The 144179-nt window shown below is 39.6% G+C and overlaps 2 protein-coding genes across 4 annotated transcripts; both read right to left on the minus strand.

Moving 5' to 3' along the window:
* Positions 1–32148: 32148 nt before the first annotated feature.
* nsg2 (neuronal vesicle trafficking associated 2) lies at positions 32149–58369 on the minus strand. The gene is made up of 5 exons (XM_072662443.1): positions 58149–58369; positions 57554–57697; positions 51767–51886; positions 35018–35128; positions 32149–33252 (listed from the first exon to the last, which is right to left on the minus strand). The coding sequence occupies exons 2-5, from the start codon at positions 57680–57682 to the stop codon at positions 33061–33063; spliced, it is 552 nt and encodes a 183-aa protein (XP_072518544.1). The 5' UTR covers positions 57683–57697; positions 58149–58369; the 3' UTR covers positions 32149–33060.
* A 6493-nt stretch (positions 58370–64862) lies between these two features.
* Positions 64863–83638, minus strand: cpeb4b (cytoplasmic polyadenylation element binding protein 4b). 3 transcript variants are annotated; one of them, XM_072661292.1, is made up of 12 exons: positions 83197–83638; positions 81077–82222; positions 74944–75034; positions 72632–72682; positions 71642–71665; positions 70597–70767; positions 70398–70487; positions 70033–70151; positions 69591–69705; positions 69188–69369; positions 68868–68934; positions 64863–66480 (listed from the first exon to the last, which is right to left on the minus strand). In XM_072661292.1, the coding sequence occupies exons 2-12, from the start codon at positions 82181–82183 to the stop codon at positions 66458–66460; spliced, it is 2040 nt and encodes a 679-aa protein (XP_072517393.1). In that variant the 5' UTR covers positions 82184–82222; positions 83197–83638; the 3' UTR covers positions 64863–66457. The 3 variants fall into 3 exon arrangements, with proteins under 3 accessions (XP_072517393.1, XP_072517391.1, XP_072517392.1); XM_072661290.1 differs by having other exon boundaries at positions 64863–68934; XM_072661291.1 differs by lacking the exon at positions 71642–71665 and having other exon boundaries at positions 64863–68934.
* Positions 83639–144179: the final 60541 nt, after the last annotated feature.

Genomic DNA, 144179 nt, shown 5'->3' on the forward strand with positions numbered 1-144179 from the left:
ATTTAAAAAAATCTGTTTTTGTTTCAAAATTGCTCAGTTTTTTTTCTCAGTAGGGCAAAGCTTATTGTGCTCGTCAATTGAATATACGCTACAGATGTGAGATTTCAGATGTAAGATTAAGATTGAGAAGTTAAAAACCTTGAAGTATTATTTCCAGTTTTTGACCCTGTTTTGACATTTTGGCGTAGTTCTATATACAGGGCAGAATTCTATTTCAAACTATACATGTCCGTGTGAAGAATACAGCCCTCAGGAAGGCAGGAGGCTGCCATCATTAGACAGTGTAATAGAAGAAAAAAAACGAGGTTAGTATCCTCAGGGTAAAGACAGAGATGAGGTGACATTGCTCATTACAGGATTCACTGGTGGTACCTTTGCATTTGATGAATAAAGTGATAGAACAATTTAGGTCTGTTTATGCAAGTGCACAACTGCACTGATTTAATGAATGCAGCATTCACTGACTCTGTTATTTAAGGCTTCTGTTTATAAATCAGAACACAGTGAAATAAGAGCACTTCTAAACTCTTGTCCTTGTCTCTCTAAAAAAATAAAAAAATAAATAAATAAAGGTAATTTTCCTCTATGAATTGTCTAAATGTTCCAGTCCAGGTTTTGATCTGAGTCACTGTTGCTGGATGGCCCTACAGACTAACCCTAAAACAACTCACCATAAACACAAACCCGTATCTAAACCTCTTAGCCTGGCTCTTCATTCAACATCTAATTGGAAAATGTAAATTAGGACCCATCAGATAATTGTTCGCACCTTAAAGCACCAGTTGTTACTACTGGCACTACATCTACCGTGTGCCATTACTGTCAAAATTGTCTTGTTTGTCCTTGAAGGACCAGTCATAGCTCCCTATTCCAGAGCATGGCTGAGCACCCACTGGGCACCACCTAGTTGGACATAAGCTTCACAGCAGGAGCCATCAGATCTCTGTCTCTCCTTGCACATCTGCTGATCTGTGACCAGCATTCAGGTGGACAGCAGCTCAAGAGGTCAATGAAGGGACAAACCTGGCCTGTGTTCATGTTCTCAGTTTTCTTAGCCAAGGCACAGCAAATGTCACACACAAAATTTGCCAGAGTCAAATCAACTGTGAGTGTTCAATTGTAACACTGTGAGTGTTAAATTAACTGTGTGTGTGTGTGTGTGTTTTAAAATTTAACACCATAAGTGTTGATTTGCTGTGCATGTGCTACAGTCAAGGATGGATAGCGGCTTTCAACCGTATGTATGGAAGCTGCCATCAGGGAACAGACAAAATGGAAAGAGGCTTTTCAAGTGGAGCGTGGCAATACAAGAAGCAGAGAGCTTATTTAAGTGTGTGTCAAAAAACGAAATTGAAATGGTGTTGAGGGAATTCTCTATGTACACCAGCAACTATTTCCTGTATGCATCAGGAGGTGCCAGTTCGGAATCTATATCAAATATGAGTATAAACCTAAAACACTATAATTTTGTTAGTATGGCACTAACAAAGTATACAAATTTCCCCCATAAAATTAGTCTCAAACGTTTCACAGCTTTAGAACGGCAGAACAGTTTACAGGAATGTCTAGGGAAATTAATTACTAATTAAAATTAGTTTCAGACTAATTCAAATTGTTTACACTCAACGGAGTCACAGTTTTGTTGTTAAAGTGGTTAAGCTATGCCTAAAAGCACGCTTTAGTAAAAACTATTATTAAAGCTACAATCTAAAATCTACAGTGACTCAAATTTACTACATTTTCCCCTTACTCCAAAAAGGTAGTCCATTGACAAAAAAAACAACAGTTTGGTGCCTGAAGTTTGCTCATTAGTTTTGGACTGGAGCTACAAGACTAATGTAAGGTGACAGCATGTCTCATGAATTAGCACCATAGAAACTGCATGTGTAGATCACTTGCAGAGTAGGTCAGTCAAGTCATAGCGCTTTTTACAACTGTTGTCACAAAGCAGCTCAAGGGGGACCCATCCTCCTCTGATCAGAATTATTTATAAATTATTGATAAAAGTTACCAAACCATCTATACTGTGGAACTGCTCTGATCATAATCATAATATAATAATCATGGTGTAGTATACCTTAATATAGTCCTGGCAGTGATGGTCAGAGTAATGAGAGTTAATAGTGGTAATATTAATAGTTGCAGATTTAGAGTTTAGAGTCTAGGTTTTATCATGGTCATTAAACAGGTAGCAGTGGTAGGAGGGTGTGCCGCTGGTTTGACGCAGGTAGAGGGGACCTCAGCGGGCAATCTTTCAGTGGGTCTGGCTGGGTGACCATTTACTCTGAGAATGTAGAGAGACAGAGTTAGTTCTGAGAGGATTTTATGGAGAGCAGAGAATGTTGAGCTGTATCAGAATGTGTCTGAAAAACTCTGTCTGGGAGTTTTTCCTTGCCACTGTCGCCGTTGGCTTGCTCTTTGATCCTTCATGTTATTTCTTCTTTCTTCTCTGTCTCTGTCCTTTATTAAGTACTAATTATGTAGAGCTGCTTTGTGACGACAACAGTTGTAAAAAGCGCTATACACATAAATCTGACTTGACTTGACTATAACAGCCTAATTAAAAGGAGAAAGCCAGAAGGTAACACAGACACGGGAGCACCCTAAAACGCTAGCGTCCATCTGCTCCACCGTCCACAAACCTGAGTGATCGCGTGCAAGCAGTGAGACGACAGCTCCAGCATCTCAGTGTACTACAATTCCCTGTGTCCGTGAACCCCTGGACCTTCAACCTTTATCTAAGGGGAAACATTACTTACCAAAAGCTAAACTAAACAGATGAGTTTTCAGCTTAGATTTAAAGATTGAGACTGTGTCTGAGTCCTGAACATTATCTAGAAGGTTATTCCAGAGTTGGGGGGCTTTATAAGAAAAGGCTCTTCCCCCTGCTGAGGTTTTCTGAATTTTGGGAACTTCTAAGAAGCCAGCACCCTGAGATCTAAGTGTTCTTGATGGTTCGTAATATGTAATAAGATCCCGCAGGTACTCAGGAGCGAGGCCATGTAGGGCTTTATATGTTAATAGAAGAATTTTGTATTCAATACACTGGGATGTAACTGGGAGCCAATGAAGTGCTGATAGAACTGGACTGATATGGTCACATTTTCTAGTTTTAGTAAGGACCCTGGCTGCAGCATTTTGAACCAGCTGAAGTTTATTGAGGTTCCTGCTGGAACAACCTGACAAAAGTGCATCACAGTAATCTGGCCTTGAGGTAATAAAAGCGTGTACTAGCTTTTCTGCGTCCTGTAAAGATGAGGAGTTTCTTAGTTTGGCAATGTTCCTAAGCTGCATAAAGGCTGTCCTACTAATATTAGCTATATGTTGCTCAAATGATCGATCTGAATTGAATATGACGCCAAGCTTTTTAGCCGCTAGACCAGGAATAATGTATGTATTTATATGTATATACATGTATGTATATGTGTGTGTGTGTTGTCATTGTATTTTCTGCATAAATCCGACGCAGCATTCAAAGCCATTGAAAGATACTGAATTTAGCCAGAAAAAAGACAAACTGAGGAGAGACACAGTTGTGCTGCACTTTCATGATTTGAAAGAAAAATTAAAGTAATCAACTCCGAGCAAACATGCAGCTTGGCAAGCTGGGACTCCTGTGGATTTGGCCATTGTAGAAGCTCTTTTGAGGCAATCTTTGGTGGAATTTTATGGGTCATTGTCATGTTGCGTGGTCTACCTCCACTTCCACATTTTCCTCAACCACTCTGTTATAATAAAGCATTTATATGATGGAGAGTTCCATTACATCATTATAGTGAAACATTTTAAACACTGTTTTCTTGGAGAATTCAAAAGTGTTCAAATATGTAAAGTATGTATGTCTTTCTGCATTTTCTGTTTTAATTGTTTATTCCTTGTTTTTAGTATTGGGGCTAACAATCATTTGAGGCATTACTGTCATCAGACGTCATCGTGTTCTGGAACAGATAGATGAACAAATTTGATAGATCAACTGTGAACTGGTATGATTAGGCCAAGGCTTTTCCAAACCATATTGGCTACACATGGATGACATTTTGCGAACATGTAACTGCTGACCTTTTCAAGCTCTCATCACTTTCTGCCCTTTAATAGAGCACCCTTGCAAAGCTTTCAAGGAGACAATGCATATGATATAACCGGCCATATTCCCTGCCATCAGTGGCTGTTACTGCTATGGAAAGGCAAGGCCGTCTACATAGGGATTAAAGATGCATATAATGATTAGAATGAATATAATTTTAAAGGTGTGATTATTTTCAAGTGGTATTACATTTGTATGAACTTTATTTTGCAACTTTTATAAACATGGTGTTAGATATAAGGTTTTGGGTAATCAACCACTGCATGACCAAGATAAGATAAGAAATGAACATAAGTCATTATTAAAAACTATATATATTAACTTTCTATCCTTCCAGAACCAGTTCCTTAACTTCTTACTTCAGATTTGAGTCCTAATCATCTAAATGGTCAGAAGCTGACTGTTCTTTGGTGAGCAGAATGTTAGCATGCCAGCTAAGCCAATGCTGACCATCCTGATTTGCAGCATTTTAACATTTGTAATTGCATTTACAAATTTACTTAATTTGTAAATGATTTAGGTGTATGCAGTGTGTTGAACCAGTGTAAACAACCTGAACATCTGCTCGACATAGACATGTCTGTCTATTTTCTCATTTGTCACAAACATTTTGTTTATGAACGCTTTTATTTGATTGGTTTAAATTTTTCATAAACACAGAATGAGGCCCTTGCAATACCTTATACCAATGTATCGGCCTGCATTTAGGAAGCGCTGAAACAGAATTTCTGACATTGTGTTAAGGTTTGTGGACACCCCTTCTAATGAATGCACCCACTGCAGACACAATAACAAACGTTGTTGCTGAATGCAATCAAATCCTTACAGCAATGCTCAGAAATCTAGTAAAAAGCCTTCCCTGGACTGCAGAGACAGTTACTCTAAACGCAGGATAAATACCCTTTATTTTTTGGGGAAAAAACAATGAATGAGCAGTATGTCAATCCACGTCTCAGGCACCAGCTGGATTTTTGTTGTTGGAAAAAAGATTGTGGTCACCATTCATGTATTATCATTTAAAATCAGTTTAGTTCTGTTCCTCACCATTTCTCTTCAGTCCGAGGCCAAAGTACTCTTTGAACTAGTGTGTTAATATTGTGGAACATTCAAAGACATGGTATTAAATAAAAGGCCCCAATTGGTAAAACTTTGGACAAGCTAGGGGTCAGCTTTACATCAGGGCGCCACCCACAGGCTAAAGGGCAAGCAGAATGGCTCGCCCAGGAAGCAGGAAGTCTTTGCTGTTATGACCAATGAGAGAAATGGTTACCCATTAGCTGAATATGCACAAAATTCCTTTCAAAGTTTGCCTACTGACTTCACACCTTTCTAATGTTTCTTAAGTTATCAGCTACTATTATTTTCCTGGTATGCCACCAGATTTGATGTGCTTGCAGTATGATTGGTTCAAGCTCAGTTAACCTGTATGAAAGCTGACTCATACCCGACTAAACTGTGCGTTGTCAGAAAGCCCAGGCAGATTCTCTATGCAGGAGGATTCCTTCTTACCAGCCAGGTGATGGACTGTGGCTGTCAACCAGAGAACTTGAACTACATCTTACTTAGTCATAAGCACAGTTTGTAGGTCCCTTAAGTTATTTCCTGCTTCATGCTGTTTACAGTTGCCTCATCAGTATTATATCTCACTCAGTTTCCATGTCTCTTTCCTCAGGCCTGTGATTCCTGGTCCACTAGATAATGCTTCCCAGCTTTCATTTCCCAATAAGAGAGTCCGCACCATCTGACTTGCTCAAGAGATGGGGTCACATCAAGTATGTTGTGAACTTTGAGACCTTTTGCAGACATTCTGGACCCTTCCATCCTTCCATCCCTTCAGCCTGTTCCTTGCCCACAGGGCTGACCCCTATTCAACGTTCTAGTGTATGCCATGGGGCTCTGTCACTTAGGACATTTTTACATGAACATATTATTTCCGGACCCAGAAGCTTGCTCTGAGAGTTCGATACGTTTGGTTAAGCATGAAAGCTGTTCTCGTGCCCAGGAGTGGTCCAGAGAACCGATCTTGGTGGCCTAGGGATCGGTTCAAGCAAGACTCAGTTCAATCAGGTTTAATCACATCACCTTCCTTTTCATATTTTGTGATTGTGGAAAAAGCATTGGATTGGAGTGTGGTTACTTTAATAAGCTGTCCTGTGGAGCGTGTGTGTGTACCGAGAGCATTGTGAAACACAGTGGCAAACACTGGCTCCTTTGAAAATAAACACTTTGCTCGATAGTGTGTACGGTGCTTAAAAAAAATGTACGAATATCAAATTAGAGTGAAATGCCTAATCGCAGTGGTGTGAGTAATACATTAGAATTAATAATATAATAATTAATAATTCATGTTAGTTCTGAATGAGCACTACAATTTGTCATTAGGTTGAATGGGACTGTTGCTTCCATTTGTAAAGTTTGTCCAGCCTTTTGATATTAAGTATGAAAGGATATTTTTGTGCAAGTAAATTTAAAATGATTTCAGAATTGCTTTCAGAATTGCAAGGTCAGTTTTTTTTGTTCATGTTCAAAAGATGAAAATATCATGTTTTCTTTCTGTATGAAAATGTCATGTTTTTTCTCTCAGCTCTTCACAAACATGAAAACGGATGTCCTTGAGGCCCAGTTCGAATGCAGCATGTTCTGTGGTCCTCTTTAATTCTTGGCTTTCCATTTTGTCTTTGGGGACCTCAGGAGAACATACTCATGGCTCGTGGGTAATTTCGATGTGGCCTACTTTTCTCTGGACCATTTAATTGTTCGCCTGCCTGCTTTCCTCCCTCTGGCACTATGCTCACCGTTGACTTTTAGGACTCCCATTTAGTTCTTAGCATGCAATATTCAAGCCAGTAGTGTGGCTCAATTATTTAGATTGTGTTTCTAGTATGGAGACAATGGCTCGACTGGTTTCACAGCGAGAGAATGTTTTAGGAGAGATAACAGTGAAAGTGCTATTTGTTGGTGTTGTTAGCACATCAGAAAACGACACATTCAGCTACAGGCTGAAAATTGTTCCCTGTGAGGAAAAATGCTCTAATATGATGTTCTGTTCATTTAATCCTGTCAGCACATGAGGCATCTTCCCAATGAATAGCACACTTGCTGACCACACAGCAAGGACATTAACTGCTGTTACTAGTGCTTTAGGTGGGGGCACTTCAAAATCCTGTAAATGTCAGCTCGGAGGGAACTGCACCATTCTTGCAACGACAGCATGGAATGTGTGCACAAAGGAACAGTGTTTGAATGTGCTTTGCATGCTGACTCTTCATTGTGGTATGACCGTATTCCACTGTGAAAAGATATATGCGGTGAGGCTGAAAGATCATTAGCCTAGAGTACATTTATGGAGCTAGTCTTGGGTTGATTAGGCTAATAATTAAAGTTTTTATTGCGTTCATAAGGCCTCATGCTACCTTTTGTGTAGGTATGTTCACACTACATTTTTAATGACTGGTATACAATAAATATTATTATATTATAAATATTATTTATATTTATATATTTAGTATTATCTGCATCAGATGGATAAATAAGCCTCTATGCACGATTATAAAAATACAGACATAGTATTTTATGAATACATACACATATATTCATTCAGTAGTTTGAGTGCATTAAAATGTGTCTTTGCAAAATAGTAGTAATTGACTGGCAATTTCATGATCATATACTCTTCTGGCCACTTGTACAGTATGAAACTGAGTGCATTTTTATATATTTCATCCGTGATCGCTCTAATTGAAACATTTAAATACAAAATGTTGCACTATTTGAATCATTTTGAACACTATTCCTAGAGGCTCCTGGGTTGCTTGTATGGTATGTCTTTACAGTGAAGCGTGATTTTATCAGTTTTGCAGCATGACTGAATCCGAGCTAATAGTATAGCTCTATGCACTTCAGAATTCATGACGCTACTTCCATTAGCAGTCACATCATTAGGCACCAGTGATCCAGTTTGATTGGCAGCTATACATGCCCATTCAATAACAGTGCCTCCACCATGTTTGACTGATGGCCTGGTATGTATCAGATCAGGAAACTAAATTTTTTTCTACCCAAAGTGTTCTTCCCAGTTATGACATCATTGGGAGATGGTCCACATCCCAAACTCCTCCTATTTAGTCTGATCCTCACACTATCATCTCATTGAACAACTTTGCACCCTCCATCTCCCTGTTTGTTCCCTTCACCTTTTTTCTCATCTCTCACACCTACCTAGAAGCAGTGTCAAACTCTGAGCCAAAAAGTCTTCTCGAGTTCACCTCCCTGTTCCTCAAGGGCATGGGACAACTAGCAAAACTTAAGTGAATCTTGCTTTTAAATGTTCTAAATGCTTAATGCAGTATTTTTGTTAACTTCCTTGAACTCAAGCTGAAAGTATTCACTTCCATCACACATTGCTTGCTTTCATTTAAATCCATTGTGGTAATGATGCAAAATTACAGAAATGGTGTCACAGTCTTAATAATTTGTAAATACGTGTGACTGTACACACATTTTACACATTGCTATTGTGGCAGATAACTTAAGTAATGTCAATGCAGCCCCACCCTGAAACCATGGGTGCAATGGGCTGTATCACATTATGTGATGACACAGCTGTATGAAGGAGGAATGCTATGAGCAAGGCAATCAAGGGATCGACTACCATGTGGTAGTCTGGGGGGGAAAAATGTAAAACCATCAGTCTGAAAACAATTGCATAGGTTGAAGTATATCAACAAGAGCGATTTATTTGATTTTAAATGATTGGATATCAAAACCTTTGCACTTTATGCATTCAAAATCATTAGATCTCACACAATTCAAGCAGCTTCAATGCAACCTCACTCGCAAAGTGCCATAGCTGCGGCTTTTGTGTTAGCAGCTCATAGCCTTCCTCCATCCTTACTAATTAGCATGGTCGATTAGCAATTAAAACGACTGATAATGAAAGCCTGTCCTCCTCTCCCACCTGTGAATGCAAATCACAACTAAACAGGGAACACAATAAGACACGTCTGCCAGATTTAATAGGGAGGAGGTGGAGATCATGCTGTAAAACAGAGCCTCATTTAGGCATGGGCTAAAGGCTCACTACTCTACTGCGCTTCAGGGATGAAGACCATGAGTCATTAATAATGTCTCAGTCCGTATAAGCTTTCACACTCAAAGTGTAAAAGAGAACTTGCAGTGGTTGTCAGGTGTCATGAGTGTGCCTCCAGAACGTAAAGTCAAGCTTTTCAGTGATTTTAACACACACCGAATGGTGTGGTGTTATACAAGAGAAAGCAATAGATTTCTTATAAAGTTACGAATTTCAGCATCATCAATGTTTCTCATTTCTCTATTTCTCATTAATCATCTCAATTAACATTTTTTTTGCCAGACAGTGCAGTTTGTTGTTGGCTATGGTTGCCAAGCAGCACAACTGTCAAAAAGTATGTGTCGAACAGTGTAATGCTGTTTAATGAATGTTTAGTGGCATTAAAATGAATGTCGGAGATGTGGTACACACATTCATGGTCAGATGTGTATACAAAGTCATTTTTCAGTGTAATTTTTGACACTGAAGTGTCAAGTCAAGTCAAGTCAGATTTATTTGTATAGCGCTTTTTACAACTGTTGTCGTCACAAAGCAGCTTTGTAAAAGTGTAAAAGTTTTTTTTTTCCTTTCATCAAATGCAAACACAATCCACAAGATTGATAAAAGATATGATTGTCCTCTAAAACAGATTTTCATTAGGTGTAACAATCAAAATTAATATTAATATTATCTTTTTTTTTATTCAGCCATAGGTGATGTAATGGGCAGGTATGTGAAGAGGTGGTAAAGTTCCTTCTAAAATGGCCACAGTTCTTCATGTGGTCCAGTTCTGGACCTAGCACACATTCCAACCAATTTAAAATATTATTGTCTTTGCTTTAGTAGTGTTAAAAAATAATAATATAATTTAAAAATTATAATTTTTTAATTATAAAACTATTATTACTTATTACTTTATTACTTTTTTTTACGTGATGGGGTGGTTGGATTGAGCTAAACTGATCTTAACATTAAAAAGCAACAAAGAAACAAAGTAAAAAACATTATAACTTGGCTTCTTAGTTCATTGCTGATCCAAAACAACACCAGCAATACATTATTCATAGGCAAAACAAGTTAGTGTGAAAGGGTAGTAGGTGAAACTGAGGAACACAATCATAAATCAGTGTTTTACAAAAAATAGGGTTTTAATTTTTGTCTTACATAGACAGGGAAATACATATCCTGACAATAATCATAAAAGCTGTGATAAAAAAAAGAACACATTAAAAATGTATTTGGTGACAGTGACATTTGGTGATGTAATATGTAAAGCATCATTCATATTTTGAATCCATTGTTTTTGTAATACAAAAAACAGCTTAATACATATATGCACCTATAGCAGTTTAGCCCTGGCCATTCATGTTCCCATCAAACCTTATCAAACAATACGAAGGTTGGAAAATGTTCAAACTTTACAGATAGCCTATAATAGCTGCTGGAAATTGGTAAGCATTTGCATGAAAGATGTCTATTTAAAATTGAGAGTGAATCATGACGCTTAAGACGTGGAATCGAAATGTGGAACCATAACAAGAAGTTCGCTCTCATTTGTATCATCAGACCTCTTCCCCATACAAACACACTCTGGAAACCCTATGCACAGTCACACTGCACCCACGAAGACTTTACCCCACCCACACTACACCCCCTACACACGCACACCCATCCAGTGCCTTTTGTAAATAATGTAAACATTCAGATTATATCAAACCAGTACCTTTAACTGCTTTTACCAGTGCAGTGTTGCAAATGGAGAATATGTATAATGTGTGTGTGTGTGTAAATATGTATAGTATAATTTAATGTGTAAATATTCAGTATTTCTATGAAGTGTCTATTGAGTCAGCAGAGCAGGGAGGTATTTAGATTGTCCATCTGTTGTGTGTGAATGTGTGTGACTGGTCTGACAGGGTCATTAAGCTCATACCATGTCACTATCGCTTCTCCATCTGTTTATGCACTCCTCCTGCATGACCAGAGCACTCCATCAAGGAGACTATCTCCGTCCTCTCTGTCTGCACGCCTCTGCCTCGCTCTCTTACTCTCTTTGTATCTACCCCATGTGCATCGTCACATTCAGTCAAACACACTGACAGTCTGTCTCATATCGTGACTGAGTCACATGTGCGCGCGCACAGACACACACCCATGCACACACCTATCTCTCCTTTACACTGGACATCAGGGGAGCAGTCTGGCATGCTGGCATGTCTAGCACGTTTTGGTCTCAGGGAGTAAAAGCTGATGTGAGTGTCAGTGCACGGGGAAGCACTAGGGCATTCACAGAGCAAACGGTCAGAACATATTTTGTCACCAACTAAGACTACAGCACGGTTTTACCTGTGGGAACGTCAAAACTCAGTCAGTTTCCCCCTTTTTCAGCAAAATGAAGTAGTTAAATGACATGTTCAGATTATTTGTATATGAAAATAGCCTGATAATTCTTGCCAAAAAGGAGCAAATACCACATGAATCATAAATATGAATGACTGATTACAGTCAGACAGTTGGCTAGTTATAGACTATGGAAGGCCTATGGTCCCATACTATTCCAAAAAAAAAAAAAAAAAGGAACATTGGGCCTATGTCTAACAGAATCTTAAGGAAACACATTCCTGCCACTTAAAATAATTAAATTTTGTTCCAAAAGTATGTTTTCAAAATAATGGGAAGGTTTAGAAAAATAGTGGGAAGGTTTCTCAAATTACCATGAAAGAATCTCAAAATAATGAACAATCATCTCAAAATACGTACTTTTTACAAAGGTAAACTAAGGTGCACTAGCCTAACATTTTATTGCTCAAATAAGTAATGCATTTTCAGCTGAAGACATGGCTAGTGCTTGTTAGCTGGCGAAAATCTTCAGTCACAACCAGGGATTATGCGAAAGCAGTGTAAAGGTAGTTTAAATAATGCTTCAAAATAATCAATATTCAGTCAGAACTGATATGTATTACCAAAGGTCAGTCAAACTGAACATTTCTGTTATGAAATTCCGTTCTCCTTACCTCCAGCTGTCTGTCTGGGTCTGTTGGAATTGCCAAAGTGAGCTTGCGCATCCTCTTTTACATGATTTCCCAGTCTGCTATAACTCAATGTATATACTGCCAACATTAGGAACACATAGTACTGATATCAAGAACAACTACAACCAAAATGATGATTTGTGTCAAAAAACAAGGATGTATCAACATCACTTTGCTATCAGGGTTAGTATCTTAATGAGATCATAAACAATTACTTAAATTAAAGACATACTTGACTTCATAATAAAAATCTGAATTGCTGGATTTTTATGTAAAGTGGTGGGAATGGGCTTTCAAAGGAATCCTTTTATTAAAATAAACAAATATTGAAATAACCATGTTAAGCAAACAGATTTTGGTGTTGTGGAAGGGGAGGTAAATTTATCAATGATTTAGTTTAGGCTCATCACTACCTAAAGCCAACCTCAGAAATACAGACTATTTAGATTTGAACATAGATGTACATACCTTTAGTTCTTTCCTATAGGGGTGGCCTTAAGGCAATGTCGGCAAGAGCTGGAACCATTCTTGTCCCGGTGCAGAGGATCCACTGATGTGGGGATCCTTAGTTCACCACTGAGAGGACCTGCAAAGAAAGAAAAAGAATGTTAATGATCCTGATCTGTAAATATTCTTAAAGTAGTATGTACTGTGGTGATGTGAGGATGTTGCAGTCATAATAATTGTGCACAGTACTGTGATGTAGTATTGTTATGGCAAAAAAAAATTGTTTAGCAAAAACATTTCATCATTTGGCTTCCTTACTCCATTTCCTCATTCCTTAAATGATGCAGCAGTAACCTTAAATAGTACACTCCAGATACATTTGCCCAACTTCAGCTTCACACTTGGCTTCTTCTCTAAAGCTAATCTGCTATTGGAAGTAGCCCGTTTTCCCCTAATGCATAAGCGCTTTTGTGACCAAGACCTGAAGCTGTTTAGTGTAGTTATCCCCAGTAATACAGTTTTTTTCTTGGTTATATTCAGCAAACGCAACAATAGTAAAAGCTCAGTGGAACAATGATAAAAATCATATAAATAAATACAATCCCATCGCCTGAAACCATCCATCCCCAAACATAATGCTGTATACATTAATCAAAAACGTTATCTTCCCACAAAACATGTTCCAGCAGTTCACTTTGTATTCTTGATACATTTATCAGGAATGTTTCTCAGCTCAAATGAATTATATCAAAAATGAGTTACAAAACTTGACAGTGATGTATTGTGACTGTGAAGTTAACATTACAGTTGGCAATTTAAGTTATATATATTAGCTTTGTGTTCAACTAAACCTGCTTTACTAGATCAGTGTTTTGTTATGAAATACAGATACTGCTCAAAGTTCAAGACATACAATAAAGTAAATTAGCCTAATATGGGTCTTCATTGTAATCTAGTTTGAAGAATGCTCCACCCTAATCTAAGATTGGACACTTGAAGTCATCACAGCTTGTTCCTCAAATTAAACAAAGTAAAAAAACCAAACAAACTATGGGCTACATGAAATTGTTGACTCTGTGCAGGACAGTGGGTCTCTAGAAGCAGGAATAGTGCTGTAATCCATTTCTTTAATATATAGCAATGCAAGATGTTTATTAGGGTGTTTGTAAATTAAGACTATTCATTATGCAATTCTTGCAGAATTACAATTAAATATAATTGTTTTTAGCATTGATGTTTTCACAAAGCAGCTTTACAGACATCCAGTATTAACACACAATAGCAACATGTAAATCTCACGTGAGCAAGCCAAAGTGACGAGAAAAACCTCTCTCAAAGCTGGAGAAAGAAAGAAATGAAGACTCACAATGGGGACCCATCTTCCTCTGGTCAAAACTACTTATAAACTATTACTAACTGGTGGAAAGGCATGGCAATGATGGTTTATAATAATGATAACAGCAGCTATTGTTATTGATTGATTTAGCCCATTTAAACTTTAGTGTAGTCATTATGGAAGGTGGGTACCTAGTCCGAGGCAGGTAGCAGTAGCTGGCGGGTGGGTAACTGGTGTCAGACGCTGATAGTCTTCTATTCCAGTCAGGCCAGACAGGTAGGCCATCATTTCCTCCTGAAAAAGGTAAAAAGATGGAATTAGTTCAGCCTGGATTTATGGAGTACAGAGAATGTGAACATTATCAGAGTGTGGCTAACGACTCTATAACAGACTAGCTAAAAGGAAACCGCCAGATGGTAACACAGACATAGGGGCACCCTGAAACACTGCCATCTATTCATTCCACCGTCCACAAACTTGAGTGATTGTGTGTAAGCGGTAGGATGACAGCAAAAGCATGTCAATTTACTATAATTCCCTATGTCCATGAACCCCTGCGTCTGCAACTTTTATCTAAAGGAAAACATTAAGTCCCAAACATTATCTGAAAGATTGTTTACAAGTTGAGTGTCTCTTCTCCCTGCTGAGGCTTTCTGCATTCTCTGAACTAGTAAGAAGCCAGCACCCTGTGATTCAAGTAATCATAATATGATGGCTCATAATAGGAAATGAGATCTTGCAGGTACTCCGGAGCAATGCTGTGTAGGGCTTTATACGTCAGTAGAAGAATTTTGTAAACATGGAATTTGACTGGAAGCCAATGCAGCGCTGATAAAACTGGGTTGATATTTTAGCAAGGGTTAAGGTGCCTGGCTGCAGTATTTATTATAGTATTAGTAGCTGAAATTTACTCAGGTTCCTGCTGAAACATCCTGACCATAGTATATTGTTGTAGTCTAGCCTTTTCTGTGTTATGCAAGGATAAGGCATTTCTTAGCTTGGAAATGTTGTAAGTATGTATATTTTTGCAAATGAACCAGTTAACATCAAGTCTAAAAAAAACTATTCTTGTGGCTTTTGGACCCCAAAAGAGAATTTCTGTTTTGTCACTATTTAGAAAAAGGAAGTCATGCAACATTTCAGCATTTCATGTCTTTTACACAATCCTTGATTGTCTTTAATCTAAGTTGGCATCCGGTATGGCTGATATGAAGGTGTTTGTCTATGTAACAGTGGAAGTAACACACCATGTTTGCTTTTAGATATAATAAATTGCTTAATAATGGTCCTAAAATGTATCTTTGTGTGTTTCCATGTCAGTGGGATTGGGATTATTCTGTTGTATCAAAAACTGCACTTAAGTCGAGTAGCACCAACAGGGATATGCAGTGTTGATCAGAAGCAAGATCCTTTTATCTTAACCAGAGCTGGCTCAGTGCTATGATGTGACCTGAATCCAGATTCAGGACTTTTATACATCTGATATGGAGGTCAGAGTGTATGTTGTTGTGCCACAGCTTCTTCTAAGATTTTAGATATGAATAGTAGGTCAGTAATGAAACAGTTCTCTACGATCAATATTCAAAATTGTTTGTTACAGCTGTAAGTATAGTTTGTCTGTGACTGACAGCTGAGAAAATGCTGACTCTTGTTACGTGCAAGGTTGGACTGAACATTGTAGACTGTTCTGCAGTGAAGCCTGTATCCTTGTTTGCTTGTAACACCGTGTACATGGCACATTTATGTTTATTTGTGCAACACATCAAACACCCAGTAGCACCTAAATTAAAATAGCAAATGCAATTGGGATGGTTACTTTATAAATGTTTAAGGTAGAGGTTGTTGATAATCTGATTAAAATGTAGCCTAATCTAAAGAATACCTAGAGCCCAAACAATGTTTTGGTTGGCTAATATCAGCTAATATTGACAACCTTACAATATGCATTAGTAAAAATATTGCCAATAAAGGACCAATAAGTGCCAACGTTTTTAGCTGCGGCACTGCTGGAATTTAAAAGTGGGATGTTAGCAGGTAATTCCGAAGTACAACAATATTTACAACTATGGGAACATAGTTTTTTTTTTTTTAAGAAGAAGGTGATCAAAGCTTTAGTTAATTCAATAAAAAAAGAACAAGCTGACAAAGCTAAATAAGAAGAGGTGATTCACTCTGATCCTGACCTAGCACAAAAGGCTGCATTTTCCGGTTCAGTATAGGCCACTAAGGAGGAATATATTGTATTAAGACTGTAATATTCAAAGAGTGTATTAATCCGATATGAATCAGTTTCCGAGCATTTCATCAAATAAAAGAAAATCATAACTGTTATAAACTATAGACCCACAAAGATTGCAGACAGTACAGGAATTGGTGTAAAATAGTAAAGAAGCAGCACTACATATAGAGACGTCTTCCTGTGGATGTGTTCAGTTCTAATCACAGGAAAATAAAGTGCCCCCCCCCCCGAGAACATACGATTTCTCACCTCTTCTTCTCACCATAAAAACGTTCTGGAGCTGTATCTCACCTTAGTGACATACTCTCACACCTAAGGCTTTTTATAGCTATCTCCTCTGGGTGCAGACGTCTAGGTACTACAAAATGATCTTTAGTGTTTGTTCAGTAAAACCTGTACACCACAGCACTCCTGTAATGTGCAAAATACATTGGCATTTTATATAAAGTCATATATATTGTGTTTTTTTTTTTGTGGGGGCATACCCTTCTGTTAACAAGCTGCATTACTTGATGGAAGAATTGTTAACCAATTACAAAATTGAACAGTGGTGTATTTTGTCATATTGGCCCTTAGGTCTCAGAGTCTTTATAGCTCATCAACTTTGGCCTATTTGGCATCACATCAAAAAACTGAAAAATATGCTAGATTTTCAGTTTAATAATTAAAGATTAATAACAATGTAGAAATATATATTACTAATTTGCAGTCATGACATTTTAATGTATGTCCCATTTGATTAATTTAATTAGTATTAACAGTTGTTTAAACTCTGGCCAGCAAGGGGAGCTAGGCACTGACCTCCCAACCTACCCCAAACTCTCATTTCATTGGCTCATGATCTGCTGAGTGCTTTCTTTTAGTTATCTCGCTGTCAAAACTTCTGTGTGAACTAGGGTAAATTACATGTACTGTATTTGAGGGGTAAATTGGGCTGTGTTTCCATGCACAGAAGCAAATTCATCAACTTATTACATCTCATTTTTATGTATCAGACACAGAGCAGTGTTTGCCTGCAAGGTCAGCTCGTTTCTATGTAGCTTTGATAAATCAGGGCCAGTGTATTGTGTCGCTGTTTAAAAAAAAAAAAAAAAAAAAAAAAAAAAGCAATAATCCTCCCTGGGCTGTTATAGTGATTTTACCATGCTGTGATGTTTCAAGGGATAATTCAGCTGTGGTAGAAGTCACTTCATGTGTAGTGGGAGACTTTGAAAGTAACAGCTATACACACTGCAGAGGCTGTGATCAAAAAAAGCACATTGTTAAAAGTGAAAGTGAAAAGCCTGTTGTTTTCTTGAAGAACCTACATGAGACGAGAGAGGGCTGAGAAGTTAACAGCAGCATTAGAGAGTGAGAACAGAAGTAAGTCTTTACATGTCTCTTCTCATCCATCCTTCCGTCTCACCTGCTCTGTGTTGCAAATAAGTGCATCTTGCTAGAAGCATTCCCTGGAGAGTGTTTACTGGCTGTGACGCATCCTTTCACCTCATTAAGACAAGCTTGACCCCAAGTTAATATTTTGGCAAACAGGGGTCTAGAATATGTCTTTTCAACTCTACAACCATGGGCTCCTGTAAGCAGCTGCAGAGGATCGGACAATAAAGCTTGGTGATATTAAATTGTCATTAGGAAATGGTAGTTAAGGGGACTTGTGGAAATCTGTAAGAGAAGAGAAGCTTTACTGGCAAGGATGTCTAGGCAAACCCCATCTTTCCTGAAGTCTGAAATCTGCAAAACATCATCTAGATAAACCAGAAGCAATTTGGAAACAAGTGCTGTTGACTGATAAAGTTCAAATTCTGTGGAAAGCAAAGTAAGGCTGTATAACAAAAATCCAGACTAGGGAAACGTTATTCAAGCAAAGCTGAACACAGCAAACCAAAAAAAAACAGAGCTCGCTACCTGATGAGCGTGCATGTCTATTTGACTGGTCTCTTTAAGGGCCCAGACACCCTGAATGTTTGTTCATGAATCACAATGTTATCAGTAGCCCCTATAGAGGTGTGTTTGGAGGAAAGGTGCAGCGTCATGAACATCTTACCAAATGTTAAGCATGAGAGGCTGTATTATGCTTCGCTGTTGGGTGGCAGCCAGTGTGACGGCATACATTGCACTAGTGAAAGAATAGAGTCCACTATTAGCAAATTCGATGAACGGTTAGTCTTAAACTAGAGCTAAAAAAGGCTTTTATAACACAGTCCATCATAAACTACTTCATTAAATCTAGGCTGGAGCATGCTTCATACAGAAAGCATGCTGTATGTAGTATGATCGTTTATTTACTTACCTTGCAAACAAGGAACATGGTAGCCAGTTTTAAATAAAACATTTCACCGTCAAACATATTGGGCAGATTTTATCTACAACACTACATGACCAAATTAATAAACCAGAGAGACTTTTAACATTGTAAAAGAGAAGTTACCAAGCTAACTACTTACCTTTTATTTTTAACCATTGTTAAGTAAATCATTTGTTTTTGTAAATGATTTTTGCATTTTTTTTAATTAATTAAAGGATATATATATATATATGGTAAGTGGGAAAACTTATCACTTAAAATGCTTAAATATAAACTGCTACTAATTTTGAATAAAAACTCAATTGTCAAAAATGATCAAGATCCAACTAATGTTTGCACTGAACTGATATTTGTTGATATATTTATTGAATATTTAGGTGACACTGGGGTACTGCACAAAAAGATTTGCATTTTATTTCTTCACTTCATCTGTAACCCTATAGACAGGAATGATATTCCAATACCTACATAAATGCTCATGAAGTAGCATTGGTACATGCATATTTGTCTACATTGGCCAACAATTCCTGTCTTGGCACATCCCTGATTTATTTTACAGAAGATACCTTGTAGTACTGACGTGCGGTCTTCAGAAATGTACAGAACAATAAACTAAACAGATCACATGTAACAGGACTTTACATTGAAGCAAACATATCAGTGTAAAGGTCTCATGTTATATGCGAGCCAACAGTAGGTCGTGTGAGCTGTAGAAGAGGTCCAAAAACCATTTCTTCGTTTTTTTTTTTTTTTTTTTTTTAAACAACACAGGAAAAGGACAGACTACAGCACATCACCCCATCAGCAGAGAGGAAAATCGGCTATAACCTGCCCGCCTTCTATAACCTGTATGACTCCAGCACTACAACAGAGAAAAATCACTGCGGGTCCTTGTGCCCTGCCATTATGTTTTCCAAGCCCTCCCTTCTGGGAAACAATTCAGGTTATTAGGACCATAACCACAACCACAGGGCACAGAAACAGCCATTTTCCCCAAGCAGGTTCTCATGCTAATCAAGGCAAGCCCGTGCGGCTATTTTAAACATACAGCTTGTATGTCATGTACATACATTATACTTTTGTCGCAACTGTTAAGCATTGTTAAGCATTGTTAAGCAGCTTGACATTATTTACAGACAGTTGATGGACCTATGACCGATTAGAGAAAAGCAATAATACTTTTTTTCTGACAAAGATATTTCATGTTTGATCATTTTGCTCAATAAGTAAATGCAAAAACTATCATGTCTTTATTCAGTGTTAAGACATGATAAAAGTCTAAATAGCAGTTACCAATCTACCAACATGATTACAATGTCATTGTGTATCTTTAAAAGGTTTAAAAAGTCATAAACAGGCCCTACTTTTATGGTAAGAGTTTAGACCACAGTTAGTTTTTTTGCTTTGGCCTTATTCAGGTAAGATGATTGGCCCTCTAACTCTCACCCTGTAGCAAAGCAACAGCTTTTGCATGACAGCAGAACAGTGGGCAAGTCTCTCTCTTTGTCACACATGCGCACACAGATGGCAGATATGCATCACAACGCTGTAGTAACCTCATGAAGAAGCCTGTCAGCTTCCCAAGCAACATGTTCCTCAGTCACTGCCTGTCAAATTATGCTGCTCACCCACACGAAATGGACATTTATCAGTACTTACATGCTTTTAAGCCCCAGTCTGACTGGAAGATTGAGTGAATCAAATCGAATCTGTCACGGTGCTCAAGCAAAGTACCCACTGAAGCTTATCACAGGAAAAAGGGTTATTTTACAGAGTAGGCCAAATGTCTATATATGAGAGCCTTGGAAGAAAGAATGAGAACACTTTTTTTCTATTTTTCTATAAGACTACTAAACACACAAGCATCACTGTGAAATTATGTTTACATACACGTTTGACTTCAGGGACAGTCATGAAAAATGAATAATGGCAAAGTCTGCCAAAACAAACTGCTATTTCCGCTGCATTTACTATATTCACCCAGTGATATAAGCATGAAGGAGTCAGAATTACACACATTATGAAAAAAGACACATACATTCATTTTCAGGCAGCATGTGAGAACGCATACGGAATTAGTTATTGTTCCCAGAATCACTTTGCCAGATTATCAAAAAAAGAGAGAATGGTTTTGACCATCTTTTAAATTACACATGTCTGAAGTAGCATAATTAGCCCTTGCACACGAGTGTCAGAAAAAGAAGTAAAATAAGCCATTTCCACATAAAGGTCACTTGTGCAGTCAAACAGTCGTGATCAACTGTCCAGTGCCCTAAAGAAAGGTTCAGAAAATCATCTCCTTTGAGCTATTTCAGGTTTGTGTGGGCAGTGATTCTCATCTCCTGCAAGTATTCTACATTCCTGCTCTGAAATGAAGCTAGCATTAACTTTTTGTGAAATTAACTGTGGTAAAGCAGATTAAGTTTATGTAGGTACGCATTGGGTAAGAATATTATTGTGACCGCATATGTACTTTGGAGTCTATATGTTCAGTTGAACTAGTAAAGTATATATTCAGTGGGACTGGTAAAGCACACAGTCCGAAAAATGTGGGCCATGATGAAACACATGGGCCAAAACATTATGCTCAGCAATGGTTGGAGTCAAGTCAGATTTATTTGTATAGTGTTTTTTTTTACATCTGTTGTCGTCACAAAGTGGCTTTACATAAATAGTGATTAATAAAAGACAGAGACAAAGAAGAAAATAACGTAAGACATGATGGATCAAAGACCCCCAGTGAGCAAGCCAACGGCGACGGTGGCAAGGTAAATAGTTGGAGTGGCAACAATGCTTTAAAAGATACCGAATCGCAATGAAACTATTTTGAGAGACTGACAGCTTAGCATACTTCTCTAGTTACATTGGGGGGGAAATAATCTTTCACACATTGTTTTTGATGAAAAAAAAAAAAACATTTGGGACAAAGTGTTCCCAAGGTGCACGTCATTTATTCACAAAAACAAGGAACAAAGGCGTACATAGGCAACTTGCATGATTTAGAGGGAGCATGTGATTTTAATTCCACTAATGAATAGAGAATATAAGTGATCGACTAGTCATGCTCTCAATAAATAATCTTCTGAGAAATTGCAGATGATGCACGGTAAGGTATATTGTTTAGTAACTACAGGGACATCTGTACTGGTGGGCTATTCTTTGGTAATAGACATTTGTTATAGCACTTTCAAGACCGCCTGCAAGCCATAGGCTGTTTAAGGGGTTATATAAACCACTCTGAATAGGTGAAGGGACAGATTAGTCAACAAAAATCTAATGCCGAGTCTGGAATCCATCTCAACCCTTGTGTCTTCACATTCTGTATTCTCCCCTTGTCTAGAAGTCAAAAATGACGAAGACAGTATGTGTACTCTGGTGCTGTACAGCTTTCATGGATGTATGAACGAAGGTGATGTTTCACTTTCTCTAATGTTGGGGTTTCTCTAGGAAATTCAATTCAATATTCAATTTAAAACAACAATTGTGAATACAATTTCTGAACTACCTTCTGGCCAGACAAGCTCTGGTCACTTCTTGGGAGAGGTCAAGATCACCACTGTAGTTGATTTAAATAAACCATGAAATGCAAAACTAAAAAATAAATGACACCTGTAAAGGAGCAGACACCAGTGTGTTCTCTGCAGTTCTTTCGCAGGCTGAACCAACCACCAAAGCTAGTTAGCAGTACAGCTGTTCTGGAAAGCCCAGGGGGTAAACTTGACTGCATGGCAGAGAGGCCAGCAGGACAAGTTCTACATCCACATAATTACAGGCCCACAAGCAGAGACATCACTGAGGCCATGGATCTGGTGTAGAGAGTAGAAGCAGTACAGAGCAAGAGTTAATCCAGTATCCAGTATCCAGTAGTAAACCCACAAAAAACATCCCTAAGAAAAGATGCTGTACCATATAGTGTCGCTGCAGCTTGACAAGTGTTGGCCCCTTTGCCTCCAAAGGTTAGAGTTATAACGCAAATTATATATTACGTAAAAGTCGTATCTTGGAGCTTAAGAGCCAACGTTCTCTAGTGTCTGTATGATGAACATCAGGGCATCTCCAACTACTGCAAAAGAGCTCACATGTGTGTGTGTTTGGTGGCCAGGAACAGGCAAACAGATCAAAAACATGGTGTCAGTGGGCAGACTGCAGAGAAGTATGGCTGACGCAGTATGAGATGAGTATGAGAGGAAATAGTTCTAGTGGCACTGACTTTCTCTCGCTATCCAGAGACTGCTGATCTTTCAGACATTACCAGTAGCACAGAGCGTGATCGTCTAAAGAACACAATTGACAGATGGAACTGCCCTGACACATGCAAAGGCCAGAAATGTACAAGTAAAGAATTACAGAGACTTTCACAAAACTATTGACCTCCAGCATTCACCACCCCCAGTCATATGGTGAGGCAATGTTGGTCTTGTTAAGGAACAGAGCCACACCACTACAGGCCACAAGTGCAAGGCCGGTTAATTGCATTTTGGGTTGACAGATCAGGTCCCTGTCCCTACAGTTGACAGTGTTGCAGGAGGGCCAGACTTTAATATTGTCAGGAAGGAAGATAAAAAAGCAAAAACAAGATACTACAAATAGGAGACATGGAGCCAAACTATTTCTACTCTCATAGTTTGAGAGAAAGTGTTAGTGCAATTGGACAGTGAATCACAGTGGGTGGAGACAGGAACCGTTATCCAATCCCACAGTCATATCTGATTTAAAAACTGCGGGAGGAGTTCTGGGAAGGAATCTGCATCATTAAATTCCTGTCAGATTGTAAAGACAAGGACACTGATCAACCCCCTTTTTGGCTGCTCATGTGAAACTAAACACTAAGCACAGATCTTACCTCTATAGAGAACATCTAGTGGTAGAGTGATCTGTACTACCCTGAAAATGAATGACTTTGTATACAACAGTTGAGCCAACTGTTATATATGTTAATTTGCATTCAAGAATATATTTTTCATATAATTGTGAGTTAGTATTATGAGATTGAAAAGCTGCAGCTTAGTTATTGAACTTGAATGATTCAATGGTTCAATACATTATGCTTAAAGGCAGTATATAGCAGATGATGTAAGGTGGATCTAGTTTAATGTAAATATGACTGTATGTATGTGTGTGCCTTAAAGCCTATATGTTTACTAGAGTGGAACTAGTAAAGCACACTGCCTGAGGAACACTGTATAGTTATTGACTCTCCCTCAGAGTCTGCTGGTATAGATGAATGCATTTAATAAACCCATTTACTCATATAAATGGCCAAGCTAATATAGGTTTGATGGTTAAATAGTCTGGCACTGCAGCTGGGCTGTTGACTCTCCTTTGTTCAAAATCTCATGTTTAATTAAAATGTGCTCTAACAACTTGTATGGCAGCTTCTGTAGTGACACAACATTGCACCAATCACTGCTTGACAGTCTCTAAGCACTATCCATCAAGGTACTGCTACTCAAATTCAGTAGTCAGCATACATGTTAAAACCCATATAGCAAAGAATAGTCAATTATATTCAGATTTGCATCGATTCATGTTAAAAATTGTAAAAGGGGTGATGGTGGCGAGCGAGAAACCTTGAGAGGAACCAAGTCTCAAAAGCCAAACCACCTTTTTTTTTTTTTTTTTTTTTTGGGCTTTGTATTTCTGGCCAGCAAGCAAGCAGTTCTGTCTGTTTATATGTGATATGTCTTTACGTCCACAGTTTCCGTTAACTGTTATTTTGTAAGAAATTGTTTTGGGAATCATTTACAGGCTTTGTAGGTATCAAATTAACTTGACAACTGATTCTGATAATTCCTAATGACAGCTTGCTAAACCAGTTCCAAAAGTCAATGAAGGTCTCAGACCTTTAAATTGTAAATATCCAAACTTCAGCACATGCTACAATGACTATTTTTGTGTCCTGTAAGTTCATTAAATATAATCTACTGTGCATTTACATTTACAAAGTAAATTATGAAAAAAAAATGGTTTGCTGCCAAATGTAAACTTTTGTATGTGCAGGACCATTTATATTTGAGTATGAGATGCAGACATGTGACTTGAAACTTGCCCTTAAGGTTTGCAGAACAGAATTCAGAAAAATGCTCCTAGAACTATATTCTGAAATATTAATAAAATATAAGAGCTCTGTGTTTAAAACTGATTTAGTGACAAAAATTGATCTGACATCAGATGTTTTTTGTAATTTTTCTATGTACAATTTGTACAGCAAAGGTTCACTGGACATACTCTTAAAAAGTTAAATAAAAAAAAAGAATCTTTTTCAGTTACAAGTATGACCAGCCTTGTCACATGAAGAATATCCCACCCACTGCATGTATGATCAATTTTGACAGGTACATAAAGCCTAAACAAGTGTGTGTTAAGTGTTAACATATTGTAGTTTATCATGACTAGGTGTTCTAGATTTGTCTATGTAAGATAATTTGGTGCAGATTAATTGTGAAGAATTGACAACTAACAACTATGAAATATTAACACTTGCTAAAATGGCTTGCTAAAACTATTACTGTAGCTTGAGGTCTGCATTTGCATGAATTTATTAAGGAACTGTTAGTTGTTAAGTAATTGTTATTCATAGTTACAATAATAGACATTTTAAAAATATATATTATCACACAGTTAACCTGCTCCGTTATATTATTGAGGAGCTTCTACTTCAAACATTACTGTCAAACCTGAGTCAAACCTTTTATTTGTTTCAAGTTCCATAATCCCTTCGAGTCGGCTTCTGCAGCCATGACCTGAAGCCCCTGAATTGTATTGCCAATAACCTTCCAACGGATATTCCATTCTGGAGTACTCAGTGTCCAGCACAGGTTCCCTGCTCATGCCAATAAAACCAGACAACTGAAAGATTAGCTGAATGTAATTGAGCAAAGAAGTCATCAAGCTGAGCTGGCCACTTGCCCTCCACAACCATAATATGTTCACAACCATAATATTTCTCTCTCTCTCTCTCTCCCCAACCATTTACCCCAGATAAAATGGGAAGCATTTTTGCACAAAGCATTTGCACTAATAACCTTACTACCTCACTGGACTCAATATTTATTACACACTGCATAATTTGCACACTACCGCCAATTATTTATTATTCTCTGTACTGTGTTGTGTTAACTGTCCGCACTTGTACTGTGTTGCACTTGTGTTCTGTGTGGACTGTGTCTGTTGCACCATGGGTCCTGGAGGAACGTTGTTTCGTTTCACTGTGTACTCTGTATGTAGTTGAAATGACAAAACCCACTTGACTTGATATAAAACTGGCCCTAACCTAAGCCCTTGTCTAATTTAGCCAGAATCTATTGTGCAATTATAATTCATTTTTATTAGTCAGTGATTTTATTGTAGAATCTTCTTCTCATACTTCTAGCAGGTCAAATCATTACAGAGACAAGGCTAGACATGCTTTATTTTTCTGAATGTGATATGACCAATCAATTAGTCTCACTCCATGCAATTCCTCAATGAAACTACTGAACCCAGACATGTCTCCCACAACTAATGACAGCTGGGTCCATCAAAATTAGGATCTAGAAAGCATCAGCTTGAGCATCAGTCCTTGTCTCATTTATTCCGCCAGCTTTTTATGCAATACAGTATCAATGTTATGTAAATATCTGCAAATATACATGCAAGAAATTCAAGGTTTCTCTCATAAATTCATTTTCTGTATTGTATTATTGTTGGTGTCTTAGACTGGTCATCCAGTCCCAATCCCACTCAGGCTAAGTAAATATTGTAAGTAAAAGGAAGTATCAGAAGTGTTCACAAACCTTCACTTTTTAATTATAAGCAAGTCCAAGTCTTAACATGTTTAGTTCTTTAGTTCACTAATGTTATGTGAGGAGCTAAGTGTTAAAATTCCTTCTGAAATACTTCTGAAATGCCAATGCCTTGCCATGCTAGCAAGTGACTCAAGTGACTTCTAGCTGGACAAAAATAAGCTAGTTATTACCATATAATTAGCGCCTCCCAAATGAGTATGTTCCCAATTAAAAGGCAATTTGCAGTGAAATAAAAAATATTAATTTATTATTATAATTTGTTGGCAGATTAAACTGATAATTACCATTTTAGAGGTTATTCTGTAGTTCTGGTTGTTCTGTAGTTCTGTAACTTGGAGAATTGACTTTTTGGTTGCTTGGTTTTATAGGTGAAATGGTACAATTGTACTATGTTTTGTGCAGGTACCGCAGTTCAGTTACTGTAACTGTGTGTTTGCTCACTAGTGTGTTGACTGCACTATTTTAAACCCTTTAACCATTTGTTTTTATAACAGACAGCTTACCTTTGGTACTGGAACTGTGTTAAAGCAATCCTTTAGTCAAAATGTAAACAAATTCTGCACCCATGAAATATCAGTGGGTTTTATAGTTATAGTAGAACTGTTTAGAAGCTGTCTTCTAATTAGGATCCTACACATCAACAAGCCAGAACAAATGTCCTTTGCCTTGTAGGTAAGCTAAAAATGCATAAAATTGTCAACTGTACTTGGTGAAAGTCCTAGTATAATTTGTCTTAGTGTTATTTATTTGTGCATTGGGTGGAGGGTAGCAATGTTATTAATTAATAAAGTGTAAATTATTATACTGGCATGTGAGTATTTTTTTCAGGCTGCATACTCCTGCACCAGTAAAACATTTATCTAAAACAAGTGATTGTGGGTCAAGCCGAGCCATATTTGAAACTCAATGGGCTCTTGGCAGTGGTCAAAACCTGATCTATACCATCAAGTATGGAGCGGCTGGTCCATTCTTGGCTTTGCAGGCCAGCATGCAGGCAGCTATAGGAAACCAGTGAAGAGAATGCAGCACAGAGGAGTTGCATGCATGGACCAGCCAGAATGGAGTTGCAATAATCTGAACAATCTGAGCCTTAACAAGTACCTGGGTGGTCTCTTTAGATAGGAAGGGTTAAATTCCCCGGATGTTGTAAAGGAGAAGTCTGCATGACAGATTTGCAACATGACGGAGAACAATAACTGATGAAGTCAAGTGGGTTTTATTGTCATTTCAACTACATACAGAGTACACAGTGAAACGAAACAACGTTCCTCCAGGGAAGCCTTGCGGGTGAAGTATACATGAAGGTTTGTAGGGCTCTACAAGTTCCCCAAGATACTGTTGGGCCAAACCATTGGGGGACAGAAGGAGTATTTTATAATCAGTACAGAATTTACCTGGGAACCAGTGTAGGGATGAGAAAATAGGACTAACTTTCTAGCCCTGGTAAGCACTCTAGCAGCTGCAATCTAGACAAGTTGGGGCTTATTTAATGATTTGCATTAACCTCCAGCCAAAAGGGCTTTGCAAGCAGCCTTGGAGTAATGAAATCTGGTCTCTATCGAAAATACTGAAGGAGAATGTCCAACCCAAGGCTCATGTGCAGGTGGGTTATGCAGAAGGACAATGATCAGAAGAACACCTTCGCAAATCCACCTCTAAAGAAAACAGAATTAAGGTTTTGGGTGCCCAAAATCAATATCCTGACTTGAATCTCATTGATCTGCTGTGGGAAGATCTTAAATATTTTTTATGCTTTAAAAAAACTCCAATGTAGCTGAACTAAAACAACTCTGAGAGGGAAATGACCTTTCATATAAAAGTTAATATAAAAGCTGTATTGGGTATTTACTCCTGTTGTCTTTATCATATATTTAAATTAGTTGGATGATCTGAAACACTATTGTACCTTATGGTGCAGTACTATAAACATTACAAATTGAAAACGACATGGAGTGCATCAGTGTTAGAGAAAACATTGAATATGCAAAGCATATAAAATATGCAGGATATTATATATACTCTGCATATTCAGTGTTTTCTCTGTTCTAACACGCCATCTTGGGAAGGTCTTGATTAATTAGTTGGATCATGTGGGTTCAGGAAATCAGCAAAACTAAAAAATGTAGGTCAGACATACTATAGGACAATAAGATATTTATTAAATAAACAGGAAGAGATTTATTGAATTCATCAGAAGAACATTCAATACAGACCTCAAATTTGGGTTCACATGTGGCTTAACCTCTTATTGTTCAAGGTTAAAGTGACCATTAGCAGTAGTTCCTAACCGTAGACCTGGAGTACCACTGCCCAGAACATGAGAAAACATAGCAACATGTAAATTAGTAGTACTGCAGGTCCAGGATTGAGAAACTAACTTACAGTTTATGTGCAGGGAATGTAATAGTGCTAAGTAATGTAATGTTTTTCTTTTTTTGTTCTTTCTCTGTATTATCTTGTTTTACTGCGGTACAGCATTCATCACCGCTTCTGAGGCCTTTGAATCTCACATAAGCCCTATTCGGACAGGATCAAATTTAGAGGAGGGTAATTACCTGGGGTGATTTTATTCCTGTTCAGATTGGCTAGGTCTGAGGGGGGAGATTTTCTCCCTTGTCCTCTGAGAAAATTACAGGCTGAATTACCTGCTGTTTTTCACAGAACTCAGAGCAGGAATCTGACTTTACTCTCATCCGGATTCACATGTTTTTTTTCAGGCAGATGTTACCTTTCATTGGAAAAAAGGTTTTTGGCCATTGCCACGCATCATATTTAGTCTTTAGTGCAGGTGCTCCTCATAGATAGACATTAAACAATCAGAACAGAATCACAAATGAATTTAATTTGTTAATTGGAACTTTGCTTTATTTCAAACTGAAATAAGCGTCTGTTTGAATTTCTTCATCTCCGTTAGTGATTGGATTTTTCTTCTACATGAGTTATTCAAATCTTGTGCTTGTATTGTTCATAATACCACTTGAACTTCCACTCTTCAACCCACTACTTTACTTGAGGAGTGGTGTGGCACTACTCATGGTTTTGTTGGTATTGTATGTGGTAATCCAGCCAAAATAGAAGAGATCCAAAACTGTTAGACATCAGTGTATGACCTGTACATCTGAGCAACGTATCAATATAACACGATCACTTTTTATTTTGAGATAAGTAGTCACAAAAAATAATTTATTTGAAATATACTGAACTTGTTTATTGGATATTTATATTTTTTTCATGCCAGTATGATTTTGTTGCAAATCATAACACCTTCCTCCATTCTTCAAAGCACACAACAAATGGCATAAAGTCTTATGTGAGGGAGGGAAGATGTTACATTGAGCTTTATTTGATTAGCATGTATAGGTCATTATTATGTGCTAGACGAGGCTGTGTTACGACTATGTTCTCAGATCACCTTTACCCTCATTACACTCTATCTTTATGCAGCACATAATAATTCTGGAGAATTCGCTCAAATCCACTCCAGTTCATTTAGTTTTGGGAACATCCTCTGATACCACCACCCAATCAAGCAGATTAGCGTTAATCCTGGATCAAAGAAAGCTTGGTCTTGGTGTTCAACTTGAGTGTCTCTACTCATTCAGTCTGTATAAACCTATACGCACAGCAACACCAGTACTTTAGAAGTAGATCCAGGCATATTTTATTCTATTATGGGCATTTGTTAAGGTTCTTTTACCCCATGGCTATTGCCAAAAACCTGTAGCAGAAAAGCACAAACAGAAGTTAACAAGCAGGTTAAATGACTGCAGTGTGCTACTATTTTAAAGTGGATCACTCAAACAGTCCAAAAGACACTGTTAATTCCAGTTTCACTGTGCTCAAGCTAGTCCCTTTTCCTCAAAACAGGAATAAACTTGCTAGCCACATGTAACGTGATATGAGTGTGCTGCCATTTCACACATAGAAGACGTAAGAGTAACAGCTTGTTGGAGCTGAAACAAAGTAAGAGTAATTTGTGGATGTTAGAGCAGCATGAAAATATTATAACAATGTATTCAGGAAACGTTAACACTTTGTCCTGTGCACTGTGTGGTTGCATGATGGATGAAAATGCAAATGTTCTATCAGATTGAAATCAGCACCCAGATCAGAACAAAATGTTACATCGGTGCTAAACAAAGTTAATTTAAGTCTTCGCTCCCAGTCAAAATGTTAGTTTGCTCTGCATTCGTTAGCTCCTCTCATTTCACATTTTCAGTTCTGCCGTGCCTCTGTGTTCCTAGCTCTGCAGCTGTTGTTTCGATCTGAATCTTGACATTCAAAATGTGGCATCAGCTTCCCAGTGTGAGTGCACGGAGGGAGGAAAGCTCCAAACAGACAAGACGAACAGGGCTGCTAATTAGCCAAGCAGAAATAAACCACCTGTCAATCACTGATTCTACTGCTGTGTCTCGCTCGTTTGAAGCAGACTTTATCTTCCAGGAAGGGGAGCTTCATACGGATCTGGGGTCAGCACAATTTGATAGACAGGCATATACAATGATATTCTGTGAACACGCGTTTGTGGATGTTGAAAAGTATATATCTTGCACACAGCGTTGTGTTCAGTATCAATCATTTTCAGATTCTCCCATTTTTGCAACTTCTGAACCACAAACAGCATCTCAGAACGATAAAACACTCGACCAAATGTACGTCAATGCTTAATGCTGGCAGGTGAACCTATGTTGGCTAAGTAGTTGGATTGTGACTTCTGGTTTGATATAATAAAGGAGTACTTTTGTCCAAAGAAAGCCCAACAGCATCTCTACTTCCTCCGGAAGCTGAGAAAGGCCCGTCTCCCTCCACCCATCCTCACCCTCTTCTATAGGGGAACCATAGAGAGCATCCTAAGCAGCTGCATCACTGCCTGGTTTGGGACCTGCACAGCCTCTGACCGCAAGACCCTCCAACGCATTGTGAGGACAGCTGAGAGGATCATCGGAGTCTCTCTCCCCTCAGTCATGGACATTTACACCACCCGCTGCATCCGCAAAGCAACCAGCATTGTGGATGACTCCACCCACCCTTCACACAGACTGTTCTCCCTCTCGCCATCAGGAAGAAGGTACCGCAGCATCCGGTCCAACACGACCAGACTCTGCAACAGCTTCTTCCCCCAAGCCATGAGACTCCTCAACACAACTCAACTTCTGAACTGATATCTTTCTGGTACATGTACACTCTCCCTCTCTCTCTCTCTTTCCAACCATTTACCCCAGATAACATGGGAAGCATTTTTTGCACAAGCATTTGCACTAATAACTTTACTACCTCACTGGACTCTATTTATTACACATTGCACAATTTGCACACTACCGTCAATTATTTATTATTCTCTGGTCTGTACTGTGTTGTATTGTCTGTCCGCACTTGTTTGTTTGTGTTGCACTTGTGTCTTGTATGCACTGTCTATGTTGCACCATGGTCCTGGAGGAACGTTGTTTCGTTTCACTGTGTACTCTGTATGTAGTTGAAATGACAATAAAACCCACTTGACTTGACTTGACAGTACAATTTGGGATTAGTTGTAAGAACAGACAAAGGTGGGAGTAATGTAATTACCGATTACAAAAAGTAATTAAGAATCTGGCATGAGTTATTTTGTCAGACTGAATGCTCCTACATCACTAATGGAGTAATGCCACCTTTCTCCTACTATTACAAGCCTAGGTTGTTTTCATTTACTATGAATTAATGTGTGGAAAAGGAGACAAACCTTTTAGTTTAAAGTCTGAACACTGCATTATTTTTACTCTCTAATGGCTCTATGGCTGTCTTTTCCATGCATATAGCCCTGCCTGTGCGCCGGTTTTGCCAGTTCAGTCCCACACAAGGAACATGACACAAATATACTGAACACCTTGTATATCTTTATTGTTTTAAACCTAAAGGATACACAATCAAAAATACTCAAGGCTTTGCTACATGTCAACTAACAACGGCACAAGATTTCAAACGTTTTCTGACAACAGATATAAAAATGATCATGGCGCAGATCTGTGACTGAAGAAAGTCAAGCATTGGCTAGGATTCTGCTGAAATCTTTCCAGAGCGTTTTGCCCCTGGATCATCCTCCAGTGATTGAGCATAGACTGCTGACTAAAACAAAAAAGTGCCAAAGGCCGCTAATCATCTGTAGAGAAACAGTGAGAATTTTACAATGTGTCTTATGGCAGTACACACAATGGGGCTACTTTTCTCATGGTCTATTTACATATAGGCTCAAAAGAGGAACCATAACATACATTTACCATGTGTTCTGTCGCCAGTCTATGGTAATATATATTTATATTATTGTTGTCATTACATTATCCCACGTAAAAATGACTCCTACAGCTATCTTGATGTAAAACCACATAAACTGTATGTTTTGTGAATAAACCACAAAAAAAAAAAAAATTCCCTTATTTGTATCATGCCTTTCACAAAGAATTGAACAGTCACTTAACTACAGGGGTTGGGTACAGAACTTCTGCTTTTGAAATGGATCATTGACACTCACAGACAGTGTAGGGGAAAACAGTTTGGACAGGTTCTCCAAGGCATGCCTTTGTACAAACAATTGTCAGATATTAAATACAAAAAAATCAGGAATTATACAATACAAAATAAATAAATAAATAAATAAATAAATAGGCATAAATACAATAACTATATGGGTAAAAAAAAAAAAAAAAAATGAAAATGGAGAGTAGCGGGTAAATCGGGCGAAGAAAGTAAGCCAGCAAGGCAACCGGCGTTTAATAAGCCGCATGGGCAGACTCATTGGCTGTCTGTGTTCGGGGGCTTGGTATCGTGCTGGGCACCACCAGCCGGCAGCCAGGGAGAGACGGCGCGTGAGGTGGTTTGCTTTGCCATGCTGTAGTGGCTGATAACTGTGTAGAAGCGGCCACGAGAGTTGGCATCTTGGGCAGTGTAGTATGCCTCCAGGGATGCTGGGATGCATCTCTTGTGCTGTTGGAGTGAAGGTGGCAGCATGTCACATCGTGTCAGAGATATAAATACAAAAACAGTCCTAACTGTTTTTTAAATCCTATTCTTTTTGTAATCTGTGAGATCTGGCTGGACCATTCACACAGGATAAAGTAGCTGTGATTTTACGCAAAATAACAATAAACAGCCTAGAGTAAAGGTCATAGACCAGATGTTTACATTACGTGAAACGTAATCTGTGTAAATTCTGCCATTAGTGTGAGGTCTGTTGGAATAGAGGCACTAGAGGAGCTCTGTGTTACAGAAGATGTGAATTTGAATGCAAAACTCTTACAAAAACAGATAAAAAAAAAAAGAAAACTCTTAATCTGTATCACAGCACTGGAATCCTGTATTGAAACTGAGATTTAAAATCATTTTTTTCTGTTAATTATATTAATTGCTTTCAGAATTGACCTTGTTGGCTTTTTTCTGTAGTGTGATGCGTTTTGACAGGTGGGAACGCTTTAGTCGTTCTCAGGTGCACACAAAACAAGAGAACCACAGCTATGTTCACTATCCCCTACATGTGAAAATCTAGATCACTATTCTTGAGCACTATTACAGGAAACAGACTCCAACAAGGTAGTGAATGACTTGGGACCCCTTGTTATGTGTGCAAGTTCACTGCTACGTGACCGCAGGCACATCTGTCTTCCTCAGAGAAGCTGTGTGTGAGTCTTCAAACTAAACAACATGGTGGGGAATGGGCAGTCCATGTCCGCTAGTAAACGACTTATTGCGGTGCATTTTGGGATTTTTATTTATATTTATTTATACATTTTTCGGACACCACTGCAAAATGGTGAAATCCCACAGTAGTGCACTATATAGTGAATAGGGCACAGTTTAGGACACAGCTCATGTTTTACAATGGTCTGCACCAAATGGCAAAATCCACTATTAAAGCAAGATTTCCTCTGGGCAGGTCAGCTGTACTGACTGTGAATGTTTACTCAATTTGCTCAATAAAAGACATGAACATCCCTTTGTGTGTTATTAGTTAAGTTTAGCTGTGTTGTCTAAAATTGTGACTTAAATAATGATCAGACCAAATTTCATTAGTTATCAACATATAATATGTAAACCTAAAGGGTTCACTCATTTGTTCTGTTATTAAAGAATACAATGAAGACCTGCGTTGTAAAACCAACTGAGCCCAGTGAAAAAGTGCTGGTGCAGACAGGGTTTGTTTGTTTGTTTGGTTTACATTATTTTTCTACAAAATAGAAACTCTATTCTCAGAGCTCTTGAGGAGATCGAACATCTACACATGTCAAAACAGCGTCAAAAAGAAACTTCAGAGCAAACCAAAGCAGGTCTGCAGAGAATAAACTTTTTCATTAGGAAAATGCTTTTTTTTATAAAATTAATTTTAGGTTTGACCATCCATCACTTTCAGATTTTATGCTGCATTTCTACAAACCTTAAAATTGTGAAATACTGTGAAATAAAGGTTCAAGATTCAAATTCAGATTTTTGCATTCATAATCTTAATGTATAGATTTTTACATAATTCAAATCTATATGTTCTTTAATAATAAGCCTTGTAATCATGTACATTATAACACAATTCCTATAACAGACAAAAACAGTCACATGAAAATGCAGATTTTAGTGGTGTGCAAAAGTGTGACAGGTAAGATGCACCACATGGCTTTCCTAGGCAGAATTGTTTTTTATATGTCCGATACACATGTAGAGAGCATAGCTGTACAGGAAATTTGTGTAATGTGCACACACTTACCTTGTACACAAAGCCATCTGGGCAGGTGTGGTCATAAGTGAAGGCCTTGTACACCACCAGGAACACTATGCAGGCAAGAAAGGCCAGAGCCAAGACAATAAGGATGGTGACCTGTAGGTTGAAAATGATGAAACGTTAGAATGATGCTCTAATTTGATGTTACATTTTAGACCACATTTGCTTTACCTAGTTGTAACTGATACTTCATGCAGTAGAAAGAAATATTTTTCCAAGGGTGTCTGATTCTGTTATTTCACTGGTTGGAGAACTATTAGATGTAATTTTAAGCACTTTTGAAGTATATGCACAAAAATTGTAGAAATCTGTGATTATGTGCAGTCTTTTGAACATGCGGTTGGTCATTTTAATCACCTTTTTAATGAGTTTTATTCAATTTACTATTCTACTACTAATTTCATATTTCATTGATTTCTTTGATCTGTTGCTAAATGAGTGTACTTGACCAAATGAGTGATCATATGATGCATGAATGTAATTATAAATTATGTTTAATCTAATTTTTAGTAGAATTTACAAAAAAGTGAAAACCTACAAAGTAACGTCAACTAAATTATATACAAAATATCATGTAAAACAAGTAACTGCATAAATATTCACTCCTTTACAGTGACTGACCTAATTCAGCAGAGACAATTGGTGCTGTTAGTCTCACAGTGAAATGTGTCTCAAGTGACTGTCGTAAAAAGACACATATTAAATGGTCACTGGTTAATCAGTATTCCTGGCTACAAATACACCCTGAAGACAATAAAACTCTCTAAAGAACTAAAGAAAGGTAAATTTGTAAATTTGCCTACAGCAGGCCATCCTCAAAAACACTAACCTTGCAAAAGGGAGACTAGTGAGGGAGGCCACCAAGACATTTATTTCTACTCTGAAGGAGTTAAAAGCTTTAGCAGCTGAGATGGGAGAGACTTTGCATACAACTGTTGTCTGGGTTCTACATTAGTCAAACCTTTATGGGAGAGTGGCACAGAGAAGTTTTTGGCTACCAGACTAGATACTATGTTTGGTGAACACCAAACACTGCACATAACCACAAACACACCATCCACACTATGAAGCATGGTGGTGGCAGCATAGAGAGGTGCTTCCCAGTAGCAGGCCCTCACAGGCATGTGATGGGTTAAATATATGGTCAAATATATGCAGCCAAATATAGGGACATTCTGGAGGACAATCTGATTCAGTCAGCAAAACAACTACAACTTGGGAAAATACTTCTTTTTCAGCAAGAAAAAGACCCGAAGCATTTTGCGAAGCAAACTACATAACTACACAACAATGGTTTAAAGACATTTTACATTATATATTTTTATTTAATTGATGTTACTTTGTAAAAAAAATGGGTTTCACCTCAACGTTTAAAGACTTTGTAATTTGCCTAATTATATTGACTATTTGTAAAAACAATAAAGGGGAGGAGAAACATTTTTATTGGCGCTATATGTCAAAACAAAACAAGAAAGAACTATTTTCTTTTCCAAGATTAACAAAGGGTCAAAATGATACATTCAGGGTAGAAATATGAATACATCCATCATCCTCTATCCATGTAAAGACATAATCACAGTTTAGTTGCCTTGATATTCATGTCCCTGATGAGTGTATGTAAACTTCTGACCACAACTGTATATTTTCTACTACAATATATGCTACTAATAATGCAAAAGGGGAAATAAATAGCTCCAACCCACAACTTTGTTTGAATTTCTGTAAACCAATAAAGCAGCTCATTTGCGAACAGCTCAAAGACGACTGCTAATTCAGTAAAGACACCAGAGAAAATAGCTTAGGCAAGAAATTGGCTTGATAGGAGGTCTGACAGTTTTTTCAATGCTAATTTATTCCCATCACTGTCAGCATCAAGCGCAGTCTCCCCACAAAACACTTCCCAATCTGTCAGAGTACATTTGTTACAACAAAGTGACGCAAACGGGGAATCTTCATACTCTTCGAAAATCTGCGGCTTGAAGGAGGCAATTCTCGGCCAGACCCGACTACTTTGTCAAGGGGGATTAGTGCAGAAAAGGGAGGCCATTTTCCGCATTTTAGCTCCAGTATCAGCAATTGGGTGTTTTGAGCACCAGCTAATTAGAATTATGCAAATGGAGTTAAACGTGAATGAGAGAGAGCCAGTTGACAGCTGAATATTTGAACGGTTTTATACTATAATGAGCTGGTGAGCACTGCTATTTTCACTGTACCACATTAAGCAATTCATTGTTCAGATGGATTAAATCTATAAAACGACTGCATGTTACCAGAATGACAGGAGAGGACAAGGCTATTAATAAGTTTAACTTTGATGGTGAGACTGAGGAAGCTCAAGATTGTGATTCAGTGGTGATGGCACACAGCCAAATTACTGTCTAAGACAAGTACATTTCACGAAATGTGAACAATTAATGTGAATTCAAATTAAATACATTTTAAGGACGTTTTCACACCTGAAAGAAACCAAACCAAAGTTAATGTTTTTGTTACTTTGGTTTCACACTGCAATTTAGCAAGTACACTAAAAAAAATGTGCATGATGTACCAACATCCAGTCACCAGCATCCAAGGCGGGTAGTCTTTCCCAGGAAAAAAGATTCATTTGGTTCCACTATACTGCTAATATTGTGACATTACTACCAACAGCACTAACTTCAATGGCAATACTCAAGACTAGTTCCAATTTACCAAATGAATGCACTTGTCATGCAGCAATTATATCACCACAGACAGATATAATTGTCCCAATGTGCTACCGCAGCTCACTTTTACTGCTTTTCCGGCTGTTTTTCTTTTCCTACTGTTTAGTGGGTGATGATGGCCTGCCCCACCTTGGTCTAAAGGCTCGGAAGTCTCCAAAAGTGTTCACACTGTCAACAAACTGAACCGTGGTTCAAAAGATCCAGTTTTGGTCCTTTGGTCTGGACCGTGTTCCAAGGCACCTTTCACACCTGCTATTGATAAGTAAGAAGGTCTGGACCAAACAAGGGTTCAAATATGAGCCTGTTTAGCACACAGCTCTGCGCAAGTACGTTGTTACATCTGCTGTTTCATGCAATTATCTAATTAGTGAATGATGCAACAGTGCACTGCATAAAGTTAAGATATGGGCCAACAGCCTCCGCTCACAGCAACCATCAGAATGAAGGAAAAAGTGATCTCAAGGCAGTTTTGAGTACTTCTGTGTTGTACTGATCACCTGGGATTTCGGAACAGTAGTCTCTATACTTCGGTTTGGTTTGAGCTGCCAGATAGTGATCAATAAGTTAAGATAACTCTGATAACCACGCTGTACAATTGTAATTGCCTTCCCACTGCAATTAATTTTATATGAACTCTAGCTATTTGTTACCATCATTGTTTTTAACACCATTAGCTCAGGAGCAGTGGTGGCTCAGCGGTTAGAGCGCCGGGATATCGATAACAGTGTTGTGGGTTCGATTCCCGGGCTCGGCAAGCTGCCACTGTTGGGCCCTTGAGCAAGGGCCCAACCCTCTCTGCTCCCTGGGCGCTGGAGTTGGCTGCCCACCGCTCTGGGTGTGTGTGTGTGTAATCACTGCCCCTAACACGTGTGTGTGTGAGTGTGTGTTCACTACCAGATGAAATGCGGAGGACACATTTCGCTGTACAGTGTACACTGTACAGTGACAAATACGTGCACCTTTACCTTATTAGTTTCATTATTTTTGCAACTCTCTATTATGATTATAATAGTTATTATAATTATACATCTGCACACCTGGAAACAGAAAGCCGAGGCAGTAGCTGGCAAAGGTTCTCCAAAATAATTAAAGACTTGGTCTGGAAAAAAATAAAAAACTTGAGGCAAACAAATGAACGGGGTCAGAACTTCATTATTATATGTTTATATATATATATACACACTATAGTATAATATAATATATTTCCACATTTGTAGAATAAAGACAGGGTCTATCACAAAAATTGTCAGACATAAATGTTTTGTACTTCTTTCATGTCCTTGATGGCATTCAGGTACACATAGTGTACTTTTTATTATTTTATAACTTTTTATTATTATTATTATTATTATTACTTTTTGGTTCAGATACATTAGTTTTGAACTCCCCAAGGTCCAGCTGCTCCAAGGAAGAAGCTGAATTTTGAACCATTTCCAGCCATGCACTGACTGGTATATTGTTCATGTCCAAGGTAGGAGCACTAGCCAAGGGAATCAATAAACAAATCTGCTTCATATTCCATATCTTTATCTGCAGATTTATGCATCATGCCAAAACTGGGTTAGTTGAGAATCAGGTTTTTCCCATCCCTCTCCCTCCATCCATTCATCCACCCATCCTCTAACTACGGATTAAACATGGCTCTGACCTTGGCCCAAATTGGCCCCATTTGTGGCAAGCTGCTGTCTGGCTGATAAAAAGCGCTGTTCATTATTTCTCTGCATTTGGGCAGATTTTGAAATTTCAAACCACTTTCCTGAGATGATCTATACTCTTAAAAATAAATCTAGGCTATGATGTATGATTTGATGGAAAAATTTTAATTGCCATAGAATATTATATAAATGTTAAAGGAACCAAATGTTTTTTGTTTTTTATTGTTTTGCACCATTACTCTTAACAGTGTTACATGATATGCTGTTTGTGAATTCTGTACAAGCCTCTAAATGCAGCCGCATACAGAGACAGTTTCTGTGGGCTGACTGGTCATTTTCAACCTACTTTGTCTTTGAAGAATAAAGCTGAAGCATCCCCTGAATATCCTCTTTACCTGGAATCTCTCAGTAAAAGCTTCCAGCAAACCAGGCATTTGTTCTGGGCAAATTATTCATGCTTAGCTTACTTCGTAGACATCAAAAGCCTTTTCACACCAGTGAAGGAAGACACAAAATGCCATTTTGAACAGCCAAATCCAGCTGGCCAAAATTCACTGATTCCAGGTCGAGGCCTGAGACAGCACTAAACGAGGTCATTTCAGCTAAAACATCATTGTGTTTGTGACAGATCAGACACATCACCATCTGCTTTCACCACCATCTGTATTAGTTTTTTGCCATTCCTTTTTTTTTTTTTTTTTTGATCAGCTCCAAGGGTGTTTTTGTTGTTGTTTTTTTTCCTTCTTGTTGCTGTGTCTCTGAGCATTTGACGTCACTTTAATCCATATGCGGAGAACCATAATCCCTGGGCCGGATTTATTTCGCAGCTCAACTTCCCTGGAGTACTCCCGGGTATTAATGCATTACACTCATTCGCTGTGGGCCACAGCTATATAGATTACAACACAGTCCAGAGTGTAGTCTGAAAATCAACGGTGTGCTACTTCAGGTTTCACTGCTTACAACAATTTAACTTTAAAACCTCAAATGAATGCACCATGATTTGGACAGAATACTAGCATTGCACTTACACTGTCCAATTTGTGGACAGTCCCCCTAATGCATTCATTCAGCTACTTTACGTTGCAACCATTGCTGGCACAGATGCGCAAATGCACACACAGCTTGTCTAGTCCCTGCAGAGATATGCTGCGAACAGATTAGGACACTCTGGAGCAGATAATAAAAATTAACTCATTAGCTAGAAGGGTATAAATAGCACTGAACTTTGGAGCGGTGGAACTGTGTTCTCTGAAATGACTGTGCTCTGTCCAACTTTCGGGATGAGGTGGGGTGGTGATGATCCAACATGCTGACCTCACTAAGGATCATTTCACTGACTACAATCAAATTCTCACATCAATGCTCCAAAATGTAGTAGAGTACCTTCCGTAAACAGTAGACAGTTACTCCAGCAAAAGCAGGATAGCCTTTTGATTTTGGTAGAAACAATGAATGAGCAGGTGTCCCAATAAATACGTCAATTAAGTAAAAGTTAAATACTGCCATACATTAACATTTTAAAATGATGTCAAATAACATCATTTTAATTATACTCTTGAAAACACACAGCTGTAATTGATTTAAAATGCTCAAAGCACATGGTGAAATAAAAGGTTCTAATTATTTGTAACCCTACTTGGACTTATGACCTTAAGTTATTACAGGTGCTTTTATACATGCACAAATGTAATTACGCTTAAATATTTAAAGACTGGGTATAAATGTGTCTGTTTACACCTGCAAACTTTCCTCTATACCTTTCCAAGATGCTTTTGCAAGTTTACTGGAGGTCTATGTCAGTGTCGAACTAATTCCCTTCCAAAGACTTCAGATGATGGATGACGATGCACTCCACATTGGAAGGTAATGTTATTCTATATTAAATCAAATAAGTAACAGAAGACTCACAAGTTTGGAAAGACCACTTCAGAAGATATGTATGAGCTAATAGGCTACGTGCTTAAGATAAATCTGGAGTGAGAAAGAGAAACCTACTACCGTGTAGGGAAGTCTCAGTGGGTCAGGATCGTGGTGGGGGATTCAGGCATATTTTAATGGATTAGGTATTGGCTATTTTATTCCTAATCCAGTTCCGGGTCTTTGTTTTAACCATGGTGTTCAGAGGGCCAACTGGTGTTCTCAAGGCTCCATTACCAGACATTATTGCCCATCTGAATGCAGTGCAGATGTTCTCAGATGATAAATACAAGAGTTTAGAGTCTGCAGTGCTGAGCTATTTTACAGTGGAACATAAACAGACCATAATATCTGACACTTAATAAAACTACTGCAGAAACTCTGTTTTACATATTACACATTCATTTAAGAAAAGTCTCTACTAAACTAAATGAATCAGTCCAGAATGTCTCATTATAGGAACTGCTACTAAAAATAAAGTGAATTTACTTCAGTATTTATCAGGGGCTGGTAACTATGGGGCTGTATTATTGTATATATGAACATAAAATTTAAGTAGCAAACTTAAAATTCAACTTATAACCTTAAATTAAATGTACCGTATTAGTTAATTCGTCCACTCATTCATCATATAATTTAAAAAAACAAAACTGTTTTCCTAAAATCCTCCATCAAAACGAGTTTCTATTTAACAAAAACACTTCTGCTTGATATGTTCTACTTGGAATACACTGACATTGACTGTAGCTTCCACTGATTCTATTACTCTCCCTTGGTAACATTTTTATTTAGAATCAACACTAAGTGTGGCCTGAATGCACAACATCTTCTATTAGTGATTATTGAATTTTCACAGCTTCCATCTCAGTGTCGATTTCAGACTTCAGACAAATCTATGTACAAGCAAGAAAATGATGGCTCCCCAATGCTACTAATACAACATTTAGGTGAATATCTATAGCAAGGATATAATATTGTTATGGTCAAACTCGCATTGATAATAGTGAGTTCAGCCATAGTGTAGACCAAATGTGACTTCATGAAAATGAACTTGATTGAAAAACATAGTTGACAGCCACTGCAGTGACCATACTTAATTCACTTAACTGGAACTTAGAGCTGGGCAACATGACAATATTCTAATCTTACTGTGATCAACAATATGCTTTTCTGACTATCTGGGATATTATGGATATGCAACCTCCCAATTTACTTTATTAAGAGTTTGTGCACTACTATATTTTCTGTCAATTATATATTGTGATAATATTTTTGTCATATCACCCACCTTTGCTTGTGCAAATTTTCAGTGCAGTGGCATATGATTGATTACCAGAGGCAACAGTTTTTTTTTTCTTTTTGTTAGTTTATCTTTATAAATGTAACTCCAGTTGTGCAAAATTGCTCAATTGTGAAACAATAAAAAGTATAACTATTCAGACAGCTGCTTTTCAAAAATAGAACTGTGACAAATAAACTAGCAATAATATATATATATAATATCTAATATATATAATGTTATTATACTATGAAACTCAAATATTGATTCCAATTAAATTATCCATTTCTCTTGTCCATCACTGCTCCATTTTATTTAAAACATGGTAATGAATATTTCACCATTAATCCTAAACCCTGACCTGATGATGATCAGCCACTGAGATTAGTGTGACATCGACAAACGTTACAAATGGAAGTAAAACAGATTTGCATAATCCAGCCTATGGCACACTGCGCCCAGTATTACCTAGGATTGCTTGTGCGCTCTGTATTAACTCATGTTACATTATTTCAATTACTCACATGAATCACTGACACAAATTATTTCATTTACTCCCAAATGACAGATTCATCTCCATGCTATTATAACTACTCAGACACGCACGCAGAGCAGGAGCACTTTCCATATGTGTTGGTGGTCCATCCATCACACTCTCCTCAGGGGGTTTGAATGGAACTGAGAATTATATCTAACTCTACCCTCCCCCTCTTCAGTCGCTCCCTGCACAACAATGGTCAATGACTCAGTAAATAAGCCAGTGGACCCCTGACTGAGCTGGAGAGATGCATTTTCCATGAATTATTTTACTGTATGGTGCAAGCCAAGCCTGGCTTACCATATCCAGCCTTTGCTATTTTTCAGTCAATGTTACAGAAATCTGCTTTTCCTCTAATTTCTCACCTGCCTTGTGTATTTAAACAGTAAATATTAGTTGACACGTCACCCAAAGGAGTACTCTAGGTCGTATTAAGATAAATTAAACTTTTCTGCAGTGCAGTGGCATATGATTGATTACCAGAGGCAATAGTTTTTTGTTTTTTTTGTTTTTTTTTTGTTTATAAATGTAACTCCAGTTGTGCAATTCAGTTCCTCACTGATCAGTTCAGATGTGTTTAAGTAAAGCATATATTAGTAAGATGACACTTGTATTCTGGAGGGACGCATTTGTGGTAATACGTTACCAGTCTAGAGGCATGGAGTTTCACATGTGGTTACCAGAAAACCTGAGGGAATGCAAAAGATTCTAGGACTTGTATTGTTGCAGTATAACAGATGCAGTTCTGATTTTGCATTACACAGAATTCAGTTACTGTCCAATGCTTTCTATTATATATTTTCAGTCAACAGGGTTGAGTTTTTTTTAAAAGTGTTTGGCAACAGGTGAAGATTGTCCATGATGCTAAAGATTAGGTTGAAAAACAGACACTGTAGTATTCCTTTTCCAAAGGCAGCTCAGCAACGTGAACAGCAGTTCAGGGAGTGTAGCTTGTCTCAGTCTTGGTGATGAAAGAAGAGTCATGGGAACCCATTGGGAAGCAGCCTTCCTGCCTCTCAAGAGGAGTTCAACCAGAAAGCTATAGCGTGCACTGCACAAGCTATAGAATACTATGATAAGGTTGGGTTGCTCCCTCAGGTTCAGGGAGATATATATTTAAAAAAAAAAAACAATTGTCTCGTACATTGGGCAACAATTCAAACAACACTACAGCAGCGATAAGGTTTCATTTGATTTGAACATAAAGGAAACAATAGCATGACTGAAATGTTTCTTCATGCAGGGGAACCAATGGCATGTTTTCTGTGTAATTGGTTTTAATTACTGTATGCAAATTAGGCCAGGCCTCAATGGAGATATATAGGTGGCACACAAGACTAAATATAATAAGAATAAAAGCATAAAAAAGCAGTCACGTCTAATGCTAGATAAATCTTCTAATCAGAGTGGTTTAGCCAAAAAATAAACCTGAATGTGCCAAGAGTGTTTAAAATTCACATTACCTGAATGAATCACATGAATCATGGCTGTCTGATAGCTCCCAAAGATCTCATATAATATGTTCTGAGCCAGTGTGGATTAAATATAGCCGTCAAACAGTCTAGCACTCTAGTTAGTCTCTTAACTAACCTGGAGAACATGGAGACAAATAATTTGGGCTCCAAATATTAAACAGTGTTATAAACAAGACATTGTGGGTATGACCATTAAGGTGTTTACAGGATGCTTAGTATTTAAAGATCTGTAGTAATCCAAATGAGAGAACGCTCTCAATCAGCTACACCACCACCTTCTACTTGGTGAATCTAAACTATCAAACATATGATAACTTTACTCTTACTTTGGTTACTAATGAGAGGCCTTAGTGAAAAAAACTAATTAATACAATTTCCCACAAAATGAAGTCAATCAGTCAAACAGACACATTTTATATCTGAAGTTTGCTTTTATACTTTCGCAATAGAGGTAAAATGTTAGTTGTAATGAAAGCCTGATTAGCAATGTGAATATAACGAGAATCCTACAGAACAATGTTTTTTGAAGAGATGCTTTAGTGTGAAGAACCTTTTAAAGGTTTAAAAATAAAAAGGTTCTGTACTAAGTTCACTCTCTTACATGAGTCAAAAAATGAGAGTGCAGCTAAAATACTAGACATTAAAACACCATCTTGAGTTTTCTCAGTATGTTCATCCATTTTTAAAGACCAAAATGCAGACTGACTAGGCTAATGGGAATGGTGTGAAAAGTTTGATTTGAGCACCCTTGATTAAAGCAACACTGACTCCAATACAGACTTGTAGAAGTATGATGTAGAAAACATAGGAAATCTGAAATATTGCTCGAATACTTCAATCTTTCAATATTGGTTTGTGTGTTCAGCCTCTCTCACAGCCGTGTATCACAGCTTTTTACAGCGAAACTACAACAGTTTGAGTGCACAAGTACCGCAGTTCCATTTTGTACCATATCCAAGCCATCCTTTTGCTGCAGCTCTGAACTGCTGGATGGCTACAAGGCTTCTGTTGGGGAGGTAATCCACAATATGGCAGAATAACAAGACCAGCTCTCCAGGGCAGTCTCCCCTACACTGGGAAGCCACTGGGCATTCTCACCATTAGCCCTGCCAACAGTGTACAATCAGAAAAGAGAGAGGGACTAAGAGAGAGCGAGAGAGCTGCAGGGAAGCTGCTCTACAGTACTAATTGCTCCCTAGGCTCCCTGATAGGGACATAGGTAAGAAAGCTGAACACAGAAGAGTAGTGATAGAGTATGTATGTGAAAACTGTGAGCTGTCTTTTCCTCTCTGCTCCTGTCCTCTTTCTGCAGCATGGCAAAATGGCAAGCCCTGTCATTTTGTGAGCCTAAATCAGTCTAGCGTTAGCAGTTTGGCTGACCTAATCCAGCCATTTCAGATCAGCGGTCATGTCAAGGAACAGAGCGTGCTCCTGAACTGCAGGCCAATTACGTTTCCAAATTTAGTTACACAGCGTGAAATCAGGATGGCAGAATCCCTATAACATCTCTGAGGGATTAATGATCACATTCAGCACATTACTGACTACTAGCAGTCAGAGGATTCCTTAAATGCAGATAAATTGGCGCTACTTCTTGAAGCTAGCGTCCAAATCATTGTGTCAAGACAAAGCAGGCATACTTAAGACACCTTGATTTGCAGCTTTGGTTTACAACCTATTATTTCAGTAAGAATAAGATGGTGACGTTACTTTCTGGATGGCAGGAGGCAAAAAAGATGCATTTAAACAGAGGAAAAGCCATCTGGTGTCATTAATCATATCCCACATTGGATGCAGAAAGCCTCCCTCCCAGTCCCTTATGGCAGTTCAAATACGTTGTCCTTTTTAACGTGACAAATTATTCTAGTAAATTGCTCAAACCTTTGACAAAAAAAGATTGATTTCCATGTGCCAGGCTAATCTAGAAGGCTAGAATGTGTAGTATTGTGGTATAATCTCTGGTAGACATGTCTTCTTGCACAGTACTAATGGATACTGTAAAGTCAAGTGTAGGGTTGTCTCATATACATGGTTGAACTTAATTAAATGGTATTAAAAATTCAAGATTATAGTTGACCTCTTGATTAACTGGGAATGATCCATTATTTGCATGATGAAGATGATGCAAATTGTATCGATATCTATTGATATCTTTTTTCACCCAAATGCTAGGTCTCCCCATCCCTGAGAGGGTGAAGGGTAGCACCCTCAGAGTTACATTAGGCCAGCCAAGCACTTGTTTACATACTGCCTGTAATGCTACATCAGTAGACAGCTTAACGTGTTTGGAGTAGAACACTAAGTGCCAAATCTGTCAGCTAACAGATGCCTGCGCTAGCTACCATCACAGTAGATCGGCCATACAAGACATTTATGCTGTATTCAACCATAGGCCACACTTAGCCATGGCATCTCCAGGGATCAAATTTAGATTACCAACACTTAACTTTGCCATTAGGGAGCCCTTTTGTGCCTTTTTGAAGCCTTGACTAACAATGAAAATCCATGCCGGATGACTTGATTACTGACCTAAACTAAGTGACCGCCCTCGTCCAGCAGCACATACCACAAAGACCTCAAAGGTAAAACCATCCCAAGCTGCAGCTAGGTGTCATCAGCCTCTACAGCTTACCTAGCACTAGTCCCTGGAGGAGAGAAACTGTGGGCAGATTAAAGATTATTATTTTAAAATACTTATTTATCCAACAGTCTGAATTCTACATATTTACACATCACATGCTGTCTTCTGCAGCAACCCTGCCATCTTGTGCATTTCCAGGGTCGTATGGGTTGAACACTGTGTACCATCTGCAGTTATTGAGTTCTACTGACGAGGCACATGCAGTTTGTCTGTGTAGGCTACAATCACAATCATTTGACGAGATCAATCTTTCCCACAGAATCAGTCACCTCGCCTTGAGCTCCTGGGGTCAGTGCTTGACAACATACAGTTTTCCCCCAAACCAATGATTTGTCAAAACTAATCAATGGTCAGCATTTGAAAAGGGCGGATCCTGCAATCGAGCGTGACTGCAGTTGTGCCACGGCTGACTGGCTCCAGGGGGAGAAGGCAAAAAAACATCTATATATTTGCCAGCATACCAATGAGTGGTTACTCTCATAAGGTTGTGGGAAAGCCTAGTCACAAACTACTGGTGAACCTGGGCAGAAAAGATTGCCAGAGCGAAATGAAAGTAGTCGTTCCAGTGAATATTGTTGATTCGTTTCAAGGCACCATCTTCAATGTCAGTCTCCTTTATGTCAGTGACAGGCTGGGTTATAGTACACACACGAGGCTCTATCAGCAGCTCAAGATGCTGGCTGATTTCAGAGTAACACCTGGCTTATAAAGGATTGGGAATCAAGGGTTTTTTAGATGCAGATGTTTTTCTCCACTTTTGAAAAACTGACACAAAGCCTAAGTTTCCAATCAAAATAATATAGTCCCCTTTTTTTTTTTTTGCTTTAATGCAACACCCTTTTTCTTCTCCTTCTGATACTCTCTCTCTCTTTTTCCCTCTTTCTTTACCTTTCTCTCTCTCTAGCCAATAAAATGAGACTAAATAAGTGCCTTGAGGTCTAAGCAGTGTGTCAATACCCCCTCCCCAAAATGGAGCTAGTCCACCACCCACCCAGCTCTTTCCCTTCATTCTCATTCTGCTGTGCTTTCAGAGAGACTGCAACTGACAGAGTCGTCCCGCCTCAGTGCTCTCTCCATCTCTCACATTCTTTTTTTTTTGTCCTCTCTCTCTCTTGCTCACACACACACACACACACACACACACACACACACACACACACACACACACAGTCTCTTTCTTTTCTGTCTCGCTTTCTCTTTCATATTTGCCGTCTGTGCGACATTCATCCATTCAGCCAGAAGATGCATGTCTGAGCCAAGGATTGTGGCTATGTATTAGGATTAACCAGTTATGCATTTTACATCGCACATGAGAGCGTGTATGTCTGTGTGAGTGGAAAGACAGAGAGACCACATGCCATGAAGCTTTCCAGTAGCATTATTATTATTATTTACATTTTTTTTTTGCTGGATAATGAACTTGTTTGCAGCACTTAAGGTTCTAAGGTGTGAATCACCACAATATACTACCATATAAGATGCATGTAACCAAAGTGTTATATACAGCATACTGACATAACATTTACTACATTTAGCTACTCCCTGATTAACCCCTAAGCTTCTTTGTATATTCATACCCTAAGGATTATTATTCAGAAACAGCAAGGGATAAAAATGCAAAATGGCAGCAGCAATATATAATAGAAGTGAAAATTGGAAATTTGGGCCTACCAACAAGGCCAAGATAGTATTTAAGGAATATTATTTGTGTATAAAGAAATAAAACAAATTAATGTTCATATTTAGTTCAAACAGTTATATATAGTATAGTTTAGTTATATAAAGTTAAAACAGAAGAAATTGTGTGTCAACTTTGGCTGTACAAAAACAGCACCTAGCACAATACCATCCATGTACTACTACCGTAATACTACCATGACCTTACAGTTTCATAAAAGGCTCGGACAATAATGTAAAAGTATTCAGAATTATTACAGTAAACAATATGAGCATGATCTATATATTACGTATATTGAGTACTACATGTGAGTGTAAGAGAGCCTCATCATATTACATCATATTACCAACTAGCTTCAAGCTAGAATTTCCTTAATATATAATAATACTTATGACAACTACACCAAAATACTGCCAATCTGGTGTGCTCACACCCATACATATGTGTGCAGGTAATTAGTTGTTGTTTGTACACCCTTCAATTAAATGAATCTTTTCTACTGTACACATTTTCTAATGAACCATAGATTAGAGTAATTGTAGGGCACAGCTAAATAAAAAGCAATAAAAAGAAGTATACATCACAAGAAAGAAAAGGAAAAAAGGATAATGTGTGACATTACCACTTCAATAACATCAGGGTTTTTTTTATGTAAAGGGCTCACACTTGATGACGGATTCCACCATTTTTTTAGGCCATAATTGTCCTGCAGAATTGTCACCCAGAATAAAACATCACTCACTTTCAGACTACGCTAACCAAACAGGTCCAACCAGAGGTCTCGTCTCTCAGAACAATAATGTCTGTTAATAACGACCTTATAGAATTTCTCATGAACAAATGAAACATTAGATCAAAACAACACCAGAAAGAAACAGATTACTGCGCTAGTTATGTGTGAAATTAGCAGCATGAAAACAAAAATGAATGTCAGCATTGAAAAAAATACATTATTTGTTCAGCTCCGGACTTGTTAGTTAACAGACTTTAATGCAGTCCACACGTTTACGACGGGGGGGACTGTCGTTCCCTCTATGCTGCAGTGTGCTGACTGATACTGAACTTGTTTAATATTTTCCATTTCAAATTAGGCCGGCCACAGCTGGACTGGGACCAGATTGGAGGGTCAAGATCGGATCACTCACACCCCACACCAAAGGATAATCTGGGAAAATAATTGCCTGAAATTGGGCCACCTTCTGGAAATATCAGGAGAGGCGAGTTAGCCTCAAAATCAGTCCGATTATCCTGCAGTGTAGCCCAGGAATTAGCCTTTTGAAGGTCATTGCAACAACTATGGACCCATCAGTCCATAGCTAATGGGTCAATCTTCAGAATTGAAAAAAATAATTAAATAAAAGTAAATAAATGTAAAATAAGTAACTGCAAAAATATTCACCCCATATTCAGCTTTGACTAGTGAAGAAGCTTTAACTTGAGTTTCAGAGTTGCCATAGGTGTCTTGGAGGCCGCTCTCACTATATTCCAGGTTTAGGGTTACCTTTTTGCTGTGTCTTATTCAATCTTTGAATACTGCACTAGGCAGATCTGGCCTAAAATGGGGTCCATGGCAGTGTGGCACAGCAAATGGACGTATCTCACCATTTAGGAAAATGTCCATGTCATGTCGAGTCAAATTTATTAGTTTAGCGCTTTTTACAACTGTTGTCACAAAGCAGCTTTTACACAATCAGTAATTAGTAAAAAACATAAAAAATAACATAAGCCATGAAAAATCTAAGACCCCCAGTAAGCAAGCCAACGGCAACAAAACACAGGCCTCCACAGCAGCAACCAAAATCTGCAGGCCAACCCATGTACTCAAGCTGGAAGGAAGACACAAGGCCCTCCCTCCTCAATTAAATTGTCTTAATTTCCTACTTATTTTAACATGATGTGTTAATATGTTCCGCTCAGCTGCAATAGATACCAAGAGACCCCTGCTTTTCTTTGTTTTGAACGTTTAATGAAGGGGAACATTCTTCCTTCAACTGCCGGTGGAGCAACAGTGGGGAATACGACTGAGCCCCACTGGGAGGCATCCGGCAACAGAGCTGGTGCGATTAGCAAGCTTTTCCTATTCTAAACTTTTTTTTTTTTCTTCTTCATCGCCACAATCCATACTGCACACGGCGCACAAGAAGAGTTCCTCAGTGCAGGTCTAGCCCTGGAGCTGGGCTGCGGTTTGACTCTTTGATGCTACAGAAAGTAATGAGCTAAGGTGGGGGGAAGGTATCAGACTAAAGTGCTTGCCCTGTGTGTATGAGCTCTAGAGAGAATATGCTGGGAATTTTGAGGTCATGCAGCTCTTGTTTTTGCAATCTAAAGTGAGAGAGAGAGCCAGTGAAGCCGCACAAGCTTGGCGGCAAGGAGGCTCGTTCCGCCTCTCAGTCACAGCCCCTCATAGATGGGCTGGGAGTTTTTGCGTTTGCATTGAATGTATAATTTGTCTTTGCTTCCATCAGCTCCTCCAGTGACCTTCACTGCCGAGGCAAAACTTCCCACTGAACTCCTCTCGTCACAAACTCTGAATTCATTAAACTTGGAAGATTGATGCTACTAATGTCTCACCAGCACTGAACAGCTTTCCCACGACAGCCTCAAAATCGAGAGTTTAAAGAGAGTTTAAAGACTGTATTAATCTTAAGCAAAACCATTAGAAATATGACTAACTAGATGGTTCAATGGAATGTGAAGAATGAGCCTCTAATCATTTGTAATCTATTAAGAATAACATCTGGTAGTCTACTAGTCCCTAGTATGTCCTTGATTGTGGACATTGTGACCCTGAAGACTAACATGTCTTGTGCGTCTGCTCTGATTATGAGAAAACCCAACCATACCTTCAGTCTCTCTGACACTCCATCAGTGAAGCTGATGGTGAACTCCTCCACCTTGGGCACCTTCAGCTTGGCCTTGTTCTTCTGCTCCGTTTGGTATTCAGTTCGTGTTTTTACCACCACCTGCATAAAAAGTAAATATATCAGCACGTGCACACAAACACGCATACACAAATTAAAGAAAAAAAATTCTCAGTGGAACCCAATTTAGAGAGTTGAATGTGTTAATTTTATTGATGGTCTCTTTCAGTAAATTCGGGCACATTTGTCTGATATTAAAGGGCACTGTATTAAGAGATGCAAGCCCATATCAACTCTTATTACCCTTATGTTTAACTGACGTTCAGCTATATATAACTACAATATCTACACTATGTTCTATCTTGATATGTGATTAGTCTTAAATCTAGTCTAAATATCTAAAAATTCTCATTTTAAGATTTTTGTTAAAATAGTGAAATATTAATATTTATTTCTAGACTGTTTTTAGTTGATGTAATATAGGTTTTGCTTGTTTATATATAAGACTTTTTCACTAGAAAACATACTTCAGAAAATAATGTTACATCACCTTACAGCATTCTTACATCACTATAAAAAGGTATCTCAGATTTGAGAAGATTTAAGATGATTTAATTTAACCAATATTGAAACAACTAAATGCAACATAAACTTTAAGGATGTGTTAGATTTAGAATTTCACTTGAGGTTAAGGTTAACAATAGATATTTGATGGGGGAAGTAAAATGTGACCAAAACCCATTGTCAGATGTGTTGCGAAAAAGACTTGACCTTAGCTGTACTCCCTGCCTAGAGTGAAGCTGCCTACAACTTACGATCATTGGCTGAGCTCATGGTGGCTCAGAGTCTATCAGTGATCTGAAGACTAATCTTGATAGGTTATCCCCACATGGTCTCACCACCCCTACTCATCAGTCCTGTAAAATCACTCTTTCTTCTTTAACACAGCATAACACTCCTTCTTTCTTCTCTGTCTCTGTTCTTTATTAAGTACTAATTATGTAAAGCTGCTTTGTGACGACAACAGTTGTAGAAAGCGCTATACAAATAAATTTGACTTGACTTGACTCTGTAGAACCTGTGCCTCTGAAAATCAATGGACGAATAATACCTCCTGATGGTTACACCTTGCTGTAGACCTCCAGCTCAGCCTAACTTCCAAGCAAGTCCTGGAATTAATGTCATTTAATGTCATGGCGACTGCAAGATGAGCCTCCACCACTCGTCATGAACTCTGCAATTACTGCTTATCCGACCCTTTTCCAATCACTCTGACATTTCATTTTACTCCTGAATTACCATCTTGTCTGCCTCCATTTTTCTGCCTGTGCTCCTGTGCTATTTGAGGTGCCCTGTTATCATTAGTATTGCTCTCCCATTTTTCCCCACTTCCACAGAACCTATGCCTTTAGGCAAGGTTATGCTGTGTTGTTTTTGCTGCTAGTTCTAGCTGTTGATAATGCTGGCACAGGGGAATGCTGGTGGTCAGACTGGACTGAGCTTCTCAATTATGAATCAACATTATATTAGAGTCAAAACAGGCTTCCTGGGTAATTAGGAGGTGAGTCAGAATGAAAATGAGATGGTGACGGATGCTTAGCTTGTGATTTGCTTGCAATTTCCAGTTGATGAACGTGGTTGTGAAAAGATAATTTGGTGGCTTCAAACTGCTGAAACGATGAAATGAAGTTCAGTGCAAGCACGGCTTCAAATGAGTCAACAGAGATATGCATACAAAGAGTCGTTCTGGTGGTGGGAAAGAACAATGTAGATGTGAGAATCTGAGGCAGAAAACAAATCCTGCAATCTTCACAGGATTGCATATCAAGCATGTCAACAAGTAGATATTGAATGAACTGAAGTTGCTTAATGAAATCCAAGTCCTTGGATGAATGCTGACATAACTATTTTGTGTTTAACACAAGTCTTGAATGGCCTGATTGGTAATGTGGTGCAAAGCTTCCATAACCTCAACGCTACACTTCCAGGGTTTAAAGCTGTTTGTTTTCCAGCACTGACCATCACAACTGGTTTTGTAGACACTGTCATGGCAACCTTGACATCATTTTGTATCTTAAATCATGACTCATGACTGTCTGATTACTATCTGCAGGCCTCAACCGTCCCAAAGGCTAATGATTTCCTACAGGACTGATCATTATCATGACTGGAGATGGAGAGATTGTCTGCATTGAAAAAGGAGCGGGACCAGGAAGACAGCACTGCATATTGAATTTCTAAAACTGATATTATTTTTATTATTATTATTAATGCATTTATATAGCACCTTTCATGCATTAAAATGCAACTGCTTCAGATAATAAAATATCAAAGCATGTAAAACAATAAAAACAGAAAAAGTGAATAGATAACTAAATGGCAGTATATCTACTTTATAACATATATCTGGAGAATCAGATTTCTCCTGGGCCATTGTGGATTGCCAATCCCTGCCAGGTCCCTCATATGAGATGATTTCCCAAGATGACCATGTAACTACAAATCATCCTTGGATCATTTACAGTGATGTTTCCAATAAGCATAACACTCTAATGATAATTATTGTGCTACAATGGATTCAGGAAACGATGCCCTGGTCAGTGGGTGTCATGCAAAATAATCTAGTTTCCTTGGCAAATAATGTTACACTGATCTTGATCTCTACTGCCTCCTAAATACTTGCAGTAAATTGATTGTAGTAGTAGTAGTAGTAGTGTGTTTGGAAAATTAAATGTTCACACTTTTTCATGCCTCTACACAAAAAACAGAAAGCTCTCTTTGCTCTGCATATGCATCTCTACAGAAGCTGACGCGACAGTACATACACACTCCTCACACTACAGATTTGACAGTCCTACTATTTGTCAGACAGAGGTTTTACTTGCCAGAACAGCTTTGTGAGGGCTACCAAGGCCTACAAAAAGATATAACCTGGAGACTGGTCTCCTTAGGCACCAGTGGGCCTGATTGGTGAAACTCAGCGGTAACTGCACTACTCCATGCAAAACATGCAGCATGGTCACAAATTCTGTTTGGGTCCAAAAATAATTGTGCAGTTTATTGGCAAGAACCTGGCCATACTATATATATCCTGTTACAGGGGTTACAATTCAACATATTGTCATATTGCAATACTGTAAGCAAGGTGAAATAGTGTGGGGGTTTTTTTGTTTGTTTTTTGTTTTGTTTTTTTATCAAATTTTAGGAAAACTGTCAGAATTAAAAAGCACAACATCATGTGCACAAAATCTGATGAAAAGAAGTAATTTCATTTTCTGCAGTCAAAACTGTGGGATCTGAAGAGTCATCAAACTATCAAGTCAGAGTTAAACGCAACACAAAATGAACCACTGTCTGCCACCAATCTTTACATAAAAATTGATAATGTGGGACTCTGAATGGCTCAGCAGTCTAATACGCTACCACTTTGACCCGGGGGTCGCAAGCTCAAATCCTGAGTCATGGCGTTTGCCATCGGCAGCTGAAGCCTGAGAGAGAACAATTGTTAATGTTTTCTCCAGATGGGTAGATGGCGCTCTCTCCCCTCATCACTCTTAAGCAATGTTGACCGGCACAGACTTTCCTGCCTGCAATGACACTTCGGTGGGAGATCTAAAAAAAAAAGAGGCTGTGGCTGGCTTTGCATGTATCGGAAGATATTAGGAGCAGTGCTAATGTTAGGGGGAGCTACGAACAGGTGGGTTAATTGTCAGTACCAAATTGGAAGAAAAAAGGGAAAAATTAGACAAACAAAACAATAGCATGTCTTTTGATACAGTATTTTACAACATAATATTGCAATGCATTGATATCAGTATTTTGTTACAATCCTTCAAAATACACATGCTTCATCCAAGAAAAAGTGCACGGTGCATGGTTGCACTAAGCTAATAACTTTAATTCTTCTTTTCAATCACGATTGAACATCAACGTTGTATCTCTTTATTTGAATTGTTGAGACATATTTCAATTTATTATCATATTTATTTATGCATTAATGTGTGTGAAATGCTGTGTAATCCTCCAGAAATTCACCTTCCCTTTCAGATACTCCTATAACCAAGGTTTCATGTTTAGAAAATAGTTGGTACAGAAACCTGCCACATATTCTAGCTAGGAACAGCTGCCAATGGTTATTGTTTTGCTTGAATTCAGGTCAACCACTCATTTCATGGAAACATTTCAGTTATACAGTGCCTAATGCATTTTGTATGAACAGAAAACCTAATTCAGATCAGACAGAAAACAAAAACCTAACAAATAAATGGATAAATAGATCAGTTGGTATTTCTTCATTTTTCATTCCTATTCTGTGAGAAGGGTGCTACTTGACAGCTTTCAAAACAAAGAGAAAAGAGCCTCACCAGCTCTCAGAGATGCGTTAATAATCCAACATATCCTCATCGCCTCTGAGCTGGCACCAAACAGAGGCTGCAGACGCCATATGAATAATGAGCTAAAATGGCTTTCTCTCAATAAACCATTAGATTCCCAAAGGATTATGTTCATCTCATGGGAGACAGTGCCCATGACGGGGGCGGGGGGTTGTTGGAGAGGGTGGGATTGCTTATGGTGCCCAATAAGACGTGACACAATGCTCTATTATGACTGCACAAGCTTGGAGAGTGACAAGACACTTCAGTTAGCAGGTGCACGCCATGATTATGCTTCCCTCAGCAGAATCTCTAATGAGGACTAAGGCGCCACTTGGCAAAAGTGTCACATTCGCCTTCTGTACTTTTAATGCAATCTGACCGCTTAAAATATTTGACACTGCTGGCTGACCTGGCTGTTCCAGTAATACCCAGGAGGGTGTGGACATCTTAACACACAACAAACATGATTATGAACACAAATGTGGGAATGATCCGCTTGCCAAATATTAGAGTACACTGCATTTCAGCTCTTCATTTAGACTACCTAAGAACAATCAAGCGGAGATCTTTAATGGAATCCTGGTGATTGGGAAGTGGCGGATCATTGGTCAGAGCTCTGGATTATTCATCTCAGGGTTGTTTGCAATGCTGCTGTTGTTGGGCCCTTAACCTCCTCTGCTTTTCAAGCTGGGCCATGTGAAGGGAACAGCTTCATTGTACTGAACAAATATAATCGCAATACATGTACTTAACCAATCAAACTATTTATTATATTTATGAATTATTTAAAAATAGACTAAATCTTTCGACTACTGGGGTGCCATTTCTATTGAACTTGGATGGTTGAACTTGGTCATTCCTTGGATGAGGGACACTGAATTAACCCAGTGAGCACTGAGTGTCGTGAGCCATCATGGACGTCCAACTGTGGGCTAGCCTGGCCTGACCTAGCTCACAAATGCACATTGTTAATTGTACAAGTTATGTTGTATACGCTATATTTCTGATCACAATATGAATATTGGTGGCTTTTATGTATGCTAGAAATATCAAGCAAATAAACTCAAATATACCATATAGCCTTTCCAGCAGAAAGCTGGAAGACCTAAGGCTTACCTAAGAGACAGTAAGTATGGTATATATATATCTGCCATGTTTAATATTTGAAACCAAATATTTTCATTTGATTCCTGGTTAATTGGAATAGTATTGGACATTATGTACACTATGTTAAGGCATGCAAATAACTGTTCCCTTTAAAGGATTTACCTAAAAATGTGTGTACCTGTGTACCATTCTTCATGGTGGCACAGAGGAGAAGGCGTATTAGTCTGATCTGAGGCAGGGCTGATGGCATGTTATGCAAGGGTTGATGGACGGAGGAGTACCTCACCTTGTCTGGCGCTTGGTACTGAAGATGACTAACGTCCAAGGGCGTGATAAGGGGGACGTTCTGAAATCCATCCTCCACGCTCACCGCTTTCGCCCCTTTGTCCTGTAGATTACTCCCAAGTTTCACCATCTTTAATCCACTAACCTACAAAAAAGTACATTTGGACAAGATGGGGTTGTTAGGCGGCATACAGTGAAAAGCAGACGGACATCCTGCCTCATCCTGCCACTCTAAAGCGCCTTCAACTACACAGCGGTCTTACTGTCTGCCCCCAATAAACACCCATTTCGACTATTTGGGCTATATTGTCGACCAAACTTCTTTTAAAAGGTTCCAAAAAACCTTATAAACATATAAACAAACAGGTCGAAGCGTCTCGGGATTGATTCATTCGTTTCCAAAAGAAGCCAAGAAACCAAACAATCCGCTCCGCCGCCAAAGCAGCTCGACCTCCGCAGACAACACACAGGCTGGACCCCCAGCGACACACCGAATGAACCCCCATCCACGCCCCTCCTGTGGCTGATTGCCAGTCAAAGCGATGTATCTCCCACCCAAACAGACCTCGCGGGCGAATAAATGTGCCCACACTCACCAAAACAACCGTCGGCTGTGTGTTTGACTCGGAGGGTCGTTGTTGCAGACGCAGCCGGGCGGAGACCACCGCGCTGTGAGATGAAGGAGCGGAGAAGCTGCAGAAAGTGACGGGCGCTCCGCTTAGCGCTCCAATCCGAGCAGTGCCTGCTTAACCCCCGTGCGCCGTGGAGGGATCTACAGGAAACCAAGCATTTGTTCGACTCGACCCTGAGGACCACGACGCTCCGAGCGCCCGCCAGACGAGTGTCGTGCGCCATCTAGTGAAACATGAAGGGAAGTACAAGCGAGGCGAGGTGCCTGCCTGTGTTCTCAGGGTCCTAGTTTTCCAAGGCTGTATATTCTAAATGGCTCCCTACTGCCTATATAGTGCACTACATAAGCCAACTTTGGCCTCTATCTCTTAGTAATAGTGTGTGAAATGAGCCGAGCTACCTGTAGCTGAGTATGAGTGTCTGTCTGCAGTAGGCAGACGTTTGTTATCCAGCCACGCGTCACACGGTAAAGGTGCCATAGAATGGAGGACTGTATTTATTTTGGTATTTAGCTGACTATGGAGTTTTTGTTGTTCGTGACACCTGTGTTAATGTGATGTGAAATGTTTTGTCAAAGTTTAAGTCAAGTTTATTGGCACAGGTGTAAAGATTTACATTTTACATTTACATTTATCAGACGCTCTTATCCAGAGCGACTTACAAGGTTACTCGTATTACAGAGGTGGGTCAGTGTAGTGTTAGGAGTCTTGCCCAAGGACTCTTATTGGTGTAGCACAGCATAGTCACCCAGACCAAGAATCGAACCCCAGTCTCCCACATGGTGTGGTAGATCAGTGGCAGGTAGTTATCTGTTGCGCCACACCAACCATAAAGATGAAAGACTATGCACCTTTAAAGTTCACCTTTACATTTATACTGCAGTATATCTACAAAAAGAAGATAATAAGAAATGTAGAACCCCATTCTGTATCTCAGAAGAACCTCTTTAAAGCATATTAAAGCATCAGGTTTGATAGACTTTAAAGGGCTCCATAAAACCATGATATTGAACTGTTTTAAAGCATGAAACTGGACCCGTTTCATGAAAGTCCACCATTCAGATGAGCTTATTTTTCAGTTCCCAGTGGTAATTCCTTTAGCCATTGCGGATATGCATTGTCCAACTGTACTTAAAAACAGTTTCCCGTTGTTATAAGGTATATAATATCCAAATGCAACTCTAATCATCATCATATGTTATCATATGTTATAACGTGTTCATGTTAAGAAACTTGTGATAGTCTACAAATTGGTGTCTCTTGAAGCATTTACTAACTAGCATCCCACATCATTTCATTCTACATCCAGCATAAAGGTACTGAGGTACCCTGAAGGGATATTCTTCTCTTTGTCAGATAACTTTTGATCAAACAAAAGCTAAAGCTTAGTAACAGGAATAAAAAGTCAATTTTAATTAGGAACTAAATGTGAAGGGCCAAAATTAAACATATGTGACATAGGCTTGACAATGGTGTGCTATAAAAAGCCTGCACATTTATGTGAGCCTCAGTTCGACACCTAAAGGTCCTTATAAACCAGGTACGCTGCTTCAGGACAAGAACATCAGCTCCACAGTGCAACTTAAAGGACTTAAAGATATGCTGCTAACTTATTGGAGGATCAACTGCTGTCAAAGACAAAAAAAAAAGTCATATGCCAGTTCGGGCAGCTTTCCAATTTGCTTTAGGTTACAAAAGAAATGCTGAAATCTAAGAAGAAGAGCCTCTGGAACTCAGAGTATCAGATACCAGAATTCAGTGTAATTGCATGAATGGATTGCATGAATGGATTGAGTGCATGTGCATGAACAGGTGGGCTATCACACCAAACTATGCATCTGCAAGGTGGGCCTTCAGTTACTAATTTCAATTCCATTCCTGGAGGGTACAGTGTCCAGCGCAGCTTTGTGATACTTCTGATCAAACACACCCACTAAACGTGCCGTCAATCCTGGTTTGTTAGAGATAAAGAAATCAGTAAAGTGTGCTGGAGACTGAGCCTCCAGGACTGGAAGATTCTAGATCTACAAGGTAGACGTTCAAAAAAGAGGTGAGACTAGATTGATGTTTAAGTCAATAAGTATGCACTTGCTGCACTCACCAAACACATTTCATTGTTCAGTCATTAGTATAATCACCTATGATAGATGACGCAAACTGTAGATAATGACTAGAAGTGTTTGTCATATGTATTTTGCAAAAAACAGGACCATAAATGAATGGATTACTCCTTCCTCCATGTGCCACATTTCCTGGCTGATTTCCTGGCCATGACTCTCCAGGGAACAAGCCTCAGACATCGACCTATTTATGTTTAGGACAATCTTTGTTTCCTGAGACCGAGAAGCAGTATGATGTCATTAGTGCATCTCATCTCACTGGCCTCTCTGCTATTTGATATTCTTTCTGTAGCAGGACAGCCACGCACTGCCACATGAACATGAGGGTATGAGAGAAAATGGAGCAGTTTGCAGGGACTGCTCTTTGCTTACTAGGCTAGGTCATTTGGTGTACTTTAACCTCATTAAACAGTGTGGCTCTACTACAATGCAGGGAAAATGTGTTTTTTTTTTGCAGCCTTCACATGTTAAACAAAAACACAGAAATATAATTGCATTGTTAAAAAAATAATAAATATATGAATTTGTGCAGTGTGAGAGTGCCCAGGGGGACTTCTGAATTAAACATGAACATTTAAAGCTTAGTAAAGACATTCCACTGAAAGAAGCTTGTAATAGATATTAGTGTAAATTCAACATTGTGTTGCAGTGTAAACTGATTTGGATCCTGGTTAGGATTCTCCGTCATAATCAGAGCCAGTGATGTACAGTGTTTACTGTGTGGAAATCAGAACATGATCGGTTGATTCCTCAGTTTTTAATTGTTGGTGGTTAATCTGATACATCTAAGCCTGCAAGTAAAGTCCCAACCATTGGAAGAGTTTGTTTACCTGTATATACTGTATATACCACTGAGGAAAAGAAATTGGACAATTTTAACATTTCACAAGTTTAGCATCTGACAAACGTAACCCTTTTGCTGCAAATTAAAACCTAACAATGAAATAGGATTAGTACTGTAATCTTACAGATCTTCAAAACAAGCAGCATCCTACTGAATGAAAATGAAATACAATTAGACATTTTTTTTATTCCCATTACTCCCATTTTCAACTGGCAAGCTCTTAGTTTAAGTTTGGTCAGAAAACAGATGGTTACTTATAACATTATTGTGCTTTTTTTGGCTTTTTTTTCCCTTATATTTCTGGACCTCACTTAAACATACCACAAAGCACAGAAATGTGCACAGTGCAGATCAATTTGTGAAGGTAAGACTAAATGGTACAATGACCCTTGAACAAATTGTCCAATTACTTATGACTAAATGAATATGGACAAACTGTATGATCTAAATAAAATAAAGACCATGCAACAACAAAAACAATGGTGATTCCCATATGGTTCACTCAATCTACATTTACTGAATGTTTTATGTTTAATTTTAATGATGTTGTTAATACTACCACATAATGCTGGAAACATTCCTTTAAAATTCTTTGACATAACAGTACTATTGTCTGTCTGTTCTGTCTTTTCCAGTTTTCAGCTGTTCTGTTTTGGTGTGCTTGTGTCCACTGCAGCCTCAGCTTTCTGTTCTTGGCTAACAGAAGTTAAACCTTATGAAGTTAAAACTTCGGAGCCAGGACAGAAAAAAGTCTGGATACTTGTCTTCAATGGGATGGAAGACAAGCCAGAATGGAAGTTCAGTAATCAAGCTTTGAAGTGACAAGAGTCTAAACAAGCACCTGGGTGGCCTCTCTAGATAGGAAGGGTTCTTCGGATGTTGTGAAATCTGCATGATCGAGTCAGATTTGCAACATGACTTGAGAATGATAACTGATCATCCATGACTCCACCAAGGTTTTGAGCTTCTGTGGATGGAATGACAAGTGAGTGCAGAGAGGTCGAGGAGACTTTTGGTTGGTTCTGTGCTCGGTGCTATGCATTTTATAATGCTTTACCGCTTACCGTAGTTGTACAGAGGGGCTATCTTAGTTGCTCCAGTGCTTAGTGGCACCAACAATCATACTGCGCTCAAAATCACTGAGATCACATTTCCCCGTTCTAATGGTAGACCTTTACCATTGTATTATTAAAATAATATAATCAATTGTAATATAGTATAGTCAAACAGTATATACCCACTGATCTATTGAACATACATATAAACTCATCAAATGATCAAACTTTATTCAATTTGTGACATTCATGCTTGTTTTGATAGGTTCTAAATTGGAAATGTCTAATCTTATCTGCAAAAGCCAATCCAAACCAGCAGAACATCTCAATGGTTGGTTCAGCGTAGTAGGTGACGGCAGGTAACTACATTCCCCTTGCCAGACTGGGATTCAATTTCCATTGTGTAACGCACCCCTCTACACCAATAGGAGTGCTTGGGCGAGACTCCTGACACTACATTTGCCAATCTGTGTAAGATGATTCAGATGACGTCAGTCACTAAATGTAAATGTCATTTAACCATTCAGCTGCTTTAAAAAGTTGTGCTTCTGCTTGTTCAGAATGAAAACCTGCAAGGACATCAGCCCTTTGTGGATAAGATTAGGCAATCCTGTTCCAAACGTGTAAATATGCGCATTTCTACACTGATAAAGTCTAAAAACAAGATGTTCCTGGTACTGTGACAACATTTACCAAAGAGTGTAAACCAAATAATTTACAACCTAAAAGACAAGAGTCATCTTAATCATGTAAAGATAAACATGACGTGTGAACCCTGAGAATAAATAAGTAGCACCCTGGGTTTTGACTGAAGACTGCAGGGTTGTGGTTCAGGAAGGGAAATGTCAAAGAGCAAGATCTCCAGGATTCTGGAATGCCAGACTCAGAGCTTTATGTCTGATACCGGTCATTTAAAAAAAGTAGTGAAGTCCTATGATTGAACGTCTAGAGAACTGAAGCATTATGGATGCTGTGTAGAAAATGAATGGTGTATGTGGGATGGCAGGCAGTCAGGAAACTGCAGTAATCAAAATGAGAAAAGACTGAAGCTTAAATAAAAAGCTGAGCATCAACAGGCAATGGGAAAGGTCCTATTGTAATGTTGTAACATGTGAACCTGCAAGATCTGATGGGACTGGCTGTCAAGAATTACACCAAGGCATATAGCCCCATGTGTAAAGCAGGCGCCTATGGTAACAAAGACATCTAGTGTTGAGAGTGCTTAGCAGGTATGTGGATCAATGTTGTCTTGTAATAAACAAATTAAATAAATCAGGTGATTGGGTCCACTCCCAGGATAAGACACTGGCAACCAGATATTTCAAGTGGAATTTAGGAGGTGGATGGACGATATGTGTGTATATGTATGTATGTACAGCTAGAGGTCACGCACAGTATGGAACTGGTAAGAAATGTCCCATAATCTTAAGATCATCATTGGGCTCTATCAATCGGTGTACCAGGCCAACAGACGTGCACCACGCACTGAACCCTGCGAGACTGGTTTTAGGATGCGGAGACCTGGATTTCCTAGGATTTTTAGGATTAAAACAAAACAACAAAAAGAGCAATTAAATAAGAAGCCAATTAAGTTTATTAAAAATAAATAAATAATTTAGTCAGTAGTATTGACCCTGATGTACATGCTGTCGAGATGAAGCTCAGAGCGAAACACAACCAGTAACCATTACTTTGGTGACTAGTGGTGAATCTGTTCTCTTTAGAGCAGTTCTTCCAGATAATATTTCTAGCCACCAGATGGTGCCACTGAGAGGCAGCGCTTTCTTATAGAAGCGCTCATGAATTTTTCCTTAATCTACATTCTACATTTACATTTATGGCATTTATCAGACGCTCTTATCCAGAGCGACTTACAGGGTTACTCGTATTACAGAGGTGGGCCAATGTAGTGTTAGGAGTCTTGCCCAAGGACTCTTATTGGTGTAGCGCAGCATAGTCACCCAGACTGGGAATCGAACCCCAGTCTCCCACGTGGTGAGGTAGCTCACTAGCAGGTAGTGGTATTATCTGTTGCGCCACACCAACCACACCAATCTAGCTAATGCTAGATTCTCCTCTAGCATTAGCTGAATATCCCATTCCATCATCTGCCATATCCCAAGTGAATTTTTGGAAAGAAATTGCAAAGGTAATTGTCTGCCACTTGAACACACTCATAAAAAGGTAAGGTAAAGGTGCACGTATTTGTCACTGTACAGTGTACAGCGAAATGTGTCCTCCGCATTTAACCCATCTGGTAGTGAACACACACTCTCACACACACACGTGTTAGGGGCAGTGAGTACACACACACACCCAGAGCGGTGGGCAGCCAACTCCAGCGCCCGGGGAGCAGAGAGGGTAAAGGGCCTTGCTCAAGGGCCCAACAGTGGCAGCTTGCCGAGCCCAGGAATCGAACCCACAACCCTGTTATCGATATCCTGGCGCTCTAACCGCTGAGCCACCACTGCCCATAATCATAATCAGTAACTAATAGATTTGCTACAATACGCAAGCATAAGCCCACAACGTGTCACTGCCCTTTGATCCAAGTCTGAGCCACTGAGAACTGAAACATGAATTCATAACAGAACGAACCAAGTGCAATCGGAGGGAATAAGCAGAAAAACCCTTCTACAAAAATAACCAACAGGAACTCGTCTCATCACAGTTAAGATTTATTCATTCAACATTTCACATTACAAATATTTAAAAATTATGCATATTGTTATAAATAGTTGGCTGCAAACAATTAAATAACATTAGATTTTTCTTTTTGTTTCACTAGCACTTACAGACCAACTCCTAAAATATGGACATTTGTATAACATAACTTAATTAGAAAGAAAAATACAAAAATAGGAACTTATAAAGTGAAATGACAATAAAAATTAAGGTGATATCTTAAGTAAAAAATGCTATTAATAAATACAACAACCTTCCCATACACAGTTAAAAACTATTGAAATTTTGCCATTAAGTAACATCATTAACAGACAGATATTTAAATATTTATTTTCCTTCAGAAAATGTGAACCATATATTGTGGAGCACAATATAGCAATTAGTAAAAACTAGACACTTTAACATATTAAAAGCTTCACCTCAAAAATATAACAAAAATCTGATCAAAATTATAAAAATTAATTATACATTCCAATTAAAAATATACCAATAAACAGCTAAATACATTATTGACCTAATAATTACAATGCAATCAATCACAGTAGCTTGAAATAAACAAAATAAGCAAATGAGCACAAAACCTTTAATGTTTTAAAAATAACTTCAATTATTTATATTAGTACAAATAGTTTGATTTCTTTTCTTTTCTTTTTTACAAACACCAGCATGAAAAGGATTACAATAACAGTAGAAAATGACTGTGAAAAACATATTAACATCTTCTTTAAATGTCAGCAATTAAAAATGGCATTAAAGAATTACATTGCAAAGAGTCTTTATCTGGAAAAAGTTCAAAAAAAGTATTGCACATAACAACTCGAAGTTAACTTGCAACATTTACCACATTCAAGTCTTAAAGTTCCCCTTCCTCCAAATAGGTTGTGATTTTACTTCAAACAGACAGTAGGGATGAAGTTCTCAAGTCTTTTCAACAGCGTCTGATAAGATGCTCTCGTCCTGCACTGCTAATTTTATATCGTTTTATTTTTAGAGTTCTCTCTTTGCTCATATGTTTATTTTATCTGTGCATCCTGAAGATACTGGATTATGGGGAAGGCATAGAGGATAACATACAGAGGGGTGCAGGGTGTGGGGTGTCCTTAAATTAAAAGTTTAGAAACATCTGGTGCACAACCACAACAATTAATTTTAATAGCTAATTCATGTACTTGTTTTTTTTTCTCATCATGCATGCTAAGGATTACAATAGGAGCTAGTTGGCAGTTCAAGAATATATATTTTCAAATGTTAAAATATCTAAACATCAAACATCCATTCTTGTGATACGAGAGTCAGCCTAAACATGAACCAAATTGCATTCTCCTTATATTATAGTTTATATTCCAGCTATGGAGAGGAAACCAAAATGACAAGTTTACCTTTTTTCCAACTAGGATAACCATTTTAATATTAACATATTAATTTAATGACAACTTGTTCTCGCCATGCTGTTTAATTTTTTTAATATATATGTTTTGTCATTAAAATCTAGTGTACAAGATCCAAGACCTTAAGTGGTATACTTTGATCTTTCCTCTGCAGATTTGAAGTCGCATCAACGCAAGTGTGCGCTTAGTTGTAAAGATTCCTCAGCACTGAAATGTATAAAAAGCATAATTGAAAATAATATATATTAAAATCACTCAACTTTTTTTTTTACTCTTAAATGAAAATTTCCATATATGCAGATCTCTCAGTAACAAAAGTACAAAAGCTACCTTTCACAATGTGAAAAATTGAGGTATTGCAAAAAGGAGTTTTCCCATTTGTGAAAAATGTGCCTAAAATGACTGTTGAAAACAAAAAGTATTTAGAAAAGTAGTGCATAATAAATGTTTATATGTGCATGACAAAATAATTTAGCTAGAAAACACTGTACCAAAAATCAGCAGGCCATGTATAAAATAATCTTTATCATCTCATTAACAGCAAATTCTTCAAAAAGTGTTTAACTTCTAAAATGTTCAACCACCACACCCACAAGCCTAAGTGATGGTGCTGAATGGGTGCGCTAGAACACCATCAAGCCAACACGAGGATAAGTTTCTCACTAGTGTATCAAGTGTTAATTCATCACTATCTCCCTGACTTTTTACGCTAGCAGAATCAGATACTGAAAGCTTGTAATCATCAACCAAATTAGATGTTATGTTCAAAGCGTTACGTTTCACATCCTGACACCTGACGGCTAGCTTAAGTTCCTCAAGACGATACCCGGCTGCTGAACAACGCATGTCTCCTTTTTTGACCTTTGGAAAAGAAGCGGGTGAACTTGCTGGAAGGCCAGCGTGAACTGGGCTCAGTGGTTTTCACTAGTGTTACTGTGGATTTTGACTGCATGCTTATCAATTCAAGGCCAATCTTTGGTTTGCTGGAGTTCATCTGCTCTTAAATATTAAATGGAATGAAGTTTGGGAAAAGGGGGGCGGGCAAAACAATTGAACTGAAAGGAAACTTTTGTTTGGAGAAGAAAAAAAAAACAAGAAAGGAGAGGGGGAGAAAGAAAAGGTAAAAAAAAAAAAAAAAAAAAAAAAAAAAAAGAAAGAAAGAAAGTGAGCTGTGGTCTTGCTCACCACTATACAGCCATCTTTGGTTCCCTAATGTCTGAAAGTAAAACCTGTATGTTGCAGGCCAAAGTGAGAAACCTGCATGAGTGTATGTAGGGGGGCTGAGGATGGATGGAGAGAGTGGAGCGATATGTGGACTACCTTCAGTTATGCTTCTAACTCAGGCTGAGTGGGCACAGATGCTGCAGAACAGGAGGTATATGGTTCTCTCTTTTAAATGTATTTTTTGCTATTGCATCTTTTCAGGTCGAAAGTGTTGTTGGCTGGGTAAAGGCTTGGAAATTTGCACACAGAAGTAAAAATTGCTTGCTGCCGACAGCCTAAGAGAACTCAGAGAGCTGGTTTTTAGTGCAGCGGGGCTACAAATGGATTACTGCTCAACCAGCCTGGAGGCAGACTACTGCGCTTTTAACGCCATACATTCTCCATTTGGATGCTATGTTCAGTTTCCCAACCATCGTTGGAATCTAGTTTTTAAGTCAGGAAGTGACAACGCAGATTTTTAACTGTGCCTTTTGCTGATGTCATTTCCCTTTTCTGTGGTCAACATGGAAAGGGGGAGACCAGCTTGGTTTCTACATCTTACTCAATGAACTAGCAGCTAAGCTTGAGGTATAAGTTTTCTTGCATTTCAAAATGGAAATTAAACCCAGAAATCTGATGCGGCATCGGTCGTTGTCAAAAAGCATTAGATATTAGCATTGGTCTTAGATGATAAAATATTTAAACATTTGATCTATTAAGAAGATCCACTTTTTTCAGAAGCTTTTTTTTTTGCTGTTCTTACAAACCAATTGTGATTAAGCTTTGGTTAAAACACTGGGGTCTTACACTGCATCTGCACTCTATTCAACAAAGAAATAAGTGCACTCTTCATCAGCAACACATTTTCATCATGCCTGCTCCGTAGCCTTTTGGATCAAATTAAAATTAAATGTAATACTTGTAATTCAATGTTACCAAACAGCCAATTATAGTCATACAGATACTCAATGACAAATTATACTAAATACTCAATATTTTCATATCTCTGTGCACTAAGAAAATGAAGTCAAATGGGATTACCAAAAACAGAGATGTATTACACATTGTATTTTTTCCTGAATATTTTAAACTTTATATTAAATGACAAATTAAAATGTTCTTTTTTAAAATTAAATTAAAAGGAACCAGCAACAGAAAAGTGCATTTATTTAGACGATGATTTTGCGACTCCTAGCATTCTCTCCCCTGTCTATCTCCCTGCCTGTCACCTTAGTTCCAGCGGAATGAGATGTGGCGAGGACGGTCGCCACCCTCTTTCACCAGGGGTTTGTGGAACTCTCTGCCAGCGCGTGAGTGGATAGCCGCCCAGCAGTATTCACAGTAATACTGGAGACAGGTGACATTAGCGCAGAAGAAAGGAGCGAACTTGCCTCCGCACCGTGTCCCCTGACACTCATCACACAGCTGGTCATCCAAGACGTATGGCTTCACTTCCACCTGCAGAGAGAGTGCAAGAGGTAACTATAGGTATCCTATATGGATGCACCTGTTAAACTTTAACTAGTATATCAACTACTTTAAGAAATAAATGGGCCTAATCATGGCTGACATGGTTTGCCCTTTTAAAAGACTACATTCATTTAATTTACAACCCAACTATCAAAAAAGGATCAATATTTGGTTAAGCTAAACATGTTGTCTTTTGGAAAGGGAGTGTCTCCATGTGGTTGCAGTGGGAGCCTGCACTGACCCGTTTATCGATTTCTCCATGCTGCAGTTGTACAAAACGAGCGCTGATAGCAGCAATGTAGCTTTGCTGATTAGAGAAGGCGACCCGCCCTGCTCCCTTAGGGTACTTCAGCTCAGGATCTGTGTCGATGCCCGCATAGCACACGCCGCCATACAGCCTGTCCATGATCATAGCAAGTTCCACTGTGCTCAAGAGAAACAAGGACAAGTACATGCGCACACACAGAAAAAAAAAATAATAAATTAGTGGACAATCAGCAGCATCATCACCTGAATGAACCTGAAATCCAGATTATATCTTCAAAGATGTATACAGAAATGCACTTCAATGGCAGTATCACTGCTAATATCATTATTATTATTATTTTTTTTTTTTACAAAGTCAAATTATTGCCGCAGCATACCTGCACGAAGAGGGCGTGGTACTCCACCCACAAAAATAGTCTTCCTGGGATCCAGGGGCTGGGATCCATCCATCACAAAATCACTATCATTCAGATTCCATGGGCGAATCTGGACCTGTTTAAACAGAGAATGTCAGCTCAGTTAAAGAAGTTACAACTATGGGAACCCAAATACTCAAATAGTCTGCTCTTTTCAAATTTAAAAGGAAACAGGAATGCATATTGCACATTCAAAACATACGACTCATCAAAAAAAAAGAGACATTTAAGAATGAAAATAAAGCTGTGTGTCCTTTCCTTATTGATAAAGTAAACCGTTCACATGAAATGTAAAATGTTAGCACTAAGGCTTTGATTGTGTACACAAATCATACCAATTTAGAACATAAACCGGCTAAATACAGTATGAATCACAATGTTTCATGTATAAAACTGATCTTACAGGCTTGTCTTTAATGGTGGGGCTGGAAACACATAGGTAGAGCTTGCCATCTTCTTCAATGCAAGCATCAATCAGTGCCTGAACAGAGCTCTCATCTTGGAACAGGAGAAATGCATAACCTTCGGAAAAATCCAAAAACCACCTTAATAAGAACCTTTTTGCCTTAATATTCACCGGAAATAAATAAATCATGAAGCTTGTTTTACACTGTCTGTAGAACAGAATCTGAGTAGAACTGAGTCCCCTTGTAATTGTATGCACCACTGCTGTGGGATAGAGCTATACTCTGCCTGCTGGGATATTTAAAAATTCACAGGAATGCATTGGCACAGTCTGCTCCTGTTGTTTTACAGATCTTCACTTACCTTTTGGTGGAAAGTAAGATTTGCTCTCAGCCTTGTGGGGCCAGTCGACAAACAGAGGCCCAAAGCGCCGGAAGCTAGCAGTAATCTCATCTAGGAAAGACAATATCATGTAAAGGAACTGATTCACAACAAAAAAAGGTTTTAAATTCTAAATAAATACAAACAGGTGCCTGACAATTTCATTCAATGGACTGAATACCTTCATCTATATCAGGGGGAAGACCACCCACGAAAACCTTGCGGGAATAGCGTTCAACTCTTTCTCCATTCTGGTGGGGAAAGCAGTGAGGAGAGCCCAGACCAGGCAGGCTCTGCTCAGCCCTCTCCTCATCTGGGAAGCCATCCTCCATGGGGAACAGAGACGAGTGGCCTAAAGGAGGACCACAGAGAGATCAGAACCTACCTGTACTTGCCAGTTCTAACTGAAGTCTACATCAAAGCCCATGACCGGTCAAACACTGGCAAATTACATCAGTCTTAGAGTAACCCATGAGAAGTAAACAATGTTATACAAATTTTCCACTCAAAATTTAAAAAATTGCAGATGTATTTGCATTATTTCTGGGCCTAAATTTCCCAGATCACTGCAAATGAATGGGCCATACTCTATCATGTTTATGAATTAAAAGCAGAGCAGCAATTAAACATTAAAAAGTTTGTTTTACTTGAAGTTCTGTCTGCATTCTAACAGGGGCCAGTGCTATGGCGCAGCTGTGTAGGCCTATTTCTGAGCTTCATCCGGGTTATTCCATGCTGTGTGTTCGAAGGCTTAAGCCATAGCAGCTCTTACCCTACCGACATGATAGAAAGCAGGCCTGAGCTGCTTTATGAGGGAGTTTATGTAAGGGAGTTAGTCCCAACTGTCCCCCCCACACACATGTATATGTGGCAGTGGATGAGTGCACATATGTAGGTTTGTGTGTGTGTGTGTGTGTGTGTGTGTGTGTGTGTGTGTGTGTACACAGGATGCACAAAGCACAAAAAGCCCCAATTAAATTAACTTTGCATCCACAATTAGGGAAATGCAACAGCAGAGATGCAAAAAGGCACAAAATCAATCCACAAATGAAGACGAAGGCCACATATGTACATGCACACAATTTAACAGCCCACCCCCAACCTCCCCCATGAACATTTCATGCAAAGCACTTGCACTGGCATCATTTCCGATCATGTGCAGAAATGTCTTTATTATTATTATTGATATCTGCTCACATTAAATTTGTCAAAAGTTTGTTCTTTACCTCGTCGCCTCCCATAATTCCTTGCTGCATGTAAAATAAGATCACATGTGAGGGAACACGTGGGGGAATCCTAGTTTCTTTCTCTTGACTCCCATTTTATGAACTACCACCTAACCCACTTAACCCAACCCTAACCCAATCAATATTTGCAAGCTTAATTTTTTTTTTTACTGTTCAGTCAAATATACAGTCGCAAACTTTGTTGTGTTCGGCATCACAAAGGCTCATTCTATCATGGTGCAGTTTACATACCAAACAAAGGTTGGACTATATCAACACTTCTTCATTCCTTCCTTTATTACCTCCTGCTCAGCAGGGCCAAGAGGAGCTCAAACCCTGTGAGGAAATTGACTAGATTCTCCTGGCTTGATGCCTAAGGTTATCCCAAAGCCTTTTAAAGAATTCCTGTCCACTGCTGCTTCATCATAAGCAAGATTTAGACAATATGCAACATTTCAGAGCCCAAACCCCAACAACTAAAATGGCTACACTTCAAGCAGACTTACTCAAAAAGATAACAGCTTTGGTCAACATGTATTGAATAAATGTACAAAACAGCTTAAATAAGAAGAGGAAAAGAGCTCTTTTATCCTCAGGTTCAGAGGGTAACACAGAAAAACAGGAAAAGTTCAGCTTCAGCTTCTGCACCCCTCACATTATATTTGTCTGATTTTGGGGCAAGGTTGGGAAATTATAAATATTTGCATTTGCACAAGTCTCAAATCTATGCAAATAGACCTGAATGTTTCAGTTGAGGGAGCACCAGCTAACGGTGAAGCAAACAACTGGATAATGAACCAGCGAGACAATTTACCCGCTCCACAAAGCAACAAAAGCTAGAGCTAAACCACATGGTTAGTGCTTCCTAGGCACAAACACATCGCTAATCTTGCTGACTGTGTCAACACAGCTCACAGGACCTGTCCGTCCATCTGCTTGTACAGGGTTAAGCCACTAGTGCAATAAAGCAATAAAAATCCATCTACGCACCATTTATGGGCAAAGGGCTGTCTCCTCCTGGATGGGCGAATCCAAGGCGGCCTTTGGGAGAGGAGGGTATAAATCATTTAGTGCATAGCTGAAAAGGAGTACAGAACACATCTGTGTCCACTGGCCACTCATAGTTTATAGTAATACTTTGTATAGATACAACAATTTATTTTAGCTTCAAGACATTTAACTGTTATGTTTTATTACAATGACTGAAATAAAGCTTAGATAAAGTGATATATTATGGGAATATTCTTACTACACTTACTATACTTGCTAAAATACTGCAATGAACTGAACTGAGCTGCAAGTTAGGTGTAAAGTGACCATGGGCTACAAGGGACAAAACAGAGTTGGGTGATTAACATCTATGTAGCTAGGTTCTTTTTGAGAACCTTATTTTGAAATCAGAAGGCAAAAAAAAAAAATTAAAACATGTGAAAGTAGCTGAACAGATAACAGTAATATCACAATTAAAGGAATCAAAATGGTTCTTTGTGCAATGCCCTGGAGAAGTCACTTCTAATTAAAAAACAAGAAAAAAAAGCTTTTCAATTAAGAACCACATAATGTATATCTCCACATATTCCATATTAAGCTTTACATTATAGCTTTATATATTTATTTATCATATTTACAGTCTTAACTCCAGTAAAAACAATCGTTACACAATCTTTGAAATTTTGTCAAACACCATTTTCACTTCTTTCTTCCTTATTATCTGCTTTTCCACTACAAAATCTATCAGCAGAACAGAGTCTGATTAACTGCATGGACATCTCTCAAGTGTCAGAGCTCTACAGCATATTCCAGTGGGTTCCCAGTCCTCATCCATCATCCATTCTTAACTCAAAGTTACATCATGTCATGTTTTATTCTCCAGTAGAAACATTAAGTAAAACTGACTGAAATGTGAAGTTTGCAAAAACTGTTTAAACAAGTCCCATCTAGGCACTAGGGGAGCTGCCTAGTAGTCAGGCCAAAAGCCATGCTGGACCAAAGACAACGTTTTGAAGCTTTAGAGAACAGAAAACCCTTTTCACTAGCAGAAAACAAAGCTAAGCTGGAAATCATTCTTTTTCACCAGAGCCTCTATCTTTCATTTGTAATCACTTGTTTAGCCTGGACATTTCAACCTGAGTGGGTTGGAGGGGCCAAGCCCTTAGCTGTCAGTGTGAGGGCCTGTGCAACAAGGGTAATTAGCAGCTCTTAAGTTCACACCATACACTGGATGGGTTGGGGGTGGCGTGCACCAACAGCTGAGCAGAAAATGTGCAATGCAAGACATGAAAATGAAAATATCATTTTCAGTAAGCATGTAAGCATGCTGGGCACTAAGGAAACCTGAGCATCACCAAAATACAGCTCAATGCACCTGATTGTGCTCCTCTGATCAGTGAGTTCAAAATCCTAAAGTCAACCAACCTTCATGATAAAAAAGAATCCCAAAGAGCTTTATATGACATCACATGCTCACACTTAATATGGTTAATTATGCTTCATATGGATTATGAATCATCCAATTATGCATCACCTTAAACTGTTTCACTTTCAAAGACAAGACAACCCTGGCATTACACTATTATAGTATATCTATATCTTATTTTGTTAAAAAGAAAATGCTTGAGGAGTTTACAGAGACCTCTTTAACCTCAGAGCTGGCAATGTGGATGAAGTCCGGGCTAAGCTCTGCTACATGGCAACAGAGCCATTTGTAGGTCAGCATGGTGCTTCATCTCTCTCTCTGAGCAGTGGCTCAGCTCTAATGGAGAGCTTTTGGCAGCTGCCTGCCTGCGCGCGCGCTCTCTCTCTCTCTCTCTCTCTCTCTCTCTCTCTCTCTCGAAAATCTCAATCTCCAAAACCCACTACGAATATCTGCATTCTGCAATATCTACTTAGGGAGTAGAGAAATGGAGGACATTTTTTTTCTCTTTACAGGGTAATTAATGGTTATTGTAAGAAAACGGGCTCATTAATTACCACTAACACTTACAAGGTTCTGATGTGACGTGCCTTGTGACTTAGTCAACAGTGAAAGGGGAACAGGAGACCAATTGAGTAATAACGAACCTGCTTTCATGAAAACGGACATGGTGCACACCATCACACAAAAGTGAAGCGTCTTCTACTGCGCATAAAAAAAAAACCTGACAGCTAAAGACTAGAACACCTCACACGCACACAACGAAAGCACCACACTCACGTCACATGTCAGTGGCTGTTTCAAGCCATTGAAAAGGGAAGACAAAGGTTTGTTGGCCACCCATAAAGGGCTTTCACATGCAAGCTTGTTCCTCTGACTCTTATCTTACTTTTCAGGGTGTCCTGCTCAGCTCGCATGATGTCGATGAGCGAGTTCTCCAGGGAGTGCATGTTGAAGCCGTCAAAAGATCGAGTGCGCTCCTGTGCAGCAAGGAAAGAAGGGGGAGATTAGCACTAGAGGACAAGAATAAAACTATGATGACATTTTTCATATCCCGCAGTCTTCATCTGCAATGGATTTCAACCTGTGTAGGTTTTTATTCATTCAAACCACTCCTCATTACAACCTGACTGAGTGAGGGCACGTCTTAATTACTCTCTTCCATTCAGCACTGTGTGACATGTCCAATGATTAACTCGAACTTTAACCAAGACTCAAAATGGCTAGAGGCCTTCAAATGGCCATTAAAGCCAGTCCAAAGTAGAAATCTGATAGGGCTTTCCAACAATAAAAACATTTGACATCACTTTTCACTCACTTTTAAACCAATCAAATTGAGCTATAAACCATAAATGAGTAATTACCCAATAAAGTCCTTGGATTATTCACTGCACATCATTTGCATGAAAGTCACACTCAGTACTGTGAGAAATACTTTTGCTTACAACTGAACCACAACAAAAGAGAAAAACTATATGTGTGTGGCAGAAGACATTGTATGGCGGTTTAATCTAAACGTTTACAATATGAAAATGAAAACTGTTTTTTTTTTCAAAAAACAACATTACGGTAGCACTGTTTGGGACGTGAGTTGGATTGAAGGTCAGATAGTCATTCTTTCTGATCATGTACCTCTGCTGAATTACTGCGGCACTGATATTTGAGAGCATCTGGTGTTCCAAATGCAAAGGCTGTCACCATGGAGCACCGAGCACTGAAACAGGTGCGCTCACATAGACTGGTTGCTATGGAAGTGAACACGGATCACAGAACAGTTCTGTGGTGAAGAACCTTTAGTATGGCATTACCCAACCAAAGCAGTTAGAGCAGCTGTAGTTTGCATGCGTTTGTAGACATGTTTTTGTGTAAAGTAAATAAAGCAAAACATTAGATTAAGACGTCCTTTTAATTACTTCCTGCACCTAAATGTAATAGGTTTGATGTGTGTATACAAAGACAGACTGAAATTTCTCAAATGAGTAGATGATATTTTAGGAGGCATGCTGTGCTACTCCAAGATGAAACAATATTGACAATGTTTGCAAAATTCCAACATTTGGCTTTCAAATTCCATGCAGCATTTAAAAAAACATGAATGAAGGCAAATAGAGATGTTCTCTGATCTTTTAGTAGAGCCTGCAAAAAGCATCAAATCATTTAATTAGTGCGTAAGGCAACGATAACTAAATACTGTGTATTGAGAATAATATTTACTCAATTTAGCCTTTTAAAAAATCCTGGCAAATGGTGGGGTCTTTTTAAAGCAGAATGAATTATTACTATTAATAATATGTGTGCTTTTGACAATCAGTGGTAGTATAGGATAACAGCAAAGTGAATTCCTCTGATTACACCAAGGGGATTAACAGAAGATTTTTAAGATACAGCTTTGTCCTCAAATGCATCCTAAAATATCTGAATGGTAAATGATGCACTTATCCTTCCTAAAAGTGAGATCAATTTTCTGATCTCTGCATTTACAAGCACAGCCAACAAACAGGAAATTCAGCCACTTTCCTTAAACAGAAAGACAAAAGAAACCTAGCGTCTCAGATCAAGAAAGGGGCGGGACGGCTTTCAGGTATCTGTGTAGCATAGCTTCTGTCGTCAAGTACCTTAGTGAGTGATTCACCATAGGCCCTACCCATTTTCAGTCACGATTCAGCATCTGCTTGGATCTCCCAAGTACCACTCATCTCCATTAGCTTAGAGAGACTCACATACTGCACTTATTGTAGTGGAAAGTGGGGGCACAATCATTCAGAATTTCCAAGTAGGTCATGGGCCATCTTCAGAATTATTGCCCACTACACTTTGCAAAGAGGGCTTTGATGAAGTAGACGAATGTGCATGAAGCCGGCGTTAGCGAAACAGAACAAATTCTGTCTTGACAAGCATCTTTATTTTAAAAGGGTGCAAACAAGTGTTTCCACATAGTTCAACAAGGAGTTATTTTGGGCGTTATCTTTTTTGTCAACAAGGTGAATCTGTAATTAGATCGCTGCTAATGGCACCCACAGTCACCAGACAAAGCTGGCTTAAAAGCCAGGGGCAATAAACACCTGATTTCAGATCAGTGTGGTATACAAAAGTGTACAGAGTTGTTGTTGTTTTTTTGTTTTTTTTGTTTTTTTAAGAAAATAAGCCTTGATGATTAAGTGTGACATGTTACGCGTGTTCAGGAATGACATTAATCCACAATGCCCTAGCTAAACTAATGAAAGGGGCAATGAGAAAGGAGGGAGGCAGAGACTTGACATTGTTTTTTTGCGGGTAAAGGTATTTCAAAGCCTTCCACATCTAATCACTCTAAAGCCTATTAATCCTGCCTTTGCGCATGGTTGCAAAGGCAGGGGGTGAGAAATCTTTCCACAGGGGAACGTGATTGACTATTGTGATGAAGTAATTAAAATGGAGCACCACCTCCTAGTCAGAGTTAAAACAGCTGCAACCCTGAATGAAATGAATCTTGAACATACAAATTCAAGAATTTAAAGGATTATAAACAACCAGACTCAACAAAAAGACACTGTGCAGAAACTTAATATGCCATATCATGCACATGGCAGCTGAGCAGACTCTGCACATTAATATACCAAGTGAAAAAGCATCTGATTGATTGGTCAAGAGAAACAACTATAAAAATGTCATGATGCCAGTAAAAGTATCCCTAAGCCTTTAGAAGTCTTTTATTAATGCACTGCGGTGTGCTTGCCAGTCCAGGGAATCGAACTCTAGGCAGAACGGTGTTGTTATCCACTATGCTACACCATAATTGTGTAGAAACTGCAGGGCTTTTATTGGACACAGTGACTCAATCTTTTAAATTATTTCATAATAATTTAAAAACGGAAGCAGCTTATATATTAAGTATTTATAAGGGCCTGGAATAGGTATCCCTTTTCACATCAACACCACACAAAGCAAATGAACGATGTTTTTCCACCGCTACAAAAGAAGTTTACTAAGCACACTGTGGCCTGCTACAGTGGCATAGCCTGAACTCAAACCTCCCTCATGGTTCTGTAATGCTTCTTATCCAGAGTGAGGAAAAAGCACTATAGGGTAGCAGTAATGATTGGACTTAGCTGGGGACACATGGGCAACAACACAGACACTGGTGTGGATACTCCAAATCAAGTAAGGGCCAACAGCACCGTAGTAACCATCTTTACTGTCCAAGAAAGGCTTTCTACTAGATTGTGGATACAGGATTGCTGTGAGAATTTGATTGCATTTAGCAACAAGAGCATCATGGAAGTCAGGATGTTGTATACCACCCAACCCCACACCATCCCCAACAAATCCCAAAAGTGCTGGATAAAGCACCATCATTCAAGTGAACACAGCTTTACTGCTCCATAGCTCAACGCTATGGGGCCATTTAACCCTCTAACCCACGCCTGGCATTAGGCATGGTGCAAACAGGGTTATGGTTATTTGTTCCAGCGCGTTCTAGCCTATTGGCAATTCTCTAGAGGGACTAAAAACACACTGTGTGTGCATTTGCACATCTGTGTCAGCAATGGGTGCAACTTAAAATAGCTAGTCCCTCTATTTTGCATCTTTCAGCTTCTTCATATACATTCATTAAAACTGATTGGGCAAATTAATAAAGACAGAGCAGAAATCTGGGCAGAATTATTATGAGGCAAAACCTAATCAAAACCTGTTAAAAAAATCTCAAAAAAAGTCATAAAGTCAGCTCTCATACCATAAAACCATTTCCTTTCTCACCGACCACCAAAGGGTAAAGTAGCTTACAGGTTATGGGTCTGAGTTGGGTATAGGCACTTGCCCATGCAATCACAGAAGGCTTTAGTGCAGCTTATGGAGCGCTAAGAGGATGCCTGGGGTTTGGAAAGTGAAAGTCCTATCTGGCCCAAGTGCACATTGCTTGGATTTAAATTAATGCCCACCATGGGCAGAATGGAAACAAGCTCTCATTAGAGGAAAGGCCTACATACACCCATGCTTCAGTTTAAAAAGGGACTCCTTTTGTTAGTGTCTAGGGGCACTTTCAAAGTTGTAATGTTGAATTAGGGAGTGTGTTACATTTATATGCCTTGCACAGCACAACAGTATGGACAAACATTCACATCTGCAGTCCTGAAGGTGCTGTTAAGCCTACGCCTAACCCTCGGGGGCTCTGTGAGAGAGAGCTGTTCAACAAATGATTTGCCTTCAGCATATGCACCCTGTTACAATAGGCACACAAAAGACTTGTCTGGTCTGCAAAATAAACATCTTTAAAAAGTCTCATTGTCAGTGTGATCACTAATTGAGCCTCGAGTGTGGAGCAAATGCTGGTGTGAATAACAAGGAAGAGACGCCTCTCATCAGCCATATTTGTTTTTTGTTTTCCTTTACAGTGTCTTCGCTTGACTAGCCTACTGTCATGAGAACCGTCTCTGCTGCTATGAATGATTACATTTCCCATTTCTCATTTTCTCTCCGAGCAACTGCTTAATTACACATTTCGCCAGCGTGTGTGTCTATTGTGTATGCATGAGTGTGCGAGTGTATGTGTGCACACCCCCCAAAGACAGCCTTTGCTTTCACACCAAACACCAGATATTCTTGGCCAAGACACACAGAGTCTGTGGAAACTTCCAGCGTCATTATGCAGTGCTGGGAATCACATCACGTATTCAACCAGCTGGAGCAGATAGCTGCGAACAAGAGCTGCCTGTTCTCCTCCGTGAAGGCACAGGTTCCAACCGCTATCAAATAGTCACTGTCTGTTGCAGAACCCAGTGCACAACTACAGAACAGCCAGACTGACCTACGTGTCCTGATTAGACTACGGTCAGCATGTAAAAACGGTTCAATAAGAAGATCTGGGCACCTGTTCACGGTAATGAAATGGAAACTATGTAGCACTGGCACAGGCTTAAAGGGACAGGGCAGCACATGATATATGTGAGGCCAGTGACCCACAGAAATGTGATTGTTTGTAGCAACACTAAATTTAGAGCAGACAGCTTGCGGATAGGATAGCAATCCCAAGACACTAACAAACCTTTTAGAGAAGGGCAGCGAGAAACACAAAATCAGTTGCTGGGTTAGAAACATAAGGTACATAAAAAGGGAAAGCATTTAAAAAGAAAAATTACACAACTGGCAAAGCTAATGTAATTTCAACAAAGCCATAAAACACTAAAATAGACCCACAAAATGTTGCTGTGATCTCTTTCCCCAATTTTCTTCCCCACTATCACCACGGATTGGCTTAAAAAATGAAAATAAATAAATAAATAATAAAATAAAAGATTAGTTCAGAATGTAACCTGGCAGACAGAAAGGAACATTTTATTTAGTGCGTTGCCACTCTGTCAAGCTCTTTTTGCCATCTCACGCTCACTCTCTCTCCACTTTCACCCCACCCCCCAGGATACTCTGACAAATCCTGCTCTGGTTGGACTAGAGAGGACAGGCTCTAAACAAATAGGAGCAGGGCATGTGACCAGCTGATCTCATAAGTGGCACATTCTGGGTGAAATTACAGTACAACTGCACTAAAATCAGTTTAGAATTATTACTGTGATTATTTATATTAATTCTCCTTTAAATTTACTATATCTATCAATTAATCTATCTTTCTATCTATAGATCGATTAAAATAATAAATAAATGCTGATATTTTAGAGTCACTTACACATTCCGGAAAACACTGCATCATAATTACACTGTTATCACTGTGCTCACTGATGCTATATTTCAATCTCGACGTTTGCAGATGCCACATTACTATAAGTCTAACATCTAAGGAGTGGATCTTCTTTTTGGGGTGACGTCAGCCACAAATCTCTTACAGAGCCATTTTCAGAACTAGAGAGAGCGAGCCACATTAGTCATCAAGGCCTCCAGCACTTACAGCATCAGGCCCCCATTCTAGAGCAGTTACATGTTGGTCACGATGCGCCACAGGCAAATCAGCTCTGTACTCGAAAGAACAATTGAGTGTAGAGGTTAAGGGCCCTTTTTCATTTGTTTTAATTTACTATTTTCGCTTTACATACCTGGAAGGGGAAGATGTTCTCACTCCTGCTAATGCTTTCGTCCATCCAGGACTTCGGATTGAAGCCGGGGCTGGTCCGCGAGTACTTCTGTGAGGGCACATGATTGTTGGGGAAGGTCTTCTTCAGAGGCGAGATAGAGTTGAGAGGGGTCATACCACCATTCAGGCCTCGACGAAACTCACCACCACGAGAACCTCCCCAGCCCCCATAGCCACCTCCTGGACTCCAGGAGGTGGAGGAAGGCGAGGGCGAGGGGCTCTGGTAGCTGCCCCATGGCGAGGGCGGCTTGCTCAGGTTGTTGGAGAGATGCGGCAGCTGCCCAAAGGCGGCATTGCGATGAGGAAAGGGAGGTGGGTGTGGGCTGGCAGGTGAGCGGCGATGCTGCTGGTGCTGGTTGTGAGGGTGTTGGAAGTGGGGGTGGGGAGGGTGGTGCTGGGAGATTGGGCCAATTTGAGGCGAGAAGTTGCCTCCAAAGCCAGGGCTAACGTGGTGTGAGAAATTCTGGAACAGCAGCGGCCCATTGTTGGCAGAGGCCGGGTTAAAGAAGCTGATGTCCTCATTGATGATGGTGGAAGGGGTTGGGGGGATAGCAGCCGACCAGTTGTTGAAGCTGGTCAGGGAGGAGGAGGTGCTGGACTGGACAGCTGTTCCTAGCCCAGAGGGTTCCTGATAGTCAAAGGGCGTCAAAACCGGAGACTCGAGGCGGAGCTTTTCTTTGCCATTGGTGCCCTCGGAAGGGCCGGTCTCCACTTTGCTCTCCTCCGAGCGGGCTTTCTCCAGCTCAGAGATGATGCCACCTTCCTGATGCCCGGGGGAGAGTTGCTGCTTCTCTTGCGTCTCTTGCAAATCCTGCTGCTGGGCTTTGGGCTTCTCCGAGCCCAAGATTTCATCTTGAATGTTGCTGTGGGCAGTGGCCGCAGGGAAAAGCCAAGGAGAGCTGCCGTTGCTGCCATTGCCGGCTGTGGTGTTGTTTATAAAAGCAGCAGGACTGGGTGTTGCATTCTGGTGGTGATGCGGAGGTTGCAAGTGGGGGTGAATACGTACCGGGAAAGCGGACTTGTTGCCAGTGTTGTTTTGCACTAAGACTCCAAACCCGTAATCCCCCATTTATGTTTTCCAGTTAAGACTGCCACACAGTACTCTATCCTAAAAGAGATAAAATGGATTTGGTTATTACCATTTGCACTTACAGATGTCCATCTACACCTTTTCACTTCACGCATACTTCTTTAAATGAACAGCCTGTGAAGATTTTCAGCCTTTTAGGTGACCAAAGACATGTTGCAACTCATCTGAGGGGCTTAAATCAGTCAGCACTTGATAAACACCGGCAGATAAATGGCAAAATATCTTCCAGTCACCTTGACTTCTAGACTGTTAAGCCAGGCCAAGACAAATTCGTGGCACTAGAAAACAAAGACCTGGCTGACTGCTCAAACAGAACCGGGAACTGGTTTTGACAGCAGTTTGCCACACCACACCACAGACAACTGCACGAAGAGCTCGACGTGAACCACTGGTGAGGTTTAGACATCAGTCACTACACCTCGAAAAAGACGACCATCTACAATGTCTACAGCTGACATTTCCATATGTTCTCACTCCAGGTTTCTACGGGCGACCAGCAGTTAAAGCCTCTCGAGCAACCACGCCGCTCTGCCATTGGCTCTCGCTAATTACAGCCTCGTGACGTCTTGAGCTAGCAGGGAGCTAACCGGCACTTGCTAACAGGCTAACAGTCAGTGAATAGAAAAGGCCAGCTGAGGGAAATGAAGCCAGAAAAAATACGAAGGTGACACGGCGACACACCTTTTCTCTTCGACGATACTAAGTCAATCTTCATAAATAAAAAAACCCTCACAGCGAACTAAGACAAAAGCGCTGAACGTTATAACAACACTGGGAATTTCCTTCCCTTTTTCGACGAAGCTGCTAGCTAGCTTCTTTGGCTAGCCCACAAAAATGATGACGTCTTCCAATTTGTCAAGGTTTTCGCAGCTCGATTTCCATCTTTAACGAATAAAAGAAAGCGTAAATGACCTGTTTGGTTATTAATAAAAATGGCACAAGAAACAAGTACACGACGAGCGTATAAATAAATAAATAAAACCACTTTTCACCTTGGTCCAGGCGACGGCTGGGAGAAGGATCCGTTCCGATGCGACGACAATCGCAAAGCTATTCGATGGCAGATGAAAGACAAGCTGATTTGTTTAACGAAATAAAACACGGAGTTTTTAAAAGAGATCCTCAGAGAAAAACCGATTGCGGCTAGCGATAACCTCGCAGGTTTTCTCTGCCTCGTCTTGACGTGTCCTGCCTTCTCAATGACACACAGCCCTCTCTCTCTCTCTTCGCTAGCAAACCGCTAAGCTTTAGGCTTTAAATGAGCAATGTCACGTCATTGAATAAAACACAAAGTTAATTTACTGGCGAGCTTCAAACCGTTCATCGACGGTTTCATTGTTTTTAAACGCTTTCTCTTTTTCTTTCCTTTTTTTTAAGGCAGCGGTCTCCTGTTCGCCGTCGCGCTGCGCCGCTGCTGTCCGTCTCTCTACACGAAATCTGCCGGAGCTCAATGACAAGGAGACGAACGAGAGACGCTTCCGGCTAGAGCCCCGCCTCCATCGGTGTAGACCCCGCCCATTAAACGTCTATTTCTCCCACGCTCGCTGAGATTACGCCTTCTTGTTGGCTAGAGAACACAAGGGCACGCCCACTTGTCCTAATTTAACTACGATTTGCGGCAGTGTCTCCACCCATTAAGGTCATTTGACTCTCGAGGCCACGCTCTTCCTCCGTGAAACTCCGCCTGGTAAGGTCTTAACAACTAGACAGCAGACATTAGAAGACAGCTTTCTTTAAAAGAAATATTACTGAAGCTCTGTTATACAGAAACTCTGATGTGTTCTTTTCTACAACAGCTGCCGTATTTGTATGCATTTAACAATGAGATAAATGCATTTAAACGTGATTAAAATGCTTTAAGAGCCTTTTAAAATATACTTTATTAACACAGAAAAACGCTGTGTCAATCTGAAAGTCCTCTTTTCGCAACTGTTGTGCATACTGCTGTGTGAACACCTCTCACACGTCGTTGAATATAGTGTGAGATCTCCAGGGGAGGCCTTCACTACACATTTATGCAGCTTGAGCTGCACTTCCAACATGGTGGTTGCTGGGGTGACTTTGCAAATGACCTGTAACAGCCTTGGTAGTGACTGTGATTGGTTCCTCAGAGTTGCTGTAACACCTGCTTGCGCTCTACTCCCCAGTTTAAGGCAAGCAGGATCAATCTCATTTACCAACCCGGCAGCAAATTGATGGGTCAAGGAGTGTGTAGAATAGGGGCTCCATGCACAACAGCTGTGCCCGCAGACAGAGTTCTCATTAGGGTCGTACACCGCTGCTATTTTCATCCCATAATGGCGCATTGGGATCAACATGCTGGTGCCTTGGAATAGGGTGCTAGATGCATTTTTTTTGGCCTAAGAAATGAGGTTCTGGAGATGAGTTTTGGGATTTGGGACATTTATTGTAAGCAGGAGGACTAGGGTTGGAAAGTGGGTGAAAGCAATGTTAACAGACGTGGTATTAGACATGTTTTACTTTTCCTTAACTTAGGCACACAAATGTACAATTTGTTTTAAATGACCGATAAAAGTTATTAATTATTCATCCTTTAGATCACTATACATCTTCCCACTTTTTTTAACCTTTTTATTCTCCCCAGGATACACTACTTCACTTTCAGCAAGATATCCACAGCTTAAGTGTCTTGATTACCATCTAATTAATAAAGCCCCAGGTACTGCTCTGTTTGTTCAGTGCCTTCATTAACTACATATAACATGTATAAGGCAAGTTTAATAGTCACCTCATTAAAACTGGCAATTAATAGGCTGTATTGCCTGTCTATATCTTGAACTTCAGCTTCCAGTTTCCTCCACTGTCAAGCCTGAGCCAGCCACAATTAATGATTCATTGTAATGACCGAAGGGAGGCTATTTGAAATCCATATTTCTTGCTCTCTGCAGGGTGGGAAGGCATGTGTCTTGGAATATGGACTGCATGGGGTAGACTAAACCACTTGGATCAGCCTCGCTGGGAGCAGCTCACTCCTCTCTAACCCATCTAGAACAACTTCCATGCAAACATATGCAGATAGTAAAGCAAATTTACATGTATCAGGACTATTTGAATAAGAAGGCTTGGTGCTGTGGGCTTGGAGTGTTTGTAAAAAGCAGATGTGCATTGTTCTTTTGCAGCCCATATCCAGTGACTGCAGATGCAGCCCCGTTTGTTTCGCCGCCTTTTTATATGCCTGCCAAGCCGGCGCAACCATGAATAAAACATTAAATCCATTAAAAAATTAATCACCCCTACCTAAGGCATAATTATGGCACGATGCGCTCCTTGAGAGGGAAGAGTCGAGTTGCAATGAAGCCACATTGTGTTGTGCGATATTGTCTGGTTTGTGCAGCCTGAAATATTTAGTGAGAGTACACAAGCAAAGTGATGTAAATCGAACAGGAGCTTTTTCCTGCTCCCAGCAGCCACCCTCATTGCATAGGGGAGAACAGAATGCTGAGCAGTAGTGGTCATCCTGTAGGTAGAATTTACACTTCAGCAGTGCAAGAAAGGACTCTAGAAACAGAATTCCCAGAAAACAAAAGGTCTGGATGGAGTCTAGTGCTACTTGTCTTTTATTTGCTTCCAGAGTGGTTCGTCTTCAACACTCAAGTCCATTTTCACCAGGGCCAGCCTCTCAAAGGCTACGTGATTTATCTGCATGGCTCCAGCATACCGCGCAGCAGGCCCAAGCTTGTGCATATTGTTCTCCCAGTGTTTGTTCTGACCGTGGTCCCTGAGGGACAGACTCCAAATGAAGCCGAAGAGGCCATGGCAGTGCGTCAGCTCCGTTTTCGAGAAAAAGGAATGTGGCTCAGCTTGCGCGTACATCAGAGAGGCATTTGTGATTTCATTAGTCCTCTGGGTCCAGTGAGGAATAAATTATAGGGGAGCAGCTGGACATGTGTGTGTGTGTGTGTGTGTGTGTGTTGGGGAGCAAGCTGCATGTTTATGTATTTATGTATGTGTCAAATTACGATGCCAACCATGACATCCAAATCTGAAGCCAAGGCAAATCAATGGCAAAGTGCTGGATGCCAGCCTCAATCTCTCAGGTGATTTTGAATATTTACAGCAGCATTGACTCACCTATCGCCAACATATCGCATCGCAGCAGCTGTAGTGAGCGCCTTGATGTAGAGAATGCTCTTTAAATTGAGATAGCTCTTTATCAGCGCTCACTCTTATCCTCTCAGCTACCCCCAACAGCACCCCCCCCCCCAAACGGCCCACTCTACCACTCCCCCACCCATACTACCGTGTAGTGCTGACACGGCAGAACGGCCCAGGCATCGGATGGTAAAGTGCTGAGTCAGGCCGGGCTGCGCCATCCTCCGCCCCAGCAGAAGTGCTCTGAGTGTGGCTTCATCAATAATGGAATATCCCCCTGAACAGCTAACTCTGGAGAGCTCCAGCCAGGATCCCTCTCCCTGTGTCAGGCTTGGGGAGTGTCAAAAGAACACCTTATCAACACCAACTGCAGTGCATCAGTTTCCACTGTGTGTATGGCTTCAACAACAAAGCCAGTGCTACAAAACAGAATATGCTGTAAGCATAAAGACCCCTCCCAGTACAACTAAAACATCAGTAATAACTGCCAACAGGCAAATTTGCATATTCCGTCCCACACAGCAGTCAGATTTTAGTCTAAGACCCTTTTTTATACTATAGTATCTGGATTGTATAGTTAACTTTACTACTGAAATCCGATTTCTGTGTGGGATGGAATTTGCTAATCAGCCGTCTTGAAATTCCATGATTATCTTCCTCACAGACACGGATTCCATGCCTAGCAACGTACAGCATGGGAAGGTGTTTCAGTTGTACTTGGGAGGTGTTTAGGTTGTTGAATGTGTCTTGTAGAAATGGATGCATTCAGATTTCTTTTATGTGGCCCAGATGCATCTCACCACCCTTTTGAAGTGGTTTGAGCAATTTGATTTGTATCAGTTTTAAATGCGTCCTGGATGCGTTCACACTTTATTTATCAAAACACTTTATTCATTTTTATGGGGCTTGGCTCAAGATGCATAAAAATTACCAGGTGTTAACAAGACGTTTGTCTCATATTTGTTCAGAATGGAATAGCAAAAAAAAAAAAACAGTAAGGATCTTCATAAGATATTCCTGCCATTCCTACCATATTATCACAACTTCTATTCCCAAAGCTTAATTAATCAGTGTACCAGATGTTCCTAAACTTCACAACATGTTGTTCAAATCTTCCTGCACAAAAAGTTGCAGCAAACACAGGTGGATCCCCCCAAGCTTAACTCAACCTTATTTAGCGTACTAGCACATGATTGATTGTGCATGCTTCTGCTCTATATGCAGTAAATAGCAATAAATATCAATAAGATATATAATGTTCACCTTTCAGTCAGCTCTCACCTCTCAGACACCTGTCTGTTGCACTGGCTAAACAAGTAATAAGAAACCCCCTAGCAACAAGAAAGAACAACAAATGCAAATATATTCAAAACTAAAGAATACTGCCATCTAAAACATGTTTTGAAAACAAGCTTGAGATAAAGATCACGGTTTCCAGTTTTTAGATGTGTATGATTTATACTCCATTTGCTGTAGGCTAATAATACGTATCCAAAATAGGTGTCTGCTTGCTGAGAAGCTTTACCACTTTGGTAACGTAGGCTGTTCAAATTTACAGAAATGTTTAAAAGAAAGGGAAATGATGTACCTTTCCAGTTCCTCAAGCCTTAGAGAGAGAGACAGAGCTAATCTATACTATACTACATTTGCATAAATTTGAAACTAATGATTCAACAAACAAGAACACTGATTATTAATAATGTACAGTATTTGCATGTTATACTTCTATGTTTAAAGGCCACATTCAGATTGACCAAGTCTAAAATATGACATTCTCATCTGAATTTCCTGGTCTCAGAGCCTGCTTGCTGCAGAGATCTGCTGTGCTAGAGCTCAAAACGGGGCTGACCACCAGTCGATACGATATTGCAGCTAGATCATCAATCTATTTCAGATGTGAATCCAGTATGGCTTTAACATTCCCTTAATGTGACATAAAGCTGACAAGGGTATCAAAAGCACTTTCCATGCATGCACAAACACATCCCATCCCCCGTGGTTTTAGTTAGCTAGGATCAATGCCCCCAAAAGATCCATGTGAAGCCATTTAGCATATTCTTTGATCATCACTAATTCCATCCTCCAAAGAACCTTTTTTTTCTTACTGATGGCTTTTTGCTCTTATTACTCATTTAGCATTGAATGAAGAAAGAAAAGAGCCTTTTTCTATCCCTCCTGTTGCCATGAAAACAGACATTTCCCCCCACAATGCTACCTCTGACGCTTATGTCATATATTGATTCCCAGCATGAAATAGATGTTTTTCAGTTTTGTACTTCCAAAGCCATGAACGGTATAAACGTCATCAATTCTAGCATGATTTGAATTGTTCTTGGGCTTGGACAGCTCTGAAAGATCTTCTGTAACTTCGAAAGGAGCTAGATTGATGCTTATTGATGCACAAGAATCGTCATTACCTTAGCACAATGCACTATGTCACGGGGGTCTTTTTTCCCTTTCTCCTCCTGCCGCCATCTTTCCTTTCCATTACAGAGGCTCTGACTGGAGACAGATGGCGTGATGTAGCATATCAGAGCTGCAATCTGCAGCCGCATCAAACATTTACACACTTCTACCCCCCTCTTTGTGCAGAGCACACACACGCACACAGATTGTGCTGAAAGTATAAGGCCTGTTGTTGGCAGTGTACTGTATCTCTCATAATAACGGATCGTGCTCTTGAAAACAATAGTGAGTGAAGCGTGTATTTAAGTGAAATGGGCCTTCTGCGTATTTTAAGTCATTAAAGAATCGTACAAAAGATTGTCCGACAAGCCTCCCACCACACACTCGAGATTATACGCCTGACACACAGTATGTATGCACACACACACACACACACACACACACACACACACACACACACACACACACACCAAAACATACCCAAACATACCCAAATTTTTCAAAGCACAACCCTTTACTCATCTTAGTTCCATTATCAGTAGCAGCCTATGGATCTCCATGGATTCTCCCATCCCCCTCAACCATTTCCTTCACAGTTTCATTTCCTCCTTATAGGGAAGTATGGTACATTGTGCCCTTGAGTCACCCCACCCCCCTTTTTTGGGATTTAATCTTCAATGGGTTATTCAGAGGCCACTCTGTTTTGGGTCCATATCAGAACGTATCAAATTGATCACCATAGGTACTTGCCAGTGGATTTAAAAGGGCCCATCTGACTGGCCACAGTCCATTTGCTCTGTACTAATTCAGGAGAACTAATAACACAGCAACAGGTATTGCTGCATAAAATATCATTTGCCTGGGGGTCACTTGAATTAACCTACAATTTTCTATGGTGAACATTTCATGGAGACTGATTAACTCTAGCTCTGCTGAAGGCAACAATTTGATTATAAGAGCAAAAAATAACTCCTCAGACTATTTCTTTCTCTATAGCATCTTGATATTGAGCAGTCTTGTAAGAAAGTATCACCATAACTGTTTTTTATTTTATTTTTGTATTTTATCCTTTTTCAATATATATAATTATATCTAGTAATAGAAGAACAATGTAGAAATGACTTTTGACACAGGATGTGGGATCTCATTTTTGGAAAGCAAAATAATATGTGTGTATAAATCATATTTTCAGCCTACATGAACAACACAAGGGAAGTAACACTGCTCTTCTCATATTTTCAGTGACAAATTCGCTCTGTGTGTTTGGTTGAGTAAGCTGGCCTCCCCCGCTGCAGTGGGACTGGGATGTGGGCTGCAGCGAGGCGTGGACTGCAGGCCTCGTGTCCTTGTGTTCAGAGAGCGGCCTCTGATGCTGCTGGAGTGCCGAGGGGAGGGTGAGCATCACTGTGAGAGGCAGAGCTCTGCACAACATTTACACAACATTAAAATGGGCACAAGCTCAACCTTGTCCTCATCTAACAAGAAAGGGTTTTATAGCAATAACTAACAATATATGTCCAAATGTTTGTGGACACACCTACTAAAGAATGCATTCAGCTACTTTATGTTGCACCTAATGCTGACAGATGTGCAAATGCACACACAGCTTGTCTAGTCCTTGTGGAGAAGTACTGCCAATAGAATAGGACTCTCTGGAGAATAATTCCCAATGCCAGACGTGGGCTAGAGAGGTATAAACCCCTCAGCATTGAGCTGTGGAGCAGTGAAACTGTGTTCTCTGGAATAGTGGTGATCCATCCAATACTTTTGGGATGAGGTGGGGAATTTGGGATGGGGTGGGGAATTTGGGATGAGGTGGAGTTGTGATCATCCAACATCCTGACTTCACTAACACTCTTGTCTCTGAGTGCAATCACACTGGATACATGATTTTGAAGCAAACCAAACCTGGTTTGTCCCATTTGCCATTTATCTTCTTGGAGACAGATCTCTAAGAAGTTTCAGTGTCCATATTTCTGGAGAGGGTCCAACCACCTGCTCCCCTACACATGGCTAAACCCACTAACCTCATTCAGGGCTAAAATATGCGACAGTGGTATTAATTAAAATGAAATTCCCCCTGAGTGGCATAAGGTAATAAAAAGGTTGCATTTTGCTTGCACATAGGTCCAAACAACGCACCACTGCATTTCACTACATAGTTTAGACTTTTTACCTCTTTGTATGCCAGAAATTCACTCCCACTGACATTGCAAAGCAGGAAGGACAGGAGCAGCTAGAATCTATTCCTATGACAAAAGGCTTGTGTTACCAAGGGTGGCCAGTTTTTTTGTTTGTTTCACATGCAGCCCTCATAGATTCAAACGTGTGCCCTACAAATGCACCGTAATCAAATTCCTGATGGAGGGTAATTAGTTCAGCTCCTGTACTCCAGGCAGAGGTGACAGGCACCACACCAGTTTAACTAGTGTAACAAATATGGCCCCCACATTGTTCTAGCAGACCTTGTGCAAAGGGATTAGAGACAGCGAAATGGCAAAAGAATGCGTTCGATGGCTAGGGCATTGAACGACCAGAAATGTGAGTTGTTTTAGTTAGTTAGTTAGGTAGTTAGTTAGCCTTTCATTGATCCACATGCAAGGAAAGTTTGTCATTTTGCTTGGAGTAGCATAGTGTCGCCTGTAGGGTTGTCGATATATCAATATATCGAATAATTGCGAACATATATGGCAATACGGTATTGATTCTCAAAAACAGAGAGTCGGTTTTTAATGAATAGTTTATATGTAAATATATGAGCTTCAAAGGTCTCTATTTGACACTGGGATGCTGGAGGGGTTGAAATGGGGGTTACTGTTATACAAATATCCATGCTAAGAAAACAGTTGTTCCAATTGCGTACCACACACCAATACTATAAGGTATATGCTATATATTAATCAATATTTATAGTCAAGTTTAGCAGGTTAGTACACAAAATATTTGGGTATTAACCTGGTTTGTATTAACATGTAAGTAATTAAGCATTGCTATGCTGCAGCCATCATTGCAGCTGCACTTGTATCGCTATCCGTTGTTCCAGGCATGAGTAGCTCCTCCCTTTTTACATTGCACTGTGGGATAATAGTGTTCATTGTAACAACACTCAAAATCCAATCTGTTCTGAGTACGTCTCTTGGATGTTTGAGTATAATTAACTTGGATGTTTAACTTAAGTTAACTGATTCTTTTATCTATACTACATACTTCATACTCTAATATGCACTCTACTCTAAAACTAGTTAGCATTAGTATTTAGTATGCAATTGGGACACACCAACAGATTTCTCTGTTGTATATGCTGTAATAATAAATGTCAGATCCAGGACTTTAATGTCTTTAATTATTTAGAGGTGAGATGTTTTGTTAGTACAACCATTTCCCCACATTAGAAGACAGACTCCTTGTGACCCAGCTCCCCCCCCCCCATCCTGGCCAAGTCTCCCAGGGGGTCTTAAAGCGCAAAGGTCACCTTAGAACACAGTTGAACTGACTAGCTGATGTTATAATGCTAGTCAAAGTATGCGTAATACCAGCAATACTTTTATGGCTCTAATTGATCTGTTTTCGATTTGGGAGGAGAACAAATACTGTGGTTGTGAATGCTGTGGGGTTGCCGAAAGGTTTCATCAAGAACAATCTAAGTGGATTGTGGTGATATTAGAGGTGTGATGCAAACAGGGAGTGGGGAGAGCAGGGCTTTACCATTTTTTAATGCAACACTTCTATTTCATCATGTTGCTTTCCAGAGCTGTTTGACAGACTCTTATTAAGTCAGGCAAAGGATAGTTCATTTTGCAACAGCGTGGAACTGTTGGGGCAAAGTGCAATATATTTGCCACATTTGAAATCGTGAGTTTAGCATTTAGTACTATTTTGGATGGTCTGCCTGGGCCTCTGTGGGGAGGGTGGAGACATGGGGAGACAACGCCATATCCCACCACACACCACAGGGACCTGCCCCAGATAGCAATCCAACAGGAACATGTCAGAGCCCTTTGGCCATACACTACAAAAGTAATCATCCTCAAAGTCCTGTCCCTGATTTCATTCCACAACCTTTGAGAGCTCTATGTTTAAAAGCTTGTAAAAAAATGTTTTTCTGATCCTCTTTAGAACCTAAACGCAGGTCTTGCAGCACCAACCCTCATAACACAGCATGAGGGCAGTTCTAGCCCGTCACAAGCTATTGGCCACTGCAGGGCCAACTGAACCAGAGTTCTGGGCAGCACTGTGACCAAGAAACTGCACAGTCATCCCCCAACAACAGGACCATTTTGTCTCCAGAGCTGGACTCTGCTGGTGTAATGTGTCAAGCTCAGGGCTACATTACTCCTCCAGGAGAATGTGTGTGTGTGTGTTTTTTCCTCAGCCAGGATTAGCTGACAGCCTAAAAAGACACTTTATAAACTCTTTTGGCTGAAAAAAGTGTTGAGCACGACAGAGCAAGGTCATTTCTGAAGGTCAGCTGCTTTGTAAAAGCAAGGCCGGATTTTAAGAGGTGGAGAATTCTCGCAGGTGCTTGAGCGTGTACACACGTCACAAGGCCACTTAGGCAGCCCTCCTAAAAAAAAATCCATGGCCCTGCCTCGATACCTCGAAAAAAGCAATCAATGCGCAGCACGTCGCATCTCTGTCCTTCCTCGCAGCGTATCAACAATGCATTAGGAGCGCAGCGGGCGGCTGGGAAAGCAGTAATTACCATGACAACGGCGACGGAACGCCATGCACAACGAGGGTGTATTTATGGCCATGGCCTCGCAATGAGTCATTGGCGTAACTGGCTTTTCCTCCAAAAAAGTCGCTTCACTGCCGCTAAAGTCCTCCATCCTGAGGTCACACCAGTACGAGTGTGGTCGGTCGACCGCCCTACCACTATCCCTGGCTCGTTCTCCATGGCAACTGCACCACTAGCGTGCCAGCCAGCATTCAGCAGGCAGCAAGGATAATGGAGATGAACAGAGAAGTGGAGAGAAGAGGGAAGATGGCAACACATCTGTCTATGACACAGGCCCACTCAGTACGTGGTGAGGGAGCCAGGAATTGTGTGGCCCCCAGCTTTGTGTTTCTAATTTGTTCAGCAGGGTACTGCATCCTTGGAGGTGTGTTCTATGTGATATGCAAGTGGACGTCACATGCTTACTAGGGTTTGTGTGTAACCACTTAAATACACATTAAGTGTTAATGTTACATATCAATAGCTGTCCCTGCTTAAAGACCAGGTAGACCAGCTTAGGTTTTGACCAGCATAGATGGTATGTTTCATTTGGTGGTTTAGCCTGTCTACCAGTTTGAACAACCTGACCATGCCAGTCAATCAGCTATTCAAGCTAGTCATGCTTATAAACCTCTAAGTCTAACTCACATAAAAACAACATATGCTACGCTGGTCTAGAACCAGTTTAAACAGCTTGCTTTACCTGCATAAGGTGTGTTTTTGCCTGTACATGTAACATGACCATCAAAGGTCAGCTTAGAACATCTGAAACCAGTTGCAAAATAGCAGCAAATATTTGTCAACTAACTAGTGAAAGCTGGTCTACTCTCTTGACCCATAGCAGGTGGGTCACCATGACCAAGCTTTTTTACCAGGATGACAAACCTAATCACACTGGTTCGCCAGTATGACCAGCTTAATCATCTAACACTATACTTTATGTTGGTCAAAAGCTAATCTGGTCAACCAGTTTAACCAGCTTGCTTACCAGCATAAGGTATGGTTTTGTTTTTCAACCACCTTCACCACTGGTCAAAAGAAAACAAATGCTATGCTAGTCAGATGCTAAGCTGGACAACCAGTTTAACAAGCTTGCTTTATCACCTTGACCATCAAGGACCAGCTTAGACCATCTGAAACCAGTTACCAGCAAAAGCTGGTCTTAAATTGGATTTTCAGCAGATATTTAAACTAGCCTCAAAAGTTGTTACTAGGGAGACTTTTCCTGGACATATTTCCTGTAAAATATGTGTCCAACCAGGATTTTGCATTGATTTCTACAGTGACCACAAATTCTGTGTACAGATCTTTACAGCTTAAAACATGTATCTTTCTCCACTTTCTCGCAGCTGTGATTGGTTTATATGTACCTGCATCTTCATGCAACCATTGGTCACCATTGGTTTCCAAACAGTTTGATTGACCACAGCCTAAAATAAGTAAATACAAATATAAATACACACAAATCTGCCCTGCAGTTTAGTCATGTGAATTTATTATTCAATTGTATTATTTTGGCATGAAAAAAAACAAACAAAAAAAAACGTTCTGTCCTACAACTTTGACCTACTTTTTCTGACCACAACATCCCAACCATGGTGAATACCTATGTGTCCTTTTTTTTTTTTTTTTTTTTAAATATGGTACCCCTATTGTCACTACTTTTGTTATATAAAATACAAGGCATTAAGAACCATATTTAAACTAATATTAAACCATCAGTGTCAACAGTGGTAATGGGTGTTATATATATTTATCCAGCTAGTTTCAGTTATGCTGCTAGGGCATGTGCTAGCTTGGCTAGTCCTGATTACACGTAGTTACATAATAAAGAGTGACCATATTTTGGTTATCAAAAAAGAGGACACTGGGGACACAGGGCATCCATCTGTGGCAGTATATATGTGTAAGGGTAGGAGGGAGTCAAATGTATGCAATTTTGTTAATCAACACTGATGCACAAACATTTACAAAAATGAATAAATAGTAGCCTATAATAATAATAATAATAATAATAATAATAATAATAATAATAAACTTTTACTTGTATCACCTTTTACATTACAATTTTATTTTCATGCCAATGTAACAACAAATAAACAAAATAAAGTCTGACAAAATTAAACTGATTTGTGTTTGTTTACATTTGTGTTCAGGTATTTTTAGGCTGTGGCCAATCAGCTGTGGTGGGAAGCGGTTTAGCCAATGGCTACATGCAGATGCAGGTACATTTAAACCAATAGTGGAAGGACTTTAGAAGAATTTAGAATATACATAATACCCACTACATGCCTGCATACACCTCAAACCTCATTCTTGGAAATGCCATGGATTTAGCACAGACTTTCAGGGTTTCTTCTTCCAGCTCTGAGGGAGTTTTTCCTTGCCACTGTCGCCTTTAGCTTGCTCACTGGGGGTCTTAGGTTTTCATGTCTTTTTATATTGTTGATCTCTTGTCCTCTTACTGACTACTGATTCTTTAAAGCTACTTTGTGACAACATAAGTTGTAAAAGGTGCTACACAAATAATTGTTACTTGATTTTATTTGATTTCAAACTGTCTAAAATCATTACTAGTAACAAAATTAATTATACTTCTTTTATACTTTACATTTTAAGATTAATAATTTAGAATGTTTGAAGGGAACCTCTGTAATATATTTTTCTCTAATTAAAGCAATAACACCATATTAAAATGTCTAAAAGAAATGAAGGACATTAATTCCATTGTGGCATTTAGCAGATACTCATATCCAGAACACTCAATATTCCTGTGTAACATTTGTAAACATTGCAAAGAAACTCATTAACTAAAACACTGCTACATAAAGGAGTCAGTGATGATAGCTACTAGATACAAAGATGCATAGCATAGCCACCAATACACCACACCTGATACTTACATACAGTACATGGGTTAGTATGGCTGTGAGAGGTCTTCTTAAATAAGGAACATCACTTTTGGCCTCTGGTCGCAGCGATAGTGAGAAGAGTCAAATGAAGATTGAACAGCTTCATTTTTGACCTTGACAAAGCCCATGATGATGATTAATGAGTGGTCTGATAATGTGCAACACCAAAGGAAGTGTAAGACGTGTGTGTGTGCAATTTTCATAGTGAACGGAGATGTTCTTTTTCTGAGTTATCTATTAAACAACAATAGACTACGTTCCTCTTCCCTATGCTGCAAAGAGCAGCAGAAATGGCAGCGATGGTGCAGAGAGATGTGCTGGACAGATGGGGCATGCGATAGGTCACAGCTGGCGAGGGGGGGGTGTTGGCGAGAGAAAGAGAGAGCTTCCTTGTAAAACTGCAGTACGAGCAGAATGGGAACAATTATTATTTTCTGTGCTACTGTATTTTCACAGATTAGTGAATTAGTGGTCATATCTTGGATAATATAGACCTTACACTTAGTATATCATGCACAGCATCTGTAAAATATATATTAGAGCAGATAGATAAATCAGAGATATAATACTATTTGGGTTCCAATAGATACAGAATGTGCATGTAGCAAATATATATATATATAACACTACACAGAGTTCAGTGAAAGTGTGCCTGTGTGTGTCTGTGACTGAGAGAAGAATCCTGCCGCTTCATGTGATCCGGCAGCTCTCATGACCAGATTAGAGACAATGAACTCTATACAGACTCCTCACTCTGCCTTGAGGACCATCTCTCTGTTTCTCTCTCGCTCTCTTTTACTCACACACACACACACACACACACACACACCCACACACCCACACACCCACACACACTGACCTTCTGCTTTTTATGTTTTATATATTATGTTAAAAATAACTACCAAAATAAAACTGTAGTAAAACATCCCATCTTCTACTAACAAAACTGCACCACAGCTTTATATGATGACCTATAATTAAGAAATAAATAACAATCATATAATGAACAATGAAATATAGGTAATATGATACATAGTTAAATAAATATAATTAAAACTTTAGCAAAATACTCCATGTTTTAGTTCATTACTACTAACTCCTATGACTACAGGTTAAACACTCAAGCTAAAAGTGCATTTTGGAAATTTAACAGGGAACAATATCTTCTATAAGATACCCTGTGTTTCAGGGTACTATGACAACTACTGATCCCACAAAGGAAACTAAGAGTGTACAGGTACACACAAGTTCACAACACACACAGTGCCCTTGTTTCCTTTTTCTCATTGACCTCCTTTCAATACTGTGTTTAAGGTTCCCTTGCTAACATTTGTCACATGTCTTGCTTCTGTCCCACTACTGTTTGCAATAACACACAGAGCACTTTATGACAATACTCTTTGCAAAATACTGCACAAGTAATTTTACTGTCATGTTCTTTGCAAAATGTTAACATTACAAAGCTACCTAATTATGTCTAGCTACCTATTTATGTATAGCCGAAGTTTTTATATATATTCAGTTGTACTGGGATATCGTATTATATATTTATATATATATCGTATCGTATCGTTTTAATAATGTCTATTTTAATTGTGTCATTTTTTAACTTCTAACTTCTAACGTTCTATAGTTTTTCCCTAATATGTCGTAGTAGCTTGTGTGTTAGTGGAGGATTAGCAAAGTAAACATTTAATTATACAGTGTGACTGCCCATTTATTACTGTGCATATGACAATAAAACTTTCAAATCTAGAATTTTGACATACCCTCGGATGTGCATCGGATGTGGCCACTCGCAGCACAAGAAGTCTGAATGCAGCGTACATAAAATCTGTGAGCAATTGTTTTATCTGTCCATAAAGTATTTCTGTAGTTAGCCTCGTAGCTTATTTGGTAACTAGCAAGATGGCACAGCGAAGTAATGAAGTTTTATCAGCAGTCACATTACATTGGTGATTCAGGTCGGCAGGATCTTTTGGTACTTTTTTTTTTTGTTGAACTCAAAACTTACATAAACTCAATCCCTTGCTGCTGTGAGGCCTGAGGGCAACTTCACTTTAGTTAAAAAAGTAATGTAACCTCCTTCAAGATGGCGTCAGGCAAATGAAGAGGCTAAGTGGACGAGTTAAAACCTGTATTGAAACGCAGGGATTATTTTTGTTGATCCTCACAGCAATCCCTTTTCAATTACTTCTTTCCAAATTTCACTCCTCTGATTTGCCCAAGCCCTACCCCAACACCCCCCACCCATACACTCCTGTTCTCACATATCACATGATGTTTGCCTCCTCCCACAGAACATGCACTTAACCTCATTGAGATGTAGGGCGCTTAATCTAGTCTGCTCCTTTAATGGCTCCCCTCTTTTCTGCTCTCTCTATTGAGTGGGTCCACAATGGGGCGTAGATAGAGTTACTGTTTACCTGACTGCCACTGTTAGAGGAGACAGGCCGAACAAACCAGAGCCCAATAAGGGGGGGGGGTGCATTAGGAGGGGGGGTGGGGTGCTATCATAACACCTGTAGCACGGTCAGTGCCTGAGGCCACTCATCTGCTTATGTAATGCAGGAAACTATGAGATGATAGGGTGAAGAGATGGAGAATACCCAGAGGAGCTTCACTGGAGCAACAATAAACCTTTCTCTTTCCCTTCCACCAATACCTATTCACTCCACATATACACATGATGCAGGAAAATATATAATTAGTTAATTGTCACCGAGATATTTCAAATGCACTTCTAATAAATCATGACATTAATAATTACATGAGACATGTTGCAGGGCTTTCTATGGGCATCTGGACAAATCAAGGCCCAATCTTTAATCATTACATATGACTGAAAAGTTCAGCAATGTGTTTTTAAACTCTGCAAGACATCACAACTGCTGAATATAGGAATATAAGCACAGTCTTGTACTACATCCATGTCATGTAGGAGCACATACTGTATGTGCTGACACACATTTAAAGATGCACTTAATATGCGTGCAGTCTTGAACAATACTTGAACTACGCATGCCATCATTTCCATTTTTAACAGCTGTGGAAGTAAGGTCTATAATGAGTAATACTTTGACATTCAATAATTATAAAAAACGTCCAGAAAAGCTGGAGAAATGGGATGTGCACTTGGTTATCCTAATTTGGAGCACAGGAGAGCTTATTTCAGCATGCACAAACGTACGGCACAAAAGTTTGAGCATATGGCAAAAGCAAAATACGAAGTACACCACTAATCTTATGGACAGCAAGGATGTGGCAGGACAGAGTCTTAGTCATTTCAAGACTAATTTCACTGTGATCCAGATTTGCCAGCTGTACAGCATACTACAGTAATGGTTAATACCTGAAATCTTATTTGCTTTTATTTAGCCATTGTTCATTCAGTTAATCACTAGCATAATGTTAATTTCCTCTAGAGCCCCAATGGAAATATGTAATATATAATGTAATATTATTTTAAGGTTAAACAATCAGTGTTGGTTATTGATATTTAATAGAACTTTTGCTTCTGTGGTTTCACAGACACTCCTTTTTTTAAAGACCTGCCAATGAGTCTTACTGGAGGAGTCTGTCAGCTATCTGGTAACCTTGTCAGCCTTCTCAGATAGTTTTACAGTTACAGATAACAAAGTATAGAGAGTCTGTTAACTTGTTGTTCAGAAGAAAATGTGTAACAACATTTCAGCTAAAAATAATTGGATGGAATTAAATGTAGTACTGAAAAGCTTTACTGACCCCGTTTACACCTGGTCAATTCGTGTGACTCGTATCGGGATTGTGCTCTAATAAGATTTTAGCCACATGCATTTACACTTGGTAGTCAAATGCGTCTTTGGTTAGTCAGACTGAAATCTGATTGCTTTGTGGGACATAATATGCAAATTAGCTAATTGCGCAACAATCAGTTTTAGTTGTACTGGGATGAATTTCGGTTGTGGAATGTGTCTTGAAATGTGGATGTTGTTCCCCTACAATAACGTGGCTCAAATGCCTCTCAGACCACCTCCTGAAGTGGTTTCAGTGATTAGATTTTTATCTGGTTTAAATGTGTCTTGGGTGCTCTTTTTTTTTTGTTTAAAAGTTCAAAAACATTTTAGCAGGCAAATAATCATTTAATCAATTAAAATGTTTTCAAGGTTTTATGTTTTGGCTTTATCTAAATTACAGTTTAAACATTATAAATGTAAACTTTCACTAGATTTAGTTTTGATTATGCCTGTATTATACAACAACTTTGTAGCTATTCATTTTCACATAACTGCTCCGTGTTACATTCATTTGTCCAACAATAGGCATTTTATAAAACAAGCTTTTACTCTTCCAGACCTGGTGGAGCTAATAAAGTGGCTTGACTTAATTAGAAACAGAGATGAAGACTAAAAGTCTGAGGTAGTAAGTCATGAACTGACACATCCTTATCTACGCCCCCCCCCCCCCCCTTCTGCGCTGGAAACCCCAAGCTGAAATTCAATTATGAGTTGAGTGAAGAAAACTTAAAACATACTCAACAGTTCCTTTAAAGAAAAAAAATTAAATGTGCTCAACTTCTGCTTTGTTTACTTTTTTTAACTTGTGTGGCCTTAGATTAGCTTCTGATTAGACTGGTTCAGGATCAGAACAATGAAATCCCCTGTAATGGACGATTCTGCTCAAGACAACCAATGGAGTAGTCAATTAATGTTAGACCACCACTCCTATTCACAGACAGTAACGTGTATGATTTTTCAGAAGACCTGGAGTCTTGAATTTACTCACAAAACTGGTCCCAACTGCAGGGCCTTCAGTTCAGCTCCTGAAGTCTTGAGCAGTGGGAAAGTAGGCTTTGCGGCATCTGCCTTAATAACATAGAGAACACAAGGCCTGCTTTTCTTTTAGAAGTTTAACAAATGTAGCCCTTTTGCTTTCAGTCAAATCGAAACAATATTATTAGTAGTATAACCACAATACATTCAGAGTGTACATCCAAGGGCTGGCTGAAAGGTGGCTGAAAAAGTCAAGAAAAGCTGTTGCATTTGAAATTGAATGTGTTCAAAGATATAAGGCAAGGATATTACATTCTCGATCATTAGCAGTGTACTTGTTTGCAGGCAGTACTTCTGACACGAAGATAGCTGATGTGTTGGGAAGTTCAAGGTGCAATTTGTATTTTAAAACATGACACAGCAAGTCGTATTGACCCCTTTTTACTTTGAATGTAGCTGCCCACCCATGGATGGGATCCTAGTGGTTGTACAGAATATATGTTATATATTGGCTGTAAAGAACCACTGCCTTTACTAAGGAACCACTGAAGAGCTCTCTTTTTGTTGAAGGCCCTAAGAATTCCCCACTGCTAGTATCAAATAAACTGAGGCTGAGAGAAACATAGCTATGACAGATCCATTATGTGGTCTATGGGGTGTCACAGAAGCTTTAGAGTGCACTGACCATCTTCCTTTTCTGAGAAACACACACACACACACACAAACAGGCACACAACCTAGCTCTAAAAAATAGAGGACGTATATATTTAATATTAAAAGGAAACTGCCAGTTTAAGTAGGATTGCTATACCATGTTTAACATAGAGCACCTTGAGCAAGGCCTACTGACAGCTGCTGTTTACAATCTGCCTTGTGGTTTATTTTCCCTTCGTTTGTGTCAGCCTTGCACACGCACACACACACACACACACACCAGCAGCTGGGCCAGCATGCACTTCTCAGAAACAAGACAGATTGATTTCTATAACCTTGTCCTCCTCTGTCCTCTAATCCCTCCGTTTCTTTCTCTTTCTCTGTTAACATGGTACATATTGAAGGTGAGGAGGTCCATTATGTACTATTTATTGTAGAATGTAAATTTAGACCACTTCTAGAAAGGTATTTAGAAAGGTATTTATTATTAGCAACATTAGAACATTTTGGTTAAATATTGGCAACTGACCCCTGCTAGCATTTGTTGGTCAAACGTTCCTAACTGCTCCTCTAGCTTGCAGTCATCTTTAAAATTACCCTGCATGGCTTAACTATTGTTTCATGTGTGGGCCTCCCATCTAGTAAAACAGAATACAACCGAATTTGAGAATACCTTGGGGTATGAGGTAGGCAGACCTTTGCTTGTTGTTGTGGTAGTTGTGCTTTTTTTGTGTGTGTACACAAATCTGTCTGATCTGGGTAGCTTATCACATGACTGCAGATGCCAGCAGAACAACTAAAGGGAGCCACTTCCACCAACAACACTGTGCACAAACAACATTCATTCTGACAACTACTGTAATTCTAACTCAACACATGAAGCCGTAACTCGGGTCCAACTGGTCAGTCGTTGGGTTGGCAAAACCATCTAATATTAAGGTCACAATGTCTCTTTTACCCTTGCATAATTAATGAATACGTCTGTTCGTTTGTATTTTTATTTATGCAATTATTGAATAATAATGGATGTAAAAATAACAATAAATGCTAGAGGCAAAAGCACTTATTTTAATATGCTGATTTTTCAAAGCTGCCATTGTACATAAACATGATCTAACAAAAGTATTTTTTGTCCAAGAAATTAAACATGGGGGCACCACCTAATTATGCACAAGACAAACTTGCTCTTACAGAACATCTGATCTGACTTGGTGAAAAATGAATGGCTAAATAATGATATTACTGTACTGGATTCTAGTTCCTACAACTGCAACCAAATACATTAACTAGCTTGTATGTACTAGCTGAGATGTACAAGACAGCTGTATAAGACATGAAGAGATCTCACAATTGTCTTTTAGGAATCTTATTCAGCTGACAGAAAACCAACTTATCAGACAATCGGTATCATCGGAATATTCGCTGCGCAAAATATCACTATTCAGGACGCAGGAACACAGTATAACTATGTTATACTACAGTCTGGTTGTGTCCTGGAGCTAATCATGATTTGATATCTGCATGACCACACATGGCACTAGTGTAATGCACTGTATCAGTGACCATCTCCTTGCAGAGGTCAGCACATAGGACGCAACAAGACACAGTGATAATGTCATCAAGCTGTTGACATAACAGAGCAGACGTTTTGGGGGCTTGAGACATGGTCCGATCTGCTGACGTGTGCCGACCAGGAAAACGAAAGGGTTAATTCTGTTTAGAGCAAATGTCAGTTAGGTCTTTGACCCCAACCCCCACCCCCATGATAACTGTCTGTCTGTTATACACGTACACACACACACACACTTATACCATTTATATTTATACAGTATATATAAAAAATAAAACTAATCTTAACTAAAATTAAATGATGTTGTCCTTCCTGTTGAAAAAGAAGGACATTTAATGAAAAACCTTACATGAAAAGCACTTTACAATGTCAGGAGCATTTAGTTGCTCTTGTCGTTGTAGGTTATTCCCTCTACAAAGTCCGAACATTTTTGTCCTGAAAATGTGAGAAAACAAACACACACAGAGCAGCTATAGGCCAAAGCTCCAAAACAGCCAGCAGCTGCACATGGAAAGCCCATGTGACCATGCTCTAAGGCCATGTGAGTCCCTCTCTGTCTCTCGCTGTCTCTCTCTCTCTCTCTCTTTTTCAACAGTATGACAGGCACAAGGGATTCCACACACACACATATACATCACACATGGGTCATTCATGCAGTTGCACAGTCACACTGCTTTCTTCCTGCATTGTTCTGGAGATGGCATTCTAATTTATGATTAGTTAGTTATGATCTCACAATGTGTTTGGCTGTGAGACATTCTATGAGCACCAGAGGTAGCAATTAACAAAGTACAAGTACTTTGTACAAGTACTTTGTTACTGTACTTTGTAGATTTTTCAACCCAAAGACAATATTTACAAGATTTGTCACTTAATACGTTTATTACTCCCTACATTTAGCAAAAATGTATAAAAAAAACAATTATGTTTTCTTAATCATGCAGTTTCTAATCAGACAATTAATCACATAAGGTGCTGTAAGTGAATCTAAATCTGTTAAAGCGTCAGTTTGTGTGAAAAACTGAGCTGAGCTTTGGTTCTGTAATCTGATTTCAATAGTGTCCGAAATTATCTTTGTTAAACTATTTAACTATTTAATGTAATGATCCACACAGACAGATAACCTCTAACTCGGGGGAGTCATTATACCCGAATAGACAATTAAAATGTTGCTGTGGCCCACTAAAATCACAGTGGTAAAAAGTTTTTTTTATTCAGGACATGCCACACAAATTCACAACAGGCACTACATTTTCAATAATGAGTAACCGACATTCGAAATAATTCAAAGAAAGTCAGCCACGCAACAGACAAGGTAGTTATAGCTCATGGCAATGTGTTTTGGCTACAGCCACTTAAAACCGTATAATCTACCAAAAATACATATTAGACCACTGAAGCAAAGTCATTAATTAAACTAGCTAAGACACCAGTTATGTTAGCATAGGCTTTATTTATGCTAGCTGGTAAAAGGGGTACTGACAACACAAGCTTGCAAAATGAGCATTGTGATGTAGCGATTATAACCATAAACTAATCATTTTAAAAGCCTGTGTTACCTAGAATTGATGAATCTTATGAGTTTTACATGTAGTCATATAGAAATACTGCATGTGTGTGACAGTAATGCTACTAATATGACAACAACTAGTTATACTATTACTCACATTGTTATTCCCATATTATTAATAAGAACATTAATAATATCAACCAGTAATATTATCAGGGGTAACAGCTGTTCCCCTCTAAATTCTGTGTGTGCCCCAGTACAACAAGTGGCCCCTGCTCTAACCGACATACTGAAGCTGCCTCGCCCCACCCATTCCCGCTTGTTTTGCCACCATGTATTAGACTGAGTTCTGCGAGTGTGTGTCTTACCATTTCTGCTGTGAACAGCTAATTGTGCCCTTATGTCACTGCCTTATTGAAGCCTGGATTACTGTTGAAATCTGTCAGGTTTGGTCCAAAGCAAAAGTACCAGAGGTGTATTAGAGGCAGCTCTGTCAGTGAGGTGCTCAATTAAACAATGGCTCATACAGCAGTTCTCTTTCATGTAAATAAGTTACATCTGAAACAGGTAAAACAACAATGTCTAATCGACTGTTGTCCCCCGTTATACCCAGTGAATTACAAAAAGTGAATTACACTCTACACCTGTAGCACAAAATACCACTTCTTGCATAATGCTGCTTTGAGCCTGAACGTAGCCGAACGTAACTACTACACAATAACACAGTGTCTTGACAGCAACAGATGAGGAGAAACTTACCCATATGGTTGTGAGTGTTGAAATGCTTAGGGGACCTATTTTTGCTTCACATATATAAGAATACTTTCTTGTTAATTGGTTTTACTGTGTATATATATATATATATATATATATATATATATATATATATATATATATATATATAAATATCAGGAATATAGAACTGTGGTATACCAATCATGCTCATCTTCGGCACTTGGCCTTTATCCTCATGCCTGTGACCACAGCACACCAGTGCCAATATCAGTGTCAATATAGGACTCCCTCTTGTGTATTACTGTGTAAATTAATACTGTGTAACTGTGTCCTTTTTGTGGAAGACTGAGTTTAGGCATGTTTATGTTGTCTTTACTACTGTGGTGATTTCTACTAAAATAATCACATCAAATCAAATGATGGTAAAATATGCAATTATGCAACTGACTGTTTTCTTGATGATTGCTTTCTTGAAATTTGAGACAAATCATAAACAAATCAAATCATATTGAGGTCAGAGATTTACACCTCAGCTTGCCTTAATAACCCTTTCCCTGCATTTCACAACTCTTGTAGACTGTTAGCATGATAGCCTTATCCACAGTAGGCAAAGGGGAAAGCCCTTGTTCTTTCAGTACCATTGACCTCTGTGACTGAGAACGCTATGTTGTAAGCCACAGCGCCTTTACCAAGTTGGACATTTGGGGAGAATCTTGCTGTTGCACATGGTAAATTGCAGCACCTCAGGCTTTGCATTAAAATGATACAGATAACCTTGGGTTTGTCAGGATTCAGGGGAAAACGCTTTCCAAACAGCGAGAGAGTGATAGATGTACGTGTAGAAATATGTAAATGTATTGATGCATGCGGGCACGTTTTCACACACCGCAGCCTTCTCTAATATCACACTGCATATTCATAGATGTATAATAAATCATAAGGCTGTTTACGATTATGCCTGGTGCTTTTCAAGCCCTGTAAACACATAAATAAATATGCACAGCGCGTGGTACACACACAAAATTACACTGATATGCACAAGCAAACCTGGCAGCGGAATTACTGAGAAGGAAGAGCCTCAGAGCCTTTCTAGTGCGGCACGTCATATCGATCAATCCTTTCATCTATAATAACAGCTTTACGCAGGAGGAGTTTTTAGAAACAAAGTCTAGAATACATTTAGCTGGGCTTATGGTCTTAGTAAAGAAATAATAGGGACAAGAAAGCCAAAACAGGCTTCGTATAAAATTCTTCTAAACTTTTTCAATTAAGCATTGCTCCTGCAATTCCTTCTGATTAACAAAGGTCAAGTAGTATTCCTAAAATTGTTATATATAGGGCAAGTAAACTATTCATTATATTCATTGTAGACCATTGTAAAAAACTTGATCTACATGCATATGATGACCCCACAGCTGCTAGATTCTGTGTAAATTAATTAAGAACTTACTGTTATTGTAATGTTGCTGCATGTCTGGACCATCAAGTGTATTAAAGTGAAGATAAAGTAGCAAAAATACCAAAAGATTTACAACATTTTTCTTTAGCGACTACAACCGACAGCTACTATGCACATAGCTAGCAGGCTAACTGGCTACTTCTTTAATATTTCATTTTAGGTTTTTAATTAAACCCTTGTGTAGTCTTCGTATTTCATATACTCCCCTTGTCCTAGGGGTCGAAAATGACCAGAAGACAATACTTTGGTGGTGTACGGTTTTCATGTAAGTATCAACAAAGGCAATGTTTCCCTTAGAATGCATAATATATTGTTTTAGCATCGTTATTGCAATGTGGGCATGCACAATAGTCACATCACAGGATGTACAGTGTCACAGAAGTTAAACACATGCTACAACTTCCTTGATACAAAAGGAAAAATCCCACTGTTCTCATTTTTCATGGATACACAGAGGGTATCAAAGGAAGACTTTCATGTCTTCTTTCATGTATTTTTTTAAAAATATAGTAATATTTATTGGAGAACAACACATTATTGCAATGTCTGTTTTTTCCAATATTGTGCAGCCCTAGTTTCACAGTCTCTACAGCGTCACTCTACAAAAAATAATTAGTGACGGGTTATTTTTGACCCTTAAGACAACTCAAGGTTTAGCTAAATGATTCAATCATCTAAAGCATTAGAAACTTCAAATGTCCATGTTCCAACTGCTGTAAATCTGCAGATCAGTAGTATTAAATTCAAGCAGAATCTGAAAATAGGTCCTTCCCCCCATGTAATGCAGTTATGAAATGCAAGTTCTGAAATTGTGGTTCTATATTAATCTAAAATGTTTCTTTTTCAGAAATGCAGTGCACTGTTTGGGTGCAAGGGGAGGGAAGTGCATTATTACTTCTGTTATTGCATCCTGCAACTTTGAAATAAACTAGAAGAAATGGTTTAAAAAGAGTGGGTTTGATGTGAAATCTCAATCCTGGGCTCGCCCTACAGTCGGGAAGTGGAGTTCGAACTTCCAGACACTCCTCAATAAGGATGCGCTTACATGCATTTCTGAATAAGATAAGGGAAATAGAACCGTCAATGAAAGTAAAAAAATGCATTTGAACTGAGGTAGTAGTGTAATATCATAGGATTTTACACAAATATGACTCACGGTTATGCAGCATCATGATGTTCTTGTGAGCATTAACCCGCTTAAACATAGTGCAGTTAGCAGCGCGTTGAGCACGACGTAGCAACGATAGAGGCCCTATTCACATTAGTAGAAATCATAGCAGCTACATAATTGAAGCTATTTCAAGGTAAAAATGCTGCATAAATCACCATTATTATTTATAGAGAATTGGATCGATTTTGTCCTTTTATCAATGTAAACGTTTCCATAAACTAGTCAATGTCCCTGCAAGCTTTACATCATCCAGCTCTTCCAAACCAGTGAACCATTGCAGGCTGTAATTAAACATAAATGAGAATTATCTTTGTGCTGAGATGCTTTCGGTACACCCAGCCCAGCAGATTGTTAACGTGTATATGACAAAGAGAATATGGAAATCTATGCCAACACAATACCTCTGGTATCACAAATGAGCTTATTATTTTTGAATTATTCCAAATTATACTGGCAGTCAATAAGAACTGCTCAGATGTCCGTATGGCTTACAGTCAGGAACTGTTTTAGATTCATTTGAAGGGATCTATCCCTTCTTGTTGTCTGGAAAGCTGCAAAAAGACCTGATTTGACAGCAAGGCAATGCAAGAGTGGATGGCAGAGTAAGGACGTTTAGGTGATGTTATGAACAACACAATTACCAGATTTAAACATTGGCCCACTATGAGCTCGCGGTATTGCGGGTACAAAAATCCAGCCACTACAGGAGGTGTGTGAACAACATTGAAAAGTGGGTGGAAACCAACTTATTTAAGCCATTTTAAAATGACAAAGCAGTTTGAGGAGTCATCAAGGCCAGATGACAGCCTACACAATACTGATACACACCTACACAATACTGATACACACTCTTAGTTGTATTTTTTTGATTTTACACAAAAACAACAGTGTATTTCCAGTGTACTTTAAATCAGGTGTTGGAATGTCTCCCTCCCTGTCAGACTCCCTTTTTTAGATAATGACGTTGTGCCGCAGCCTCATATGTAATTCCACAGTCAGGCATTTCTCTGACACAGACATGTGAGGAGTGAAGAGTGAGTCAAAGATGTGAGGAGGAGTTAAAGGAGTGTGCAACTGAAGCTGGACTGAGCTATTTCAGGCTTTGCAGGTCTAAGAGGAGTGTCCTGAGAGGGAGACACCATGACAAGTACCCACCCAGAGAGAGCCTATTGTAGGCCAATTATATGCAGCATCTTGGACACCTGGCCAAGAATGGCAGTGGAATCACAATAGAGGGTTTGCACTGACGTCACTTTCCAACTGGATCAGGCTCCCTTTACTCGAACTGAGTGGCAAAACATTCTGCAGCACGGCTGTGTTTGTTAGGTAAAATGGCCAAATCGGTAATGAAACGATCATGAAATAGGAATGGAGTGATTATCTGCTCGAGTTAAAGACAGTTGGACTCGACAGCAATCCACCCACATGACTACCCATGGTCCATGGACAGAGTACAAGGTCGAGTGAATTGTCCCTCCTCTGTTTTAGGCACATTTAGTAGACTGATTCATCCAAGTTTGCAAATTTTCTCTCTTTTACTTGACCTTCAGTGAATAACCAAGCCCACACCTGGTCTTTAGAGTGTGCCTTTACCACCAGCTTTCAGCAGTCTGTAAAATGAGAGCTCCAAATTCCTGCTGAATCTGTCTGTACAGTCAATCACACAACAGCTCTGTTTTTTGCCACTCAGTGAGTGCGGCCTCAGTGACCACCTGTAACGTCACATGCATACACTGTATTGAGGAGTCGTTTTACGATAGTTTTAAAGGCGGTTTCGCATTTTAAGGCAAAATAGTCCACTACTGTAAATAAAATCCCACAGTAAGATTCTCTAAAATAGAGCACTTCACATCAAACCCACTCTCTTTTAACCACTCTCTTTATCCCTTAAAATTAAACAGGCTGTTTAATGTATCATCAGGACAATGCACGTTCATCCCGTAGTTATTCCCCAGCCATTTAAAGTGCATAACTGCCTTTCAATTCTCTCTGTCCGCCATTACTAAGCATTACTCATGCTAGTCAGGGCAGGTGTCTGTTAGCTGACATAACAGAATTGGCAGTCAGTGTTCTCCTCTAAGCGTGTTCAGCTGTCCAATGACGTCACATCCTCGAAGGATGTACATGCTAGCCTTATCCCCCCTAGCACTCATAGCATTGTGTGACGAGGTTTTTAATTAAACGACGAGTCCTCACTTGGAATTGGAAATTACTATAGTATATACTATATACTATAGTATATACAGTATATACTATACTGGAGAGAAAATTGCAATGAGGCTCCTGAACAGGCTGTTTCTGTTACTGTACCTGTGCTGTTCTGAGTGGCTGTCCTGTATAGTGCTAAAAACCCAAAAAAAAAAAAAAAAAAAGAAAAAAAAAAAAAAAAAAAACAGTCCCTGGCAACTGCCATATATATATATATATATATATATATATATATATATATATATATATAAATGAATGGGGCTAAACTGTGGTAAGCTAAATAGGCAGATACACTGTATGTAAATGAGGTGGTGCTCTTTTATTAATACTTTTTATTAATACTGACCATGCAACAACATCTATATTTTAATAGTAAGAAGTCTGATGCCAAATAAAACCGAGCAGATCATTTCTGATGCACGTGTTACATAATTCATTGGATTAGTGGGTTAAATTATGAGTTGAAGAGATGCACTTGGATTCGGGTTAAATGGTATTTTTTTTGTTTCATTGGCTGAATGTTGCTGTTGCTTATAAATGCACAGAATGCAGTGTCACTTATCGTGGTAGGTTTATAAAAAAGGTGTCAGAAAATTGTTAGAAGTGCGAGAATGTCCATAGGCCTGTCTACATTTGAGTGTAAGTGGGTCAAAGGATGTGTTTATGTTTGTGTGTGCTATCATGCTGCCTCACCTCAGTCACATGAGCTGTGGGGGTGTGGGTGTGTGTGATAGCCAGAGTTGATAAGTTTCTTCTCTCTCACACACTGTTGCGGAATGAGGAGTCAGAGGGTCACACCCTGTTGTGGTGTGTGTGTGTGTGTGTGTGTGTGTGTGTGTGTGTGTGTGTGTGTGTGTGCCCGCCCCATGACTTCTATATGTTAAGGTCCACGTGCCCTCCTACCATGCAATAATACAGCATATATCCTGGGAAGGTCTCATGTTCTCTTCTAAGGACAAAGAGTGCAGCCTGTGTTTGCGCTCTATAGAGACTGCTGGGAAGTACAAGGAACAAGAAAAAGTAAAAAGAATGTCCAATAGAAATGTCCTTAAAAAAAGAGTTTATCCTCTTTTGTCTTTTTGTGTCTCTATTGTCCAGCAATGACTTTCTGCTAGATTTTGGAGCATTACTGTGAGGAAGGACAGAAGCCAGTTTTGCATTTTAATGAGACAAACAACAAGTGCTGATGATAAACAGTGGTTAAAGTTTTAAAGTGAAGCTGTTGTGATACATCAGTGGTGAACGTTGATTAATAGAGCATTCAGTATTCAGTTTAGAATAGCTATATCAAAACTCAAGAAAAAGACACGCTCATTTTTTCTAGCCTAATAGCTGCATCCTAAAAGGGGACCACTAGTGAAATTCCAAAAATCTCATCAGAAATTGTACCACCAACTCAAAAATCCTCAAAAGATCTTTGAAATCTGAGCATGAGCAGATCCAAGTCCACCAGAAAGTCGTAAGAGATACGATTTAAAACTCGTAAGACTTGAAAATGTATATGTAACATTATTTAGCTAGAAGTAGTGCAGAATGTGAAATCATTTCTTCATTTAATTGCCATAATTCTTCTAAAAGAATAAACACAGACATTACGGTTCACATTAAATAAGAACAGTTATGACCTACAAATCCCATAGCGAAGCGAAGCTTACCCTACACTGTATTGCATAATTTCCACAAGAGTATTATCAGTACTAAGCTTGCATGTACCAGCCCATGGGTGTGTGTGCACACATTTACAAACACACACATACACACACACACACACACACACAGCAGTGAAACAGGTTTACTTTGACAGGGACTACCAATGCGGAGTACTGGGAATACCCGCCCATCCCCATCGTCAGTAGTGATTGGCTGAGAATAGTATGCGCTAATGGGGGAGGGTGAGCGTGCTTGTGTGTGCGGGAGTATGTGAGCGAGAGTATATGGGCAGGGGAAAGGCCAGTAGTGTGTGCGGTACACCTTGTAAGATCTAATTGATTGAGACAGATAACTTGCAGTCATTCAGCTGATTAAGCCTTTCACTCCCAGCCTTGGCAGGAACAGTGTAGTGTGTAGGGGCGGGGTCAGGCCATGATTGGTCAGCACTGGCCAGCCTTCGGGAAAGAGATGCATACTGTTGTGTTTGCCCTTTTTTCATACCCTCCCTCTATCCTGCACTGGCAAAGTGCTGATGTACTTTTTTTTCTTCCCCCACCACATTCCGGCACAGAGCTGTACGCCCGACTGGTTCCATAAAAACACGTGGCGCTTGAATCCACCCCCACCTCTACAGTTAAAAGCCCATACAGAAACAACAGAGAGATAACACAGTCTACATACCTCCCTAATTTACTTGTTCAAATACTACAGTGCGTTTTCATGCAAGCTCAACTAGCCCCTTAAGAACCACCCCTCACCCACAACGTTTAAAACCACCCAGCACTCTCCCACAAGTAATTACGGAACGAGAGCACCCTCACATTAACCTGTGCTACAAGCTCTTTAAATAAGCCCTGAATGCAGTGTCTACTCATGAGACTATGGAGAAAAGCGAGAATAAGCCAGAGAAGGAGAAAATGTATGTCAAGTGTTTCAGGCAGCAAAACAAAGAGGAAGTGTGTGCGTGTTAAGGTGGGGGGAGGGAATGCTTGGCCCCCATCATTGCCGCTCCCACAAAAAGTCTTTTTATGCCAGGCTGTAGCGGTTGCCGTGGGAATGCTTCAGCTGAACGCTCGCCGTGGCAGAGGCTGCTGCCGTAGGGGGAGGCTGCTTAGCTTATGGCCCGTAGGATAACGGCGCAGAGCACATGTGGTTGCCAGAAATAGCAGCACGCGCGGCTCGGCAGCAGAGCAGATTACACCTGCACAAGCCTCCCGGCCAACAGTGTGCCCTGCCTGATTAGGGCAATGGCTGGGCCGTAGAAAAGCTGTAAGCAAGGAAAAGGCTGCATGACTTCACAGTGGAAAATGGCTGCTTCTCAGAAGTGCTTAAATGAATCTGCTTAGGAAAACATTGTTGGAAAGCTAACACTCACTGTCCACTTTAACAGGAACACCTGTTTTTTTACTATCCCAATCACTGGTCAGTTTCGGACTGCCTTTTGGCTCGAGTTGTCCACTTGTAGTTGACCACTGGTAAAGGGCTGGGAGATGGTTATTAAAAATGTTTCATTGAATGGCAACAAATGGGCTAGAGCCTATCTATCACCAGTCATGTGGACCTACAGGGCAGGTGCTCCTAATACAGTATACATTCAATGCCATTTTTACAACTTACTGTCACTGTTTATATTTGTGTCATGTGCAAATGTTTACCCATTACTCATTATTTAATGAATTAATGAGATCACAACTTGTTAACCCTAATTGACTCGTTAGTCATGAGAAACTGTCAGCTAGTGTAATAAATTCTCTGACCCTTCCAACCGATGCCTACAAAAAAAAAAAGATATCAAAGTGCCTTTAGCTTGTAGTTTCTAATAGAAACACTAGAGACACTCTTCTCCCATTTACACATCATTGGAGCATCACGATGATGCTTGCATGAAGTATGATAATCTACAAAAATAGAATAAAGTCTTTATTTATTAACAATGCTAGTATATAATGCATCTAGGTAAAATAAGTGCTTTATATTCTTTTTTGTATGGTTATTATTTTATGGTTATTATATAAGATAAGATAGTCCTTTATTAGTCCCGCAGTGGGGAAATTCTCAATATGGTATATGGTATATATGGTATATATGGTAGATCCTAAGAGAAAAAAAACAGGTAGGGATCTTCTAGCCTGTAGCCTTTTGCCACATGACACACACACATGCAGGGCACATGCATTCGCTCCAGATTAGCACAGTACTATAGCGCTAAGGCCATTTTTTCACAGAAAAGCAAAACATGAATAGCGTCTGGAATGCTCCCGGTCCTGTTGAGTCTATGCGTGCGAATGACAGCATGTTTGAAGGCTTCCGTGTCTGCATTATCTGCATTGTCCACATGCATATGTCAGTTGGGTTCTGCACAATTATCCTACAGTAGCCGAGCATGCATGTGTGTTTGTGCTGGGGATGCAATCAGTGGGGTTGGATATGAAGAAACTGATGGAAATGTATGTGTGTATGTTGTGGGAAGACGAATAGGCTGAATGTGTGTATTTAGGATTGTGGCATGTCCTGTGGCAGTACTGCAGATTAAACACAGTGTGATGGCCAATGTATATTTGGGGGTGTGTGTGGCTGACAGAGCGGGTAAGGGTGAGAGGGTGTGAGAGAGAAAGAGAGAAGAACCATGTTGCTTTAAAGATAGCATGCCAAGGCTCTCAGCCACTGATAATGTTTAGGGCATAGTGTGTGTGTGTGTGTGTGAGTGAGAGAGAGAGAGAGAGAGAGAGAGAAAAAGAGAGTGAGAGAGAGAGATAAATGATAAATGTGACTAGGTCAAGGTCCATATCTATTGTCAGAAACCTACAAAATCATGAAAACCACATTACAGAGGACCTCCACTGTTTTTCAGAGCTTCTGCATTATTAAATGAATGTGATAAAAAAAAAGAAAAAAAAAAGTCATTCGTTGTGGTTTGGTGTAAAACACTGATTTAGAGACATGTTGGTTACCATAATAACGATCTCTTTGGAGGTCTAATGCACTACCATTTTGGCCCGGGTGTCACAAATTCGAATCCTGAGCCATGCCCCTTTGCTATCAGTGGCCGAAAGAGTTTGAAAGATGTTGGCTTTTCTCAGAGCGTGATTGCGGCCTGGTGATGGAGTAGCAGACATATGTTATTTGTACCCTTGACAAAACAAAATGAAAATAATGAATAACTGTTACAATTGTTCATCAAGTTTTTTCTTCTACATCCACATCCAGGGTGGTTAGCTTTAGTGCGATGGGCTGTAAACTCCTTAATGAATTTGCACCCGGTGGAGTCAGATACATGTGGGACACCAGATTGGACTTTTTTTTTTGTTTGTTTTTAGTTTTGTTGTTCCAATGCAAACAAGTGGAATGTAAATATCAAAGCATTTGTAACTGTAACTGCTTGACTTGCTTGACTATGTGTTTGTCATTCTGGCATGCCATGTGATCTTTGTTTCACAAAATGTACAGAAAACCATGTAGGCACGTGTTTTTGGGTTGTTGTTTTTTTGGACTGTGCACAACTCTGCAGTCTCCACTTTCTGTGTTTTCTTTTAATTAAGTGATAAATAAATATATGTCTGGGAAGTGTAAGCATTGTCAAGACAGTTAATGAATAACAAGACTTTTTGCCAAATATTGTTACTGTCAGCATCACCAATTTACTGCTTAATTATCCAGCTGATTAATTAATTTTGTATTATTTGCTCAAATTTTGATTCCAAAAAAAGATTTGTTATTAATATAAAAAAGGACAGAGAAAGAATAAGAGCACAGTTTCCAATTTTCAGTAAAAGCAATCGTGCTGCATGTTTCAACCAGTAACTGTATATGTCATATGTATCATCTATGCAGCCAATGGTTCAGCTCTGTGATGTAGCCTCTTGCCCTCATTCATGCAGCTCGTGGACTCTTGTTTCAGTCAAGGCTCTTGAGAGGAACTGGAGCTCCACTTTGCTGTTGCTTTTGCTAGTCTGCGGCTCATTAATTTATCCACTGGTCGTGATCACTGCCCAGGATAGTCTGCCAAAGGCAAGGGCATCACAAGAGATTAAGGGTATGACTTAGCCATTACTAGGGAGGGTATGGTGTAATACTCCCTCAGCATCAATAAGGCCTGTTTGTCATTAATTGTTAGCGAACTAATAATCAATAGACATAGATAATCCAAAGACACTGAATTCAGACTATGCTATCTCCTCTCTTCTTCAGATGGAGTGCAGGTCCTACAAGGTTATCCAAAAAGAAATTGTTCCTTCAATCTTGTCAGTCTATTTTAGCTTATTCCTCATGCTCTAGTAGCCTAGTTGAGCAACACAATGTATGGGTATATTAGAATATGCCATAAATTCAAGCTTGGTATTATTTCACTCTTTGTAGAAAGCATGCAAAATAAAAGGTTTATGTTTAGCTCATTAAGCTTTTAGCCAACATTCAGTCACAGCTTCCACAGCCTACCCACTCTCTCTCTTAGTAGGGCTAGATTAGAGATCTTTATGCCCTGCTATCTCAATATGTTGTATTTTTTATATTTGGAGTTGCAATGGAACAGTTGAACACTACAGAAAGAAATAATATATACTAACAATGCATATTAATTAAGCTGGCTAAAGGACAATTTTGGGGTAAATATGACCTAGCAATGCACATGGCTAAACAAACAACCTCTAGGAATATATTGAAAGCCTTAAAAGTTATGCTATTATTTTGTCAAAGCATTATCAGAATTGATATGAACTTTGACAGCACTAAATAGAAATTAATATAAATGTTTTGTATGGCTCTTCCATTCTGTTTGCATAGCAGGGTGTCCTGAAACAAAGCTAAAACAACAGACTGCTGGGGAAAAGTGCAAACACACACACACATACACATAGTCTCTCACACAGTCAGGAACTAGCTGTTTCTCAGCATATTGTGCTGGTCTCACTGCGGCAACACCCAATGTGTTCCAATATGGGCCGACTTGGCATCCATGCACACACACACACACACACACACACACACACACACACACACACACACACACCCTCATGGGGAGCAGTGAAGGCTATCACTCTGGCTGTAGTTTAGATCTTAATTAGTCTTGGATTACACCAACACAGACATGGTAGGGGAGGGACTGAGGCTGCTGAAAGCAAACCAGTCCAATCAGCTTCACTGATGCAATACATGAGCCAGAACATGAGACAATGTCTGTTTCCTGCAGGCCTAAAGAGGTTGTGTATATGTGTGTGCCTGTGTACAATGAATGTCTGATCCAAAGTAGTCAGAAACTGACCAATAAGTGCAAGCAGAGGGTCAGTGTTTCTAATAAAATGGCCATTGAGTGGAAATACAGGGTCGCATTTGTCTGATTATAAGGTCTCAGAACTTAATTAACTCATTAGGCCTTAACTGACACATTAGGACTGGTTAGGAATGTCCAGAACAATCATTAGCATTTGTCAGCTGATGTGAGGAAATAAACTCTAAACTCTAAGGTCTAAACTGTTAGCGAGAACTGCCCATATGCTGGCCAGAAAGGCAAAGCAGCCCTCCCATGTGACATCAAAGTACTGCAGTGGTGGTGCACTATTCTACTCTGCAGCGTTGCTGGCAGAAATACAACATGCATGGAAGGGCCAGGGGCATTTTGTATACAAATGCTGTGGACTGAGGAAACAAACAAAAAAAACAATGACCAAAGGTACGTTCGGAGAATGTGAAGCATTTGATGTGAGGAACAATGGTTAAGCATGGTTGTGGATCTGTTTTGCTGCGAAGCTGAAAAAAAGCTTAAAAAGAAAATCTGCAGATGTCCTGTTTACTTCTTATTACTTCAACAGAATCAACTAAATTTGATTTCTCATGAGGTTTGTGTGGGGGTTGTGTATTTGTTTTCAACTACATACAAAAGGGTAGATATACAGTATAAACCTAAACCCTTACTGACCTGGACAGGCTGTCAGGATGTGTGCAGTGACCTTTGACCCCCTGTCTCTATTTGCTATGTCATCCCTCTGACCCACAAACTTCCTACCTGGCCCTGTCAATTATTCATCCCCTCTTCATTTATTCATCAGAAGCTTCACAGAGAGAGGGAGGGGGTGAGCAGGAAGACCCAGAGTGCTGCAGTTACTACAGCCTTTAAACTGTAGCTACAGGCAAGAGGAAACAGCACATGATGAGCATAGGCCACTGCATTCCATGACACACACACACACACACACACACACACACACACACACACACAATCCATGCCAGAACAGAGAAGTTCAGTGAAAATTGCTGTTACATTACATCTCATGGTTAATGTAATTTCTTCATTCTGTGTAGCCTGCAGCATGCACACCACATGCAATGTAAGCGAAAAAGTGATTGGAAGTCATTTATTTTTCAGTAATGATCATCAATGCAACCGTGAGCATCATGAAGTGGGATAATTTAGCCACACAATTAGCAGTGACATGTGGCGACAACAACCAATCAGGAAACAAGTACTCACACACCCTCAGAACCACTCCACTCACTTTTGTTCCTACTGAGTAAATTGACATATACCAGTTTGCTATAAATGTTATGTCAGGGTTGTGAACAATTAGTGAATACATTTGAATACCTTTGTTCATACTGGTTGCTGTTCTGTTAAAAACATGGTTTGCTTGAGGCCACAATTCAGTCCAACAGTCCAACAGGTCTGCGTGCCTGTGGACATGCTTGCGGTGTGCACGCAGGGAAAGACTACAATTCATAATTCAGAGGTAAACTGAGCTACATCCCATTATGGTGAAGGTAACCCGGCCTGTTAGTAGTGTGTTATGAAAGTCAGGCCATCTATCTACCTCCAGTAAATAATTATAGACTTATATTTCAAAATGTTTGTAAGTGTGATCATCGATCACAAACATTAAAATAGTTATAGTAGTAGTTTCAGAGTTTCAGAGTCTCAAGTGTTTAGTAGAGAATTTTTTATGTTCTTCGTCTTGTTATTATGTGTTATGCAATGTTGCAGTGTTATGCAGACACTGTGTTAAAAAAGGTTTGACAAAATCTGTCTTTTATAATAGCACACTCTTCAGTTTGATGGTCATAAATGAAGCACTATGTCCAGCCAATACACAAGCCAGATGACCTATTATGCTTGCTAGCATATTTGCTCTCTAAACTAGTGTGAATCCGCCAAATGTGGAACACTTGTGCATTAGAGTTTTTTCCTGTTTGAATATCGCACCACCCTATTGTCTAAATCTAAATCTAAATGTCTTAGATTCTAAGACATTTGAGACATCATGTGATTTTGATCACCTACCATCACATTTTGTGTTAGCCTATTGCCTTTGCATTGTTATACTACCACTTGTATTCATAGTCAGGGATGTGTCTAGACCTCCCAATAGATCCCACCATTTGGGATCCCATCTAAAGGTGATTGGTTGGTACCACTGTTACTATCTTGTTTGTGGTTAATCTGGTGTGTTTAGGGTTTCTCTGTATTAAAGCTGCCCCGACAATGTTCTGTTTGGAAACTCAATATTGTATCCTATCAGCCCCAATTAAAACTTAAAGCAACATTATGTAGCATATTTACCTTTTACTTTTACCTTTGTAGCTTCAAGATCATGCTGATGCTCCACTGACCTGTAATTGGGAGAGCAGCGTCTCTCTATAGCCCCACAGGTGACATCCAACATAAATAAAACCACAACAAAATAATTGTAAATAATAATAATAATTATAATAATATAATATATAAATAATAATATAATAATAAAAGTGGTGGTCACAACAGACAAACCCCCCCCCCCCCCCCCCCCCCCCCCCCATGGTCTCAAACCTGCTGTAAAGTAAAAGTGAATTACACTCTCCACCTGCAGGGAGCCCAGGAGCAAATAATACCACTTCTCACATACTGTAGCTTTAACAATGAAGTTAGTACTATAATAATGTAATACTTTAAACTCTGCATAATCTATAATGCAACGCTTTAATTCAAGCCTGGTTCTATTGAATTAAATTCACTGACCTGTTAAGTAATTATAATTCTGCTATTTCATAGCTGAACCGTCACATTCAGGTGGACATGATACTGACTTTTACACCCCTAACACACACACACACACACACACACACACACACACACACACACACACACATACACACATATACACATGACAAATATCTGGAGCCTTGCGCCAGTCTTCGTTCTCATTCCAACATTCCGTCTGTACACACCCAGTGTACACACACTCTCTCCACCCACAGAACACTCAAGTAAACACCCTTCTGTTACACATCTCATCATACACAAACGCACACATATACACACACACACACCACCCTTCTCTTTTTCCAACTTGTCTGTGCTGTCCCAGCTCAATTGAATTACTGTTATCATACACCCCTAGACAGAACGAGAGAGAGAAATCAGGATAGAGTGACGTTTCTCTCTCTCTCTCTCTCTATTCTCAACTGCCGCCTGACTCCCATTAGCAGACAGCCCCCATTAGGGCAATCACTTATAGCCCCTATCGATTCCCCCTCCAGCTCTGACTCATGCTACACACACACACACACACACACACACTAATCACCGAACACTATTGATTTCACACGATGCAAACCACTGGTCTGCAGTACTAGGCCTGGCTGCTGCTTTTCTTTTTCATTCTACATGACCCCTCTAACACAGGCTTGGATGTACAGATAAACAAAAAAGAAAGTAGAGAGACGCAAAACGAGTCTCCTTCAGGGCCTTGGGCAGGCCCAGACAGGGCTGAGCCAAAGCCGAAAGAATACTAAATCAATACGGAATTGGGAAAGGCACAAAGGAGCCTTTGAAGATTTAGAGTTTGCCGTTTTTCATCCCAAGGCAGGCGATAACTGTTCTAGAGACCACTAATAAACCAAGTGCCTATTTTCATTTCATTCAAAGCTTAAGCTGACATCCTGCTCCACTGATCTTATGTCCCATATTTAGGATCATGTCATGCTGATGCTAAGAGCCGGACCTAAAGCCAAGAGATTAAGTCTTTGGCCTTGAATTAAATGAGACTGTCTTTGGACAAACTGTTGCCGTGGTTGGACTGATTTATTACAAAACAATAGATGGTGCCTCACTGTGTTCCTCAACAGCACAAACTGCTAACATTAGCATAGCCTAACATTACCATAAACTGCATTAATAATCAATAATGTTGGGGCAAAGATCCAGAACCATCTTTCAGAAATGTGTCTAATGTCATTAGAATATGTAAAACTACAAACAATATGTCTCATTCACCAATACCTTCCTAAAACCTTTCTTAAATCTGTTCTTGAGAAAGAAGTCTACGACGGGTTTTTTAATCCGCAGAATTGTTCACAACTCTGCTCTCATAATGATGGATCCTCATAAATGGATCAAATCCCAAAAAAGGCAACATTGGTGATGTCAGAATCTTTGTGAAAATGTCATAAAAGCTGTAGGCTGTTCAAGCATCATAAGAACTATTTTGCTTCCATATGCAGTCATGTGCAAATGTTTGGCCAACACTGGTCACAAGTGTTTTGTTGAGTGCAAATAAGGCAAAGACAGAAAACTTATGTCTGAAAATCTTATATTTTAATGCACTTTAATTACTGTATATTTATCATTTTAATTTGACTTGATCTCTGATGGTGGGTCCAGAGCCTACCTGTGTGTTTTTGGGAGGTGGGGAAAAATGGAGCATCTGGAAGAAATTCATGCGGACACAAGGAGAACACACAGACAGTGACCAGAGCAAGGATCGAACCCACCACCAGGCCCCTGGAGGTACGCGGCACACACACTACCTGTTGCACCCGACATTTTGTCAATTAAGTCAATATTATATTAAAATCAATATGATATAAAAAGGAATTTGTCGTATCAAAATCCTTGTTTTCCTGTAAACGTCCATCAAAATGTAAGGATTCTGTTTTAAAACAACATCTGATTTTTGCTTACATTATCATGCGCCAACAGTAACCAATTAACCAAATCAACCAATAAAAACATAAATGGACCCTTTCTAGAGACCCTCTGTAATGAGTTCAGGGGGAACTCAATATTCCTATGAATGGTATCATTGTGCTGGGGTGGCCCCTGATCCCCTGCAACGTCTAATATATTAATTCCAAATATGGTCTGGTCGGTTTTCACAGGAGTTTTTCTGGCTACAGCATGTCTTTACGTACTTGTGTCACATGCAAAGCCTCTGAAAGAAGATACAGCACCATTTGCTGGTTACCTGAGCAACCGTTGCACTGCTAATGATGCTGATACAAATAGAAAGGCTACTGTGAACATGGATATATCAGAACAGCAAACTCTGTCTTCATCTGCTCATTCACCCACTGTCAAACCAAAGAAATGCGAATTAGAACTGAAGACAGCATGACAGAGTTCTTGTTAAAACCAGGATAAACACTGGCTTGGCTTTTGTAAGGAGGCAAGAGCTCTGTGACCTGAAGGGAATCAAACGTGATGTTAGGTCTGACTATTTACTTATTAATGTGCGCCACGCCCCTCCTCCAGAGTAAATGATGTGAGAAATCCGATCACAAGCGCTCATAGGAGATGCAGTTAAAATGCCAGGTGTGAAAAGGGCCTTTATGCACTATTGCAAGATAGCCACCTCTTTGTACACTTATTTTAATGTTTGTTTTTTTTATTTAAAAAAAATAAACACGATGACATAAACACAAGAAGAAACTATCTTTAGCTATGCATGTATCTCATTGTTTATCATGTTTATGAATGATTCTCTCAAAACATTACAGGTCTTCAGCTCTCTTCTAAAACATTAGAAGAGAACCTGCACACACCTGCAGTATGTGACATCTTACCATATGGGTGGAGGCTTAACAAACCCACCTTAACAAACCTACCTTGTCAAAGACAAGTTGCAGTTGAGGAAGAACATGGAGCATGTGGGAGGAGCAGACAGGAGCCTATGGGTGTATGTTGCGATTGCATACCAGGTACTAATACTAACCAGTTTTTGAGTAAAACGTATGTAGTATAGATAAAACAGTTAAGTATACTCAAATATCCAAGATATATACAGAACTGGTCCGATTTTGATTGTGGTTACAATGGGCAGTTTTATCCCGCAATGCCATGAGAAACAGAAAGGGAGGAGCTACTCTATGTCTATATAACAATTATTGGTAATATGTGGCAGGAGAACTTGCAGTGATGATAACTGGCATAGCAACGCTTCCATCACTTTCTGTTAGCAGAAAATGGCTTAGTATGTTAATATTTTATGTCCTAATCTGTCACTAAACACCCACTATTAGTTTATAACATATACCTTATAGTATTAGTGTGTAGTAGCTAATGGGACACAGCCTCTAATATTGTTTTCACAAATGTTTTAAGAAATTATGATTGACCACTGCAATGCGTTTGACTCTTTGTGTGAATGGCCTGCACCTGACCTCTGCACTGCAATTCATTTGCATCTTTGTGTGAATGGCCTGCACCTGGAGAAATTAGATAATTGCTGTAGTGCTGGTGCTGCCTGGCTAGGGTACAGTTTGGCAAAAACTCATATTTCCCACAAGCTTACTCCATCAGCCCAAACATGTTCGGTAACTTCTTTAGCTTTACACTGGAGTTACAAAGCTAATGTAGCAAATAAGGGGGTCAGTTTTCATGTCTTCTTATGTTGTTGATTTCTTGTCTTTTTACTAATTACGGATTGTGTAAAGCTGCATTATGACAACAACAGTTGCAAAAAGCGCTATGCAAATCAATTTAATTAGAAAATTTGATTTAAAGCTTACAGTCCTTCTACCATGTGTGTTTTTGGGAAGCAAGAGGAAACCCATGCACAGGGGGAAAGCCCTGTACAGGGAGAACACACCAGAGAACTCCTGACAGACAATGACTAGGGCGGGAAATGAGCCCACAAACCCTTGACCCTGGAGCTGTGTGGTACATAAATAAACCCCATATATTATTATAGTTTTATTTTGAAGTCAGTTAAGTCTATGTTATGTGAAATCAATATGACATCAAAATTCATTCTTTTTTAGAGTAATGTGTTAAGAGAAGCACGTGATTGGCTACATTAGCTGTGTAGCTCCAGAGCTACGTATTTGTGTGAATGGCCTGTTTCAGATGAAATGAGATGGCTGCTGTTGAGCAAAAACTCCTATTTGCACACTGGGTAATACATTGTGTCCCTAATACTCAGTCAGCCAAGACATGTTTGGTGGCTTTTTTAGTTTCACTCAGGAGCTACAAAGCTAATGTAGCTAACAAGCTAACATGGAAGCTTATAATCCAGCATGCATCATTACATGCCTCCAATTATTAATGTCTGTGGTTTATGGCACATCTATGAAAACATCTGCATTAGCCTTAATGTCTTTTATACAAACTGTCATTCTAGAAGTAGAAAGTGTTGTAGATTGTGTGACATTATGTCAGAAGAAACCAGATTAACGTACTTAACAACTCGATATGGTGGTGTGTAGTTGTATGTGTGCAGTTAGCATAATGCTAATATATAGGGTAGATTCGATTGCTTGTTAGAAACACTGTGTAAATCAGATTTTTAGCTATTATAATAGCTATTTGCTACTGCTTTAATGGTGCAGAACACTACCCAGTTCCCACACACAGGCGCTCAGGCAGTGGCATTATTAGCAGAGTAATTTGTTGTGCTGGTGTGCTGACACTGGAGTACTGGTGTTGGTGTTGGTGTGCACCGAAAACCCCTTCCTGTCTTTCGCAGTAGAGGCATCAGGGAGAAGTGGGAAGGAAAGCGCACTGAAAAGAAGGGGGAGGATGAATGGAGGAGAGTAGCAGAGAGTGGATGAGAAGGAGTGGAGAGGTCAGCAGAAGGAGAGGCAGATGCTCGTGCCTTCGATGCTTGAGAGCGAATAATTAGCCTGATGATGCTGGCAGGGTGATCATGAAGCGCAGGGGGAACACAAAGAGCAGGAGAATACCCTCATATGAGAGAGAGAAAGACAGAAAGAGAGAAAGAGAGAGAGAGAGAGAGAGAGAGAGAGAGGACAGTGCATGAAAAGTAGAGAGAAAAAATAGGCAGGAAAAAAAAAATATATATATATATATCGTGGAGAGAGAGAGAGAGAATTTTCAATCAAACATTTCCCACAGAAAAGCAGAGGTCACAAACTGCCCAAATAAAACAAAAATAAAACAACAGTCCACACCCCTCTGTAAATGGTGGACCTGGTCTGGTTCAGTGATTGAAATAGGGTTAAGGAACAGTGGCTCCTCAAAAATCCACATCGCAGCACCGTTTTCCTCAGAAAAGGAAAAAAACACGCCAAGCCTCCACAGTCGCCAAGTTAAAAGGGGAGGCAGAGAAGAAAACAGAGGCAGAAACAGAGAAGGAGGGAGAGACTAATTTAAATAAAGGCAGAGGGAGAGAATGAGAGGGTGAAACAGAAGAGAAGCAGAAACCGAAACTAAGAGAGTGAGGATAATAGACACTGAAGGAGAAAAAGGAAAGAGGCAGTGCCAGTGTCAGTCAGCAGCACAGGGTCAGTCACACGCAACAGGGGGTTAAGGTGAGCAAAATGCTTGTTCATGGCCAAGGCCCCATGACTTGTCCTCTACTGTAGATCTCTATAAGGAGAGAAAGAAAATAGACACATGAAGAGAGAAGGAAGAAGAGGTAAATAGAGGCAGAAAAAGAGAAGAAAGGAGAAAAAAATAGATGCAGAAAGAGAGAATGAATGAGAGAAAGAACATAGAGACAGGAAGAAAGAAGGAAAGGAGGCAAAGAAAATAAAGGCAGAAATAAAGAAGAAGGGAGAGAAAGAAAATACAAACAGAAAGAGAAAAGGAGGAAGATGTAGAAAATAGAGGCAGGTAAAAGAAACCAAAATGACAAAGGTAAACTAAAATAAAGAGAGAAAACAGAGGCAGAAACGGAGACACATGGAGGGGAAAAGAACATAGAAGCAGAAAGAAAGATGAGGAGAGAAAAAGCAAAATAGAGGCAAAAAGAGAGAAGGAGGACGAGGGAAAAAATTGAGACAAAGAGAGAATGAAGGAGAGAGTGAAGAAGGAAAGAAAATAGAGGCAGAAAGAGAGAAGAATAAATGGAAAGAAAATAGGCAGAATAAAAGAAGGAGGTGGAGAAGGAAAATGGAGACAGAAAGAGAGAAGGAGGGAAAGAATATTAAGGCAGAACGAGAGAAGGAGGGCGAGAAACAAAGATAGCAGTTCTATGATGGTTTTTCATTTTACACCTACTTCTCTCCCCTCATGTATCCCCCCACCCCTCCACACACACTTGGTCGTGTGGCGTGAGAAAGCCGAGCCTGCAGCATGTCTTTAAAGATGCATGAGGCAGTCCTCTCCCCCTCTGCAGAAACCTCCGCTTGTAAATTCACACACACACTCTATCTCTCTCACTTACACACACGCATGATTTGCTCAGTGCAGCTCTGCAGGGAAATCCACAATCCATGATCCCAATCCACGCCCATAAAGCATCACAGCTAAGACCTAAGCTAGCGCCATATGCTGCAATCAGTTACAATCGCAGCATGACAGCGTTACTACACATGCGTCCGTATCACGTGTGCTCTAGTACCTTAAACAGGCATGCTCCATATCCTGGAATCCTATGCCGGCTCCCTGTCAGGGGTAGTAATGTCCAACAGATGAACAGATCTGTTCATGCGAAGCAGTTTGTTTCAACTGATTGGCTAAAGTGCCCTTCGTGCTGATTCCTTAAAAGAAAGTCAGTTTTCTTTTGCACTTGATCTCTAAGGAATCCCTGCAATCTTAAAGGGCATTGTTCATAAAAGGATCAGGGAAAGTTGCGTTCAACAGCCAATGAATATTAGCTAACCTTGTGCTGATAGCAGAACAGTCCACTGATTAGCCAAGGATAGCTTAGCTGTTTCAAGTTATTCAGTGGCAAACCAGGATTATTAGACCCAGGCTTTTACTTCTGGCCCTAAATGCCAAAACCTGGTCCCCCTAAAATAAAGCCAATTTCTGCTAGTCCCCCTGTGGATTTATGCTAGAGTTAGCAGTGTAGATCTAATGGCAATACACTGAAGCATTTTTAAGATAAGATAAGATAAGATAGTCCTGTATTAGTCCCGCAGTGGGGAAATTCCCAGTGTAACAGCAGAAAGGGATAGCAAGACACTAAATTTGGATAAATAATTTACACTATATACACACAATATAAATAAGAATTAAAAGAGCAATAACAATATTATTTACAGCAAATGACTTAACTGAACATGGGGGGGGGGGGGGGGGGGTATTGCACATAGTATTCCCTGAACATGAACATGTGTGTGTAGTTAAGTGTGTGTGTATGTGGTCCGCTGGGAGCAGTGCTGGTTGTGCAGTCTGACGGCAGCAGAAAGGAAGGACCTGCGATACGGCTCCTTCACACACTTGGGGTGAAGCAGCCTGTCACTAAAGGAGCTGCCCAGTGCTGCCAGAGTCTCATGCATGGGGTGGGAGCTGTTCTCCAGCATTGATGCCAGCTTGGCTGTCATTTTTAGCTGTTTAGATTAAACACAAACACAGATGGTTTAAGCTTGAAACAGGTCATTAACACATAGTTTACCCTGTAAGTAGCAACAGTTCAACAGTGACTTAGTAACAAGCTGTCACTACTTTTTTCCATTTAGTAAATCCTGCTAAGGTTACCACTCTATACGCAGTGTATATATATTACTTCCCGAAGTCTCAATAAATTGGTCCCATTTTTTTTTTTTTATTAAAACATGATTGCTTGCTATCACTGTTACATCCTAATTAATTATGTAAGCACTAAATCTGTCGCATGTACAGTTGCAATTAAGACCCCTATTGCTAATTACAAACTTTCAGCTGTTTACAATAAATCAAACAAGAACAATTTCAAATTGAAAGGGTTGAAAAATTCTTCTGCTTCTGCTATTATAACTTGCTGTAAATGTGATGCATAGCCAGACACCAGCCTCTGGCACCGTTCCTGAGGAATATTTAGCCCATTCCTAATGGGCAGTGGCCTCCAGTTCACTCATATTCTTGGGTTTGTGTGCTGCAACCACTTCTTCAAATCCCACCAAAGATTTTTCTATGGGGTTCAAGTCCGGTGACTGTAATGACCACTCCAGAATCTTCCAGGAACTCTGAAACTAAGCCAACGTCCAATGTTACCCAAGCTTCAGCTTCCTCAAAGAAGGCAGGACGATTTCTCTAAAAACTTGATTGACTCCATCTTGCCCTCCAAACACTGCAAGTTTCCAGTGCCAGAGGAAGCAAAGCACCGCCACGCTTCACTGCAGGCAGCATATGCTTCACTCTTCCTCCTTCAGACATACCGCTGATCCGTATGCCTGAAAAGTTCCAGTTTTGTTTCACTGCTTCATAGAACAGAATTCCAAAACTTATATGGCTCATTAATATGCTTTTGAGCAGACTGTAGCCAACTTCTATTGCGCTTTTGGGTCAGCAGAGTGTATAGGCTTGCAACAACGGACCTTCAGCACTAGATATGCACCTTCTGTGCAAACTGAAACCCCAGTGCCTGCTGCCACCAAATCTTGCTTACTCAAAGTCACTCAAGGGTTTTTGACCACCTGCCTCCTCAGGAATCTGGTGGCTTGTTTGGAATTCTTGTTTGAATGGTTTATTGCAAACAGCTGAGTTTGTACATTTTGCTAATAAACCTAATTTGCATGGGGTTAAAATTTCGATTGCAACTATAGGTCTTTAATTTGTGGCCCAAGGAGCTTATTTAGTTGTATGTACCGAGATCCTGATTGGACAATTTCCTCTTGCAATGTAAACCTTGTGTTGGCATCTGACACTTAAAAATAATGTATGCCTGTAATATTTTTTTATTTTAAAATAAAAATGAGCAAACTTCTAATTCCCAGAAATCTTGGCCCACGAGGAGAATAAAGCTGACATGAATCAAGGGTGCGATTCAAGTGTGCAACAACTTAATCAGATGTTCAATCCATTGAAACTGGCAGTTTGTAAGAATTGGTTTGGAACAGAAGTATTCATGTGTGTTATCCTTCATCAGCAGTTAATATAGTGTGTTACTGAATTATCTGTTAATAATGATCAGGTACTTAAAAATGACTGTGGTTATGACAGTGTATATGTGTAGAGGAATATATAAAGAATGCCAAAAAAAAAGCACTGCACAAGTGAATTGTAGACCAGTACTACTCTCACACTACCCCAAGCAGACTAAATCCACAAGAAACAGACTAAAAATAAACAGACTGAATCCATGCGAAAAAGGTCATGCAACCAAAGACAAATTGATTTGTGTAACTGAAGACAAACTGAGCCATGCATATTCTGCCTTCATACGCTCAGTGTAACCGAAGATACACAGACTAATGCAAACCAAGACAAACCACAAACACTGGAAAAAACTAAATTGAAAAAAATATAATTTACCAAATGTGAAATTGTAGCACACAACTTAGTTATCCTCACAGCATCATCTTAATCAGCCATAATGTGCATAATATTGAGTAGGTCCCACTTAAGACTCCACAAGATCTGGCACCAATGCATCTGGCACCAGCAGATCTTTTAAGCCCTGTACATTTTGAGGTGGGGCCTTCATGGATTATATCAGCAAGCCTTAGGTTGCCAGTTCACAGGTTGTCCTTTCTTGGATCTTTTTTGGTAGGTACTGACCACTGTATACCAGGAAAAAAAAACACAAGTCCTGCCTGATGTTTTAGAGATGCTCTGGCTCTGCTATCTCCCTATCACAATTTTCACAAAAGTTACTCAGGTTTTTATGCTTACCCATTTTCCAGCTTTTAACACAGTACCTTCAAGAACTGACTGTTCATTTGCCTAATATATCCCACCCCTTGACAGATGGCACTGGAGATGAAGATAATCGATTATCTTCAATTCATTTCACCTGTCAGTGGTGCTAATGTTATGGCTGATTGGTGTACATGCAGCAGGCCACACTACAGATGATAGATGGGTTTGGATTTTTTTTTCTCTGACGTGTAATCCATCTTGATGTAGCCTGTACAACATGATGAAAAGAGGTGAAGAATGTGAAGACTCGCAAGTCCAGATTCCTAAGAATGTTTTTTGAACTCTTCCTCAACTTTCCTAACTTCCCCAATATTCCATTTCTCTGTTGCTGCTGAGTAGCAACATATTATCGGATTTTTTGTTTTTTTGCCATAATAGTAGTAAATATGGCATGCATGTTACTACACAATGGTCTTGCCAGCACAAATTTCCTGTCATGCTTGCCATGCTATAGTAGCTAGTGGAGGCTAAATCATTAACATAGCTAGCTACAATAACTAGCTACAATGTTAAAACAGCAGAAACAGGTAGATATTTGTTGCTAAAAACCTTGAATACATGACAGAATTAATAAACTAATGCAGGTCCTGTATGGGAAAATGATTTTAATATATAAAAGAAAAAGGCCAATTTACTTTGATAGTGCTCATTGTGTACAAAAAATGTAAAATAAACTACTGTAAAAAAAAAACAAAAAAAAACTATTACTACAAAGTCTTGTTCTATGTGTTCAGGTATAGACTACAATACTAGTGGCTACCAATGAGCAATGGTATAAAACTGCATAGTCATATCCAGTTAAACTGAAATTATTTAACCTCCACTGATCATTAGGTTTATTAGTAACATTTCCAAATGTTGAGCTGTTTACAATAAACCACTGAACCAACAACAATTTAAATAGCTCAACATAACTAACATAACAAGTGGTTTCCCTGAATTCAACACAAAATGACACTGTTAATTCAACCCCCTGAATAGAACCCATGCCCACAGTAAAGCGTGGCGGTGGGTTGGTGATGATCTGGAGCTGCTTTGCTTCCTCTGGCACTGAAAACCTGCAGTGTGTGAAGGGTGAAGGTGGATTAAATTAAGTATTAGGAAATCCTAGGCAAAAATTGCATGCCTTCTGTGAGGAAGTTGAAACTTGGGTTCATTGGACCTTCCAACAAGAAAATTATCCAAAGCATACCTCAAAGTCCACCAAGGCTTGGTTTCAGAAGAAGTCCTGGAAGATTCTGAAGTGGCTGTCACAGTCATCTGTCTTGAACCCCATAGAAAATGGGATGGGATGTGAAGACGGCGATTGCAGCACACAAATCCGAGAATATTAGTGAACTGAAGGCCATTTCCCATTAGGAATGAGCTAATACTCCTTAGGAACACAGCCGGAAGCTGATGTCTGGCTATGCATCACATTTGCAGCAAGTTATAACAGCAGAAGGGTGCTCTACTAAGTACTAAAGACACTTGTCATAAAAAGACTGAATAATTCTGAGACTGCAGAAGACATTTTGGCATTTTGTGTTGAATTTAGAGAAACTGCGCTTTAACTGATTCAATCTGATTGCCATTGAAAGCTGCACTCCAGACCCCGGTGCAAATGCCTCGCCTACATTGCTAGCGATTGCGCTATAAAGCTTGTCAAACTGTAAAGCTTTTCCAACCTTGCAATTGTCGCTAATACACAGTCACAGACTGAGCAATGACATGTCCTTGTTTACAATTCCTTGTATGTGGAAACTCTTATTCTGATTGTGATACTACATCATCCCTAGTCAGAAGCCCAGTGTGTGACACAAAAAACACCGCACGGCACTGCTCCAGCTCCCAGCACTCGGGAGGAGTTATTTCTAGATCACCCTGGAGCAGAGAGAGACCCCAGTCTGCAGCGTAGCATGGGGAGAGCAAGAAACATGAGATGGGGAGAGAAAGACAGAAAAGAGAGTGAAGGTGAAGGAATGTCAAAGGAGAATAAGAGGGAGGACTATGGGATAGGAGAAAAATTGGAAAAGGGATCAAAAGAAGACAACAGGCTCAATTCACAAGAAAAAAAAACCCTGAAATCCTCTCTTGGAGCACTGCTCTGCTTCTCTGTATTTGAATCAGGACGTGTCTGTGAGAGGAGACTCGGTTGTGCGCTGTCATGGAACCGACAGACATTTATTCCAGCAAAAGCCCTTGACCTGCTTTTAAACTTCCACTGTGGAACATGGAAGACATGGAATTGCATGGTGAAAATGAAACTTTAATGCATACAAGGCCAAATATTATTAGACATATCTGTCAAGTCATGTTGACTGCACAGAACTAACATTTCATCCCCCCTATGTTCAAATGCCAGTGATCTCAATGGCCTCTAAATGACAGATTGAGTTTAACTCATAATGGGTCATTTCTGACATTGGACGAGGGATCCCAGATCAGCCAGAAACTGTTAGGAGGGAATTAATGCCCTCTAGTGGCCTGCCTAATGGCCTCCATCAAGGGCACTGTAGCACTGCCACAGCCTCGGCCTCCACTGCTGATACACAGCAGGCTCGGATAGTCTTGCGCTAATATTGATCCAGCATACATAAGAAGAAACTGCACTCGTAGACCCAGATGGTTTGTGAATTATCTCTGAAGAACCACCCAGACACTAGCCTTTGTTTCTGTAACAAAGACTAACATAGGCTAGATCATTTCATGAAACCAAGGCCCTAATCATGTTTAGAGTTATTTCTGGAGCTATGACATTCACAAGAAGCCATCTTAGTGCTCACATCATTGTGTTTGCTCTGTACATTACCGGAAAGAATGTGCTGAATTTGATAAAGCGGGCCATGAAATGTCAGCCTATTATTAGCATAGCTAACCAGCCAATGGGGCACCTTCAGAGTCATCCCTCTATGTCTGCCCATTCCTTAAAACATTAAATTAGCAGTTTTTACATCTATATATATAAGACAAAGAGACTTAATCCAGGCTCAACATAGGGACCACTTCCATAATAAGGGGTTAACCGGCAGTAAAAGGTAGTTTCTTTAGCAGCTGAGAAACAAGGCCCCCCTGCTGCTGCTGTTTGAGACAGCTATGTGTTTGGGGGGGGGGGGATTAAAGAAAAATGTGAGAATTAATAGTATCTTGCCATTTCAGAAAAAAAGAAGCAAGTTCTTATGATTTAGTCTCCACACCCAGGAATGCATTGTTCCTCCAAGATTCCTTGTATCTTCCATTTTTAATAATGAGGCTGTTTCTCACCATGCCTCTCGTTTGCCCTTAGCGTCAAACGAAAACCCGCAGAGCGCAAAACAGACATCACATAAAGATGAGAGGCAGGCAGTCTAATTCGCTTCTCTGTTCAGGGCTGCTCTTCCACAGGCTGGGTGCTGATTGTCTTCCTCTACTCTCAGCTCTGCATCTCACGCAGAGCAGTGGTGTCTCTCCGAAAGGCAAAAACAAATGCCATACACAGCCCTCAAGAGGCCCCAGATAAGACACCAATTCCAAATTCAATCTAGCACGTAGGAATCATGCAGGGAATGCAAATCTCACGTCGAATCCCCTTTAGGCGGACCGAGTGGGACAGTCGCCTGTACACCATGGGGGCCAGCCCCTCTTGAGAAAATTGACTGGTAGGTTTGAGGAAGACAGGGGAGTGCTCTGCCAATGTTGGTTTATTATTTCATAAACTCAGACAAGTATGGTTGGAGGAAAGATAAGTCATAATTAACATTTAAAGTTGTGTCGGTCTTAGACATTATGCTGTCTACGGTTGCTGGTTTGATCCCTTGAACCGACAGGACATGACTGAAGAGCTCTGAAGATTACAGAATTTAGCACCTGATACAACTAATATACACAACCAGGTAGGCTGATCATCTGTTTAATCATCTGTTCTTCGGGAAGGTCAATTTTTTAGGAGTAGCGTTTGTGATCAGGTCTGTACACTATGTAGTTTGATGTGCAGTGTGTTTGGTAATGGTGTGTAAACCATTTCAAAGATTTTGATTGCACCTTGCTGAATATGCAAACAGTGTGCAACTTCATGTTTGGGAGGTTCTAGTCCATCATTAAAGTATTATCCAAACAGTACACTCTACTACCAGCAGTAGAATGCTAATTCAATTTGAGCTTCCCTTCCTACAGTGTGTCATCAAATCAGTTTATGTTCAATGAGCAAACAGAACTCATTTTCTCTATCTGATCACTATACTTGGAGAATACCTATTTCTGGTAAAGAACATCTGGTAGATTAGACTGCACCATATTTAAAGAACCATCCTTAATACTTGCTATGAGATACTTGCTCAGAAATAATCCCAAAGGATCCTCTAATAATTTTTGTCATTTAACTCACTATTTTTACCTAACATAGATATTTAAGCAAAAACTCATCAAGGTTATCTCCTGGAGCACTGGCCACAGCCGTGAACATGAGACGGTGCACTGCATGTGCAGCTGTGATAGCTTGTAACAGATTCTTCCACTTGGCACTACCCATCAACAAGGCTTCTCACCTAGCTACGTTGTGTGATACCTACTTATACGATTATAGGTAACTAACTATGCTGCCTACTGCAAGAACAGGGCGCTAGCATGCTTCTTAACCTACATTCTTCCTCAGTAAATGCATGCAGCTGCCATTACTAATTCATCTTGGCCTGGTTTCTGCTTAGGCCAAACGTGTGTCTTTTCAAATCCCTTTGCTCTAGATTTCTATATGTATCTCACTACCTACATCAGCCTGAACCATATAACATTACCACAGTCATAGCTAGAGCTGTAGATAGGTTTAGCTGGCTTCCAGTATGGTGTAGTTGATAGCAGCATCTACTACTATGAAAAAACATGTCACTGTTTGATGTGCTTCTTTCCCTAAAATATGATTTTTTTCCCTACAAATAGAGCAATAAAAAGCTCTCAGCCACTGAATATGTGGATAGAGATTGGAATAAAAAAACACTGGAGTCTTCCTTTAATGCATCCCATTAAAAGATCCACTACCTGCACCTACACAAAGGCATTTTGCAGCTCTAAACTTTCTGGAGAGCTGCCACGCAAAAACTCACATGTACACACACACATACATAGACACACACGCACACACCAAAGGAGCACTGCCCGCTGCTGTTCCATTCAGGTAACCATGCCGACCACGCAGATGGCCAATCCAATCCATTCCAATCAGAGCGATTGCCACCGCGGCTACCAAGAGGAATTATTAATAGCTGACAGTCTTAGAGCCGCGAGAGCCGCATCAATCTTTCACTGAGCCTGCCACTGGCAGAGACCCTCATCATCCACCTTGATGAAGCCTGCATCCTCTGAACGATCACTGGAAGGGAAGCCAGCTCGCCACTGTGTAACACAACCCTGAAACATCAGGAGGTCAAGGCTGAAAAGCCCCCGGATCATTTGGCCAGCTTCACTGATCTGCGTATGGAGGAGTTTAGTGTGTGTGGCGGTGGAGCAAATGCATTTCTGGGAGCACCTTGTGCCACATCATTCTCCTCCTTAATGCCCTACGGAAATAAGAAACAAGATGGGGATAGAGGTCTGGCTATAAAAGAACACTTACAGTATAAATAAAGGGTGCATGCTTAAATGTGCATACTCACTGGCCACTGTATTAGAAACACTGTCTGTGGTACAGTTAAAAAACTACAGCCTATCTGTCGCCATGCACAATTTAAGTTCACTACCTTAGATTTTCATCAATAGTCAATTTTGTACCATGGAACTGCTCCGAATTATTACACTGAGAGAAAGCCCAGTCACGCCACAGTGCCTAAAACAGCTGCACTAACCCCACACATGCTAACATGCAACTAGCATATTAGTGTCACATGACATTGATGCAATTTGGCTGACACTTATCCAAAGAGACTTACATTTGAATCATGTTACAAAGCTAGGTGAATGTAAAGTTAGGAGTCTTGCCTGAGGACTTTTATTACTGCTGTAGTGTGGTAGTATTGTTCCCCACTATGCTACACCACCCACAGCAATCACTTTTTTAAGAGTATTCTGGCCATAACTGGGAATCTAAGACTGCATAACTGGCTTCAGTTTCTCAGAGTGGCTAGGACGGCCCCCTTCCTTCACGATGTTAGCCAATGCAGGCGTCCAGAACAGGCAGTTAGCACTCTCTTTGAAGCAAATTCAGTTAGCCAGTGATGCTGAATTTGCAACATTTTAAAAAGATGCAGTGGCGCTTCTGGTGGCTATGGCTTCCTTCTGTAGGGGTGTAACAGTACTTGTGTTTGTACCGAACAATCACGGTGCAGAGATCATGGTTCAGTGTGCACAGTGGTACAGAGAATACATGGTTCCCTGTACAAGTGAAGCATCTACTCAGTGGATGAAGACTGGCTAACCTAACGTGGGACCAAATTTCACAAGTGTAAGTTCCATTCAAACACCTTGTATGACTTTCAGGAATTGTAATGAGATTCGGAGTATAACTATGGTAACTAGACTTGTTGGCTCTCCCTGCCCTCTCCCTTTCGCCTCTCTCTCTCTCCCTTTCGCCTCTCCCTTTCGCCTCTCTCCCTTTCTCGTCTCTCTCTCTCTCTCTCTCTCTCTCTCTCTCTCTCTCTCTCTCTCTCTCTCTCTCTCTCTCTCTCTCTCTCTCTCTCTCTCTCTCTCTCTCTCTCTCTCTCTCTCTCTCTCTCTCTCTCTCTCTCTCTCTCTCTCTCTCTCTCTCTCTCTCTCTCTCTCTCTCTCTCTCTCTCTCTCTCTCTCTCTCTCTCTCTCTCTGTGTCCGAAATAAAAGGCAGCTGCCTTATAAGTCAGTACCTTAGAAGACAGCATTGTGATAAAGGTACCTACAACCAAACTGCATTTGAGACAAACTTCAAAAGGCAGTAATGCATCATGACGTTGCCAGGATACTGACAACTACTGTCAGCTGGAGGAGTAACTAATTAAAATCATAAGACATAAAAAGCCACAGTTCACTGACAATTTCTCCTTAGAATTAAAAAATATTAAGGGAAAATAATCATAAATTACTTTATATAAATTAAATACATAAATTACAGCTGCTTGTTTCCGCCATGTTGCTTTTTCTCTCGGGATGAGCTGGCGCTAACCCAGAGAATAATGTGATACATAAGGCACTACCTTCACAATTTGACAAGATGAAAGTAGCAGGCAGCATTTTATACAAACAATTGATTCAGATATGATTCTGTACCTTCCTGTCTTTTTACATCTAATTACATCTTGTTAAATCATTGTGGATCGGGCAAGGACGGTGTGTCAGCGTAACTAGAAAATTGTAGAGAGTAACGTTTAATACAAGTACCTCAGGGGGCACTAATAACAGGGTGAACAGACCGTAACTTGCATGTGTGGTTGTAAAACAATAGACAGAACTTGTATTGAACTGTGAAGTTCAAGCCACAATATGTAGTGAACTGTGATTTTATGTACCATCACATCCCTTTCTTTGAGCATTTGGCGAATTAATAAAAACATTTCATAAAGACGGTTTAAAGGGTTTCATCTATAAATGCTTGTTTTTCAAACATTCCTCCCAAGTTCAAGACACATCTTTGAAAAGTTTCCCTAGTCTTTAAACCAAAACTCATAAACTTCCCAATGATAAATGGGGGGTGACTGACAAATTGACCATGACAACAATGGCTACATCTGCAAATATAAAGTGGACTTATATAAATATGAATATGGCCTGAAATAAGTGTTTTCAATAAAGAGGCCAGTGAGGGTACTTTAGATACATTGACGGATACTGAAACAAGGACTTTTTCTTAACCTAGCTGCAATTCCAGAGATACTGACATGCTTTGGAAGGGACAGTTTCTCTGACGTAGATTAAAGATTATAGTATTGGGTTCATTTAAGCAGACAACAGAGAATGGACACTAAAAATCATTTTGAGTGGTGGGCTATGGGCAGGAAAATGGGACCTTGGTGTCACCGTGATTGATTTTCAGACTGCCCAAGCTGAGGCACTTCACTGAGCTACTTTAATGGAGCTACGAGGCTGTAGACTCAGTCCAAATGATGTCTGCAGCAATGAGAGCACTCTACAGCTTGACCATCACCACACTGTGCAGATATGATGCAGTGTGCTTCCCAACCATTGGATTTTAAAAAAATGATAAACTAATATGCAGAAATCTTGGTCAGCCTCGCTGTCAGTTTCACCTGTGATTACTTATTTCCCTCACAGAAAGCAGGCAGACATTTTGAATGACTGGTAAATCGGGGTTGGAAATGATCCATACAAGCACTAATTAAACAGACATGACCTACAGCAAGAGGCAGTAGGGAAGCTTTAGTTCCGCCTCACAACAGATGCATTCATTTACGAATTCTAAAATAGAATAAGGCTAGGCACCTTAACGAAACACATTCCATGAACACGGTCACAAAATGAAGGTACTCTGTTAAACAATCTGGGCTTTATAAATCAATTTTTTGATTGATCTTTTTAGAAAAGTAAATACATTCTGTCAAAACTACACCTCATATCTTCTTAACTTGACAACTTTACAGTTAACACATTTTAAACTTGCCATTCTTCATCAAATTATCACACAATGTACTGGACACCAATGTAGTGGACACCTAATTAAAACAAATTTAATTCCATGGTTTTAATAAGACAGTGATACTGTGGATAAGTCATTCTGTCTTGGATATGCTGGTGATTCGACCTGGCTTATATTGTCGTGCAAAGCACATTTACTGGCTTCACGTGAAGCACAAGCTGGCCTTTACCCTCCCAGAGATGGCAGTGATGTGTGATGAGCGAGTCCTAACTATTAGGTGGGAATTGAGAATGGCTACTTCAGTGAGAAAGAAAGAAACGTTAAAAAAAAACAAACAAAAAAAAACATTAACAGGTGCTATATAATTTTTTACTCCCAAAACAAACGAGGGTTTCCAGGTCACAAATATCTGGATGAGATTCTTTTGTGGATGAGAAGTGATTATCAACATGAAATAAAATCCGTCAACACCCATGTCTTACTGCTGGGGAGATAGAGGAGTTGGAGGAACAAGTTGCCTTGGCAACAGAAAGGACTTGGGTGCCTGTTCATTCGGAGCAGCAAATTAGTGTTTTTTCTCTTTTTTTTTGCGGCCAACTGGATTCGCTTGCAGAGAGTACTCCAGTTGATGAGCTTCTATCACTGTTTGTTCAATATCTTGCGAGACATCGAGAGAGGAATCTAATAAAGAGACCCCATGGCTTTACGTGGATTGAATGAAGAGATACTGGAAACGGAGAGTGTTCCTGTATTTGCTGCCTAATCACATAACCGCTTAGTCCTCAAACATCTCTAAACCAGTTGATCAATAAAGACACTCAGCTAAAAGACGAGGATGTACGTAAAATGCAGACAGGGGGGCAAATACTGTTAGCGTTTACTAACTTTAAGTACTGGTTTGACCTTGATGGCTTAGCTTGGATTTCTATTTCACTTCACGCTGGTGCAGTGCTTCGATGTCTATCCTCTATAAACATAATAATAATGCCAACATTGGCCAATGTACAATTTACAGCTTTTAAAAGCATACTGGTAGTAATTGTAGGATTTGTGCACGAATGTACATCCTCCAGAACATCTCATCAGAATACATAATCATGTTATTAGTTTCTCGTTTCGCCATGTCCTAACTGTCCTTCAGTGAAACCGGCAGCACAGCTTTAGAGACGAGCACTGTGTATGGCCTAACCCTCATCTTTTTTCACTCTTTTGTTAACATTATATAATGTTATTAATTGAATGCGGAGAGCCAGGGATGAGTCCCCAGGTCATTCCGCCTGTACAGTTACACAACAGCACAAGTCCAAAGAGTGCCAGAAAATCAGACCTGGCCCTGTGCCCTGATCCTCTAGCCTGGCAGGGACTGAACTGTTTCTTCAATTTACTGAATCTCTCCCATAACGACTGATCCCCAAAGCTATGATTTGGCCAAAAATTTAACCGAATGTAGCTGATCATCTGACATGATTGGTGTCCTTCAGTTTTGCAAAGAAGCTACACGGCTAACATAGCTAGCTAGTAACGAAAATGTACAGCTACTCATTCTGAAAACAGTTGTTATGTAATCTCAAACAGACCTGGTTTTGTGGCTTCTGGCACACTGCGGCACAAAGTGGACAAACTAGAGTGTGTAATGATTTAGGCATGTGCTTTTTCCTTTGTTACACTGGTAGCTATAAGTAGTGGTCCAGGGGTAAGTCCAGAGGAAAAAAAGTTTACTACAGTAAAAAGTAAAGAGTCAAGATGTCCAGTAACAATCAGCATGTTACAGTAACAACCAGGTTGCACTGTCTAAACCTTTTAACAAACACATTTGCTCTGTTCTGGAAACAAATGTAGCCTTTTTAATTCCTATATCCTACACTATCATAAAACCAATATAGGTCTTCTAAAGGGTTTTTTAAATATGTAATGTTTATAACAGTAACATAGTGATAATAGAAAAAAGAAGGATTTCTTTTGAGACTTCAAGATATGTTTTACTTTATAACATACTGCTTGTGCCTCTCCACCATAAATGTGTGAATAAAAAATACAACTGAGCCAGAAAAAAGTCTCAGGCATCACATTCGTACCATTTTGTATAATAAGTTTGTGTTGCAGCTTTAAGAACTCTTTAATTATTAATGGTTCCTATCCTAATTATTATGTTTCCCATCACTGTGATCATTCTTTGAGATTTACTACAATTCTGAATGTAATTTCATTAGGATTTTCATTATAAAAGAGTGTTCTCTTTTGAGCATATTAACAAAAGGTACCGTACTTACGTATTTCCAACCCATGGCTGTATGCTCCCATCACCTGTTAAGACATCAAAAACATATTTGGGTTGAGAGAATAATTTTTAATATTACTTTTTACGTTTAACAAGCAGAAAACCAAGCCTGAAAGATTTCCTATGGGTTAGTCAGGGCAAGTCATGATAATTACGTTATCGATTTATCAATACAATATATGGACTGATGTATGGATCATTGCAGGTGACCTCGATATTGCCCACTCTGTTTATAGAGGACAAGTCTATGAGCACACAGCGACCTCCATCGGGTAGAAAAAGAGTGCAGTGACCAGTGCATTAATGCTGGCGCCTCTGTACACACAGAGCTGCATGCAGCGGGTAGTGCCGTAACGTCTAGCCATCCCACAGTTATAGTGGCAAGTATGTGAACCGTGGATTTGACGCCAAATGTAAACAGTAATAGTGTGGAATGCAGTTTTACTGCTGCTGTAATCTTTCACACGTTTATTCAAAGCTATACGCGGACATTTGTAGCTTGTATTCCAAACCCAAGGCACACAGAAATCGCTTCCGCCTCGCCACGCGTGTGTCGCGTCCGTTGTAAACAAGAAGCCTCGCGAAAGGTTCCGGTATCGTGACACGTGTGTACACTGAGCAACGACCCAAAGCAACTGCTTACCGGGACATATTTAATGCTGTATTTTATTAAACGTTATCATATTAGGAGTACAATGAGTGGTGGTATGAGCGCAAATCGGTAGAGGTTAGACAGCCGAGCTCACTCCCCTCGACTGTATTAGCTATCATGCTACTGACAACACTGTCTAAAAAACAACAAAGTAATAAAATACATATATATTTCCATTAATTGAAATTGATAATTAATTGCGTGGACATTTTCATCCAATGGAACAGTCAGAGATGACATGTCAGGGGATAGGAAGAATATGGTGGCTCAGCGGTTAGAGCGCCGGGTTATCGATAACAGGGTTGTGGGGTCGATTCCCGGGCTTGGGCCCTTGAGCAAGGCCCTTTACCCTCTCTGCTCCCCGGGCGCTGGAGTTGGCTGCCCACCGCTCTGGATGTGTGTGTGTACTCACTGCCCCTAGCTCACTAGTGTGTTTGTGTTCACTTCCACAGATGGGTTAAATGCGGAGGACACTGTACAGTGACAAATACGTGCACCTTTTTTCTTTATAACTGTTGCTAATATTTGTTAGCAAGCTAACACACAGGCTAAAGGCACTTGCTTGATAGCGGATAGCAAGTGCACGATCGCTAGCTTTACCTGTTGGTATCCGCTTTATATGCCAGCGTAGCAACAGCACTATTACATCGTTAAACTTGCTAATATATAATTCACATTTAATAAATAAAGTTAAATAGCAACGCTACATCGATACAAATACTTCTCAGTAATGATCAGTAAATACATTTCGATAAATTCTAATCTGGCAAATAAGTAATGACAGTCGGGGGGAAAGGATGTGTCACGACACCGGACTGTCATGCGCGCCGCACTGGACCTCACGCACGGCTGCAGAAACGCCGTGTTGGATGTCGCTGTGCGTTACCATAGAAACTATGTTGTAAGTCTGTCAGCGTATAGAGGAGTGAGTCCAAATATATATTTAAACATTATTTATATAGCAATTCTAATCTATGAATATTCTTGGTAATTAAACGTTTATTGTTCTTTAAAAGGATTTAATTGCATTGGCATTATATTATCATTATTTCAGTGGCATAAAAAGGTCTTTAAATGACATTATCGCTTATTATTAAGACAACTGTCCAAAAAATAGTTATTGTAACAGGATTAGTCTAGTCATGATCATGTGTTTTGCATTCCTGTATATTTTTGCAGATTTATATATATATATATATATATATATATATATATATATATATATATATACTCTGCAAATATATACAGGAATGCAAAACACATGATACATATATATATATATATTTGATGATGATGAATAATTTTATACTGACATTATCAAAGACATTTTTGTTGCAGTAAATCAAAGCTGGTGAACAAATTCCATGAAAGCATCTACACAAAGAACAGATCAGTAAATGCAGTGATTGATATTATGACCCCACCTTGTGGTAAAATGTATTTCAGCTCAAACTCTGTTATAGCTTTCCAAACCCTTATCCTTTGTGTGCCAACCATTAGTATGCAGAACCACAAAACTACTTCAGATTCGTCTCTTTTTGTGTACACACCTGCATCTATAGAGCAAATCACGTATAATGTATTGTGCAGTGGATAATACTGTGAACACAAACCTGCTATGATTGTATCTAATTAGCACAGAGATGCTCCCTACCGTCAAAGCCATGTGTAGCAGTAGGGTCGAAATGATTGACACGCATGGCTTCATGGGTCAGGGGTTGCGTTTTTTTTTTTTTATATAGATTTTTATACACGATTGCTGGAAAGCATGAAGTGACGAAGACCTGGTGTGGCACTTTGTCAGAGACCTCGATACAAGGCCATCCTGAGGAGGAGGAGGGCGGGGAGGCTTGTAACATTTCTTCCTCCAGTGTCACCATGGCTCCGCTCCCTTGTTGCTTGGCAACCCCAGCTCATGCAAAACTCCCCCACCTTTGGCAAACATGGTTGACTTTCACAAATAAAGACTTCATGACAAAAGAGCATACTCTGCCACTCCGACAGGTGCATTGTTTTAAGTGTTGATGTCATTCCTGGAGAACCAAACAGGACGTTTAATGAATCAAAGTCAGGATGCTTAACTGTGGCAGCTTAACTGTGGCTTAGGGGATACAAGGGCATGTTAGCAATGTTTAACACATCGACCTAGGTTTATTTTTCAGTTATTAGTCCTAATGCAAAAATCATTGTAAATAATTTGATAATCATTTAGTTTAGTACATTTTGTGGAGTCTCACAGGGTTCTGTTTTAGGGTTTGAGAAACTGATGCGAATTGTGTCAGTAGTGCAGTTACTGTAGTTGGGGGCCTGCACACATGGTTTAATAACATACTTATACATACATATGGAACTTACTTAACATTGCTGATGGAACAACACCTTGTATCACGAAAACTGTACCCTTACAGAAGAGGAAACTCCTTTTTGACTTTTGGTGTAAGTTTATGTAAAGAGATTTTTTACGTATTATTGGGCCAGTTTTACTATGTTGATAGCACTGTTGTGCTGAGTATGAGCCACTACCCAAATGGTATAGTTTCTGGCTAGCTGTGACCATGTGGTGGTCCGTTACCTAATCAGTGTGGTGTTTTCTGCCTGTATGTCAGCCTGTGTTCAACACACTGGCTTTATTAACTAGTGGTGGCTCGTGGCAGGTTGAGCAGCTGCTAGCTGTTCGGGACAGGTCTTTGTCCCGATCATGGAGGGCACTCTATTGTGGTATGGCGTAGTGTTCGCTGCGTGTTTTAATTCCAGCATCGATGCTGTGCTGTGACACACACATACTGGTGCAGCACATGCTAACATGCCATGATGGTGGGTGTTGGGTGGGGGTTGGCTATGGTAGGCCTTTTTCCATTGGCAGATGAACATGTGTAGGTGTAGTCTGCAAAAACATATAGTATTTTATGTGA

Source organism: Salminus brasiliensis, chromosome 18 (genome assembly GCF_030463535.1).
Source record: "Salminus brasiliensis chromosome 18, fSalBra1.hap2, whole genome shotgun sequence".
NCBI classification, from domain to species: domain Eukaryota; kingdom Metazoa; phylum Chordata; class Actinopteri; order Characiformes; family Bryconidae; genus Salminus; species Salminus brasiliensis.

What these genes read in the sequence shown, in the direction of transcription:
- nsg2 (XM_072662443.1), bottom strand. Translation starts at nt 57,682, where the DNA reads ATGGTGAAACTTGGGAGTAATCTACAGGACAAAGGGGCGAAAGCGGTG. An exon ending in AGTACCAAGCGCCAGACAAG is followed by an intron (nt 51,887 to 57,553) that starts GTGAGGTACTCC and finishes CTTTTTATGCAG; the next exon opens with GTGGTGGTAAAAACACGAAC. An exon ending in GAGTGTCAGAGAGACTGAAG is followed by an intron (nt 35,129 to 51,766) that starts GTATGGTTGGGT and finishes TTCAACCTACAG; the next exon opens with GTCACCATCCTTATTGTCTT.
- cpeb4b (XM_072661290.1), bottom strand. Translation starts at nt 82,183, where the DNA reads ATGGGGGATTACGGGTTTGGAGTCTTAGTGCAAAACAACACTGGCAAC. An exon ending in AGAACATCTTCCCCTTCCAG is followed by an intron (nt 75,035 to 81,076) that starts GTATGTAAAGCG and finishes CTTGCTGCACAG; the next exon opens with GAGCGCACTCGATCTTTTGA. An exon ending in TGAGCAGGACACCCTGAAAA is followed by an intron (nt 72,683 to 74,943) that starts GTAAGATAAGAG and finishes CCTCTCCCAAAG; the next exon opens with GCCGCCTTGGATTCGCCCAT.